The sequence below is a fragment of the Sciurus vulgaris genome (genome assembly GCF_902686455.1).
Source record: "Sciurus vulgaris genome assembly, chromosome: 16".
In the NCBI taxonomy this organism is placed as follows: Eukaryota; Metazoa; Chordata; class Mammalia; order Rodentia; family Sciuridae; genus Sciurus; species Sciurus vulgaris.
In genome coordinates this window covers 764,085-898,911 of record NC_136477.1, presented here as the reverse complement: position 1 = coordinate 898,911, position 134,827 = coordinate 764,085, and the positions used below count along the sequence as shown (strand labels likewise).

Below are 134,827 nucleotides of genomic sequence, written 5' to 3'. Positions count from 1 at the left end.
TCTCAGGTCTTGGTTTAGAAGAAAAGTTCAATGGCAAGAGACCCCTGGTGGGAGATGTCAGACGTGGTCTGGAAACAGGCCCAGGTTTCTCCCGAGCACACCGTCACAACCAAACGCAAGCACGCTGGTTTCCTACCGTGATACAGGAGGATCCTTGGCGGCTCCTCGTCTTCCTCCTCTGCATCCAGGACGGGACTGACAGGATCACACCCCGTGGACTCCTCAGCAGACGCAGGCTCTGTCAGGGAGGGAAGCAGACCGCCACTGACCACGAGCTGCCAGCACAACTGCTCTCCAGCAGGGACCAGCACGGGAGGCACCACACCAGAGGGCCCCCGACCCAAGGGCTGGGGTGGGAGCCAGGGCGCACCTCACCCCGTCACACACAGCCCAAATTCATTTTAAAGAAAATCAAACACAAGGAGAGAGGAGAGATGCCTTTCCAGCGCAGAGAAGCGCCCCAGCGGCAGCTCAAGTCGCAGGGCGCTTCTGTCCTGGTGCAGTTGTCCCTCGTCAGCCTGGAAACTGACTTGGGACAAGGCAGGGTGCAGGCACAGGCCGGCTCCTGCGGCCTTCATAGGGCAGGAGGTGGGCTGTAAGAATCAAGACCCAGAGTCGTGCGGCAACCGCAGCGAGCTCGCTCTGACACCAGATGGTAGGCTTTCAAAAGCAAGTGGGGCACTGCATGCTGGACGGGGCTCTCAGCGCAGGCCTGAACCACAACAAGCTGTCTACATAGACTCCCCAGACAGGAGGCCTCTGTCCAGCTGAGGAGTCCTGTCTCACCTAGGGAAAGGCGACTGCTTCTGTGAGGTTAAGGATAAAGAGGTGCCGGGAGGGCTGGGGAGATAGCTCAGTTGGTACAGTGCTTGCCTTGTGAGCACAAGGCCCTGGGTTCAATCCCCAGCACTGCAAAAAAAAAAAGAGGTGCCGGGAGCCGAGGTCACTACCCTCCCCACCCATGAGCCTGCGCTGCGGAAGAGCCACTCCGCCACACTCCACCAGGGCCGCGGGCCCCACTGGCTCCCGTCCTCAACAAAAGACACCAGATCTGGGAGAATCCGAAATAGTTATAACTCAGTGGGAAGACAAACACAAAGGAACAAGAAACTCCTCTCTGACTCTATCTTGGTCCCAGTCTCAGCAAGACCTGGTTAGAAATGCCGAGTGCCCGCCAGCAGCTGCAGCCTGGCAGACCCCGAGCAGGGTCTCAGGCACCAGCAGCAGGTTACCTTGCTCTGGCTGGCCACCGCCAGCCTGCAGACCAGGGCGTCTCGCTTCCTCTGCAGGACTGCTGGAGAGAGGCAGCACTGCCCCTGAGGCCACCGGCTCCAGCTGTGCCATCTGCAGCCTCTGGCCTCCATCAAGGCACAGCCTCTTCACCAGGCGTCCCCCAGCCCCATCCTGGGCTGGGGGCACTGTGAGGCTGCCTGATGGCAAGCCTGGGTCATGTCCTTCAGCCCTGGCACATGGATCGTCCTCCCTGGCTCGGGAAGGTGAGGATAGGGCCATCCAGCGGCCAGGCTTTCCCTGGATTTCCTCTTCCAGCCCTGCCCCTGCAAGGGCAGGCACCCGCTGGCACCAGCTGGACTTCGAGGCTGAATTCCTTCTCCTCTTACTTGCACGAGTTCGGCTGCTTCGGTGGTTCCTTGACCCACTACCATCCTGACAACCACCTCTGGTCGGAGTGACTGACTGGGCTCCTGGGTTTTCTCTTTTCCTGAGCTCCTTGTTGTGGTCCACTTTGCATGTGGGGCCCTCTTCACCAGCGGACAAACCTGACCAGCCGTGCTGTGCATGTCCCCACCTCCTCTCAGGTTCAGGCTGGGCCAACTTCTCTTCCCAGAGGGAAGGTGGAGAGAGAGAATCAGGGAGCACGGAGGCCGCACCCGTGGGCAGCTGCTCTCTCTCAGACGGAGCAGTTCCATCTCTCCTGGAAGGGCCTTCTTGATGGATGCTGTCTCTCGCATTCAGAACATCCAGAGCCACCCGCAGAGACCGGCGGTAGGTCAGCTCCTCCAGGGGTGCAGCGGGAACCTCGTCCTGTGAGGCTGCAGGGGTGGGAGAGTGCCCATCATGCTTGGCCCGGCGGCCGCCACGGCTACACTCCAGAGCTGCCGGGCTCCAGCACTCGTACTGAGTGAGGCAAGAGCAGGCCTATCGCTCTTCACCTGTCTGCTTGAAAAGGGGACAAAGGTATGACAGCTACTCATTCAGGGCTGCAATCTCGAAAAAAAGAAAGAAAGGAAGGAAGAAAAAGAGAGAAAAAAAGAAAGAAAAGAAAGGTCCACTGACCTCAACCTGATTGGCTACAAAGAAATTCTTCCAAGTTACAAAACAATACTGTGAGCAAAATGTATTCAAATGTTTTGCAAATCCTCTCAGCCTTACAATTTCAAATTCAATCAGGGTCAATAAAAACCAATGCCAACTAAATAAAGAACTCTGCTGGCAGCTTATTCTTGGTTGGGGGCGAGGGGGCGGTAAGGAAAGCCATTTGAAAGACTCATTGTGGGCTGGTGAATTTTCCTCACTTCTCTGCAAGGACATTTCAAAGCCAGGAAAGCTCATCGAGGGTCCTCAGTCTCCAGCCCATCCTCCCGCCACAAGGGTTTTATTTATTCATCCCGACATACAGACAGCGCTACTTATTTGAACAAGATGAGGATGCAATATCGCAGCTCAGCAGGCACAACACCTCAATCAAAACTGTAGTTTGCCCCTGTTTAATATTAAAGACACCCAATAACCTGCCCCACAACACAGCCTGAACCAGCCACCGAGATGCCACCAGAGGACACGGTCAGCACCCCGAGACAGGCAGGGATGAACTCTGCTCGAGCAACAGCAGCTCTCCACAAGACTGGGAGACCAGGCCTCATTTCACAAACACCACAGGAAGGATTCTGGTCGACCTTTTGACAAGATAATCCTTTGCCACTGGATTAAATGCACTTTCAGGGAGAAAAACAATTTTATGTTTGGGTTTGTGGACCTGTGTGTGGCTCAGTGAGCACAGGGGCTGGGGCTCACGAGCTGTATGCCCCGCAGGTCCCAGTGCCTGCTGTCTTTCTCAACTACAAAACAAAAAGGGCTGGTGCTGAGGGTGCAGAGGCAGAGTGCCCAGTCCACTCCCACCCTGGCCTGCCCCGCCACTCCTGCGGAGGTTCTGTAGACAAGGGCCAGGCCCTGCTTTCTCCCCTGGACTCCACTCTGGAATTCTAAGTACAAATGACTGCTTTTAAAGACCCAGGCTGAAACCAGACCAGGTGGCAACTGAGTCACCTCCCAGTCATGGGATGGGCAAAGAAAAGACCCTCCCCCCAAGGGGAGCAAGCCCGTTGTCCTTGAGCTGAAGGGAGAGGGCCTTGAGTTGGGTGGTGTTGACAGGACTCCAGACTAGGGTGAGGCTCAGAAGTGGAGCGCTCACCTGGCAGTGTGAGGTCCTGGCTTCCCTCCCGGCACTGCAGCTTGCTTCTGAAGACTTCACTCACAAGGAAGAACAGAACTCGTCTTGGAGTCAAATACTGGAAAGGCTTAAGGCCCACGTCCCCGCAGGAGAACAGGGCCCTGGGTGAGCGTTCAGCCAGTGCTCTCTGCATCCTCCAAAGGCCCTCGCCACCCAGCCTGACCGTCCCGATGTGCTCTTACCTAAGAAAGAGGCGATGTTCTCAATCTGAGACTTCTTCAGGGCTTCGACTTCTGTGCTCTTCACCTGAATTCTGCAGAGACAGAAGTGACGGCTACACGCTACCAGCCAAGGCCACAAAGACATTTTCAAACATGCTTCTCTTCAGATGACAAAAGAATTAAATTCATTTTCCTCCTCAACCTTCCACTTACACCAGAAGTCACAGCCAACTAGGAATTTCTCTGCCTGAGGTTAGAGGAAGCGAGGACCCTAGTGTATGGGGTTTTTTTCTTTTTCTTTCTTTTTTTTTTTTTTTTTTAAGGTCTTTTAAGATAGAAAGGTTGGCTAGAGTTAAGAGTAAAAATGAATTCAAATTGTGACTTTTATGAGGCAAACCCTACTTTCAACTGCACAAACAACTCCTTTGTTAGGTTTTCAGAGTAGGCGATGTCCCTGACAGCTGTTTACAGCCCAGCAGGCGTCTGAGTTTAAAAGGATGCGCTTTCCTTCTAAGTCAGGGTATTCAATTACTGCCCAGCCGCAGGGAGAGGCTGGGGGCCAGGCAGGCTCAGGAGGCAGCTCTAAAGAGGGAGAGGGCAGGGAGGCCTCCCCAGAGAGGAGAGAAGCGACTCTTGGGACTCTAGCCATAGCCCCTGCAGGCAGCCCGCACTACCCACCTGATAGGTCAAGAGCAGAACAACCAACATGCTGCTCCACAGCCATTAATTTGCTTTTTCAATGAAGAAAAATAAGTTTCTTATTGGTCTGACGGGTTCAAAAATGAGAGCTTTCAAAATTCTCAAGTCTGCAACAAAGGTTTCTGCAACAAGACACACCGATCTCTGGGAAGGAAATACCCTAGTGTGGATCCCAAGGAGAGCTGACCCTGTGTACAGCTTACACTCTCAAGTTTTGTGCCACCTCTCTGCAGATGGCATACCCTATCTCAATCAGATCTTAAGCTTCCAAAACAGCGTACAAGAAAACCAGTTGTCCTTCAAGGTTATTAGGAACACTCCTTTGCAAGGTTAATATGACTGAAGGAAGAGTTCACGAGCTCTCAAGAGTGGACCTCACCTTGGGGTGGGGAGCAGAGGATCAGAAAGCCCACACAGAAACAAGTAGATTTAAAATATACAATACTTAACTTTTCCTCTAGAGAGAGTATTTGAACATCTAGAAAGAATTCCTTTTTTCCCGTATTTTTGGTTGAAGTGTTGGTTCTGGCCAGAACCTATGTTTGAAAAACATAATGATAATCCTTGTTATTAAGACAAAATGAGACATGGAGGGCACAGGGGCTACAGAGGGACCCAGTGTCTCCCAAGTATGCAACCACAGGGTTTCACACGTCCATTCAACTTCCTCTAATTCAGTCGGGGAGTCCAGTGCTTCCCAGCCCCAAGACCCAGGCTCCCACCCATAGCACCGCAGCTATGGTGGGAAGACATTCCCACACACCACCCTGCTTTACCACACAGGGATCCTGCCAGGAATTCCCCGAGTCAGAGCCCTATATACATTTTTAAAGCTGTTTTTTTCTTTCTTTCTTTCTTTTCTTTTTTTGGTGGAAAAAAAAAAAAAAAAAGACACTTCTGGAAGTAGAACCTCGTGAGCATTAGACCAAAACCCCATTAAGTGGAGAATGAGGATCTATGCCAACAGACCCGGACGCCAACTGTTCAGGTCCAATTATTTCACCACAGCACTTCTAGGCACTGGTGCCTGATGAAGATTTTACTTGTCACCCAAAAGTCAGTTCCAATTCCTGCAATTATAGAGTAATCGCTGTCACCTTTGCAGGCCACAGTCGCCTTTCCCATCTGCAGAGGACATACTTGGCATCCGTCATGACTTAGGCTCATGTGGTGAGTGGTGACGATTTGGCACAAAGTGCTTCACGGTCTGATGCCCACGTGCCCTGCAACAGAATTTGCACGGTGGTTTATAAAGGTGTTTGCTGACAATTTTCCTGCAGACACAACCCTCAAGGGCACAGCTGATCATCAGCTAGACAGTTCAGCTCCCTAACCTGCACCCACTGAACGCTGACAAACAACTGGCTTCCCTTACCAGGCAGGTGCCTGCATTTTTTTCATAAATAAAATACAGCAGATTTCTTCCCAGAGGTTCTTCCTAGATCACCTTTAAAAGATTCCTGAATAAATCATCTCCACATTGAAGGCCAGTCTCTGACCTCCACGTAAGAGATGGTTTAAGCAATCAAAGCTTATGGCCCTGCCTAGCTTGGGGAGCTAACAGGTGACCACAGCACACAACCCAGAGAGAATGACTGTTCTTTCAGCTGCCATGTCCCCAAAAGGACAGGGACAGCTGCAGACCAATCCCTCCACCCATGGAGGCGATGCCTTGGCTGTTGACAAGAAATGGAAAGGTTTGGGGGCAGGGGCTATTTCACAGCAGTAGGAGGGGGTTCTGGCAGAAAAGGTGGTCAGTCAGTAGGGGAGGGGGTCCAAGCAGGAGTGGGGTTCACAGCAGAGCAGAGGTTTAGACAGGAGGGTTTCAGGAAGCAGAGAAGGGGGTTCATATCAGCAAAGAAAGGAGAGTACACAGCAGAGAAGAGGTTTCATGGCAGAGGGGAGATTCAGGAAGCAACAGGAGAAGGGGCTCAGGTAGGTTGGGTGGGGAGTTCAGGCAAAAGAGATGAGGGATCGGCTGCACGCACTGGCATCCAGGCAGCAGGGATGGGGGCGTTCAGGCTGAGGTGGGGGCGTAGGCAGCAGTGACGGTTCAGGAAGGAAAGACGAGGGCTGGGGCACAGGCTGGGACGCAGGCAGCAGAGAAGGTGGTACGGGCAGGAGAGACCAAGGTTCAGGGAAAGGTGAGGGTGCAGGCAGCAGAGGTTCAGCGAGGAGATGAAGGGGGCTGGGGCACGGGGTGGAGGTGCAGGCAGCAGAGACGGGGTACGGGCGGTAAGGACGCGGTCCAGGCACAGGTGTGGATCTCCGGCCGCCAGCAGCGGGCGCACGCCGGGGACGAGCCTCCGGGCCCTGCCACCCCTCCCCAGGCCCGCCCAGGCCTCGTCGCCTCAGCCCCGCCCGGCCGACCGGACAGGCGCAGCGGGCCGCGCTCACCGGGCGCCTCGGCCTGCCCAGCGCAGCGCCCGAGCCCAGGCGAGGAGGCCGCGGCGGCCCCAACGGCGGAAGGCCCGCCCGCCAACCGCCGCTGCCCGCGCCCCCGCGCTCACCGCCTCCGCTGCCGCGCCGCTCCCCGCGGGCCGGGGGCGGAGCCTGCCTCGCGGCGGAGCCAAGCTCCGCCCCAGGCCCACCGCTGTCCAATGGGACGCGGACGCGGACGCCCCGCCCCGGCCCCGCCCGCAGACGTCCGCGGCTCGGCGCTGGCCACGCCCCCGTTGCACCGTCCGGCACTCCAGCCGCCGCGCATGCGCAGATCGCGCTCGGGCGCCCCACAGGTCGCTTCGCTGGACGCCCGCCTTCCCGCGCTGCTCGCCTTTGTGTTTGGACAGGCGTGGTCGCCGACCCCCGGACCCTGTGGGATGATGGACGCGTCACCGCCGCGCTCGCAACGAGCCCGAGAGAACCTTCCAGAACCTCCCAGAACCTTCTAGTTCGGGGTGCCGCCCAGTCGTACGTGCCCACCCCAAAGCCAGCCCTCCCGCGTGTGCCCACTACGGGCCCGCTTGCCTGCAGTGCAGGGAGGCCGACTGACGTCCGCTCCTGGTGACAGCCATGCTGGCCACGCGGAGAGTCCTACAGGCCCAGGCGCTCTCTGGGCCTCTGCCCTGGTAACCAGGGGCCGGCACTGTCCTGGGGAGCCCTGGCCAGGGGGCCCGCTCGGCTTTTGCTCTCCCAGTGGCCGGTGCTCCAGGTGAGCCAGGCTGGCAGGTCGTGCCGAGGTCACCAAGGTCTAAGGAGAGATGAGGCATGGGGAGGTCAGGGTGTTCCTCCAGGTCCCGAGCCTCCCATCCGGGCAGTGCTGACTCGGCTGGGTAAACGTTCCTTGGGGCCCAAGCGCAGCTCAGCCACAGCCCGTGGGTGCTGGTGAGAGTAGTAAGCATCACCCCATCCTTGGCACACACTTGGTGGTTGGAACTAGTTCACCGAAGCTTCTTCCTGGACAGGCCCCTGGTACTGCTTGGGTTTGGGTCTGCTTGGGTTCCAAGTGACACCAAGCAGCCACCCTCCCTCCTGTTTCTGAGTTTGACGTCCAATCTGTAATTGGACGTCTGTAAGGCTCAGGTGGAGATGCGCAGGCTGTAAAAGCTGGTGACCTAGCTCTGTGTTAGCAAGGTCACGGGACAGCCAGGTTCCCCACGCGGTCCCCTCACAGCCTAATTAGGGCCTTGGATGGATCAGAGCAGGGTTTGAGTCTCAGCTCAGAAGCGATTTTGATGTTCCATCTCAATCGCTTTTTAAAATACACTTTCACTTCTGGCTCAGGCTGCTCACCGGGCGTGAGTGTGCACGTGGGTTTTAATCTTTGACTTAGTTCACGGTTCAGTACCACACTTAACACATCTTTCACCCTCATCAGATTAACAAAGAGGAGAGGAATCACCGTCCCTCCTGCAGGGTGTGGCACAGGTGGACAGGCTTGGCAGTGCGGGCAGCGGGAGGTGGGAGCCCTGGGACCTGCAGTCACCACTCCGGAGACTCCCTAGGCACACAGGCAGATGCACCCGGAGGTGCTCCTTCAGGGACGATTCCTGCAGCGTTGCTTGTGTCCTGGAATCAGAGTCTGAATGTCCAACAACAGCAGCTTGGCTCTCCGAGTGCACAGTGGAGATCATCTCAGGACATCTAAAGCAACAAGAGCAACTGTCTTGGCCATTCCCAGGGAAGGGGAGAGTTTTAATTAAGGCCGTGGCTGACTGGCAGGCAGGATGGAGCCCATGAAAGCGTATTCTCCGCGGTGCTGCCAGTCACTTGTGCTGCATTAGAATAAGACCCTTCAGTGTAGCCGCAAGTCTTTATAAACAGCATTTGATAATACTTCATGATGGGCTGGGCATACAGTGGTTAGGAAAACAGCACTTGGGGAGCTCACAATCTACTGGAGAAGACATCTCATACAATAGTGACATTTAAGCGCTTTATGCTGGCTCGATATGAGTACTAACTTATTTAATGCAATGTTAAACCCTGAAATGTTAGCATTATAACATTATAATATATATACATATATATATATAATGGGATATAATTATCCCATTGTTTGGACTTCCCAGCCTCCAGAACTGTGAGAAAAATTTTTTTTTCTGTAAATTACCCAGTCTTAGGTGTTTTGTTATAGCAACACAAGCAGATTCAGACAGTATCCTTCCCAGTCCTAGCGTGTTGGTTGCTTTTCATTGCTGAGTAGCGTCCCATGGTTTGAGTACAACCAGAAAACTTTCCTATCTTACGGCCCCTGACCTTAATTGCCTCTGCAGAGGCCTTTTTGCCATGTAATGGGATCTGTGCAGTGTGCAGAGATTGAGGTCATCTGCCCTCTGCATTGGGTTTAGGGAAAGCTGGACCTGTCCCTTCTGCCCCACATAAGTGGGACCAAACATCCACACAGCTGCACTTGGCTAGAGGCAGGTTGAGAAGGTTGTCTTTATCCTCAGGGCCATGTGCCCACATTTAAATAGGGTTCTCTTTCCCCTGAGAAGGGGAGGAGGAGCATCCGAGGACAGTAGCAGCTGCTGTCACAGCCAGACTGTCTGCACCTTGCCCTGTGAGTGTGATGCATCCTGGGCCCCCGGGGTCTCAGCGGGTGAAGACCCTGCCCCTTGGGCTTCTTGCCCAAGTCTCTTGTTTACCCATCAGTTGAAGATGACAGCCCTAGGCATCAAGCTGTGACAGTCCCTGAATCCACCCCCAGTAACCACTCTTGGTGTCGGAGTACGGGCAGGCCTGCCACCCATGGCCCGCGGTGGACAGAGGCCCTTTCACCAGGGCCCTGCATGCAGGCCTAAGTGAACAGAGGAGTCAAATAGGCCACTGGGTCATGGATGCCTCCCTGTCTGGTGGCCCAGAGGATCCTGCCAGGTCAGAGCAGGGCTGCAGTTCCTTGGTGCCATCACCCAGGCCTGTGAAATGGGAAGTCTGGTGCCGTGACACCAGGAGGCACACACAACCCCAGGAGGAAGGCTGCCGTTCCTAAGTCACTCTGCTGAGACCATGCTACCAGCAAGCCAGCCCCGGGGGCTGCTCTCCCTCCCTGCCTCTCCTGTCTGCCTTCTCAGTGCCTTTGGAGGGTGTGGCAGGCAGAATCATAGAGTCCACAGCGGCCCACAGCCTTGTGTCCTCCCCTGCCCTGGAGTGTGGGTAACCCTGTGAATATCACTCCCCTGGTTGCAAAGGGACTTTCCAGATGTGATTATGGTCCCTTCCCAGTTGACCTTTAGTTAGGGAGACCACCCTGGGTGAACCTGACCTAATCAGATGGGCCCTGCTGAGAGGGGCTTCTGTCCTCCTTTCTCATTCTCTCTCTAGGCCACCTCACCTTCTGGTGGCCCAGCGCAAGTCACAACTTGGGAGCCCTTCCCTGAGAGTGCAGCACTGCATGCTGTGGTCTCCCTCTGAACTCATATGGCTCACACCTATGGATGGTGGCCCTCAGGCCATTCCCAGCACATGGGGGCAGTCCCTGTCCTTCTACACCCAGGTATGGCGGGGCACTTGCTTTGGTCAGTGAGGTGAGAGTAAAGCTCCATGGCCACCATTCGGCTTCCCTTTCTTGGCCTTTCTGCGTGGGAACTGGCTCTGCTCCTGCAGGTGGCCACCCCATTACCTGGGTCCCAGAGCCAGGAAGTGACCACTTGCTCCCATCAGCTGTGGTGGGCAGAAGTCTTTCCTGGGCTTCTGTGACAAGGGACCATAACCTGGGGGCTTGAAGCACACACTGTCCTACAGCTTTGGAGGCCTGAAGCCTGAAACTGAGGTGCCAGGAGGACTGCTTCCTTCTGGAGGCCTTTTAGAAGGACATAGTGCCTCTCAGGCCACCTCCTCTTCACTGTCTGCAAAGATCCTGTTGCCAAATAAGGTGGCCTTCTGAGGGGCTAAGTGACATGATGGGGGCCCGAATTGTCGTCACTGCGGCCCCCCTGAGCCGCACCACGAAGCAGCCTCCCCAGGCCTCCAGCGGAGGGACCACTGTGCCATTCTGCTGTGGAGGACAGGCAGACTGACCACCAGCTGGTGTCAGAACCTGCTTTAGAGATGCAACTGGGCTTGTTTAGGAAGGCGCCGTAACTAGTTCTGGGGTGCTGAGGGGTGGTGAAGGGCCCCCAGAACCTGAGATGGAAAGGGCCTGCAGAGAGAGCACCCTCCTCTGCCCAGGGAGGAGCTGCAGCCTGGCCAGAGCCAGCGAGCGCTGAGAGGCAGGGACCTGAGGAGCTGGAGACCAAGGGGCCGTGGGGACAGGCAGAGAGCAGGGCAGCCCTGCCACCTCTGCATCACATCTGTGGGCCTCCGGGCAGTGCCATGGGGGCAGGAAGGCCTCTGAGCTGGACCCCTCAGCTGAAGGAGGAGGGCCAGAGGCAGGCAGGGGCTTGCCAACACCAAAGCCCCGCAGCCAGAGCCTACGACGCCTGGCAGGCCCTGGCCTGCGCCTGGGGGCACACAGCACTTGCCTGTCCCCTAAGAGAAGGACGCTGCTATGACCATGGGAAGCCCCAAGAATCAGTGAGAGGCTCCAGAAGCACAAGCCAGCAGTCTAAGGGACAAAATCCGACAGAACTAAGGTCTGTAGAGTAACGTGGCCGCGCTGTGCTACGCCAGCAGAATGTGGGCCTGGGGAAGGACCAGTCTGTTTCCCTGACCTTCCTTGGCCTGATTGATGGCCTTGAGCCTGCATTGCTGCTGCAGAGACTGAGGCAGGAAGATCACAATTCAAAGCCAGACTCAGCAACTTGGTGAGACCCTGTCTCAAAATAAAATAAAAGGCTGTGGCTGTGGCTCAGCGGTGAGCACCCCTGGGTTCAGGCACCAAGACAAAGAAATGAAGACACTTAAAACCAGTGGGCTTTTTGTAGTTTAAACATTTTCAACTAATTGTGTTAAAGGCATAACAAATGTTAGGAAGGTTTATGCTAAAAAAATGTGGGGGCAGATGTGGCTCAGTGGTGAGCCCTTGCCTGGCATGTGTGAAGCCCTGGGCACCATCCTCAGCATCACAAAAAAACAAACAAAAGGTATGTGTCCATCTGAAACTACAGAAAAATATCTAAAAAGTAATTAAAGAACTGTAGCGAGGCCCACAGTGCACCTCTGCCCACTCCGCAGTCCCCTCCCAAGGGTTGGCTGCCTCTCCTTTCAGTCACCGCCCACAGCTTGGTGGACACGTGATTCCTGCACCATACAGCTCACCCGCTTAAAGCCTGCGGTTGACTGGAAGGCAGCGTATCCACAGAGTTGTTCGGCTCTCACTGCATTTAACTCTAGAACGTTCTCGTTACCCCACAGAGAAATCCTGTACCATTAAGGCAACACACCCCAGCCCTGCGCGCACGGGCCCACGTTCCATCTCTGGACCCTGTTGTCCTGGACCCTCCTGTCACTGGGTCACACGCTGTGGCCTATGTGTTTGGCTGTCACCGACTATGAGGTCCTCAGGTCCATCCACACTACAGCTGTGCCACCTCGCTCCTGCTGGTGGCTGAGGGACACCCTCCATCCACATTTTAATCCCCTGGAACTAGAGATTAAAATTTTTTATATGGGGAAAAAAAAAAGATTTTGCAGATGGGATTAAGTTAAGGATCCTGAGATGGGGGATTGTCTGCGTGGGCCCTCAATGTCATCGCAGGGTCCTCATAAGAGGGAGACAGGAGATTTGGCTCACAGAAGAGCAGAAGGTGATAAGAAGACAGTCACAAAGGGCGACGGGACACCGGGCGTCCCGGAGGCTGGGAGGAAGAAGACCCTCTCTGGTGCCTCCAAAGGGACCATGGCCCTGCACACGCCTGGGCCTCAGACTTCAGAGCTCCAGAACTGCACAAGAATGAATTTCTGTTGCTTTCGCCACCTAGTCTGTGGCACTTGGTTGCAGCCACCATTATGGGCTGAATCAGGGTCCCCCCAAGCTCCCATATGGAGTCCCAGCCCTAGTCCCTGAGCGTGTGGCTGTGCTTGGAGACAGAGGCAATTCAGGCACAGTGAGGTAGTGGGTGGCTCCTATCTCAAGGACGGGGTCCTTGTAAGGAGGAGTGGTCAGGACACAGACACACAGAGGGACAGCCACTTAAGACCCAGGGAGAAGACATGCTCTGCAGGCCAGGGAGAGGCCTCGGAGGAGCCATCCTGGATTCCCTGGCCTCAGGTTCCGCCCGGGGCTCAGGGCAGTGAACCTCTGTGGTGTGGGCCACTCCTTCCCACCGCCATGGCCAGCAGCCCTGCTCCCCAGCTGGTGGGGCCTCACTGAAAGCCTTGCTTTGTCCTTGCAGGTGCCCGCAGGCCCCCTTTCAAGGTCATTTCTGCCCCTGTGAGGGGAGGACAAGAACAGCAGAGACATGCCTGTCACGTGGCCCTGAAGCCTCCACCTTGCATCAGAGCCACCAGGGGTGGAAGGGAAGGAGCGGGCTTGTCCCCAAGCAGCCACAGCAGCCGAGGGGAGGAGACCCTGCAGCAGAGACACAGGGCGAGCCTGGAGTGAGGGGTCTTGTGCCCTGTGGGGTCCCGGGGGCTGCACACCCCAGGGCATCCCAGAAGGGAGTGAGCGCGATGAAAATGACAAACGCACATTTACCTTGGTTGGCACGTCTGTTTACAGGGTCCCGTGTGCAGGACGCGCCTGTCCTAGTTGTGCCGTGGATGTGAATGTACTCAACATTTTAAAGTGCTTACAAGTGGTGAAAGATGCTAAAATTTACATTATATTTTACCACAATTTTAGAAAATGTGTACCATTAAATAAAAACTCATAGCGAGCCGCGGTGATACAGGCAGCCCGTGGTCCCAGCCTCTCGGAGACTGAGGCAGGAGTCCAAGACCAACCTGACCAACAGCAAGATCCCACGTCAAAAGGGAACACAGAAACAATGCTGTGTCCAGACCAGTCCGCACTGACCCTGCAGATGTGGGGCCAGTGACCAGGGAATTTGGGAAATGTGAAAGGCGGGGGACAGATTCTGCCACACCTAGAAAAGCCCAGGGAGGTCACGCCAGATCCCCAATACCTGTGGTCTACAGCCATTAAAAAATAATTACCCAGGTACGGGGGACCAGGGGCGCCTGGATGGCAAAGCGCCGGCCTAGCCTTGGCCAGGCCCTGGGTTCCATCCCCAGCATGGCAAAAATAAACAAATGACCGTAATTATCCATGTGGATGACGGAATAAGAAGACAAACACCCCAGCTTTCTAATGATCCCCATTGTGTGCATTTCTGATCCACGTTTATTAAATACAGAAAATACTGAGCAGTTTTGCTAAGAACACAGTTCAAAAACACATCGCCACAAGCCAGGAATTGTCCACACTGTTTCCTCACCGCCAAGCTCACTGCGAGGATCAGAGGGGACAGAGAGTTTGGGACGAGACGCTGGCTCAGAAAGTGACCCGGCTGGCATGTCCCCCTTTGAGCACCGCAGCGACTCTGAGATTCCCCGGCATCCCCTCACCCCTGGGGAGCCCGTCCCTGTCCCCAGGCCCCTCAGCAGCAAAGGGAAGCCGCAGTCTCTCCGCAACAGAGTCAAGGATTAGGCCCCGTTGAGTTTCCAGCCTGTTTGCCTTTGATTTTTTTAAAAAAGCCTTTCATTTTAACTATTAGGCATTTCAGGGCAGGCTTCTCAGTGCATCTGCATTTCAAAAAAGCTCTGCTGCCTGGATTTGTTTTCTTTCTTTTTCTTTTCTTTTCTTTTTTTTTTTTTTTTTCCTGCTTCCTTGTTCTTCCCCAGACGTCCCTAATCTACAACTGTCTCTGTTTGTTTTCTTCAAGGTCCTCTCTCATTGTTTCAGAAATAACTTTTTTATTCATCTGAAATTCCCTGGCAGAAGCAACTACCCACTCTTGCATCTTCCCCAACAGGCCCAAGTGATCACTGCAGAACCCCAAGTTCTCAGGGTCACCCTAAGCCCCACTCCAGTTCCATCACAAGACACTCTGAGTGCAAATCGGACTTTGCCTCCGTGTGTGCTGAGAGGAACAGGCCTCCAGCGTGCCCCGCGGGCTCTGCAACCTTCTTATTTTGGAGCGTTAGTCACAGCCCAATGGAGAGGAAGAGACTGTGATTCCCGCCTGCTCTTTATCTCCCACCCACACGGCCTCCCCAGCAGCTCCAGGCCCCGCTGACCTCAGGCCTCCTTGTGCGGGTCTGACGGGCCATGCACACCCGCCACCGGTGCCCTATGCTCTGCCCGCCTGTGCCTCCTGGCCTCAAGCCCCAGCGACCACAGACCCTTCCTGGACCACAGACCCTTCCTGGATCCTAGGATGCCCAGGTGCTGGTGGGCCATCCAGCGCGCAGGCTCTGCAGACTGGGGTCTTCCGGGGTGTGCACACCTCTGTTCCACCAAGTCTTTCCTTTTGGCCTGATAGTGCATTTCATTTTAGTGCTGAATAATATTATACCGTCTGGATAAAAGACTGTAAAAGTGTGGTCACGTACACGTCGCAGATGTCCCCTTTGCCGTCTTCCACACACAGGTGAGTGGAACGGGCCTTACACCTTGCGCACCTCTCACCTTCCGTCTCAGCCTCCAGGGCTCCTCTGCACCCACCTCTGGGGGCGGTTTCAAACCTGGGTCTCGCGGGTCCTAGGACTCGGCTCTGCGGTGCCCGTCCTGGCCTCTGGGCGGAGTGGTCAGCCCGGCGCGGATCCGCTGAGGCATGAGGCCACCGGGAGGGCGCGGGGATGCCGGCCCCGGACTGCGGGGTCTGGCTTCCCACCGCTTCCCAGCGAGTCGGCTGCACTGTCCTGCTGGGGCCACGGACACGACCTACGGAGGCGCCTTCTCTTGCCATCCAGAGTTTCCTGCCGTGAACGTGGAGCTGGTGGAGAGAAAGCTGCTCCAAGTGCCAGCGCGGTGGACGCAGGCCAGAGGAGCGGGCTGGCCTCCCGCGGCGGCGCTTCCCGGCAGCGGGGCTGCGGGCTCCAGCCGCCTGGTCTCTTCCTCCGCGGTGCGAACCTGCCTCCGGTCACACCGCACATCAGAACGGCGGGCCGGGACGCGGGCAGTAACACCGGCCCGGGGTCTTCGGGCGCACTCGCGTCGCCTCCCAGACGCGCCAACGCGGCGCGGCGGGCTCCCCTCCCTCCCTCCTCTGCCCGCCGTAGCCCGGCCTCTTCGATCCCAGGGCCACCCCGGCAGCGGGCTGAACCTGGGGGCCGCGTGCTCTCCTGGACGGAGAGCTGTGTGCACGGGCTCTTCGTGTCACACTCCTCGTTTGTGTGTTGTTTTGGTGCTGGGGTGGAACCCAGGGTCCTGCATGCTGCCCCCCAGCCTGGTTAATTCTGGTAACCAGTGACTCTGCAGATCGCTCTGTGACTGTCAGGACCTGCTCTCGCATCTGCATCCGGTCCATCTGTCCCCAGGTACTCTGTCTAGCACTGTCACTTCAGCATCTCCTCTGGTCCCTGCCTGTCGTGGACACTGTTGCTCCAGTGTCTGCTCGAGCTCCCAGGTGCTCTGGGCCACCCAGCTGCTCTCTGCCTTGTCTCTCCGCTGGCCCGTTGCTCCAGTATCCAGGTCCTCTAGAACACCAGAGGAGCGCAGTGCAACTGGCACCTCCCTGGACTGTTCTTCACACCTTTCTGTGATTCTATAATTATTTCGAAATAAAAAAGTTTAAAAATACATTCAAGAATGAGAGCGAGGGCATCCTGGAGATGAGCCAGGGACATAGTGTGGACAGAGCAGACACACCCCGTGGCCACGCATTCACACAGAGGCCTTCAGGCCTCGTGATGCGCTGGCTGCTGTGGGAGCAGCTGGCCTTCCCATCAGCAAGCTGGCCTCCCCTGACCGTCCACGGCAGGCTTGGCCACACCCAGGGTCCTCCCCGCTCTGCACATCTACCTCCTTTAGAGACTCAGATAGAAAGCTGTAGGGTCCCTGGTGGGAGTGTTGGACCCATGGGTGCAACACATGTTGTTCCCAACTTACGTGGGGACCAGTCTTACAAAGGGGACCGCGGACACATCTAAACCTGTCTCCCCTGGGGAGATGCCCACCGCCCTTAGTTAGGCCCGAGTCACCTGTGAAGAGCAAGGACAACCTAGGGTCCTGGAATCAACAGGAAAAATGCCATTGTTCTGAAGACAGATGACCACATCCACAGGACTCCAGGCAGGAGGGTGGCGACCCTGTGTCCTGGGGCTGACACCAAGAGCATCTGTGAGCTGCGGCTGCTGAGGTCCCCACACTGGGTGTGGGGTCTGGGGTGTTGCTGAATGCAGACGAAGTGTCCTTGCTCCCCAAAGGAGCTGCCCGGCCAGCGAGGACACTACTGTTTAAAATCCAGAGGACGCATCCGCATGCTGCTGCCCCAGGCCATGTCAGGTATGAAAGGCTGCGGTCCTCAGCCCCCTGCAGACCAGAATCCTTCCCTCCTAAAAACAGTGCCGGGCTCTGGGTCAGGTTGGCTTGATAAGAGGAAGACTTCAGGGCTGGGATGTAGCTCAGTCGGTAGAGTGCTTGCCACAAAACACAAGGCCACAAGGTGCTGGGTTCAGTGCCCACCGCAAAAAAGAAGAAGAAGGAGGAGGAGGAGGAGGAGGAGGAGGAGGAGGAGGAGGAGGAGGAGGAGGAGGAGGAGGAGGAGGAGGAGGAGGAAGAAGAAGAAGAAGAAGAACTTTCAACCACCACTGCCTAGTGTGAAACCACCTGGAGCAAGGGTCCCACCCCACTGCAAGACACACCCCAATGACCTTGACAGGTCACAGATGGGCAGGGGGAATGTGTGCAGGTGGAGGCGAGGTTGGGAGATGCTTCTGCAGGCCCAGGGCACCAAGGTTGCCAGCCTCCACAGACACTGGGAGGGCCTGGACAGACTCCACTGTGGTCTCCAAAGCCAGCCCTGCCCATACCTGGACCCTGGTCTCCTCCTCCAGACCCAAGTGCCCATGCAGCCAGTCTGTGGGACTTTACTGCGACAGCCCCAGGACACTGAGGTGGGGCAGGACAGTGCGGTCCTGGCTCAGAGCACCTCGGAGTGGACTCAGGAGCAGACGAGATGCCTCAGAGCAGCCCCTGCCGTGGTCACCCCAGGTCAGCAGCCTGAGTTTCCTGTCGGAGCGCCTTATTGACTAGGAGTGGCTTGGCGAGTTTGACTCATTTTATCACACAGCACTTCAAACCCATTCCTAACCTGTTTCTCCTAGTGCTGCACCAGAGCAGGCTTACCACCCGTGCCACGGCGGGCATCCCAGGGGAGTGCAGCAGGCCTCTCGGATGTCCTCTGGACCTGCCTGGTTCTGCTGCTCCGAAGGCGTGGGGCTCAGCGCAGGTTACGAGTCCTGGTTGTGGGTTCCCACCTTGTGGTTTCCGCCCTGGTTTGTGGGTCTCTGCCCGTCTGGTGCTCTAGGGGTGCCTGACAAGCTGGGAACCGCTGTGGTGTGCTCATCTATCTCTGTCGAAGTTGGGATTCCAAAGCCCCTTACAGTGCCCCCAACACAGGAGGGGCTCCCCCTCAGCACTGGGCTTCGGGCTCAGTGGTCCTCCGTGGCCTCCTGGGTGTTCAGGGTGCTGTGCAGTGCCCCTGCCTCTGCCCACTCCAGCCAGGAGCGTCCCAGTGTGACACTACACATGTCCCCTCTCCAGAGATGGCCCCAGAGTCCCCTGCCCTGCAGAATCAGCCAGGTGAGAACCAGCTGAGAGAAGGCCTTGAAACCTCAGCTGCGCGACCGTGCTGCTGCCTTTCCATTTACCAACATTTGGGGACGTACACGCAGAGCATGCCCGGCATGGCTGAGGCCTCACCTGCAAAAGACAAAGCACACGCAGGATCGTTAAAACAGGCCTCAGGCAGGACGCGGTGAGGCGGGCTGGTCATCCCAGTAACTTGGGAGGTTGAGGCAGGAGAGTCACAAGTTCAAATCCAGCCTGGGTAACTCAGTGAAACCCTGTCTCAAAATGAAAAAGAGCTGGGGTGCAGCCCGGTGGTGCAGGACCCTGGGCTCAGCGTCCAGCACCACCAAAGCCTGGGGTCTTAGAGGGAGGGCCCCGCAAGGCAGGGCGCGTCTGGAAGCGCTGCCCTCACCTGAAAACCCAGGGTCTGGGCCACGTGCACACACCCGGGGCCGGTGTAGCTGCCACAGCGCCTGGGGGCTCCTGCCTCCCCACACCCCAGCCACGGGCCTCTCGCCTGGGACTCCTCGGCCCCCCACACCCGCCTCCTGTCCGCTGGCTCCTCCCTGGCCTGCAGGCTGCCACACAGTCTTTCACGGCAGGATTCCAGGCTGCTCTTGGGAGGGCTATCCTTTCCTCCTGGTGTCCCCACCCTATTTCTGTGCAGATCGATAATGACCAAGGTGCTCATCCAGCCCCAGTGGCCACCCCGAGAGCCCTGCAGTCCCAGGGCCACCTCCTCCTGTGGTGCTCAGCCTCTCTGCAGGGTCTCCCTGGTTCTCTTTGCTCAAATGGAAACAGCTTCTACATAAACAGGTTTCTAGAGCAGGTGGTTGTGTGGACTGGAGCCCAGGAGTGGCTTCCCATGTCCATCCACTCTATGGTCCTGTCCATCAGCACCAACACGAAACAGAACCTCCTCTCTGAGGGGCCCCAGGCCCCGTGCAGGCTGGTGGTGTCTCTGAAGGAAGGTGAAGAATCGATATTCGCTTCCTGCCCAAAGCCAGTGTCTACCAGACCCTTCCGGCCACATGGCTTATAAAAACCTGTTTATATGGTTTGTCCTGGGCCACCTGTTTTCTGTCCCCTCCCCGCAAGGAGATGGGTATTACGAAAGAGAAAGAAAGAGCTCGCGTTCCCCATCACACTTAGGAGGCATGTACGTTTAGGACGATCCCCAGAGATGACCCTGTTCCCATCCCAGGACCTGTGGACATGTTACCTGCTGTGGCAGAAAAGACCCTGCTGGCGGGGTCAGTGAAGGGCCCTGAGCTGGGGTCACCCTGGCCATGGGGACCCAGCGTCACCACAGGGTCCTCACGAGGAGGCAGGAGGGCCACAGTCAGAAGCTGGTAGACGCTGAGCTGCTGGCTGTGGAGCTGGAGGGGCCGTGGATTCTCCTTGACCTTGATGCACCTGGACTTTAGGATTTATGGCCTCCAGAACTAAATAACAGAAATGATAAATCTGTGTTATTCAAGTCACAGAGTTTATGGTCTTTTTTTTTTTTTACTGCAGCTTCAGATAACAGCACGGCAGCTTGGCTGGGGACCGCAGTGAGAAGCAGAGTCAGCTCCCAGCTCGGCTGTCCAGGCCCTACGCTCCTGGCTCCTGGAGGGGCTGCCCAGGCTGCCCAGCAGCACAGGCCGGCGGAGCAGCTGCTCAGCAGTCTCCCTGGCTCCTGAGGCCTTGTACAGTTAGTGAGGCGGCTGGTCTAGGGTACTGACCCGGCCCTTGGCCTGCAGGTGTCCCTGGAAGCCGGCCCACTCCCCAGACCTTGAGGGGGCACCCCAGCATCTCTGAGGGAGGAAAGCAGGCAGGGTCCTGGACGGGGCATCTGCCGCCCTTGCCCAGGGGGCTTGTGACTGGTCAGAGACCTGAGAGCCGGGATGCTCTGCAGAGGCCAGGAGGAGGCCCTAACCAGCATGTGGGAAGCGACTGCTGATCGGGATTCTGTGGTGGCCGCCACCACAGCTGAACTGGACGGCCTGGAAAGTGGTTAAAGTGGCACATTTTGTTTTATACAATTTCACCACAACTTTAAAAAATAGAAATATGCTCTATGTCTCCAAGTTCTTCCTGGGATTGGAGTATGAGTGACCCAGCCCTCAGCAGACCGAGGCGGGGGAGTGCCCCGGGCTCAGGCCCAGTACCTCTGCTTTGTGCAAGGAATAATTGTCATGTTGAGACGCCATGTGGCTCCTCAACGCAGCAGGAAGAGAAAGCGCTGTACCTCTGTCCCTGGGCGCTCCTCCCCGCCCCACCGCGGCAGAGCACGAGGAGGGTCTTCTCTCACCTTCTCTCTCGTCCACAGCCCAAGGGTGTGGTGACCAGCATCGCACAATATCCTGATTGGTCCTGGGGCAGGTGAAGGACTTTAGGGGAAGCAGAGGATCCTGGGTAAGCGTGGGCTCTGGTCATCAATGACTTTGTGTCTGTGGGGGTCAGGGGAGTGACCAGGGCACAGGCATGTCACCAGGCTTGCACAGGGGGCAGCAAGCACTCGGACCATGGCGGTAGCGCTTCTGTGAACCTGAAACTCTTTTAACAGTCATTTAACAACAGAAAGAGGAAGGGGGCTGGGCACCGTGGCCACGCCAGCCACTTGGGAGGCCGCGGCAGGAGGATCCCAAGATCAAAGCCACCTCAGCAACTTAGCGAGACCCCATCTCTAAATAAAAATAAAAATGTCTGGGGACCTGGCTTTGTGGTCACGTGCCCCTGGGTTCCATCGCTGACATCCAAAATAAAGGGGGAAGAGTCTCCAGAGAAAGGCACGGTGTCCCTTGGGCTGCAGAGTTGCCAGTCTGCCAGCCCAGAGAGGTGGCCTTGGAGGCACTTCCCCCTCCGGAAGCCCGGAAAGCGAGGCCTCTCAAAGCCCGGCTCGGGGCTTCCCTTCCCGGTGGGCCCGAGTCAAGACCCTCTGTAACCATGGCAACAGTATTGCACCCCAGCCCGCAGCAGCCCCATGTGTCTGTCCCCCAGGCTGACCCCACATCTATTTTGAAACTATTTACATTTTCACCTCCAAGCAAATGATGGGTTTTGCTCAGCATTTGTTTTGGGAAGCAGGTTTCTCCGGTGCTATTTGAGAACCTGCAGAGCTCCTGGTGGGGGGAGCCCCATTCTCCCCCCTGGGCTGTGAAGAAGCATTGCCAATGGCACACTCTATGAACCCTGAGACCGACAATCTGCAGCTCCTTGGGGGCCCTGACGCCGGGGCAGTCCTCTTCCCAGCCCCTTCCGGTCAGTGCACACAGGACATTCCCAGAGGCCCAGGATGGTGCTGCAGACGGGTGTGGCCCCACTCACTCACCCAGGGCGACTTGCCAGGACAAACCCCAACCCCAATGCAAACAGAGAGGCCTACACCACAGGAGTGGGGCCGCCATTGTGCGCTGTCAGCGTGTGTCCGCGTGAGCCTGCTTCCCCTGAGAAAGCACTCCACAGTCACATGCTGCGGGCCCGAGAGCTGAGCTTTCAACCCACCGCAGATGGAAAACCTGTGGGGAAAAGAACAGAAAAGGAATGGCCTGCACCGAGTAGGCACCTCTGACTCCCCGCGGCCCCAGACACTGAGCCTAACAACTGCTCAGGGGCTTGCACCTCAGGCCAGGGCGTGCAAGCCGTCCAGGGCGACTTGAGCACAGAGGCCGTGCTGGGCTCGCAGCAGACCCTGTGCCTGTGGCGCAAGGGCTCACGCACTCACGGGCTCTGGGTCCAGGTTCCGGGGCCAGCCCGAGGGCGCAGAGGGACTGCCCTCTTCACAGTCCGTATTACAGTGCTCCACCCACGGAGACACCCACAGCCCATGCACAGGGGCAAAAGGGGCGCAAAGAACATTCTGGAGTGAGTGGCAAGGGCTGCGTGGATCCATGAATACCCTGGAAGCCCCTGAATTGAAGGCTTCGAGGGTGAGATGTATGTTACCTAGACTACGAGTCGAACAGCCACTTAAGAAAGGAGAGGACCTGCCTGAAGTTCAGAGTCAACGGGGCGGCTGTGATCTGTGTGGCCAAGTCTGGCCCAGATGCTGACATCAGTCACCAGACGTCTTCTGCAAAGGGACAGAGGAGCCATATTGCAGCCACCCCAGATGAGCACATGGGCATGGCTCCAGTACCTTACCATCTGCCTCAAGGACACTGGAGCGAGACTTCATGTCATGTCACAGAATGGCCTCCTTCCTCTCCCCTCCCCCTCTCCCTCCTCCCCTCCTCTCCCTCCTCCCCTCCTCTCCCTCCTTCCCCCTCCTCTCCCTCCTTCCCCCTCCTCCTCCTCTCCCTCCTCCTCTCCTCTCCCTCCTCCTCCTCTCCCTCCTCCTCTCCTCTCCCTCCTCCTCCTCTCCCTCCTCCTCCTCTCCCTCCTCCTCTCCTCTCCCTCCTCCTCTCCTCTCCCTCCTCCTCCTTCCCCCTCCTCTCCCTCCTTCCCCCTCCTCCTCCTCTCCCTCCTCCTCTTCTCTCCCTCCTCCCCTCCTCTCCCTCTTCCTCCCCTCCTCCTCCTCTCCCTCCTCCTCTCCTCTCCCTCCTCTTCCTCTCCCTCCTCCTCTCCTCTCCCTCCTCCTCCTTCCCCCTCCTCTCCCTCCTTCCCCCTCCTCCTCCCCTCCTCCTCCTCCCCTCCTCCTCCTCCTCTTCTTCCCACCTTGGCACAGGTTAGTGCTCCACCACCATGCTCCACCACCATGCTCCACCCCCAGGCCCTATTGTTCTTTTTCACAATTCCTTCCCCAATCACGTAAATGTAGACGTCATTCTTCACTCAAGGGCTGCACAAGAGCAGGCAGAGGGCCTCTGGCCCAGGCTGAGGAGCGCTGTCTGGGGCTGCAGACCGCGGACAGGAAACAGCGCCTTGCTCCGCAGCCTGAGGCTCCGGGTCATGTCCAGCCACAAAGCAAGTCAGTCTCCCTACCCGCAGTTCTGCCATGTCCAGATTCCTCCTGTGAGGAAACTGAGGCTGGGGGTGAGCGGGGCTGCCTAGGCCCAGTGTCCTGGTTCCGGGGTGTGCGGTCGGCTCTGGACTGCCCCCCACTATGGCGGAGTAGAGATCAGGTGCTGGGAGGAGAGGCTGCACCTGAGCCCTGGCAGGGCTGAGGTGTGGACGGGGCAGCGGAGACCACCCACCCCGCCTGGCAGGGGCCAGAGGGGCTCTGCAGGGAGAGGAGGCTGGGGCGTCTGGACAGGAGAGCTGCAGCAGGGGGGGACAGGTGGGACAGACATGGGGACAACTTTAGGCCAACGCAGCAGAGCTCCCGCCAGGGCCCCAAATCACCAGCGAAACTGGAGGGAGCAGGGAGACCACAGGGCAGCTCCTCAGGAGGTGGACCAGGAGGCCTGTCATCCCAGTCCTCGGGCTGAGGCTGGAGGGCCGCAAGTCCCAGGCCAGCGGGGCAGCCTGGGACTCAAAATAAATAAGGGCTGTGTTCGTCCCTGGTACTGGGGGAGAAGAAGAGGGTGACACAAAGTCACCCATGACCAGCCGATTCCAGGAATCAGGAGCCTTCCTCTGCGAGAACGTCCACAGTAGCCAAGCGGGCAGGCCCACAGCCCAGCACCTCCTCCCGGCTGCCCTCGGCCACAGCGTGTGACCCAGGGACAAGCAGGTCCAGGACAGGAGTCCAGAGGGGGACCTGGGGGGGACAGGTGTGCTGGACCTGAATGAGGGCAGCTGCAGGTCTCAACGTCTGGAGAGCCACGGGATTGCTCACTTCAAAGTGGCGAGCTCATGAGCGTGACCGTCACCTCAGTCCGAGAACCTGGGAGTCACTCTGGAGGAGGCCTGGAAGGAGGAGCTGGGAGCCCACCAGGACAGGGGCCTTGGGGAGGGCAGAGGGCCAGGGCCACCGCCACCTTCCCCAGGCCCTGCTGTCTCCACAAGACTGCCAGGTCATGGGGCAGCCTGGGGCCTTAGGAACAGGCGAGGGCCGTGCGCCCACCCAGAGTCCACGGCGGCAGAGGGGCCCATAGGACCACTGCAGTGTGAGTGCCACCTGCCCCTGTCCTGCCTGCCACCCCCAAGCCGGGCATCGACCCTGTTGGCAGCCTGGCTCAGGCATCAAGCACCCCACCAGCACCCAGCTGGATGGAATGGCCGATCACCAGAGGAAGGAAAGCTGCCTCAGCCTCTGGGGGTGGCGCAGGGCAACTGGGTACCTAATGCACACCTTGGACCCTCAGATGCATCAGGGCAACTAGCAGATCAGCTAGGAGCCATTGGGGGGTACCGGGCATGCCTGGTGCCTCCGTGGCCCCTCGCCACCACCACAGTGTGGCCTGACTGCTTCCGCGGTGGGAGAGGAAGCCGACTCCAGACTCGGGCTCCATTCGCTGGCCTCGGCTCCTGTCACCACGGCAGGTGTTTAGCAGGGAAGCAAAGCCGACACCGGTGGAGTGGCCAGCGGTCACCTGGGGAGGAGACACTCCTGGACCCCACAGTACAGGGCACTGGCGCCCTGCCGCGGGCCCACCGGGGAAGGCCCAGGAACCCTGACAGCATCCTCACAAGAGTCTGCTGCCCAAGCTCTGGATCTCTGCCCAGTGGAGGCCGGACACAGCCTTTCCACACTCACCCGCCCACGCCCAGGTCACGCTGTGCTGTGGGTTCAGACAGAGCCCACGGCTGCCGGACAGCAACTGACGTGTTCAGGACACCCAGGACGATTCTGGTGGCAGGTCTGCCCGAAGCTGGGGCTGTTGGCATGCAGCGCCGCTGGGCACTGGAGACACCCATGCTCCATTTATCTGGGGGAAATGCATGCCGGTCACAGTGTAGGACACTGCCAGCCTGGACCCGTCTCCTGGGCAGGAGAGGGGTCTAGTACCACGTCCTGTGGTGGGAGCCCGCAGGGGACACAGGACCAGGCACCGGCCCTCCTGCCCAGGGTCCTCAGCGTCTGGATGTGTGTGAGTCTGATGTCACCGCCCTCAGCCACAAGCTGTCACCGGGCCTTGTTGAGAGGGTGGAAGGAAAGCGTCCCCTGCTGTCTCCCACAAAGGCAGGCTGCCCACGAAAGCCCCGCCCCGCCTGCACAGCTGCCCGGCTGCGATGGCAGAGGCAGGAACGGTAGAAAACGCGGGTCGACAGGCGCATTGTGCGCCTAGCGCCTTGCGCGGGAAGGGCCCCACGGTCTGCAGCCGTGTCATCTGATTTGGGAGATGCGCCTCCTGGATGGCCCTGGGGCCCATTGTGAGTTCTTCCCCCCCCCTGCCCTGCAGCCTCCCCTGCCCTGCAGCCTCCCCAGCCCCGCCCTGGACCCCAGGGGCCAGCTCACCCCACCGGTCCCAGGCACTGAGCACATCGGCATCAGCCTGTGGCTGGGAGGAGCTCAGAGCTGGGGCCTGAAGCCACCCGAGTGCGGAGGGTCGTTGCCCGCTTGGGGCTGCCCTGGCTCCCCACCTCAGCCCCCTGCATGCCCCAGACCCTCCTCCCTCAGTCCCTGGGGCAGAAGCTGCTGGATATTTAATGGAGGTTTCCAGGAGCTGCCAAAGGCACTCCTTGACACCTGCTTGACACCAAAGTACTAAGCAGCATAACCGCATCCCCTGCCCGAAGGTGGGTACCTGGGCAGTTGTGGGCAGGCAGCTTGAATCTGTGCTGCCCGTGCCCCTTCCACCCCCAGGGCCTCTGCGCCTCTCAAAGGCCCCAGATGAAAAATAAAACAGACAATAGCCCAGGCAGCAGGTGGCAGAAGAAGGAGGAGGAATCTCAAAAGATACCTAGGACGAAGCCAAAGCCACCAAACACGTCACCTTCACAGCACTGTGGACTGCAGGAGCCAGCCACTGCCAAGTGCAGTGCGCCTGGGGTATCCTGGGTGCAGCCAGCCATGTGTGTGCAGACCAGGCCAGCAGGATGTGCTCCAGGGCAGCCCACCAGAGGGTCCCTAAGGGCCAGAGAGGGGTGACAGCCAAGTGTCCCCGGACCCTCCCCCTGTGTCACCACAGGGGAAGCAGTGCAGCTACACAGTGTCTGTCCCAGAGCAAGCGGGAGTCACAGGGGAACCGGGGCAGATATTTGGGGTAGGGCCCTGTGCGGGGAGCGGGCTGGCCAAGCCAGGGAGCTGGGCCCTGTGTGGGGTGCCCTCTGGGCTGAGTCTCTTGGTTGGAGACAGCCCACCGTGTTGCCCAGTCTGGCACTGACTCCTGAGCTTAGCCTCCTGCCTCAGCCTCCTGCCACTGAGACCACAGGCTGTGTCTGCCCAGAGGACCACAGAGGTGTGACCCCTACCAGGCCAGGAGGCATCTGGCAGCCAGGTCCGTACAGGGAGACACCCCCTGCCCCAGCCAGCTCTGACCCCAGTGGGCTCCACCTTCCAGGACCCATCTCTGAGAAGCAAGGACATCGGCCAGGCCCCAGCCTGGGGTCTCTAGGGAAGCTCAGATGCCAGCCACCAGTTACTGCAGGGCACCAGACACAGTCCTCACCTCAAGACATGAAGCCACGTGTTTCAAACAGAAGAAAGCACTTTTTATCCCCAGTAACAAAGGTTTTCTTAAATCGAGAAATAAAAATAAAAAATTTTTGATATAAAAATATGTTGTCATAGAAAAAATTTCTTAAGAAAATGCAGAAACAAGGGGCCAGAAGTGAAACTCAGTGGCAGGGCTTGGCCTCAGCACGCACGAGGCCCGGGATTCAAACCCAGCACCAAAAACTAACACGAGACACATAACAGCCCGAATGTGCGCAGTGCAAGGCCTGGATTGGATGCCCGGTGCTGCAAAAAAATAAATAAATTTGAAAATTTAAAACAATTTGACAAATGATCAAAGGAGGAAGTAAAAAACCCCGGAGTCCTCACGCTCCACATTAGCATCCAGGAACTCGCTCGCCCGGAAGCGCCACAGGGCCGCATGCTCTGCGAGCCGGTTCAATTCCAAACACTCTGGTCATGGGAGGATCCGCGGGACTTGCAGATGCCAGACGGACCTGAGCTTCCCGGGCTCCCTCAGCTGGGCACAGGCTCAGATCCCAGCTCTGGACACAGCATAGGCCTCTGCAGAGCATGCAGGTCACCTCAGGACCCAGCCACCCCACGGCTGCACCCAGCACCACCAGCGGGGCCTGGGACCCGTCGCCTGACAGCAGTGCGTGTGAGGGGTCCCGCAGATGCCAGTGGGCACCTGCCGCCCGATCTCCGCAGGTCGCCCTTGGCTCCTGGCAGGTCTGTCCCGCGGGTGCCCGAGGCCACAGCTGACTCCTTCTCGAAGCAGAGGTCCCTGTTGGCTTAGCCATTGGAAGAATGAGGGACACTCCGGTAGTGTCCAGAGCGGCGTGCCTGCCACGGTCATGCCCTGGACGCATGCATGTCCACTTCTCAAGGAGAGAGGCAGTGTCTGGGCCAAGGTCTGGGTGGGTGGAGGCTGTGTGGCCAGCCGTTTCCCTTGCCTGGTCTTCGACGTGTCCTGTCAGCAGGAATGGACCTGTTGGGGCTGCTGGATCCCCACAGCAGGGCGGGTCTCTTTTCCGGTTCTGGACGGAGGCCTGGCTGTGACCCTATGGGAGGAGGAGCGGCCAGGCAGGACACACACACCTCCAGCCACCAGGCCTCCAAAGGGCCTGAGAGAGGCCTGGGCAAGACACGAAGCTGGATGGAAGGTCCATACAGGCAGCGGGTTCAAGCGTCCCTCAGGGTGGGTGAGGCCTGGGGTGGAACTGCCTGGCATGCAGGAGGCCCTGCGCTCCAGTCCAGCACTGCAGAAGCAAGCAGAGTCTCTCAGAAACAAGGAGGGAGGAGAGGGGCCGGGCGGGGAGCATGGAGCTCCCTTGGGGCCCTGAACCCCGCCGGGACTCCGGGAGGTTGCCTGTCCTCACAGGTGAGGGAACTTTTGAGGATATCAGTCGTGCATCCAAGTGCCACGCGCCTTCCACCCGGGCAAGCTCCAGGGGCCCTGTCTGGGCCGTTCCTGGTGCCTGGCTCTCAGAGTGAAAGGCCTTCCCAGCTGGCGCGTTGCATGCCTGGGTCTCAGGAGGACCTCTGGGGCCCAGGAGTTCGAGACCAGCCTGGGCAGCCGAGCAAAACTCTGTCTCAGAAAAGAAAGAAAGAAGGAGGGAAAGAAAAACATTTCCTGAAATGAAAGATCCTAAAAACAGCTCAGGCACAGTGGTACATGCCTGCAATACCAGTGGCTTGGAAGGCTGAGGCAGGAGGCTCGTGAATCCAAAAGCAGCCTCTGCAACTTAGTGAGGCCCTAAGCAACTCTGTGAGGCTCTGTCTCTAAATTAAAAAAAAAAAAGTTGAAATTTCTTCTGAGGATTTTATGATTCTGTTAACACCCCAAGAATATGTTTAATGAATTCTTCACTTTGGAAGTATTCTAAATTCACAGTGAGGTTGTAGAGACAGCAGAGATTTCCCAACACGCAGCTCCCTGACTGCTGGCTGCTGGCACTTCCACAGCGAGGCCTGCAGGACTCAGCTGAGGAAAGTCATCGGCCCATGTGGCCCGAGGCACGGTCCCCAGGCCCTGGTGTTCAGAGCGCCCGTTGGGCAGAACCCCCCACTACTCTGACACCCTGGTTCTCTTCGTGGAAGCGTGGGTTTCTCACCTGGGTTGAGAGGCCCGTGCCTGATTCTGAGCGTGAGCACAGTCCTGCCTGGGCGCAGGCCGCTGCAGCTGTGACCCTCAGACAAGGTCGCGCCTCAGCGGGTGCCCGGGTGCCCGTCCGAAGCCGAAGCCAGGCGGCCCCTCCTGTCCAGAGGGAAGCCGGGTCACAGGCACGCCGCAGGAAAGACCTGCGCAGACCCCGAGGCTGCAGTGAGGGGCCCCAAGCCCCCCGACGGGAGCCCAGGGCTGGGCGAGCCTCGGAGGAGCGCAGCCCTGCCCACACGGGCCTCCCATGCCCAGCTGAAGACCTGACTCCTAGAGGAGACTGGCCAGCTCTGGAGATGCCCATGGTTCTGCTTCACCTGCCAAAGCCCCAAGCCACAGGCTCCTGCCACCCTGGGCAGGGACCCAGACACACGGGGCCACAACACCAGCCAGGGCCCCGACCCCAGGGAGCCCCCGTCCACCAAAGGGCAGGTGTGATCGGGAGGCCTGAACGCCTGTCCAGCACAGGTCTTCATGGACACTTGCCTTTCTACATCCACCTGGAGCGTCACAGCCACCAGCAGGGGTGAGATGACAGGTGCAGTGTGGACGGACCTGAGGACCTCGAGCTCAGCGAGAGCCAGACGCAGCGTGTGACCAGTGACGGGAAGCGGACTCGTGGGTGCGGTGCTGGTGAAGGACCGCGTGAAGGTGGACGTGCACAACACTGAGTGCCACCGCGTGGACACTGCAAAAGGAGCTTTAGGTCCGGCGGGTTCACTCCAGCCCACAGCTGCCCTCCTCGAGTCCTTACGCTGCCCAGAAGGTGACAGCTGGCCAGGCCCCACAGGCTAGTAGGTGGAGAGGCCAGGACAGCAAAAGCCTCAGGTGCCCACACCACAGCAAGCCCAGGTCCAGCCTCAGCCGGCCATGAGTCCTGATGTCCTGTGAGATGAGCAGCCACTAGGGACCCAGGGTCCCAGTCCCTTCCCACCAGTCTGGGGGTCTTCTCCATCAGGACCTCTAGCCTCCAGCCTCCAAATCTGTGCTCCTGTCTTGTCTGGACCCTCAGGGAAAGGCTGGAGAAGGCGAGTCCCTGGGCCGGGCTTGTGCCCACGGTGGTGGGCTCAGCCCCTTCCCGCGCCCTCCCTGCTTCCCCTGGTGGCTCCACGCCAGCCTGGGGGTCCCACCTGTGGGGTGGGTGGCGCTCCACTTCACAGCCAAGCACACCAAGGCTCCCGGTGGGCTGTCCCTGGGCTCCATGTTCCCTTCCAGAGCCCCCAAGGCAACCCAGGGGCCACGTCCCCGCCTCACTCTGCCAGAGTCCTGGTCCCTGGCCCCCCAGCCCACAGCCTGACCCCTCCTGGGGCACCTTCCAGAGGGCGACTGACCGTTCTATGCCTCCATCTCTAAGCTGGCCGTTGCCTTGGCAACAGTCTGCGACTGACCTTTGTGTAGAAAGAAGGGTGACCTTCCAAAGCAGTGCCACTCTGCCTCCCACCCCGCACAAGGACTCCGGGGCCTCTCCCTGGGCCAGCAGAGCCGGGGTCTCAGTCCTGGAGACTCCGGGGAGAGGACTTTGCACACGCACCTCCAGAGCCCGGGCTTAGGTGTGAGCAGGCCCCTGGATTCCCAGGACCCAGCCTCAGCTCCTCCGCCGGTCAAGACCCCCAGCAAGGCCCAGAGGGCACCAAGAGGGTGGACGGGTTGGGTGGGAAGGGGCTCCCACCCTCAGGCAGGGCCAGCGCGAACTGCCTTTCTGGAGCTGGCCACTGTGGCTGGGTGTCCTGGAGGCCCCAGGTCGCCCCAGGGTCAGGGTCCCATGAGGGCCCGATGTGGGACGAGGGCTGGCCCAGCGAGCCGCGCCCTCACCCAGGGCCCTGGACGTCCACACGCAGGAACCGGCTTGGCACACCCACCTCTGGTCCTCAGCGGCAGAGGGAAAGGACAGGAGGGGAAGGACAATTCCCACCGGGCGCTGACCCCGTGACCCTGATCCCAGCAGCTTGGAGGCTGAGGCAGGAGGATCACCAGGTTGGGCCAGCCTCAGCAACTCATAAGAAAGGGCTGGATGTGGCTCGGTGCTTAGGCCTCTGGGTTCCATCCCCAGCACCAAAAAATCAAAGTTAAAAAACCAAAAAAACAGGAAGAAGAGAATTTTCTCCACACTTCGACAGGACCGCTGGGCTGAGCACCAGCCCCTCCAGGACCCTCCCCACCTGAGTCCCCAGGGGACCCGTGGCACGGGGGCTGTTGTCCTGTTCCAAACCCCTGTGGCCACTGAGAGCCCTGGAGGTGAGCGAGGAGCTCTCTGTGGGGCCCTGGCCTCGTGTGGCCTCCACCCTGGTGCCCGGCTGGGCCTGCCCCAGGCCTTTGTTCCCAGCTTTCCGTTCCTTCTGCTCGGACCTTCCTCACCTCAGGAAGGGCGGCTCCCTCTCTCCCTCTGGTGCCTCTCCAAGGACTCCTCCAAGCAGCCCTCGGCCATGCCCTTGGCACCTTCTGAGGGAAAGGAACAGGCTCTCCGCGTCCCAGCACCCAGAGTCCGTAGCTGGCAGTCAGCAAGTGCCGCGTGCAGTGCAGTGGCGCTGCCCAAGGGCCCACCTGTGTGAGCGCCTCCGAACCCGCTTTCCCCTGCAGGGATTCCGGGCCAGGCCGCAGTCCGGGTCCTGGGGTCAGGATCAGGACCATCCTTCCCGTGGTGGCAGGTCATTCCCGGCAGAGGAGGCTGCAAGAGGGCCTCAGATACCAGGGTCACCACTGCCCTCAGCTCCCCCATCCCGCAGGGCTGAAGGGGGCCACAGGGTAGGTCTGGAGCTCTGCACGCAGCGCCAGCCTCTCTCTGCACCTGACCCCCAACTCCAACAGTGCAGAGGTGACGCCCCGTCTGCAGGAGCAGCCCCAGGGGCCACAGGGGCTAGTCCTTTATGGCAGCACAGCTCTGAGCCCAGGCGACTCCCTGGGCAGTGGTGGAGGCCAGGCCCCAGGTGGCAGGCCAGCTTAGACACGAGGGTCCACACCTCCAATGCCCAGCACCCCTGTTGCCAGGGAACCTGCTCTCTTGGCCTCCGGGGATCATGACTGCATGCAAGGGTCGAATGACCAGACAAGGACAAACTGGAGGTGTTCGGAGCAGCCTGTCCCCACACTGCAGGAAGACAGGACAGCCTTTCCCTCCAGGGGGCAAGTGCAGGGACAGGGCCTGGTCCATCTGTCTGGAGAGTCCTCAGCCAGAGCAGGAGCGAGGTGACCACTGCAGTGTGGGTGGACCTGAGGTCCTGGTGCTCAGTGAGAGCCAGACACTCAGGGCACAGGTGGGACCAGTGACAGGGGGTCCAGGACAGCAGAGTCCAGAGACGGACGTGGACCCGCAGGAGCAGGGCAGGAGGGACAGGGGCTGCTCGTGGGGACGGGCCTCCTTGTGAGGTAATGGATGTTCTGGACCTGGGTTGCCGGACGCAGGATTCTGAGAATGTACTAACAAATGACTGGACTGCACGGTAAGTGACCGTCTCGACGGAGCCATTTTAAGTGGTGCGTCTCTCCTGCCTCAGGTCACTCTTCCCCATGACTCCGGCAGGTCGGGGGCCTTGCTGAGGGGTGCATTTCCGACTCCAGGGCGTGGAAGTTGGGGACAGGCCTTGGACAGTGCTCCCTGCTCTGGGTGGCTGATGGTCTCCAACTTGTAGGCCTAACATGAAACATCTCCAAACCAGCCAGGGGTGGTGGCTACACCTGTCATCCCAGCCACTCGGGAGGCTGAGAAAGGAGGCTGGCGAGGTCCAGGCCAGCCTGGGCAACTTGGCGAGACCCTCTCTCATAATGAAAGACAAAGGGCTGGGGGTTTGGCTCAGTGGTGGGGCCCTGGCTTCCATCCCCAGGACAGCGACAAAACCCCAAACTGCGGACTCGCTGCTGAGGTCAGGAGCTGCTTGCTCTGCCCGTGGCGGGCGCCGGGGGCGGGGACTCCTGCCTCGGCCAGCGGGCTGCACGCACACAGGTCCGCACAGCCTGGCGTCCCGTCCGGGGACTTCCCCCTCCTCTTCCCCTGAGTGAGAGCCCGTCATGGTGGAGGCATCCTGACACCGCGGATTTCACGGCGCTTTCATCCCGGCTGGCCGGCGGCGGGGGCCCGCCGGCTCACAAAGGGCGTCTAAGCCCTCCGCGTCTGTGCGCTCGGCGTGGGAGTCTCCCTGCTCTCCTATTAACTTCAAGAGTCTCAATCCTATTAGGGTGGGGGGCGGAGAAACAGCCGAATGGAAGCGCAGGCCTTTATTCCCCAGCAGCCGGGCAGGGGCCCTGGGGACCCGCGCCGGGGGCGATGCTCCTGCAGGCCTCAGTGGGGCTCTGCTGATGGCCCTCCGCCTCAACAGAGCCTGGCAACCGCCGCTGGCCGCTGAGCCCCCGAGGCCCTTCCCCGCCAGGCCAGCGCCCGCATCCTGCGGCATCGCTTCAGAGTGCTGACAGCCAGACCACTGGGGCCCTGGACAGCAGGGATGTGCCCTCTCAGCCTGGAGTGTGGAGTGGCCTGAGAACCATGGACGGCCCTGGGAGCACCAGGCAGGACAGGGTCCCAGTCTCATCTTCAGTTTTGAAATTGTCCCTGGATGCTGGGCACAGCTACTTGGGAGGCCGAGGCAGGAGGACTGCCAGTCCAAGACCAGCCTGGGCACCTAGCAAGACCCTGTCTCAAAATGAGCATCAACAGGGCTGGGGAGTAGCTCAGGGTAGAGCTCCCCAGGTTCGATCCCCAGCACCAAAAAATCTTAAAAAGGAGGAAGAAAATGGGCCCCAGTGCAGCAGGAAGGAAGTGGCATGGGGCAGGGAGGTGGCACCAGGAGTGGCTGTCCAGGGGAGGACACAGGACGGCAGGGCAAGTGGTGTCTGTGCTCATGGGGATGCTGGGGAGGAACCACCTCTGTGGGTGAGGCTCCCTGCCGGGCGCTGCCAGCTCAGAGCTGCAGGCTCTGCAAGAGGGAAGCCTTAAATGCAGGGGCTGGCGTAGGAAGGTTTGTCCATGAGCCCATCAGAACCAGTCCAGAGAAGAGGACCAGACAAAGCAGTGGGCACACACACTGCAGTGTCCTCGGCCAGAGCAGCAGCTCAGTGACACCGCTGCAGCGTACACGGACCCAAGGCCTCGTGCTCAGCAAGACCCAGACGCACAGGCGCAGTGTGTGACCCAGGACAGCAGAGTCCAGAGACAGACAGGCCAGGGGCTGGGGAGGGACAGGCTGCTCGTGGGACGAGGCTCCCCTGGGGTGACAGCGTGTTCTGGAAGTCGGAGGCAGTAAGGCTGGCACGACTCTGAACACGCCGCTCCTCAGGTGGGCCTCTGAACGGCACTGCCTCTCAGTGAGAAGGCCAAGTGACGCCAGCAGGGGGACTGAGCGCCCACCCCGCTGCACCACCCGCCTGTCTGTGCCCTGGGGCCATCCACACGCTTCTCACGTGACATCTGACGATTGTAACGGAGCCCTTGAGCTGAGGAGGAGGGTGGGAGTGACCGCCTGGGGAGAGCTGGGCCTGGCCACAGGGGGGCAGCAGTCGCTGCTCACAGGCGCCTCCTGCAGGAGAGGTGGCCGCCTGCACGAGGGCCCCATGCCTCTGTCCCTGTCTCTCCCTCCTTGTTCTCTGGCGAGGGAGGGAAGGTTCTGTCCCCAGGGTTGCCCGCCCGGGGGCACCCTGACACCAGCAGCCGTGGGTGGGACCAGGCACAGGGCTGAGGCCCTCACAGATCTCGGGAGGACACGACCAGGTCCGGGAGAACGGTCGCTGTGCAGCAGGACAAAAAACAGAGCTCAGATGTCCAGATACACGAGGGGCCCACGCACGCAGAGCCCTGGAAGGGTCACTTCCTGTGGGCATGGACCTGACGTGCCCTGGAAGGACCTTCCGTTGGCCTCGGTCTCCGTGGCTGGGGACAGGCCTGCCGGGTCACTCGGGGTTGCTGAGACGGGCATGCAGGCCACGTGTTCCTGAATGAATGGATGAATGGACGAACCAGCAAGTGCCCCTACTTCTGGCCACAGTGGTCCATACCTCTAGTCCCAGCGGCTTGGGGACAGGAGGATCACAGATTTGAGGCCAGCCTCAGCAACTTAGCGAGGCTGTACGCGACTTACTGAGACCCTGTCTCTAAATAAAACTCAGAAGGTCTGGGTGTGGCCCAGCGAGGCTCCCTGGGTTCAGTCAGCCTAGAAGAACGTCTGGGATGACCGCCGGCTCCCGCCGCCCGGCCCTACCCGCCCCACCCACAGGCCCGCCAGTGAGACGCGTGGGACCCGCCTGCCTGGGGACCCTGACCTCCTACCCAGCCTCAGCAGACCTCTCGCCCACCCCGGGGTGCCCAGCCTCAGTTTCCCCAGCCGCCTCTTTGCCTGGCTGCTCTGGAGTTGGTGATGCTGAGCTGGACTCCGGGCCAGGGCTCAGGAGTCCAGGTGGGGGCGTCCTGAGTCTCCCCTTGCAGGCTGCAGCCTGTGGTCGGAGCCCAGCCGCCGCAGGGCCCATGCTACAGCCCACTGGCCTCCACAGCTGCAGGGCACCCGCCCACACCGCGTCTCCGCGGCCTCCTCACTCCACCTAGTGGTCGCCCAAGCCCCAGCCGCAGGGCCAAGGGCGCCCGGCCAGCGAGGGCAGGGGGCTTCATCCAGCCCAAGCCTCCTGGTCTGAGGCAACAGTCTGCAGGCCTCTATCAGGAGTCCGGGATACCGAGGCGCGAAGCGTCAGGCACGTGGCCAAGGTCACGGGCAAAGGCGGGAAAGTTCCTGCCGACCTCCAGGTGCCCTTCCTCCTCACCCCGAAACAAAGAGAAGGGACAAGCAGGCTGGCCCTGTCCTGCTTGGGGTTCTGGCGCAGGCCTGCTCTGGGACAGAGCCCACCAGTGCCTCCGCCAGCCCCTTGACCTTGGCAGTGACCTCCCTCTGCGGCCTGCGTCCTCACGTGGAAAGTGGGTTCAGTGAGTGGGTGGGGCTGTGGAGCCCGCAGGCCTGTGGCGCAGCAAGCACAGCAGATGTGGGCTTTGACTTCGGCGGGTACCAGGGACAGGCGAGCACTTCCCCACTGGGCCGCACCCCAGCCCTTTCTGCCTTTTATGGTGAGACAGGGTCTCCCTAAATTGCCCCGCTGGACTGGAACTTGCCATCCTCCTGCCTCAGCCTCCTGAGTTGCTGGTCTGACAGGTGTGGACTCTGCACCCATTTTGTTGATTAACATAGAGAAATGTCACCAAGTCTCCTCCAGCCCCCCTCTGACCCCACCTTGCGTAACCTGTTCCTGCCGCACAGACTGCTCTTGTTCCCCTGCCCCTGCCACAGGGCCCCTGCATGCGCTGCTGGCCCTGCTGGGAATGCCCTTCTCTCCCCACAACGCCGCTGACCTCCAACCCTCGCGTGTCGGCCTTAATTCCCACCCTGTCCCTGGTGTTCAGCGCAGGACCAGGCACACAGTGGCCCGACTGGAGATGAAGAAGCTGGCTCCAGACTGCTCTGCGCGCTGGTCCACTCCATGGCCGGGAAACCAGGCCCAGGAAAGAGCGGGAGTAGCAGAGCTTCCCATCCCTGGACAAGCATCCTGGGGACCCGCACAGACTCAGGAAGCCATGGACACCCTCCCCAAACCCAGCCCCCTAGGAGGTCCAGGCTGCAGAGGCAGAGACCAGGCCAAATTGAAATTGATCGTGGGGAACAGCTCGGCAGGGTGGAACAGACACGGGGCCGCCGGGGAGTGCAGGGGCACCGAAGCATGCGAACACCTCCCGCACAGAGGGGAATCTCAATCTGCGGCCAAAGTGTCTGGTGGGGGCTCCAAGGACCCAGGAGGCCAGGGAGGACGCAGCCGCCCACCAGTGGTCCCTCCACTGGCCCCTTCCTGCCTGAGTCACCGGCCATGTGCCTGTGGCAGCCTGGACATTCCTGTTGTCCTTCACACCAGCAGGCCCTGCCGGGAGGACGGAGACCAGCCTGACTTCTGCAGGTTGTGATGCAGAAAGAGGCAGGCGCTGGCCAGCCTGCAGGTGGGCGGCCCACTGGACCCCGAGATGCGGGCTCCCAGGGCTCTGCCTCCCAGGGGTGGGGACCAGGCACGTGGCCAGGGGCAGCTGTGTTCCCCTGAAGGCCCTGCGACCCTGACCTGGAAGCCCCCCTCAGTGCCTGGGGCGGGGGTCATGCCCCGCTCGTCTTTGGGGCCTCTCTCTGGTGAGAGCCTCGACCTGAGATGAGGGGCCGAGGTCAGGGGTCAATAGCATTAGCCTCGGCTGCGTTCAGGCTGAGAGCGGATCGGTTCTCCCTGCCACCTCGGATTTCCGGGACAAAGGCTCAGTGGAGGAACCGGGCAGAGGGCTGGGCCAAGCGTCCCGGGAAGGTGGAGATGCGGGGGCCGGTTCTGCCCCGAGGCTGCCGTGCCCACCTGCACATCCTGGGGAGAGGGACGCAGCGGCCCACCAGGCTGCAGACCCCCGAGGCCCCGGGCGGCAGGAAGCCGCTCCGCTCTGGCTGGGGCGTCCCATCAGCCCGGCCCCGAGAGACAGGCTCAGGCACAGGAGGTGCTGGCCGTGACAGAGGCGGGCGGGGGCCGGGTGGACAAAGGCGGGCAGGCCGGCCTGCGGGGGCGCGTTCCGCTCCTCCGCCTCGGTTCCACTTGAGTCCACCCTGGACAGGCCGGAATAATCCCTCCCGCGGCCACTGCTGGGCCGTGACGACTTGAAGGGCCCGTGGGCCTGACTGGCAGCTGGGCGGGGGCAGGGCACACACAGCCCCCACACCCTCGCCTCCTGCCGGCCGGTCCAGGGGACAGCACCCTGCTCTCCCTGCCAAAGGAGACTGAGCAGGAGAGGCACGCCATGCTCCAGGCCCCGACGGCCCTCCAGGCTCCACTCCGGGGTGCGTGCCGGGACCTGCCCAGGCCCACCTGCCCAGGCCCACCTGCCCAGGCCCTCTGGTGCATAACCTCTTCCTTGGAGGAACTTGGGAGCCTGGGCCGCAGCATGGGACCTTCGCCTTCCTTCCCGCCTGCAGCACCCAGGTGGCAGGTGCAACAGGTGGCTGACCAGGGCCAGGCCAGGGATCCAGGAAGGCCCCACCAGATGCTGCCCGAGGCCTTTGGGATAGACTGTTGGCTGCAGCCCCGTGAGCTGCCCACCACTCCAGCAGCCCCGAGCTGCCCAGCTGTGGGCTGAAGAGGGGTGTCACCTCCCTCCCCACACATCTGAGCACCTGGAGGACTTTAACAGGTGGGCATGGGTGGGGGCCGCTGGGGAAAGGCCCGCGTGGGACCATGAGCAGGCCCTGCAGCTGGGCTGGTGGAGCCTGGGAGGGAGGGGCCCCTCCGGGAGGCCTTTGGGGTCAGGGGAGGACGCCAGGGCCACTGAGGACTGAACCCCGCACCACTTCCTGGCACCCTCAGAAGGAAGGCCGAGACCCCTCTGGGCCCCACCACTGCTCCCGCCCGCTGCCTCTGCCCACTGCCCACTGCTGGTCGTGTCCTCACGGCCCTGGCATCTGCCCTCGGGGTTTCCCACCAGACCCCTGGGCTGCCCTCCACTCTGCAGCCTCAGCATCTGGTCTGGCAAAGAGTGGGGCGCAGAGGAGGTCGGGCCCAGGAAAGGGCAGAAGGTGTCACCGGGCTGCGGGGAGGAAGCGGGTGGTCTGGCCTGAGACCGGAGCCCAGGTCGCCTGGCCGGGGCCTGGCTTGGTCGGGGCCTTCTTGGGCAGGGACCCCTGCCCCTGATCCCGAATCTCAGCTGCACCAGGCCGCGGTGTGGGAAGTCCACCTTGGTCACGGCTGAACTGCGAGGCAGTGGCCCTGCATCCTGGCTCGCAGTGCTGCTGGCCTTTCTGGGCCTCAGTCTCCCCAGCTATGAAATGGGTACTGAACTTTCACAGAAAGCCTCTCTGGCCTGGGCCCTGGGGGCCGCCCCCAGCCCCCCAGGGGCCCTGCTCTGCTAATCCCCGGCCTGCGCCTCGGTTTCCCCTCCGGCAGCCTAATCCCTGGATTGTTGGAGGCCGGTTTTACATACATTTGCAGGCTTTTCATGGGAGATTTAGGGCCGCGCGGCCCTCACTGGTGATTAGCTGCTCCGTAATTGAAAAAGCCCCTTCCACCCCCTCTGGCTGGAGGAGGGGGCCGAGGACCCTGCGGCTGTAGGGCCCCATTGGGGCCTCCATGGGCTCCAGTGGGGTCTCCCTGGCTCTGTGGCCTTGGATGGGCAGCACCTCACCAGGGTGCCAAGCCCAGCCGTGAGGGGCGGGCCGGGACTCAAGCCCACCATGCTGCAGGGGAGGCGGCCGTGACCTGCTTCTTCAGGAGGTTCGGTCCTGGACCCCAAGTCTCCTTCCCTCGCCCCCAGCGCCCTCCCTGACCTGCAGGCAGAGGGGGTGCAGGCTGGTCTGAGGTGTGGGGTGGGGAGGGCCGGGGCTGCCAGCAGGGCCAGCGTCTCTGTCCCTCCCGCCCCTGAGCACTTGCTGCTGGGTCCCCAGCTGTGCGACTTAATTCTGCCTGTCTCCGGGATGTGGGCCGGGTTTATTTATCTGGTGTATATATGTATTTTAATTTAAAGATCTGCCAGGCAGCGCAGCAGACTCCTGTGGCGTCCCCACCGCCTCCCTCTGGCTCCCTCCTCTGAGACAGGCCCTCCAGCCCCCGCCCCAGCCTCCCCTGAGGAGGGAAGGAGGAGGCAGCACCAGGCGCCCCTGGGCAGCAAGAGCTCTGCCTTCACTCGGCACACTCACTCAGTCACTCAACAAACCTTCCTGGAGGCTGGGACCATGGCTGCCTGGGGAAGCTGCCAGGTCTCTGATCTTGTGGGAATGGCCATCTGGCCATCAAGGACGCCCAGGCTCAGACAGAGCCCCACATCCTGTGTCTATTTCCCAGAAAAACAGCAGGGACCCGTCCCTCCCTGGGACGCAGGCTCATCTGGGCGCCCTGGGCCAGGGGCCCCGATGGCTGTCTGGAGGCCAGGCTGCCCCTTCACACTCACCACACCTGGACCGGGCCCTCCCGTCCTTTGGTCTGGGCTTCTCCACCTGTCAAATGGGTCACATGGGTAAACTGAGGCCCAAAGAGCAAACTCCCCTCCTCCCTCTGGGGTCCTCCTGGGGAAGAGGCTGAGCTGGACTGAGACTGGCCCACCAAGACTGGAGGGTGGGACACCAGCCTGACGGCCCCGAGACCAGGGCACCTCCCGCGTCCCGGCTTCTCTCCTGGGGGTGCGGGGGACAGAGCCCCAGGAGCAGGGCTCAGCCTGGGCCAGGAAGAGGAAGGGTGGCTGAGGGGGGCCACGCGGCCTGCAGAGGGCCGGGCAGGGGTGTCCTGGGGGCGCAGGCAGGAACCTCCCCAGGGCGGGTGGGGGTTCCCGCGGGCTCCCACCTGCTCCAGAGGCTCGAGGCTTCTCCGGAGGGCGAGGGTCACCCCGCCTCCGGCCTCCACCCCACCACACCCCAAGTCCTGGAGTGTGAGCTCTCAACACTCCAAGCAGCAGGCCGGCGGCAGCCTGGGCTGACTGGGCAGCCGGCTCCACCTCCCGGGGGCCCTCCTGGGCCCCCTGCCTGCGGCACCCTGCTTCAGGCTTGGGCGATGCACCTGAGGCCTGCCCCCGTCCCCCACTCTTCAAACAGACCGGCCCGGCGGAGGCATGGCGAAGATGACCCCAGAGGCCCCCCAGCCTCCACGCCTCCCTCTGCCCTCCTGACCCAGCAAGGGGCTTCCGCGGCTGCCGGAGAGCTCCTCTGCCCAGGAGCCGGGCAGTGTGCACCCCAGGGCCCAGCAGCCCATGGTGGGGGCGGGACGGGCGGGCCTCTGCAGGGAAAAGAGTTGGGACAGGAGGCTGCCGGCGGTGGCCTGGAGGGTCACCTGCACACGTCCTGGACGCGGCATGTCCTTCACTCACCCCAGAACCAGGGCCCAGCCTCATCCCGACTACCTCTTTGCCCAGCTCAGATCCAACTCCTGACTTAGGTTTGCCTAGTGACCTGTGGGGCCTGGGAGGGGTCTATTTCCCTGTCTGCAGGGCTGAATGGGACCCCCACTCAGGGCCCCTCCCTCCTGGACACATTGTGCACTAGGGCCGACTGACGGCTCCTGGGCCTCTCAGCCTGCATTTCTGGATCCACGGGGCTGGGCAGTCCTTGGAGGCCAGGACAGGCCCCTCCTCTTCTCTGTCCACAGCATGGAGCAGGCTGGTCTAGTGTGAGGGAACTGTGTGGGGTTTGCGCCACTGCCCAGGCACAGGGAGAGGCCCAGAGCCCCCTGGACACCCCCGGGGAAGCCCCGGCTCCAGGGGACTGAGGATAAGGGCCTCCTGTGCTCCCGCCCCTCCTTCCTGGGCCCTGCTGCCACCACCTCCTTTCCAGCTCCTGTGCCATTTGGATGATCTGAGGCTCCTAGGCTGTGTCCATCAGAGGCTGCCTGGCTACCTGCAGCCCGAACTCAGTCCCCAGCACCACGGCCTTGTCCCATGGCTTATGAGTCCCCCCTTATGGGGCCGGAGACCACTGGGGCAGGCCCATGGTCCTTGTGGTGATGCCCCGATGGAGGGAAGACCCAGTGCTATCTGCACACAATAGGTGCTCATTAAATGCTTGGTGGGGGCACTGATCTTGATGTGGAAGATGCAATTTGCACTTGCATTTTCTTTTCTGTGCACGTAGCTTCTGCACACACAGATATGCACATCCAGTCAGTGAGCATCTGTTGAGCACCTACTGTGTGCCAGCATGCTCTGGGGGCTGGAGACCAGTGATCCAGACAGACCTAATCTGGGCCCTGGAGGAACAGGCGGTCTAGCGTGGAAGAAGACAAGAAATGAAACAGAAGAGGAAAACAGTAAGGCATGCCTGAGGTGATAAATAAATGCAGGAGGAAAGAAAACTGGAGGTGCAGGGGGTGTGGCTTCACATGGGGGATCAGGGGAGGACCGGGCAGAGGAGGGCCTGAGGAAGACCCTGGTGAGCCAGGGGTCTGGGGACAAAGGAGCTGCAGAGGCCGGGCCTGTGGCGCTGACGGCAGGAGGCCTCCCCCAGCCTCCGGGCCAGAGGGTCGGCGGGGGCTTCTCCTCCAATGCCGGCCTCCTTGGGAGGGAGGGCCGGGCGGCCCTGGGGAGCAGAGAGGCCCTGGGGCTCCCCTGCCACGGCCCGTGGTGGGCACCCAGGCGGCAGTAACGGCCGCAGGAGAGAAATTGCTTCCCTCTGGAGCCTCCGCACAGGACCAGCATGCGGATGGCCGCCCGGGGCCAGGCTGGGCGGGGCTGGCCGCTCCAGCCCAGGGGGACATGGCGCCGCAGCCCCGGTCACACACTGTGGTCACCAGGACAGTGGCAGCGGCAGGCGAGGGGACGGGGGACCTCCCCAAGAGACCCAAGCCCAACACGCAGGAGTCTGGCCACACCCGGGGGCGCGCGGGGCGGGTGCAGCCAGTGTCCAGGGCCTGAGAGACGCCCTGCTGTGGGCAGCACCCAGGCCCAGGTGGACGGAGGGTGGCACTGGCCTCGGGCACCCTCCCGGTGAGGGAGAGCAGTGCTGTCTGGGGCTCGTGGAACCCGGCTCTGCGGCTGGACCGACCCACTCGGCGTCACCACCGGTGACATCTTGCTTAGTGACGTGAAGACAGTCACGTTCTCATTAATGGTTTAGAGGCGGACACAGCCCAGGTTCACGGGTGGACGGACAGGGGCACGAGCTGTGGTCTACCCCCTGAGCATCCTCGACCGGGGCAGGAGCAAGGTAACCACTGCAGTGTGGACGGACCTGAGGACCTGGTGCTCAGTGACAGCAGATGCCCAGGCCAGTGGTGACCAGTGACAGGCATGTCCAGGACAGGAGTCCAGAGATGGAGGTGGAGCTGTGGGTGCAGGGCTGGGGGGACGGGCTGCTCGTGGGGACGGCCTCCTTCCGGGGTGAGGGAATGTTCTGGAATTAGAGAACTGGAGGCCAAGTCTGGCTGTGCTGGAACCCAGGAAATCGCCGCACAGGGACGGACGGGCGGGCCGTGACTATCAGCAAATCTGCTGTTGGTGACGTGCAGCTGCCGTGACCCTGCATCGCCCTGTGTGAGGCTGGGCGTCCCGGCTGGGTGTCTGGCTCCTCTGAGCCTGGGGTCCTCCTCTGTGGGCTGGGGGTCCCTGGGCCTCCACCGGGCCTCCGTGTGGGTGGTGTCTGTGCTCCCGGTGAGGCTGGGCAGGGCAGTGCACACAGGGCCCTTTGTGCCGAGCTTGGCCTCATTAGGAGGCAGGCCCTGTCGCGACCCAGCGCCGCTGAATTAATGGGCAGAGTGTTCCCTCAGCTCATTGTGCCGAAGAAGCTGTCCTCCCGGCGGGTGGGACGCAGGCCCCTCGGCCGGGTCACCTGCCGGCCGGAGCCGCTGCGCCTCCATTCCCAGTCTGGGGCTTGCCTTCGGCAAGGTGAGAAGGGGGTTTGAGACTGCAGACGCCCAGCCGGCCTGGGCTGGCAGGGAGACCGAGTCACAACCTGAAGGCCAGCCTCGGAGGTGCTGCAGAGTCCCAACAGATTCTGAGACCGGTCTAGCGCCAGGGAATGCCCGGGCTTCCGGCACGCACAGACCCCTGCCGCATGGAGCCGGCCAGGCGCGAGTCCTCTGTCCACCCAGCTGCCCCAGAGGGCAGGTGGTGGTTCCCATTTCCCAGAGAGGAAGCTGAGGTCCAAAGGCGCCTCTGAAGGCCATGGCTCCCCACAAAAATGCTCACTCCCAGGGCGGCCCCCACAGCCACGGGAGCCCCGGCCTCCAGTGACGGCCAGTTCCCTTGGGGCCCCGTGGGCCCCGATGTCAGGATGCCCCCCCCTCCGTCTCCCTGGCAACTTCAGACCCCCCCCCCCAGCCCCCAGTGCAACGCACTCCGCAGGGTCCACAGCCCCAGACACGCCTCGAGGGTTTATGCATTTTATTATAAAAAAATACAGAATCCAAAGTCAGTGTTGGGGGAGGGGCGCCCAGCGCCAGCTCCAGGGCTGGCAGCACCCGCGCCCCTGCCCCAGGGCCACCGAGCCGGCCTCCGGCAGCCGCACACAATATATATTTATATATAATATATATAAAACACAGTCAGGAAAGGCGGGTAGAAATACGAAATCCATACAAACGCCTCGTTTCTTCATTGAATTGTCTTTGGGGAGGGGCTGCCGTTTTTGGTAGTGGTCCCCCTCTGTTCCGTCCATTTTTTCCCTTAGAAACATTATTAAGTCGAAGAGTTGGGGTGGGGGGTTCCACAGACAAAATGAGCTTATTGCCAAGTGTTGCTTCTATTCTAAAAAGTCCCCCCACCCCCCCACCAAAATAAAAGACCCCAACAAAGGGCTGAAAAAAAAAGGGTTTTCGGTCCACCCTCCAGAATACATTAAAAATAAATCACAGTATACACTTGCTGGCTCTATTTACAGAAGTACAGCACGCTCTCAGCCTTGAAGAGGGTCCCGCCAGGTGGAGCAGGCCTGGTGGGGTCCTCCTGTGGCAGGTTGTGACCCTGGAGTGGGCCGGGGCTCCACGGACTGGCCACCAGGAGCGGGGGGCTGAGCCCCTGGGCCATGGTGGGGGTTTGCACCACGCACCCCTTCCGGCTCAGACTCACTGGTCCAGGGAACGGGGCGCCGTGGGGGCAGCTCTGCCAGGACCCAGCAAATGGGGTGCAGAGTGGAGGGGTGACCAGACCTGGTGCCCTGGGTTCTCCCCAGGGTCAGGGACCCGCCCGTAGGTTCCGCGTTCCTCCCCGGGTGGCTGGCGGGAGCAGCCATAATTAATTAGAAACTCCAGTCCTTCTGACTCAACCAGGAAACACGCTGAAACAGAAAGTGGCCCAAGGGGCCCGGGAGCCCGGGCACCCTGCAGAGATGGCTCAGTCGGGGGCTGTGCCCGCGCCCGGTCCCCTGTGGGCATCGGGGACCCTGGCCAGCCCCTCCTGCAGGCAGCACCACGGAGGGAGAAGCAGCGTCTCTATTTGGTCTCGAGCGGCCGCGGCCGGGCGGGAGGGCCGAGGTCAGGCAGTCCAGGTGGGCCGTCCAAGGAGGGCTGGCGTCCTTCAGGCCAGGACTAGGAGCCCAGGAGGGTCCAGAGCAGAGGGACGGTGCTCAGGAAGAGGCGGCAGCGGGCCAGGCCGCTGCAGGAGCTGTTACTGGTGAAGATGGGCTCGGGCGCCTCGTACAGGGTCTCGTCTGGGGACACAGGAGACAGCACCATCAGGGGGGCCTGGCCATGGACTGCGACCTTCTCCCTCCAAGGTCTGAAATGTTTGCAGATGGGGAAACTGAGGCGTGGGGCAGGACCTGCCTGCCACATTTGAGGCCACAGGACTCCCAGGGCTGTGTTGTGCCCACCCCCACCCGAGCTCTTTGGTCCTGTGGGTTGAGGACACAGGGTGGAGGGAACCTGGGTCCTGCCCGGCCCCCTAAGCACTTACTAGTGGGCCGCACATAAACCTTCAGTCGCAGACAGGGCCGGTCCACAGCATTAGGAGGTGTGGCAGCTGGAAGAGAAGAGACAGGCTTGCAGGGCAGCGGGCTCTAGATTCCTGAGACCTCCTGGGGCTGTGTCGCCCCTGACCCCAGGTCGGGGAGTCATTCACAAAACTCCTAGTGGTACATCAAAACCCCAGGCACAATGCCCATTTCCCAGCAGTCCTGCAGACCTTTGGGAGCTGCTGGCTCTGCCCTGATCCCAGAGGCTGAGGCCGTCTGTGTCCTGGTTCCCTGGGCCTCATCCCCGACCAGCACAGGGTGAAGTTCAAAAATGATGGACACTAATACTCTCGCTTTCAGTCAGTCAGCAAAAAAACCGGTATAGCCAAATACTCGAGCAGGCTCCCCCCGCTGTTCCCTGGGTGCTGTGGTCAAGTCCCCTGTGGGGGCTGCTGCCAGCACACAGCAGGTATGCTGGGAGCTGCTCTTCTCTGTTTCTACTTTTCTTTTTTGTGGGGCTGGGGACAGAACAGGGATCATGCTCATGCTAAGCAGGCACCGCCAGCACAGCCTGGGGGCCACTCTTTGCATTTGAGATGAAGGCCAGTGACCCCTGGGGACGGACCAGGGCACAGAGAGGCAGAAGCCCCCGCAGGGCTGCCTCTTCCTTGGCCTCAGGGTCTGTGCTGCTCAGCCAGGAGTCACAGGGGCGAAGAGGAGGCTGGCCCCCAGGGGAGTGGCCAGTGTGGGTCCCCTGGACTCCGCTGTGCCCCTCAGCCTGGTCAGCACCTCTGCCAGACCCCAGAAGCTCCTCCCTCTGGAGAGGAAGATAAAAGACACGTGAAAATAGTAACATTCGTCACCGAGATAGGGTGAATAATTGCAATAATTATCTTTATGAAACTCCCGTCTCGGAAAGAAAAATGTGATTTTTCTTATATTACGGGACTTAATTTAAACACCTCTGCTCCCTCCCCACCTGCTTCTTTCCAGAATTAAAAGGCAGAGGATCCAAGTAGAGCAGAGAAGGGGAAAGGGCCTTGTGATGTCTGGCTGGACACAGCGATGGCCGGGGCAGGCGCCCGTCCTCCCACAGGGTGCCCACCACCCTGAGCGGCTGAGTGGATCCCAGGCTGAGGACGGCCCCTGAGGACGGCCCCTGGGGACGGGCCGGCCGCGGGAGGCCAGCCCGGCTCCTTCGGCCTCCCCGCTGGCTGTCCGCCCCGCCCCCGGCCTCCCCTGCCGGCCTCCCGGCCTCCCCGCGGCCTCCCCCGCCGGCCACTCACAGATGTAGTAGTACTCCTGCCCCGGCCGGAACTCGAAGCCCAGCGAGAAGGGCGTGAAGAGCTGGAACTTCTCCGAGAACCGGAGCGGCCCCCCGGGCGCGGCCGGCCGGTTGCACTCCCAGCGCTTGAAGCCGCGCTGGCGGTGGTCGCAGGAGGCGTGGCCCTCGCCGTTCACCATGTACAGCACGTAGTGCTCCATGCGCTCGGCCGGCGGCAGCGGGGCGCCGTAGTGCGGGCAGTAGATGTCCAGGTAGTCGTTGATGCTCACCTCCACCGTGTAGCCGCCGCCGCCGCCCGCCTGGAACCTGCGCGGCCAGCGAGCAGGTGGCACGGCCAGGCCAGGGCCGCTGCAGCCAGCGCCCACCTCCCCGCCTGGCTCGCCCCTGCTGCCGGCCGGCCGCGCCTTCCTCGGCGGAGGCGGGGCTCGTGCTGGGGAAGGCCAGGGCACCCGGCTGGCCACAGGGGCCCTCGGGAGGGAACGTCGGGTCCTGCTGCCCGGGTCGCCTCCAGGTGAGCAGACCGGGGCGCCTGGACTCTCCCTCTCCCGCAACAGGCTCCTCCAGGTGCCCCTGCCTACTCTCTGCACCCCTCACTTCCACCTGCCAAGGAGGGTGGCTGGGATGGGACAGGGGTGCACACTCCAGCCTCAGTTTCCCTGCAGGGGTGAGGCTGGAGTACAGAGACCCACCCCTCTCTTGGCCCCCAGGGTCAGCAGTGCCCTGGACAGCCCAGCCCCACCTGTCCACCCGCAGCAGTGCCCCTTCTTCCAGGGAGCACACTGGCCCAGCTGTTCCTGGAGGATGGAGGTCACGGAGGAGGCTGGGAGAGCGCTGCCACCAGCGCCTGGGCTACGCAGCGAGGCTCAGATCTCCTGGAGGGCTCCCCTGGGCCCCAGGAGGGACTCGTTAACACATAAGAGCTGCTGGCTGCGGCCTGGGGAGGGCTGCACAGCCCGGGACACCGAGGCCCAGCCGGCCGAGCGGGAGGCGGCAATGCGCTCCCAGCCCCACCACCGCTGGGCCACCCCACAAGGAGCCCGCACAGACCCCGTGCCGGGCGCAGTAGCTGGCATGGAGGCTCCTGGGGACTGCAGACTCAGCCACACTGGCCCCCCTGCCGCCCTGGACACAGCGCTGGTGCCGGTCAGGCTTAGGGTCGGGGCCTGGAGGGGAACCAGGAGGGCAGGAGCTTCCTCACCGGGTCCCATGGCGCAGCTGGAGAGTCTCAGGCAGGGAGGCAGAGGGCCTGGTCCCTGCGGCCCCTCCTCACACTGCTGAATTCGCCCAGGGGCAGCTCACCAGGCCCACCGTCCCCCACCGTCCCCTCCGTGAGCCAGCCAAGGCCAGGGTGCAGAACAGGTCCCCGGATGGGGTAGGCTGGGCCTCGGGAGCAGGGTGAGGGTCCGGCCCCCTGGGTCCCGAGGTTCAGTTTCTGAGAGGCTGGGTCTCCTCTCTGCAGTGGGAGGCCCAGTGGCTCCTGCACAGCCTCGGCCCCGCGGGCTTAGGGGTCTCCTCCACCACCTGCTCTAGTCCTGCGGACACAGGCGAAGCCACGGGATCGTGGCTCCAGGCTTCTTAGGTCCATCTGCTCCTTCCTGGCCCCAGCGAGAGCCCTACTGTTCACCAGCCAATGGCACCAGCGACCCAGTGCCCACCCTCCCCGGCAGGCACGAGGCCCCACAAGGGCACGGAGGTGGAGGTGCTGGACGCATTCCCCACCCCCTGGCCCTCAGTCTTCCCCCCTGCCTGTCCCATCCTGCGACCATCCACAGCTGGAAGGAGTCTGGCTTCTGGCAAGACCCTTCTGGGTGGGATCTGGAAGGTGAGCGGGAGGCCCACTCCAGGTCATGTCCCCCAGGTCGGTGTCCGACGCAGCCCTGACCTGGCTTTGTTTGCCTAAGGGGACATCTCGGCAGACCCAGATGGCCCTGCTGTCCTGGAGGTTGGGTGCTGGGGCCTCTTGGGGCCACGGCGGGGGCCTATAAGGCTCCTGGCTGCCGAGTCCACTGACGGTCAGTGCACTGCCTGCTGACCCAGAGCCGTTCATTTCTCCTCCACACTCAGAACCCAACCCACACCCCTTGTGTGCCTGTCTGCCTCTCTGCCACCCCTCCGGCCACGGGTCAAAATAGGGACAGCCCTGCTGTGTCGGCACTCCCGGATCCAAGCTGGCACGGAGCCAGGGTGGCACCAGCGTGAGGAGGGGCCCTGCCCCCAAATCCCACTGTGAGAGCGAGACAGCCTCCTCTCACATGCCTCCCCTGGCCCACAGCCCCTCCTGCTGCTGCCCACCTCCAGGTGCCCACCAGGGCTCCCTGGCCACCCCCGCGCTGCCCGCGCCTCCCAGCAACCACCTGGCCTGCAGCTAGTTAACTCCAATTGGAACTGTGGTGTCACTAGGTGCTCACAGAGAGCCACTAATGAGGAGCTCGCCCCAACGGGTGGGGGTGTGCCAGGCTGCATGCCAGCCTGGACACTGAGGCACGGGTGAGGTCAGCAGTTGGACCCTGGGGGTGGGCCCCTTCCCACTTGGTACCAGGTGGGTCTTGGGCTCTGCCTCTCCAGCTCTCAGTGGCCATCACCATCTTTCTGCTGGGTCCAGGCACACTGCGGGTGCCCAGATGGCCCAGTGAGCTGGCAGACAGGGCTCTGAAGCCCAGCGTGGGGCCATGCCCACCCCAGGGCCACAGGAAAGGAAGGTAAGGCTAGATGGGGCACAGGCATGGTCCAGAGAGGGTGGCTGTCCTCGGCCCCCTCCCTGTGCCCTCCTCAGCTAGACCAGACGAAGAGGCAGCCCTGGTGGTCTGGTCCTGCATGGACGAGTTGGCCTCCCTTAGGACTGCTTTGTCTGTGCAGTGGGGCACCAGGGGCCAGGAGGGCAGCCTAGGCGTGTGCAGAGCTACAGTGGGGTGAGGCTAGCCATGCCTGGGTCCCTGGGGGGAGACCTGCCCCTGGCATGGGGTCCTGCACCCTCGTCCAGATTGGGCGAAGAAGCCACCGGTCCCATACAAATGCCACCTCCCAGGTCCCTTGGAGGCACCTGCTGTCCAGGAGCAGCATCCACCTCCACCCATGACCCTAAGAGACCCGTGAGAGGCCCCTGCCAACCCTCAAGGGGACAGCCACTGGGCATAGGAGGTAGGAGGCAGATGGTGCCCCTGCCTGGCCCCCAGCGCCAGTGACGAGGTGCCACTGTGTCAGCAACTGGCCCAGAGGCTGAGGAGCCCTGGACAGGGGTTTCCTCATCATTGAGGGGCCAGGGCTGTGGGTGGCAGGGCCTGAGGGCAGATGCCACGACACTGATGGAGGCAAGGCCAGGCAGGGGAGGGGTAGACCCAGGACAGGGCAGCAAGACCCTGCCCGTAGCAGGGACACTGCTTTGGGGTTGCTCTTGCTGTGGACAGGGGCCAGCTGCAGGCTCAGGCATGGTGCACGCCAGAAGCCTGGCTCTGGACTGTGGGCATGGCCTCAGTTTCCCTCTTTGCAGGGGCCCCTGAGCCTCGGCTCATGCCCAGGCCAGGCTGCGGGCCTGTGCCACCCACTTCCTGAGAGGAGGGACGGGGTCCGAGCCTTGAGTCCACACGCCAGCACCACGGCCTCGAAGTCCCCTCCCCGGCCCCAGGTGCCCCCGGCCCATCGACTGGCTGCCCAGGCCTCCCCAGGCTGGTGGAAGAGCCTTTGCAAACAGAACAAAACCCATAGGCAGCCAGCAAGGCACGGCCCCCTTCAAAGCCAGAGGCACAGTGGAGACACCGGTCACCTCCACCACTGGGAAAGGCTGTCCCTAGGGGGTCAGGCCCTGGCCCACACTGCTATTCTGCCACCTGGGTGTCCAGGAGGGAAGCTCCTTGCTGCCCACACTACAAGGGCACAGTTACATATACTGGGGCAGGTGCCCACTGGAGGGCCCTGCTCCCGAATTGGTACCTCCTGTCCACACAAGATGCATAAAATAGCCTCATCAGAAGGTGGGGGTTTGAGTGGACAGTGGGGGTCCTGTGTGATGCCTGCTCTGGGCTCCAGTGGCCCTTTTCCCATCCCCAGGGGAACAGAAGCAAGTGGCAAGGTCATCGCTGTGGACCATTCTGGGCTGGCCGTCCACACTGGAAGCCCTGGGCAGCCGGAGCTGTCCCCCAGGAGTGCTCTGCGGCCACAGGCGTGCTCCACACATACGTCCGGGCAGCCCGCAGCAGGCCTTCTGTGCAAGCACACACTCGGTGCACAATCATGCAGGCATGTGTGCAAACACACCGGAGCCGGGTGGCCTGTGCGTGGAGACTCCCGCAGCGCTCTGCCACATGGACATGAGTGTGCCCACTCTGACACACACTGCCTGGGGCCCCAGGACACTTGTGCACCGTGGACAGGCACACGGCCACAGCAGCGCTGAACAAGCACAGCCACCAGCGTGCACAAGTGCCGTGGCCAGGGCAGGGGGCCGCCAGTCCAAGGAAGCCAGGGACCCCTGCCCAGTTCAGCCCAACTGGAAATGCCCAGCGGCCGGCTCAAGGGGGCCCAGTCCAGGTGGGGACCGGCACAGTGGGGATGCAGGCCATCATGGCCCTACCCTGCGGCAGCTGAGTAGCAAGGCGTGGGGCTCCCTCCATGACCTCCACGCTGTGTGTGCACAGAATGGACGCTTCACAGCAGGACGTGACTTGGGGACACAGATGCGGGGGTGGCCAGTGGATGGCCCAGACCTGTGGGTCCCCCTTTCCATCCCCCAGTGGCCACATGCTGTCTGTCCCCCGTGGAACGTGCGGCCTCCCCTCTGCTGCCCTGCTCATCATGCCTTTTGTGTGCCCCTCTGGCTTGGGGACGGGCATCTCCCACACAGTCTCCGGCCAGTGTCACCCATCTCTGCTCAGACACCACCCTGGTCCCTCCCACCGGGCTCTGCTGGTCTCCCCAGGCTGACATGCCCATCCCTGGGTCCCTGGGCTGCCGAGGCCAAGGCCACCTTTCGTGGTGAGCCTGCTAGCCCCTCACTCACAAGCAGGCTCTCTGCAGTCACCCCTGGACACCCAGTGTCGACGACAAAGCCCCAATCTAGACAAATCCGGGCTTCTTGGGCGAGGTGGCCATGCAGTTCCCGGGCCCCACAGCATGGTGCTGGGCAAGGTCAGCAGCAACCTGAATGCCACGGCAGGAAGAGGAGCCGAGGACACCCCATGCTCCAGAGCTCTGTTCTGACTGCCAGGCTGTCCCCCTGGGGTTGTCGGGTCACACAGCAACAGGAGGTGGCCAACAGGCCGGCCCCAGGCACTGTGGCAGGCACCAAGGTGCCACCTCTGTCCCCTGGCCAGTGGTCCAGCCCACAGCCCTTGGCCCTGCAGCAGGTGGGGACAGTGGGGCAGCCCTGACACCCTTCCTTCCCATTCCGGTTCCTCCAGTGTTCGCCAGAACAAAGGACAGGCCGTGCCGGGACGGAGATTCCGGAGCTGAAACCAAAAACTTGGGCCGGGAAGCCCGGCTCTCGGGCTCCCGTGCGGCCAGCGACAGGGAAGAGCCTTAATCAAACCCACGTGTGGCGCAGCGAGGACAAGCTCTGGGGCCCCGTCCCTGCCCTGGAGCCCGGGGCCCGACCCCACGGCCCTGCAGGGGCTGGGTAGGTCCGAGCATGTTGCCGGCCCCAGGGCAGGACGCGGGCTGCCCTCTTCCCAGAGCCTGCCTCGAGAAGGCTCTGTATGCAACTTTCCACCCCAGGTTTGGGACAACAGGACACAGCCCCTCAGGAGGGCAGCCTGGCTGCACGGGAAGCAGCCGGAACATGGAGAGAAGGTGGCCGGAGGCAGAGGGGCGCGGAGCAGGGAAGCCCCCCACGTGCAGCCCGGCCAGCCTTGAGCCGCCCGAGATGCTGAGGCTGACTACCAGGCCTGGGAGCCCTGAAGCCCTGGCCCCGCAGACCCCAGTTCCTTCTGGCCACGGAGACCAGCCGCCCAGGGGTTCTGTGGATGTCCAGGACCAGTTTGGTGGCCAGGAAACTTTTCTCGCTCGGACTAACAAGGGCTGCTGTCATTCTCCAAATGGTGCTCATAGCTCAGCACGGACTGGGGACCTGGGACTGAGCAGCGGCGGATGGGCTCCTCCTCTGGGTGTGGCAGGCTGGGCACCCAGCAGCCCCTCCAGCCCCAGCTCAGGTCCCCTCATCTTGACCTTGAGCCAGCCCCTCTGCACCTCAGTTTCCCCTCAGTGTCAAGAGGATGAAGGACATTACCCCAGTGCACCTCCCAGACTGAGCCCTAGCCCCTCTGGTCCTTCAGTCTCCCTGTCCCCACAAACCCAGGACTAGGTCCCCCGGTGGAGTGAACATGAGGTAGGCAGGGACATTCCAACTTCCCCAAGTTCATCTGGGCACCTCCCACAGGACAGACCCCACACCCCTCACCCTATGGCCACAGTCTCCAGCCTCCTGGGACAGCTGGGTGCCAAGGTCCCAAGGGAACCCCACCAACTCCTCAGATCTCGGGGGACCCCCAGAGAAGCAAGTGGATTAGGGGGTCCCACAAGCCTGGGGAGCGAACTCGAGGGCTGCCCGGCTCCAGAGAGTGCCAGAGGGGCTCCCCAAACTCTGGAAGACGTGGGCGCTCTACAAAACGCGAGTCTGTCCGGGAGCAGGGAGCCCTGGGGGGGCTGCGCCAGGCGCGCGAGTCTCCCGAACTCCGGGGGCCGGCACTCCCCGGGGCCCCTGCGCGCCCACCCAGCGACAGCGCGGGGCGCGGGGCTGTGGCCTCGGGGAGGCCGGCCAGCCGGCCGGCTTTGGGGCCGGGGTCCCGGCGCGGCGCTCACCTCGGGTTGCTACGGTTCCAGTACACGGCGTAGCGGTCCGCGTTGGCGCGGGCGTCCTCAGCGCGCGCGTAGGGCGGAGGCGGCGGCAGCGGCAGCAGCAGCAGCAGCAGCGGCAGCAGCGGGCGCTGCGCGGGCGCCATGGCCCCGGTCCGGCCGCCGCGCTCTCCGGCCGCCGCCTGCCCGCGTCTCCGCCTCCTCCGCCGCTGCCGAGCGGGCGGAGCGCGCGGCGCGCTTGGAGATCCCGCTGCCCCGCCTCCGCGCGCGCGACCTCGGCCGCCGAGAAGCCAGGCGGCGGCGGGGCGCGGCGCCGGGCGGCCCCGGGCACGGACCCGGCCGCGCGCAGACTCGCGGCCCGTCGGGGAGGGGCCGACTCCGGCCTTTGTCCCGCCCGAGCGCGGGCCGGGCCGCGGGCGCCCCCTCCCGCCACGCCGGGCTGCGCGGGGCTGGGCGGGGGACCCCAGCCCCCGCCGCGCCTCGCCCCAGCCAGACCGCGAGTCGGCCCGCGTCGTTCTGCTGGGTCCCCAGGGTCCCGCTGCAGCCGCCCCAACTCTGCGGAGGTTGTCCGGGGCCACCGTTGCCGACCGCGGGGACGGGGACACGGGGCTCCGGCCCCTCCAGTATTGCAGCAGGCTCTCTGCAGAGCCCCACCCTGTGCCAAGAAGAGGTGCCAGGCGCGCCCTTACCACGGGTTCAAACACCAACTGGTCACAAAAGTCCTGAATCTGACCCGGCCAACTCTGAGCACTTTGGAGTCCAGCGGACTGAGGTCCGCAGCGTCCTCTGCTCACATCCGCTCTCTGAACCTGGAGCCCATTCCCCCTCTAGAGTGTACAGCAATGCCCACTAGAGCCCTAAGAATGCTTGGACTCCTCAGGATCCAGGCCAACAGCACGTAAGTCCACACAGGGCACACACTGGTGAGCAGGAGGGGAAAGGTGGTCCTGGTGGAGGGCACAGCTTGGGCAAGAGCCCCCGTGTCCAGCTCTCCTGTTCAGGGAGCTCAGAGGGGCCACTCCCTTTCCTGGAGAAACTGGAGGCCTGTCATCTACTTCTCTCATTCCTGCCACAGGCTTTTTGGCCAGACTCTGTACTTGTGGAAGGTACCCTGTCCCCAGGTGCAGCTGGAAAGGGCCAGTGGTGTCCAGCAGGTTCTACCTCTCCAGGTTTGCTTCACTGGTCGAGTGCAAGGCTGGGGAGCTCCAGTCTGGGAGCCAAGAGCATTTGGACTCCAGAAGATCCCTGTGTGAGGAACTATCCAAACTCCTCACAGGAGAGCCAGAGAGCAGAGACCTGACCTGCACGCCAGCAGGGCCGGGATGGCAGAGGGACAGGCGACCACAGCCTCTGGTGTGTGCAGGGTTTGTCATGTGGCCCCAGAGCTCCCTCCTTGCCCGCTTCCTGCAGGCCACACTGCCCGCCCTCTGCCTGAGCGGCCTTCCCTTGACTGCCTGTCCAAGGCTGCTTTCCCTCCTGGGAGCTGTCCTGTCCCACCTACCAGGACAAGGCTCTCTGTCCTCTGGGGAGCTCAGCCAGCCAGTTCCTGGTGTTCTGGGCTTGAGTTCTTGTCCCCTGACTCAACCACAGATGTTCCATTTGAAGGCCCTCGGCTGGCCCAGGAGGAAGACAGGGACCTGCCCCAGGTGGTAGCCGAGGCAGGCCGGGGTCACCTGGAAGGGCCTTCAGTGATAGCCTGGGGTTATAACCTCACTGACACCCAGGAAGGTATCCTGGGGGCTTGGCATGGTCTGGTTCGCTGGGGACCAGAGGAGTGACCTCTCCCAGAGAGTGTGTCTTGAGTGGAGGTGTGTGCATGGACCACATACAGGACAGAGGGCCCAGGGGCATTCTGCTGGCAAAGGTGGGCATTCCGGAAGCCCCTCTGCCAGGACAGGAGCCCCTCCTGCTAGGGGGTGGTGGACAGGCAGAGTCTGGCCTCTCAGACTCAGCAGGCTTCTACCTGCATGAGGACAGCCACAAGGGCACAGAGGAGAGGACCCCTGGGCAAAGGCCCGGGTCGGCTCATTTGCATGCAGGGGCCACCAAGGCGAGAGCTGCCGCCACGAGCGGATTTGAGCAGAAGCTCGCTCTTCTCTGTTCTTGTCTCTCTCAAGGTCAGAGCCCAAGCAGGGAGAGGAACAAAGGCAGCTCGTCCCCCATTCAACCTCCCAGTGCCCGCCAGGCACTCTTGAGGACTGGCCAGGAGGGGCGGGAGGTCTCCAGGTCTGCCCCACAGGCTGTTCCAGGGGGGCACCAGGGGAGCTCCAAAGCCTTCTTCCCTCCTGGGGCAGGGGCTGCCCCAGCCTGGAGAAATCAGCCAGCCAGTGGTCAGCCAGATTAAGGGGCGATGCTGGACTTAGGTTCCCCTGGAGTCAAGGGTCAGCGGTCAGACTCACTTTGCAGACAAGGGTCAGTGTCAGGGGTTATCCAGGGTCAGCTGCCAGCCACCCGCCCAGACCCAGGACAGGGACTCTGATGGGGACCCACACCCATCCACCTGGGTCTTAACTTTGGGCCCAGATGTCTGCTGGACAAGTTCTTCCCACCCAGGCCCAGTGTGGGGCCCTGGCTCACCCATCAGCCCGCAGAGCCAGGCTGTGGGGCTTGGGATCCCTGTGTAGCAGCCCTCAGCCTTCAAAGACCACAAGCCCTGGAGGAGCAGACTAAAAATATGCCGGGAGAAACCGCTCATCACAGAATAAATTCGACCAAATCCACTGTCAGCTCCAGCTCGGGCAGTTTCAGAAGCCCCAGCTCTGCCACTCAGGACTAGGAGGTCCAGCAGGGGCACCTGTGGCAGGGACACTCTTGTGGACAGTCTGCACCCAGTCCAGCTGCACCCACTGTGGACCAAGGAACCTAGGTGTGCCCCTTCCCCCTGCCGATTAAAATTTCCGTTATGTCCAGGCAGGCCCTGAGCCTCAGCACAGATCCTAAGGTTCCTGCAATCCCCACCCTATCCCTGGTATTCCCACCTACCTTCCCTCCCTCCTCCTCCTGCCCCCAGCAGCTCTGGGGCCTGGACACAGATCCACTTTCCCACGACAACACCCACCATCCAGCAGGACCACGGTGTCCAGAACTTCCTGGGGGTCATGCAGGAGGATGCAGCTACACATGTGGCTTTTGTGTGACCACAGCAGTGCTTTCAGAAGGGTGGCTATGGGGGGGACCTCAGGGCTCAGCATCCGGTGACTTTGTGAAGGCGCGGGTCCCATCCCTTCGTGGCAGCCTGTCTCTTGCCTACCGCGTCTGAGCATTCGTGCGCACAAGGTGCGGCAGTGCTGGGAGCCCTTCCTTGCTGGCACATGCGCTGCCGGCCGAGGGACCCAGGCCCTTCCGTCTGGCACTGCAGGCCCCTCTCCTGGCTTTTAGCCGCGGATGACTCCCAGCTAATAGTGCATTAACCTTGGCGGGGGCTGCCAATTACTCCACACTAATGCTGGGGGTGGAGGCTGACGGGCTGACAGGCACAGGGACGAGGCAGGCGGTGCTCACCCTCCACCCGGCAGGGGAGGCGGCAGGCGGGGGTGGGGGTGTGTTCCCAGCTCCGGATGGCAGAGCTGGGTCTCTCCTGACCTCATTAGAGTAATTAATGTGCCTTTTGAAGCTGGAGAAATGCTCAGCGCTCTGGGAGAGGGGTGCAGATCACAGGGTGGGGGGCCAGGACAGACTCACGCCTGTCAAAAACACGTCCCATGGGGTCTTACACAGAGAGACGAGTCGATCACAGTGAAGGAACAGTTGTGGAGACAAGGGCACAGGGCTGAGCCAGACCCATGGAGACGTGAAGCAGCAGCCAGGGCCTGCCCAGGACTCCCGACCGTGTCAGGTCCTCCCTGGTGCTCTGGCCTCCCCCACCTTCCCTGGAGCCCACTCGTTGGAAGAACAGGTTGGGGATGCAGTCAGGGAGGGCTTTCTGGGGGTAGTGGCTGAAGCTGGGCAGGGAGGGATCAGGCAGGCAAGCAGGGTCAGCACAGGGAAGAAGGTGGGAAGGACAGGGGATGCTTCTCTGTGTCCTAGTAGTGGACTGAGGAGGGGGCTCAGGAACAAGTGGGAGAAACGGCTCCATAGGACTTACTTCCTGGTGTAAAAGTCCTGCCCCTGGGAAGCCAGGGGGTAGCTGATTAGCACAAGGCTGCCACCTGGTGGCAATTCCTCGTCACATGTGGAAGGGACTTTAGCCAGCTGATGAGGAGGGGCCTCAGGCGGCTGGGCCACCACACTAAGCCAGGACTCCTCTGGAACTGCCCCAAGGAGTTGGCGGGCTGAGATGCAAGGCTCCTGACCCAGGTTAAAGGCAGCACTGCTGAGGGGATCCTGGAGCAGAGACCCCCCCACCTTTTGCCGGAGGCACCTGGGTACCAAAGCCTGGAGTCAAGGCAGGGTGGACGCCAGACACACAGCCAATGCCTCGTTTATTGTCCCCAGCCCAGCAGAAAGGTGCTGAGACTGCCCCTCAGTCCATCTGCCCACCAGGCCTCAGTGCAGGGCTGCCACATCTCCATGCAGGAAGGAGTGGCACAAGTCAAGCTGGGGGACTTCAAGAGTCCCAGGTGGTTGTTGGGTCCCTGGGTTTCAACATACTTCCCTTCGCCAGGCTAGGGCAGCATCTGGGGAGGGGAGGCCCAGTCTTCCAGGCTGGGGATGGAGGAGGCTTTGGACAGGCTGCACAGGCTCCCACCAGAGTGCTGGGAAGCGCCAAAGCCTGAGGACAGCTGGCCCGTCTCTCCACCTTCCCCCGTGGCCCATCAGAACGCCTGCCTCCTTCGGCATCTGGAAAGAGGATGAAAGCCAGGTGAGGAGCGCTGTGCTCACCAGGGGCACCCTCCCCAAGGGCCCCCTTGTGAGAGGGGACTCCTCCAGGAGAGGGAGGTGGAGGAGACCGCAGAGGGGCGGCCGAGCTGAAGCCTGCTTCCTCCGAGGTGTCTAGAAGCAGAACCATGCTCCACGGCTGCTGTCCACTGGTCTCCTAATCTCCATGCCTGTCCCATCCCAGCAGGAGGGGTCCCCACAGCAGCCAGGTCAGTGCACACGTCGCGTGCCCCTGCTCAGAACCTGCTGAAGCTCCCACCCTCACCTCAGGCCGGCAGTACTCCCTCCTGACTCTAGGCTCTTGCCCCCTGTTCCCGCCGCCCGGATCGGTCTTCCAGGACTGGTCCTGTTACGTGCTGCCCTGGAGCCTGCCGCAGCCCTCCCTCTTCCACACCCTTGGATCCTCCACCTGGAATGCTGACGAGTTATTAGGGTAGGACCACGAGCAAGTGTGGCAGTCGTCCCCTGACCCCTGCCCCACTTTCTTTCTTTGCCGTGCAGGAAATGGAGCCTGGGCCTGGTGCATGCCCCCACCCAGGCACATGCCCAGTCCTCTTTCCCATCTTAAAGAAACAGGAAACGGCTAAGCATCAAGGTCAAGTGACTACACCAATGGCCCACAGGCTTGCTGCACACCCTAGTCTTGTTCTTCCCCGAGTCTCCAGCTCAGCCTGGCCCTGACTGAGGTCCCTGGAAGCAAGGGGGGCTTCCCTACCATCTCAGGTTCCTTGTCTCAAAGACCGTCTCCTCATCGCCACTGTCCAGTGAGCCCACCTCGGTGGGGTCCTCGGTGTTGGCCAGGAGCCCATACCTTCTCCGTTGTGGTTTCTTCAACCTGCACATAGTCCAGACACACTCAGAGACTGTCTCTGATACCCTGTCCTCTCCCTTCGTCCAGCCCAGGGCCCTCAGCTGTTGTGCCCATTCCTACCCCAGAGCCCTGCTGCACCCCCCATCATGGCTGTTTCCTTCCCGTTCTAAAAGCCATAAGGATTACTAATTGCTTTTGTGGAGCTGGACCTGGTGGCACAAGCCTGTCATCCCAATGAAGGCAGGAGGATTCCAAGTTCCAGTCCTGCCTGGGCAACTCAGACACTGTCTCAAAATTTAAATAAGGGTTGGCGTGCAGCTCTACTGTAAAGCACCCCTGGGTTCCATTCTCCCTATGGGGAAAATAAGAACTGTCACCGCAGTAACAGCAAGTAGACACATTCCTTGGCCTCCCCTGTGCCTAGACCTCAAAAGGAAAATGCTGTTCTGGTTACCAGAGCGAGCAGAGTTTGCCGGTGCCCTGAATGGAGGACTGCCTCAGGCCCAAGGCCCCGCCTGCCAGTGGCCATGCCAGGGGAATGGAGAGACAGGTATAATGCACGGGCATCCAAGATAGGATCGGGAAGCGAAGGCTCTCCACCAAGAACTACAAGACTGTGCTTGGATGACAACCAGAAGCAGCATCGCCACTGATGTGACAAGGGCCCTTCCAGACATCAATTCTGGACTGACCAAAGGAGATTAGGGGTCTAGAGGTGGCCTGGGCCATACACAAGAGAAACGAGGGCCACAGGGGAAAGAGCAGGCGCACCTCACCTCTCCGGAGGAAAGCAATCAGGAGGACCCGGAATGAAGAGGTGGGCTACACCGGGGTGAGGAGTTCAAGAGGACTCTAAGGGCCACGGAGGGCTTAACTAGGCTCCGACCAACAACACAGTCACAGGCCGGTTGCAGCAGGCGCACGAGGCAGCAGGAGCCTGGGGGCCTAGAGAGTCTCAGCGCGGTGCCAAGAGCAAGAGAGTAAAACCGGGCGGGACGCTCAGAGCCATGAACAGTGCGAGAACAGATAAGCCACCTCTCGGTGTCCACCAGGGCAGGAGGAACCCTGCAGGCCTCAATTACGCCATATGCCCCCCTTACTACACTGCGCATCCGAAAGCAACCAAAACCGGAGTCCAACTGTGGGCGAGCCACGTGGCAGCTCGGCCCCGCCCCCACACGTGGCATATGCCAATTGGCATTGGCAGGGAGGGCAGCAGCAACAGCTTCCGCCTGACGAACCTGAATGCCCGGATGAGGAAGTAGAGCGCCGCCAAGCCACAGAAGCCCGTGAGCACGTAGAAGGAGCGCAGCAGCGGCGAGCCCTGCGCGCTTGGAGGCCACGCATGCGTGCTGTTGTGCGGCGCGCTCGTCTGGCTCCCATTCGTCGTGGCGGGCTGCGGCGAGGCCGCGGCCTGTGACCGCGCGCTCTCCTCGGCCCAGCAAAGCAGCGCTGGCAGCAGCAGCAGCAGCGGCGGCGGCACGCACGGCCCCATGGCCCGGCGGAAGCGGTGGTGGTGCCCCGCCCCTGCTAAAGGCTGCCACTCAGGCGCACGGGGCGGTGTCGGCCTATAGCCGGCGGGGGGCGGGTCGCGCGACCGGAAGTGGCCTTTGGGCCGCCCGTGTTACCCACAGTGCCCCGCGCCCACGCCCCCCAGCCGCCCCGCCCGCCGGTGCGCACGCGGGCCCCCTACCTCCCCCGTGCCGCACCCCGAAGCAGACACAGCTTTCTGGGTGACACACGCCCTTTATTCAGACCCGTGCCCAGCTCTTGGTCCTGCACTGACTGCGGCCCGCGGCGAAGCTCTGACCCGCAGGGCCCGCGGGAAGCCCCCGGTCGGCTCCGGGGAACTTACGGCGACGAGCAGGGAGGCGGGCAGCTGGCCTCACTGTCCTTCACGCGTGGCCCTCCTGGCGGCGACCCGAGGTCATCGCTGCTGCGTCCTCGCGGGCCGCCTTCACCCTGCCAAAGCAAAGGAGCGTTAGGGCCGCGTCCTGGGGAGGGCTGCTGCCCCTCCCGGCCGCCCCTGCAACCTCCACCGGGCCGGCCCGCGCCTGTCCAGGCAGGGCCGCAGCCAGCTGCCCGCGCGGGCCCGGCTGCTCCGAGTCCGGTGCGGCCCGGAGCCCGCAAGGCTGGCCGCTGAGGAGCAAAAATCCGAAAGGCCCGGGGCGCGCCGTGGTCTCCAGTCCTGCCTAGGGTCGCACCTAGAGCGCGGCCTGCCGCACACGGCTCAGGCCCACGGCCAGGCCCGACTTCGGTCCCAGCTCGACTTAAAACAAAACGGAAAACCAAAAAGCAGCCACAGGGCCACTGCCCAGGCGCACGGCCACGTCCGAGCGCGCTCAGGGAGGCGACGCGAGCGAGCGAGCGACGGCGTTACCTCCGTCCCAGGCGGGCTCCCGAGGGCGCTAGCCAAGGGGGCCCGAGGTCTCGGGGCTCTGTTGGGCGCAGCGCGTCTGTCCTCCGAGGGCCGCAGCTCCACAGGCTAGCAGAGGACGCTCCGGACTCGAGGCGCGCAGCGGCGCTGGCTAACCAGCCCGCTCTGGCGTCACCCGGGCCCTGCTGGCCCTCTGCCCTGCTGCTGGGCCAGGCCGGCCGGCCGGCCTCGCGTGCCCAGCGCTGGCTGCCCCTGCCGAGGGCCCGCCGCGAGTCCTCCGGCTGCGGTCGCCAGAGCCTCGGGGCCGCCCTGCCGCCTGCGCCCCTCCCGTCACCCACCTGGCTCTCCTAAGGGAGGCGGCACCGGCTGTCCACAGGCCCGGCCCGAGTCACTTTCCCTGCCTCGCTCCTCTAGCTCTCTTCGGGCCTCCGCTAGGGCCGCAGACCCAGGGCCTGCAGCTGCCCGGCGCGCGCCCAGGCCTGCCCGCCAGGGCGCAGCACAGCGTGTGGTGTGCAATGAAAGGGAGATGGCCAGAGCAAGGTTCGTTTCACACGGTCTTTTAATCGGCTTCGTGAAGCCAGAGAAAACTGCGTACAAGAGTTCCTTAGCCACTGCGGTACAACATCACGGAGGACGCACGTCTTCAGTAAAAAAGGGCAAGGCAGACCACGTCGTCACGCACCTCTGCGGGGACGTCTGCGCGCTGCTGCGGGCGGCGCCCGGCACGGTGGGCCTGCGGGCGGCTGGGGCAGCTGCGCAGCCCGCGGCGTCCTACCAGCTACACTCAAACGTCACACAGTTGGAAAAGCCACAGCTGGCTCAGCTTCCGACAGAGAGCGGATTCAGAGTCCATGTGATCAGAGAAGTGATGGGGCACCCCACTTTGCTGGGTGACCCCCACTAAAAAGAAACAAAAAAAGCAACACAACCAAAAAAACCAAAAAAAATCCAGAACCAGAAAAATCCAGTAACCAACAACCCACACGACAGGGCCGGGTGCGGCTCAGCGGTAGAGCGCTCGCCTTGCATGCATGAGGCCCTGGGCTCCAACCCCAGCACTGCAAAAACAAAAACCACACAACCCCGGCAAGTTCTTCAAAAACCCGTGGCTCACGGTAAAAAATAAAATCTGAAGTGCTTTTCAAAACGTTTTTAGAACCTTTAAAAACGGACAGCGCTTCCTTAAAAAGGTACGTCTAGTCATGAGGCCATCTTGGGGTCAGAAGCAGTCAGGCTGGGTTGACAAGATCAGAACTGAAATGACTACAAAGTGGGCATACAAGGAGGTGTGTTCACTACACATTAACGGTTCAGCGAAGCTCCCAAAATCTTTAAATACACAGCCATTGGAAGGACGATCTTGAGCAGGAAGGATTTTTACTCGTTGTGTGTAGCTGAGGACAAGAAGCAGGCACAGTGTAAAGGCGCTGAAGCACGCAGCAAGATGCATCCACTCCCGTCCAGACCGGAGGGCACAGCCGGCCTCGGGAGCAACCACCCCCCAGCGCTGAGGGAGGGAGGGAGGCCGCAGCGGCACATGCACCTAGGCTGGACGGCGCGGCTCCCGCGCACTCCCTGTCCTCGGTCACTGACTTGGTTTTTGTGCTCTATAGTAGGAATGGCTGAAAGGACAGATCTCTTCCTTACAGGCAAGCAGAGTGACAAGGCCTGAGCATGGAGCCCCGGATGGAGGGCGCCAGGGTTCGCTGAGCTCCCACCACAGTCACCGAGTGTGGCGCCCTTGGAGCTAGACTTACCGTAACTGTCATAGCTGTCTCTGTAGGACCCGCCCGAGCTCCGGTCACCGTAGCCACCACCCTGACTCCGACTGTGGGAAAGACATACGTGGGTGCTGAAGGACACCTGCCCACTTAGGTTCAAGCCTACACCAGCTGGAGCTCCAGATTCCAGACCAGCTGCCCGCAACGGGAGAAGCGGGGCAAACCTGGTTAATGTAAAGGGCCCCCCGGGGCCGAGGCCAGTGCTCGCCTTGCTCTGGGTTCCATCACGAGCACCAAAAAAGTGAAGGAACAAAAAACTCCCACCAGCCATACACTCTGGGCCCTTCCGCTCCCACGACAAAATCGGAACACCCCGTCCGCTCCGCTCCTGTCACCTCCTCACCCCTCCTGTCTACCTGCCTGTCGGCCTGCACCATGCCAGCTGGAGGGCCCCCTCCCCAGGACCAGCCCTGGACAGCAGCACTCCACAGCCTCCCGTAAGCCCTGCCTGGCTCTGCACCCTCTCACCTGCTGTAGTAGTCTCTGGAGCCTCCATAGCCCCCACTCCGGGACTCAAACCTGCCACCCCCATAGCCTCGGTCCCCGCCCCCTGTAAAAGACAGAATCAAGAAGAGGGTTAAGAGTCAGTTCACACCCGCAACAACTCCACTGTGCCCCCAAGCACTCAAGACACTCACCTCTGGAGAACCCGCGGCCCCGGCTCCGGCCTCCACGAAAGAAGCCCCGGCCTCCAGTAGAGCCACCTCGGTACCCTCGGGATCGGTTGTCAGATGACTTGCCAGCCTGGTCAACTCGGATCTGTCGCCCATCCACAGACTGGAGAGCAGAGGTCAGCACATGTCAACCACCGTGCCTGTGTGTCCTTAGGAAGTAGAAGTCACGCTCAGCATCCACAGACCCTTGGCAACCCAGAGAAGCCAACCCTCACCTTCCCATTCATGGCCATCATGGCGTCCTTGGCATCATCGATGTTCTCAAACGTGACAAAACCAAAGCCTCGTGATCGCTGGGTCTCCCTGTCTTTCACCACCACCACTGGGTAGGAGAGAGAGAACCGGTCAGAACGCAGCCACCCCACAGGCAGGAAGGAGGCAGACCGGCCCACGCCGCGCCATCCGGGCCCAGGCTCACCTTCGGAGATCTGCCCGTACTTCGAGAAGACCTGCTCCAGGGACTGCTCGTTGGTGTCAAAGCTGAGCCCTCCCACGAACAGTTTGCCTTCGTCGGATGCCATGGCGGCCTGCGGCAGACACCACTGCGAGCTTTAAGGAGCTTCCTCTCACCACTGCCCTTCCTTCCTTACAACTGGCATGCGCTCCTCGGGCCTCTCCGGAAAACCATTCCTCTGCTCTCCTGATCTCAAACCCGCGCGGGCTTCTTCGTACAAAAGAGCTCTCGGTGTCCGCGCGCGTCCAGCTCCACCCAGCCAGACTGGAGGCTCCACGAGGGCGGGCCGCTCGGGTCTCCCCGCCCCGGCGCGGCCCTCCCACCGCGCGGGCAGGACTGCGCGGTCTCGCCCGCGCAGCGCGGGGCGGGGACGGGCTCCTACGCTCACCACTTTCTGTCTACGACTGAGGGGCTGGGCGGGAAGGTGCTTTCGACCACTGTAAGAGGCGCCCCGCGCTGGGGCGGAGTCTCGGCTGTGACGAGCGGGCCGGGAGGGAGGCGGCCACTGGAGGGGGCGGGGCACGTCGACTTGGACAAAGCATTTATTGGCTGGGGACGACCACTGCCCAACGGGCCGGAAACGAGGAGCGGGGCACACTTGGAGGCCGCGCACCGGGGCTGTCGCCTCACGTACACACTGAGCCCGCCGTGCCAGGCCTTGCGAGGGCGTCCTTTCCAATGTGCCACCACAATGGGGAGAGGGAAACTGAGGCTCGGGAAGCCGGAGCGACGGGGCGCGCGCCGCCCCGCCCCACCGCCCAGGACGGGCCTCCACGCGCCCCGTGGCCCCGCCCCCACTCAGGCCCGGCGCATGCGCCGCGCGCACGCCCTGCGCCACTCCATCCGGGCACTCGGCGCTCCCGCCATTTCGCTGGCGCAGCCTTGAGCTCGCGGCCGCCATTTTGAGCAGGGCCCGCAATGCCGGCGGCCGGGAACTCGGGGGAAACTCCCTCAGGCCAACGCTGGACCCGGTCTCCCGCTGCCCCTTGCCGCCGGCGGGACGAACTCCACCCCGGGCCCGCCCCGGCACCGCCCCCTCCCAGGGGCGTGCCGCCGCGGCCCCGCTTCGCCTGGGCGTCGCAGGCCGCCCACCGCCCGGGCCCCTCGGAGTCGGTGCCGCCAGGGCCCTCACCGCTGAGCCGGGCAGGTCCCTGACGCGAGCGGGAAGACGGCACACCACACCGACCCGAGCCTCCTAACGCGCGAGTGAGGGGGGGTCGCCCCGTGCCTGGCCTCATATATGCTGCCGCCGGGCCCCGCCCCCCTCAACCCGCCCCTTGCGCCGTGTCAGCCAATCCGAGGCTTCCGACACTGCGGCTGCGCCACATATTCATGAGCTGAGGGCGGGGCATGCATCGGCCCCGCCCCCTCCTGATCGCTGCCATTGGGAGTCCCGATTGGCCGTAATGTTCCCAGTCCGCAGTCCCCCGCCCTTGGGCGCGGGGGCGTGGTCGGGGTAGTGGGGCAGGACTGACCCACTTCGGTGTGCCGGAACCCGGGCCTGTGGCGAGGAACAAAAGACCTCCAGCCGCTGCCTGCAGGGGTCTCCCGCTTCATGGCACCCTCCCCCTCGTATCGCTCCAAACCCAACCTATTGACCTCATCCAGATGTCCATAACTGTCCGAGCCCTGGCCTTCAAATACCCGACTTCCTCTTACTCCTGGCATCAATCCTGATATGCTTGCCAATATCGCTGATATTCTCTGACTCCCAGAACCCCCACGCTCCTGAATGCACCGCTTCATGCTTTCAAACGCAACGCCCGCCCAAACCCCAACACCAACAGCCGCATTTGCGAACCCCCAAATTCCCCACAATCCCAGTTTTCCCACCATCCAACACTTTGGGACACCCCAGTTCAGTTGGCCCACAAACCCCTACCACATCCCCCAACCCCTGGCATGTGCGTCACCTGCACACCCCCATCCCAACACCCACCTGACCCGTCATTTGTCCATTCCACCTCTACCTGACAGGTCGACACCCACAGGCAAGTGGCTCCACCATGCAGTCCCCAGTGTACACAACGTCCAGTTCTGCCCTTGGCCTCCCTGCTGCCAGCATGCACCCCAGCCCTAGCCATCTTGTGGGTCTCTACACCCACAACCCACTGACCACCCGCCCCAAAGTCAGGGTCCTCTCTGCTCTGTCACCCATGTCTTGTCCTTTAGATGGCATCTCCTTTTAACCTGGTTCTTGGGTGTCCCAAGAGCACCTCTATGATTAGAAAACCGAGTTTGCAAAGGCCCTTACCTCTAAGGCTGCTTCCGGGGCCGGGTGGGGAGGTGGGGTCTCTTATGGCCCGCTTAGCTCATGCTACCTCCAGCCCCCCTGGTCGAAGAGGCTTGTAAACCCTTCCCTGTGTGCCCAGGCCCTTAGACCCACACTACAGCTCCTCCCCCAGAAAGTCTTGGAGAGTAGTCTCTCTGCAGACAAGAGAAACTGAGGAAGAGGCCCGGTTTTCCTGAGAAGTCCCAGCCCCACTCCAGGCCTCAGACCCTTTCACCCTCAAGCAGGTCGAGATGACCCAGCTGCCTCCAGTGACAAGGCCACCGCGACCCTCAGCGGGCTCAAGGACCCCTTCCCCAGGCGGCGGCTGCATGACTCACGGCGCCGGCTCTGCCCCCCTCTCCCGTCAGCAGCAGCCCGCTGCTGCGTCAGCCACTCACGCAGGGCGGTTATTATAAGGAGCAGAGAGACATCAGCACTGTGCTCTCCTGGCGGTGCAAAGGGGGTCCACCCACGCCCCCTGGAGCCTCGATCGCCGCCACGCCCAGCCCCGGAGCCATTCAGGCCCGCCCTTTCTGATCTGAATCCCAGGCCCGGGAATTCTTGTCCCAGAGATTCCCAGGGATAGGAGGTGTCGCCGTAGTCACAGTTCCGGGATCGTTCTGGCCCCCCACATTGCCTCTAGTTCTGAGTCCCTGCTTCCTCCTGCTTTTGTGAGGAGCCTTGTGGTCATTCACTCATTCTGCCAGCACCCAGTTACCAAGTTTACTAGGAGCAGTTCCTGGGTGCCAGTGCCCGCGAGTACCCACAGCGATCCGGGGTCCTCAGTAAGGCGTGGACGCGAAACCGCGGATTGCTGTCCACTGCGCATCTGCCCCTCCACTGTGTGCTTGAGGCTCAGGTGTTACCTGCCTCTGCACCTGTGTCTCTGTGCTGACCTGCGCCTGCGTGTACGTGCGTCTCAGCGTGTCACCCTGACTCACTAACCTCATGCGGGGCGTACACGGGATGAGGACCCCTTCTCACTCCGAAGGCCGCCCCTGCATAAGGAACTGGAAGCCGGGCGCGCTGCCCGGCGCCGACACACGGGGGCGCCCCAGCCTTGCTCTCGTCCTGGTCGAAGCCCTCTGCGTCCAGCCCCCGGGTCCCGCCCCTCGGGGCATTCGCCAGCTGCGTGGCCTCGCGCGGGGTGTCGGGTCCTTCTGCTGCTTCCATCGCTCCCGGTCAGGGTGGCCAACCCACAGGGCGAGTGCCTCCCTGGCGTGGGGACCTCAGAGCCCCGCTACCTGCCCCAGCTCGTCCCACGACTTTGCCGGGCTGAAGTGGGGTTGCTGTTCCTGGCCAGGCGTTTGGGATTAGCCCCAGCCCATCGAGGATGAGGACTCGACCCAGAGTCTGTCCATCTCTGCGCCCGCCGTCGGCTCTTTCACAGACCTGCCCCTCCCCAACCAGCGGTCTCCGAGGGGGCGCCGGTCGGGGGATCCCGGGGCGGTTCGCCCCCTCCACCCCAGGGCTGGCAGCCCCGCCCTCCCTCATCCAGGCGTCACTCTATAGGTGGGGGCAGGGCCGCTTCCCTCCGGTGCCGCCCATTCCGCCCTCCCCGCGGGGTCGGGCCCGCCGGACGCTGGGTCCTTTCCCGACTCCAGCTAATGACCGGGCGGGAGGCGGTAATGAGCGTCTCGACCAAGGACGGGAGTGGCCGGGGATGAAAGGCTTGTAGTGGTGGGGGAGGGTTACCCCAGGGCCGCGTAATTACCGCCCCCTCCGGCACTGGAGGGGGCCGGGATGGTACACCTGGCGGCTGCCAGGCGGGGGCGCAAAAGGGGGGCCGTCCTGGCACACTCGTCACCCAGCTGGCCCCAATCCTCCGGGCCAGAGCCAGGGCGGGGGATGCGCAGACTGCGTGCTTGTTGCCAGGTGTGGCGCACATGTGTGCTTGTGGGCCTGGGACTCGTGGGCACAGAGATGGAGAAACAAGGATTACTAGGGACCCAGGTTCGTGTGGATCAGAAAGTGGGGCTGGGTTCAGGTGAACAGAGGCGTGGAGGTGTGCAGGGAGTGTGGCAGCCCAGCATTGCCAGGACAGGATCACGTTTGCTAGGCAGGCAAGCCTGTGTTCCACAATACACAGGAAGGGGTGCTGAGGCCAAAAAATGTATACACAATCCGGATGTGCATGTGGGAGCAGCCCAGGACACAAATGGGTATGCGTGACAAGGGTGGGCCGGGACCCACAGAGCATATGTACCCATGCCTAGTGCTGTGACTCATGTCCCTGGGTGGGCACTTAAGCTATGTGTCAGCAGCAGTAGGGGCAGCTTCAGAAGCCCAAAGTTCAGAGCAGAGAGGGTTAAATTTTCCCCTCCCCCAGGACCTACCTGTACAGAGGGGGTTCTCTTCCCCAGGAGGTCCCCAGTGCCTGAGGTTCAGAGGTCTGCAACACAGGAAGGCCAGAGGGGGTAGCACCTTGTTCCTAGGAAGGGGTCTGCATCCAGGGTGGGGTGGCAGGGCCCAGGCTGGGGCTGGGCTCAAGCTCCCTGTGACTCACCCCCTCCCCACAGGCCTGAGTCAGAGCCCAGGAATGTGCAGGCTGCTCGGTCACATCTGCTCCTGGTCAGGCCAGGCCAGAGAAGGCCATCCCAGCAGCACAAAGGCTGGGCCCCAGCGCACATATCCTGTGACACACCACACACACGTATACTCACTGGGCACGAAGTCACACAGCCCCATGCACTTGGCACCCAGCAGTTCCCTCCTGGAGCTGCTATCTGCATACACATGTGACAGGCTGCACGTGAGATCCAGAGGACACATGGTAATGGTGGTCAGGACAGAAGGCCCCGTGCCTGCTTTCCAGGTCACACCTGCTTGATCTTTCTGTATCCACTACACTTGCAGAGGCCAAGAAAGGGACCCTTGCCACTGAGGGACAGACAGGTAGAAAGGGCATAGGTTGAGAACTCTGGGCAGGGTGGGCAGTATACTGTATGTGTGGGCATGCCACATGAGATGTCTGGGAAATGCCAAAGTCCCTGCAACAGCCAAGAAAACCCTGAAGCTGGCCTAGGTGCCTCACCCTGGGGAACTGGGGGCATGCACAGTTTCTAAAACTGGGTAAAGGGATGGGTGCTGATTGCCCACCTCCATGGACTCAGATGTTGCTTAGCAACAACCCCCATCCTGTAAAAAAGCCAGAGGATCAGGACCCCTCCACAGCTACTCACTATACCCCAGGGTCCCCTACCCACGTCTGTGGCCCTACCCGCAGGGCATCATCTGCACACAGACTGCCTGTAAACCCAAAGGACACACAGCAGCCTCTGCCTGGGGCTGGGGATTTCTCTCACGCAACAGTGGAGGAGGACAAGTGGAGATTCAGTTCTGTCCCCCACACCCTCAACCTGGGGCAGCTGAAGGGACTCACAGGCCGACCAAGCAGAAGAGCCACCCCTACACTCGGCAGTCCAAAGACACACAGCATTTGCCCACCCCAGTGAGCGCGGAGGGCCCCAGACAAGCAGATGCCTCAGGTGCTCAGGGAACATGTCCACGCACCCACAGATCAGCGGACACACACAACCAAAGGCCAGCTGTGTGGGCAGGTGGCACCCAGGCCCCTCTCAGGGCCTGTGGGCCACTCCATCTGAGAAATGGACATCAGGTAGCAAGGCCTCTGGGAACAGGGAGCTTAGGAAGCACCAGTCTTCTGTTGTTCTCTCCCTTCTGCATGTGGCTTCACAGAGCACTGTCCCTGAGTCAACCCCTGTATTTCCAACAGTGACCAAAAGGCTGCTGGCTGAAGTCAGTCAGGGGACAGCTATGAACCCTCACCCAGACCAGGGGACTGCAGTGGCCACAAGAGGGGTGGGCACCGATGGAGGGCCTAGGGCCTGCAGCTGGAGGCTAGTGGCCAGACGTCGTTGGCCTTCCGCTCCACTGTGTTCACAGGAGGCTGCTGCCTGTACTTGGGTTTTAAGGGAGGTCTTGGTCCCGGGAAGAGTGGGGGTACCTTCGTTTTGAAGGTCACAAAGCTGATTGAAGGATCGTGGAGGAACCAGGGTGGGCCTGGGCAGGTTTTATGGGTGTGTGTGGGTGTTGGTTACTTGGAAGTCTAACAAACAGGTGGCACTCAATAAACACCCTTATAGAGTGTGGAGGGATGGGCTGTGCACACCGGTCGGTGTGTCTAGTGGAGGGGCTGATGTGGGGCTGTTTGGGGGGGTTTGCTTATTGTCCCCCAGGGCTGACTGTGGGCAGCGTCCCAAGTCCTGGGTGGGGGACGGTGCTTCGCGGTTGCAGCCAGCTGTCTCCTGCTGCCTGCGGGGTGGCCGCCTCCCTGCTGGGGCCCCGCCTACATTCCAGAGGGGTCGGGGTGCCCTCCGGCCCACCCACTGCAGACCTCTAACCCCAGCCGGAGCCCACTCCTCCGCCCCGCACCGCGCCCGCACCGCGGCAGCAGCTGGCTCCAGGGAGGGCGCGGGCGGGGCAGGAGGCTGGAATGCGCGCCGGGCGCGGGAGGGGGCCCGGAGGGGGCGGAAGCCGGGGCGGGGCCGGGGCGGCCGGGGCGGGACGAAAATAGAGGGGGATGGAGACTGGGACAGAAATAGAGGCCGAGACCCAGGAAGACGAAAAGAAAGCGAAACGGGGGAGTGCGACGGAGCAGGAGGGAACCAGACACGCGAGGCGGGGAAGAGGCGACGCCAGGGAAACAGAGGCAGGTGGCAGCGGGTGGAGGCCGCCCGGCTGCCGGCCCTCCGCCTGCGCTGGGCTGCTCACCTGCTCCCAGTGACACCGGAGAGGGCCAGTTCTCTGCCCTCCCAAGGCTGGGCAGCCGCGGGTGGGGCCCCAACGCCCTCGGCCGCGGGAGGTGGCGCCCCGACTTCAGCGTGGGAACTCCCATTCCCAAGGCTCTGCAAAGGAGGGCGGTTCGCGCCAGGCCCTGTGGAGGCGGTGTCGCCAGCACCCTGAGTCCTGTCTCCAAGGTTTCTGCTTCTTGCCACCCGCCCCGAGCCACCTCCTGACCAACCGTGGTCTTCGCCATCCCCAAATCTTGGAGCCAGCTCCAAATGCCCGTTCGACCACCCCCACGGTACTCAGGCCTCTGCCAGAAAGCCCTGACCCCCAGTGACCTCATACCCCACAGCTGCCTTCTCACTGGCAGAGCGCTGCCCACCTCTGAGGTCACCCCCTTAGCTGAGGCAGCCGGCCCCTCCTGTTTTGGCGGCCACAACGTCCCACCGGCCTCCTAGTCTCCCTCTTTACTCCTCCTCCCCGGCTAGTTCCCGAGGCCAGCCTGAGGCCAAAGCTTTTGGTTAACGTCCTTCCCACTTGCCAAATACCCACCCCGGTTCACTCTGACCGCAGCCTTTGTGAGTGGACGCCTGGTCAAAGCCAAAACTGAACCCAAGGCAGGGGGCAGCTGGCCCGGAATTTCCGTCCCCTGGGTGCCCAATCCTCCCGAGCAATTCCCAGCCTCTCAGCCACGGACTCAAACACAACGCAAGCAAACTTTTCCCTCCCCAAGGCCTACGGCTCCCAGCAGCCTTTGTCAGCCGCTGCCCTGCGAACCGGAACTCAAGCCACGCTGACGTTCCACCTTTCCTGCCTCCACCTCTTGCAGGAAGATGCTACCAGGGTTCCCGCCTATCCCTTACTCTGGCCAAGCGTCTGTCCAGCCACCTCCTGGATGTCCTGGCCTGTTCCGGTCTTCTCGGGTCACAGACCTGGGGATACCCCTTCGGGTCCTTGCCAGCTGGACCTTTTCCTCCCACTTTTGCTTTTTCTTCACCAACGTGACTTCCCGAAATGCTCCTTCTTTCACGTTTCCAGGCCTTTGCACACACAATGCTCTCTACCCGGGGTACACCTTCCCTCTCCCTACCAACTCCTACTCCTTCGGCAAAGCCTCAACCCCAAGGTCCCTTCCTCCAGGTGGTCTCCACTCCCTGAGCTCCGACTCTTCCCCCAGCCTGGGAGTTACAAGAGGACTGGTCGAAGGGGTCGGAACTGGAGAACACGATGAAGTAGAAAATGCCTGAGCACGAAAAGAAGAGTGCACGTGAGCGTGCCCGTGCGGGAGGTCCACGTGCGGCGCCCTCAGGTACGCCCCCTCTTCCGTCCAGGCCCCACCGCAGCCGTCAGGCCTAGGCTGCATCTCCCGCCCCCAAGCTTGCGGGCACGCAGGAAGAAAGGAGGGGCGGCTGAGCCTCCTCGTTCGCGCTTGCGCATTCCTTCCAACCGGGCTGAAGTCCCGCCTCCAGGTGGCCACCTACGCTACTATTGGCCCCTGAAAATAAGCGAGCGGCGCCTCCACCAATGAGACTTTCCCGAGGGTGGGCGGGGCCTGGGCCTCCCAACGCGCAGACGGGGGCGGGCGCGCCCTCCCCGCAGTGACGTAAGGCTCCTTTCGCGGTACGTTGCCCTGGAAACCGCGTTTCCATCTCTGCGGGTTTCCGGGGGCCGCCCCCTCCCATTCAGTTTTTTCCTCAATGGGGGAGAAAAGGGTGCAGGACCAACTCCGCCCCATGATCCCGGCGGCCCCTGAGTGTTTTGTGCCTCAGTTTACCTCTCCGTTCCTCCAGCTCACACGTGGCTCACCCGGGCCGAGCATCTCCCTGGGCAGGTGTGTGTAGGCGCTGAGGTCGTTCTGGGTGCACAGAGGGCTCGGGGGTGGGGGTGGGGGCTGGGTTTTTTTTTCTCTAGGACCCTTGGGCCGGACTTGAACTCTCCCACGCCTTCCAGCAGGTTATTCCTCAGGCTCTCAGACCTGAGCCTCCACCCCGAAGGCAGGCCCTGTCGCTCACTACCCAAGGCATGGCCTTGACCCCCCGGGGCCCCCAGGCTGGGGGAGTCAGCATGCTGCGGGGCAGTTCCTGGACTGTAGACCTGTCCCTGCCTTGCAAGGTACAGACAGCTCCTGTGACTCAACAGGCCCTCCATGGCATCCTCCTTCCTCATTCTCCCAGTCTGGGGCGGCAGGTGATGGCCGGGCTGACGCGCCTGACCTGACCCGTGGGGCGGGGGTGCTCTTCCTCCGGCACCTCCACCCTGTGGCCTCCGACTTGGGCGTGGGGGTAAGAGGGCATTTCACCACGACCTTGAAGCCTGGAGGGATGGGCTGACAAGGCATCTGCCTTCCTGCTGTGGGAGTGATGATTTGGGGACTGGGTGGTGGGAGAGCAGAAGGCCCAGGAAGGTGTCTTGGAGCGGGGCTGGGGAGGGCAGAGGCTGGGGCCAAGGGGAACTGGAGGAGGGTAGGGATTACAGTTCAACAAGCTCCCCTCACCCTCCTGGCCAAGTGTTGCTTCTTGGACCTGTTTTCTCTATAAAGTGGGAGTATGATCACTTCTGATTTATAGTTTGCCATGTTTATTAAATGAGGAAATACATGTGAGAGGAGATTAAGTGTGGGATGATTGATCCCTGTGCCCAGCCCCCAAAGGTTTAAAGATGGAACCCCAGAGGACCACGGCTGGGCCACTGGGGAGCCAAGACCGGCTGAGGAACAGACGAAAGGTCAAGGAGGGGTGGGAGGTGTACTCCGGGCAGTTCCTAATAGGGCTGTTGGGGCTAGGGCCTGAAGGTCTGACCCGTGGCCATCAGGCTGGAATGCAGTACTAGGGTGTGGCCACAGTGGGCCATGAAGTCACTCAGGGCTAGGTGGGCCTGGAGACCTGGCCTGCTGCAACCTGGCTGATTACCCAGGTGAGGATGGGGGCGTGAGAAATGGGCCCCCGGGGAATGTGGGCCCACACTGGTGTTTGTTCCTGGGCTGTGTGATGATCACCTTAGAGTGAGTGGTGAGACTCCAGGAAGAACAGGGAGTTTCTTGCAGGGCAGGAGCCACCTCCCACTCTCGTGTTCAGGGTCAAGATACTGACTCCTAAGTCGAGGTCCCACAGCCCATTTTAGAGCCAGGATCTGAGAGCCGGGGCCCTGCCTTGGGTAGGCAGCAAGTGGGCAGGTCCATGCCCACACGGAGGGACTTCAGGCCCTGGGTACCAGGAAGTGGCCTGCTGCTCCCTCTGCTGCCCCAGTGGCTTCCTGCCCACCCGAGCTGGGGAGGTGTGGGAACCAGGAAGCATGCCAGGCCCCCATGTCTCCACCTCCCTGGCAGCCCCAGCAGGCGGAGGCAGACTTGTTTCCGTTTCTGTTTATTACTTGAAGTCCTGGTGCATGTAGGTCTGTCTTTCTGACTTGTTCCATACAGGAGACTCCCGCGGGCTGGCATCCCCCACAGCCCCATCTGCAGGGCGGGTAATGCTCTCTTGGGGGCCCTGGGAGGGCACAGGGCTGTGGGCCTCCTCCCTCAGACCCGCGGAGGCACAGACATTATTTAAAAATTGTTAAAAAAACAAAACAGAACACACATTTAAATAGGTATCCAAGACAGTTCTTCAAAAAAACAAATGTACCCCTCCCTTCTCCTCTTTTTTTCTTTTTTCTTTTTTTGGAAAAAAACAAAAATAAAAACAAACCAAATCCTTGACCTCTACCCTCTGGGACCCCTCCCTACCCACCCCCCACACAAAAAAAATTTACAGCTACAGTTAACACGTGATGTTCACATCTGAAACCATTAACTTTGAACACGGGAAGGGGCAAGGACCTGGGATCTCACCTACAAGGACCAAGGGGGGACAGGCGGGCCAGGACGAGACCCACCGGTGGGCAGCAGGGCCCAAACACCGGCAAGCATTAAAAAATAAAAAGTGGAGGAAACAAAAACAAATCCACCCCGTTGAAAGGGCCCCAGTAAGGGGCTCTCCCTCTGTCCCTAGGGCCAAAGACCCTCAGGGCATGGGCGCCGAGTGGGGAGAGTCCAAAGTAGGCCAGCAGCGGACCCCCCAGGGGGTTAATGCTACACTCGCCCTGTCAGGGCATTCACAGCTCAGCACCCCCTCCCCATGCTGGGGCAGGGGAGGCCCCCGCAGTCCACAGTCCCACATCCCTCAGGTTGGGCTGGAAGGAAGGAGTGGGGGTGCCCCCCACCCACCACAATCTCTCCCAGTTCTTCAAGAGTCCCAACCACTATTGGCTCAGTCAGAAAATTAATAGTCTATAAATAGTCCCCAAGCTCAGGCGGGAGGTCAGGGAAATAGGGGTGGGGGCAGAGCAGCAGAGCTGTGGCCAGTGACTGGAGAGGGCCGGTGGCAGGTGCTTCCCTGTCTCCTTTCCAGCCAGGAAAGGGTCCCAAGGCCCCTGCTAAACCCAAAGCAGCCCCTGGCCAGACCCATGCTGAATCAGCTTCACACGGAAAAAGACCAAGGGGAAAAGGGCAGAGGTGGAAGAGCACAGTCCCCTGTGGCTCCACTCCCGGGGACACTGGGTCCCGTCTGTCTGGGTCCGGCTGGCCCAGAGTAGAGGCCGAGGTCTGCGGTGGAGGTGGATGGACTCTCCTCTCCACAGCCCCCGCCCTCATCTGTAAAGTGCATAATGAGGCGTCTACTTTGTTTGACTTAAACCTGAATAGGGTGGGGGGAGTTGGGGGTGGGAGGGAGGAAGGCAGAGCGGAAGGGGTGGGGGCGGCTTCCTGTCTCCCGCTCAGCCATCTGGAAAGGCCGCTACAGATTTGGAGCTGGGGAAGGTGGGAGGGGAGGACCCGCAGAGAGGCTGGGAGGGGAAGGAGGAAGAGGTGGGCTCAGAGGAGAGGGGAGGTGCGATCAGAGTGAGGCTGTGAAAAAGGAGGCTGGCGGTGGGCTGGAGGTGGCTCTGGCCTCCGGCGCTGCGCGGTAGGCCCTGGGTGTCCTAGGCCACCACGAACTCCGACTGGATGTCGGGGTTGACCTCCGGCTTCCACACCGAGTCCTCAAAGTCGAGGCCCAGGCCCGCGGCCTCCCCAGGGCTGCCGCCTCCCGCGCTGCTGCTGCTGTCACTGCGGCCGGCCTTGCGGGTTGGTGGCCAGTGGTAGGGGCCGCGGGCATCCCGGCGGGCCTTTCTGCGCAGTCGCTTCTGCTGCAGCAAGAGCTGCAGCCGCTCCACCTTGCAGCGCGTGGCTCTGTTCTCTGTCTGCCGGAGGCGGTCCCCTGCAGAGGGTCAGGGGCCTGCAGTTAGGGCCAGCCCCTCTCAGCCCCTGCGACCTGGGGGCTGGGGCCAGGTGGGGAGGGCTCGTGGGCCTCGGCTCTGGCAGAGCACTGCACTGTGGCAACGATCGCCAAAAGGACAAACTAGACTAGGAATCCTCCTGGCTGCATCTGGAGCCCGGCAAGACGGGGGCCCGCGCTTGCTTTTCCACGTGTATCCCCAGGACTGTGGAGACTGCCAGGATGCCAGAACGCCTGATGGGCAGAGCAGTGGCCACAGTTCAAGGGACGCTGAGTGGGGGTGAATCCCTTGCTGGGGAATGGGCGGCTGGGGCCTCCTTGCTCTCCGGAGCCCTCACAGGCTGGGGCCTTTGGCCCTGCCTCGCCCGCCAGAACTGACTGACTCATTCACGCAGGCGCCCGAGCGCCATCTGGACAGGGTGGCTGGGGCGCGGGGAGGAAGCAGGGCTGGGAGCCCCTCGGGAGTACACAGGACACTTTGTGCCCCAACACACACATGCCTCCTTCTCTCCTGGCTGGGGTGGAACTGGTGGGGGACAGCAGCTGCTGGCCCTTGGACCCCCCGGGCAGGTCAGCTGCTCCCCTGTGCCCACCAGCACACAGAGGGGCCTTGAGAACCCCCACTCACCAGGGGGCTTGCACATGCGGATTTGGCTCTGGCCCTGTAGCAGGGAGGCCGGAGGCACTGCCGCCAGCTTCTCGCAGGAGGTAGTTTTGGGGGCGAGGTCGGGGGCTGGCGAGGCAGGCGAGCACTGGGCGTGGCAGCGGAGCTGGGTCAGCGAGGGGGGCATGCCCTGGTAGTGCCGCGTGGCGCTCAGAAGGTCGTTGAGGATCTGCAGGATGGTGCCGATGTCCCGCCTCGGCCGCCCGCTGCTATCCTGGCAGTTGGGGTGCAGTGTGCCTACAGAGGAAAGTGGCTTTGAGCTGGCAGCATGCCCACGGGCACCTGTGTGCAGGCACAAGGCAGCACGTGGCGTCAGGGGCACACGGACCCACACACGTGTGCCTGGAGGTTCCTGGGGAGGGGGTGAGGTGAGCGCCAGCCTTGTCCGTGTGACCTCCCTGATAGATGCATGACTGCACATGCATTTGGGGACCGGGGGCCACCTGTGAAGTGACACCTACCAGAGAAGGTCCCTGAGAAGACCCCTGGGGCGTGGTTCACGAAGCTCTCGATGACGGCGCCGGGTTTACGGGAGCGGGGGGTAGGGCTGCCCCCAGGGGTGGACGCGGTGCTGGCCCCAGGACTGACGCTGCTGCTGGCAGGAGGGGAGCAATCCATCTGCTGGTGGGAGGAAACACACAGGCAGGGGGCCCAGGTCAGGTGCCAGGGCTGACCCACAGGATGCCTCTGGGGGCAGAGCCCTGCCCTCTCCAAGTCCATCCCTTCAGGTTCCAAAGACGGCCCCTCCCCATTCTCACCTCAGGGCAGGTGGAGGCTGCGTGGGATCGGAAGGAGCCAGCTGTGACAGGTGAAGGGGATGCAGGAGGGCTGGTGGGCACTGGGGGGACACGGGTAGCACTGGACACTGGCCGGCAGGAAGAGGACACTGGGGTGGTGATGCTGGGGTCTCCTCGGGCAGCGGCAGCGGCGGCCAGCACGTGCCGATGTTGCAGTGGGGCGTGCTGGGCAGCTAACTGCAGCTGGACAAACATCATGTGGTCCCCGACTCGAAGAGCCAGGGTCAGCGGGGAGCGGCCAGATAGGAAGTCACTGACCTGCAGAGAGAAGGACCCTTCAGCTGTGGGGCCCTGTCTGTGGCGCCCCCAGCCCAGCCCAGCCCAGCCCCCCGCATCATGTGACCTGGGGCCTCTCGCCGCCCCTCTCTGGGCTCTGGGGTCCCTGTCGGTGCCACGGACGCTTAAATAAAATGAATCTGTATTTCCGGAAGCCGCCTCCGCCAGCCCGGCCTGGCCCAGGCGCCGCTGAGGGCTGTGGGGGACAGAGGCGGGTCAGACGGGGCACCTGGCCCTCCCTGACCAACTTGGTTCTTTCAAGGGGAAACTGAGGCCAGAGGGGGTGGGGCCCAACTGGCGGTCAATGACCTCAAACAGCCCTCACCTCATCTCCTTCCCCATCCCTCTGGATCCCCAAACCCTTTCTGCCTACAAATGTGGGAGGGGGCGGGTCTCAGGGCCCCTCCTAGCTAAGTTGCCCGGCCACGAGTGGGCGGAATTCCTGGACAAATTCCTCCTCCTGACCTTTGCTTTCTCAAGATAAATATTTATCTGTCCTGGGCGGGGTGGAGGCCAAGGGGCCCACAATGCTGCTGGGGAAGGGGGCCTAACCAGGTCCCATGTCCCCAGGGTCCTCAACACACCCCGGTGACCAGGAATCCTCAGATCTGCCCCTCTGTGGTGGGTGGATTCATGAGTCTATCTAACCCCATCCACAACAAACCCCCTTCTGGGGCCTGGCCAGTGCCTTGCTCTCCCCAGGGACAGGGATAGGGGGCGGAGGTTTCTGAGAAGTGACACAGGCTGGATGACTCAGAGCCGACCGCCTCTCAGAACTCCCTCCCTGCTCTCCTGGCAGTGGCTGGCGTAACCTCCCTGCCTGGGGCTGAGGAGGGGGAGAGGCGGCGGGAGGGCACTGCCCCACCCTGAGCCCGTCTGCAAGCATGCTCTGCTTCAGACCCCTGGACCTGCAGTGGCTCCCCAGAGCAGCTGGAGTCCCCCAGCTCTGCCCGCCCAGCAACTTCCTCCCTGGGGAGGGCGAATGGGCGGGCATGACTTGGTGCCAGGCAGGGAAGCAGCCCTGGGGAGCCCAGTCACTCGCCCAGTGCCCCCCCATCTCCCTCCTGACGCAGGCGCCCCAGGGAGGATGTGAACCAAACATGCCCAACCAGCCACAGCCCCCATCAGGCAGCAGGGAGCAGTCCACACTTGCCCAGGGAAATCACCTGCAGCCCCCACCCCTGCCCCAGGGCCCTGGGACCCCTGGCTCTCCCCTTATCCCACAGCCACCCTGCTGATGGCAGACCACCCAGCAGCTCCCAGCCCCTCAGCCCCCTCCTCCTCCTCACTGCTCGAAGGGCAGGATGCTACATGTCAGGAAGGGGGCGAAGGACTTGGGCCAGCAAGGAGAAAGACCAAAGCCGCCGAGCAGGTTTCCTGCAGCCAGACGGGGAGGCCCAGGAGCCTGCCCACCCCCTCGCTGGGGCGGGCAGTAGCCTGCTCCCCCACCCTGGCAGCTTGCTGAGGCCTGTGTCACCCTCCTGGGAGGTGGCCAGGGCCCTTGTCTGGGGAGGGCCCAACCTCGGCCAAGAAAATGAGAATAGGAGGAGGGGGAATGGCCTCGGTAAGACCGGGAGCCAGGCTCAGGCCAGCCCAGCCCAGCCCACCTCCTGGCTGCTACTAAATGTTTCCCAACATCCTGTCAAGGCCTCCCTGGCCATGGGCTGCCGCCCCGGCCCCCCTCCTGGGGCAGAGAACAAAGGCCAGAGAGAGGAAGGGGGTGCTGTGGTGACTCCCCCCTTGTAATCGGGTCAGGAAAGCGGAAGGAGTGTCACCCAGGCTGGCCAGCACCCCACACCCCAGCAAAAATGTTAAAAAAGAAACTGGTCAGTCTCTTTGAGGAAGTCTGAGTAGATTGGGGACTGGGTCTCTGGAGGAGGAGGGACCTGATGTTGGGCTGGGAGGCAGGCCGAGTGAGCTCTGAGCTCTGAGCCAAGGTCACCCCACAGGAAGGCAGGCCCGGGGAAAACTCAGCCCCTTCCCCCTCATGGCAGCCACCGTGGGAGAGAACCCTCAAGGTCAGGTGGCGAGTGGTGGGGGAGGAAGAGGAAGCAGGGTGACCAGGCCAAGCTGGCAGCAAGGCGGGGCCGGCGTCCCTCCCCGCCCCCACAGGCCTCTGGGGAGCACAAACAACCCAGGCTCTCTGGGATGGCCTGGAGGCTACCACCCCAGCTGCCCAGCCTGCAGGTTAGGAAGGGGCTGGCGCAGGTCTTACCTGGGTCTCCGTGAGGCTCTCTAGGGCTTGCATGACAGACTGCTCCGGCCTTGAGGCCTGGGACTACAAAGAGAGGAAGGAGGACCCCACCTGAGTGTGGGCTTGGCACCATGGGGTTGAGCAGGGGCGGGGAGGGCCCTGCTGGCTGGGTGGACTGCCCTACAGGAAAGGGGGTCACACACTGCTCACAGGCGGTGATGGGGACCGTGCTCCCGGTGTGTGGGGGCAGGGGCTGCAGTCTATGTGGGGCCTCCAGGAGACACCGCCCGCAGCCATTTACCATGAGGCCCGCTTCCACGGTGGGCACCAAAGTCAGCTTGCTGCCATCCCCCACGCCAAACTCCTGCAGCTTCCCCGAACTGAGCCGGCTGCGGGAGGAAGGAAGACGGTGAGACGGCAGAGACAACACAGGGACACGGAAGCAGGGCCGCGGGGGAGGGCTGTGAGTGCTGTGGGAGGGGGGAGGGGGGAGAGTAGACAGACAGGAGTCCTTCCTGCCTCCACCCGTTCCCAGTTCCCAGATCCCAGCCGGCGTAAGTGTAGGGAGGCTCCTTGGCCCTGGGAGCTCCATTCTTGGAGGTTCAGATCTCCCACGAACCCCATCTTCTGACTAGGGCACCCCTTTTGCAGTTCAACAAGGCACTTTGACATCAACTGGGCACCTGTACGCTCTTTGCCACACTCCCCCGCATCCCCAGGGCAGCCCCTGCCTAAGATTCACTAACTCTTGCCCAGGCCCCTCTTTATGGGCGCCTAGGGTCTTCAGCTTTGGGTGAGGCCTTTGGGGGCTGCTTGGGGCCGGCCTCCCCCTCCTTCCCCTCCCTGGCGCAGGCCGCCGCTGCTCAGACAAAGGAGACCCTCCTCCTCCTGCCCCTCCCCCACTGGGGCCCCTCCGCTGGGGATGGACATTGCGTGTCCCCGGAGGCCCGCGGTGGGGGAGAGGACTGCCGGGCCTGGAGACGATTTAAATACCAGGGGGGAGGGGGAGGCTATAGGGAGTGCTCAGAGTCGAGAACAAAGCGGGGCAGAAAGACACTAGGTGGGGGAGACAACCAGACGCAGAAGGGGCAGCTGAGCAGATGCGGAAGCTGGCGAGGACTCGGGCAAAACAGGGGGCGGCTGTGGCCCTCGCTCCTGTAGCTCAGACCTCTGTGTTGCCCAGGACGCCTGCTTCCACCGAGGAGAGCCACGGAAACCCGTCTGGGTGTCCCCATCACCGCCTTTGTGCGGCGACCCCAGGCGGGGGAGGGGGCTGAGGCAGGCAAGGCCGAGCAGAGGGCGCCCGAGAGCGCGCGGCGCGCCCCCGCCCCCCCCCCCCCAGTCTGGCCGCCCCCTGCTTCCTCGCGGCGCGCTCTTTGTTCCCGCCCGGGGACCGGGACCCAAGGGGGAGGCCCGGCGCCGGGGGCGCACGGGCGGGGGCGGCGCGCGGTACCTACGTGTCTTTGTGGAGCAGCGCCAGGCGCTCCTTGGGCACTTTGAGGCGCTGGGACAGCCGCTTGCGCAGCCCTTCCACTGTCTCGTCCGGCGGTACCGATAGGTCGTAACGGGTCCCGGTCGTGCTGTGGATGGCCAGGCTCATGGGCGCCGCCTCGGCCGCAGGGCCCAGCTCGCAGGCGCCGCCGGGGGCACCGCGCCGGCAGCTCCGGGCGCCGCCGGGCTGCGGCTCCATCCCCGGCGCGCGCTGGGGGGCTGGGGTCCGCGGGGCGCCGCCAATCCTCGCCGCGTCCACCGGGCCGGGGCGGGAACTCCCCGGATCCGCGGTCCTTTCTCCCGACGCTTGGGGAGGGCGGGCGGGGGTGGGGGGGCAGCACGCGTGACCCTGGAGAAGATCCCAGTGGTGGAAGACGGATCAGCAATAAAGAATCCGAGAGGCGTTCCGGGGCCGGTCGCGTCGGCTCCTTGGGGCGCGCTCCGGGTTGCGGTCTGCGATAGAGGTTTCTTCAAGAGTGACCAGGGAAGGGGAGCGGCCCGGATGCGGCTCGGCGCGGGGAGGGTCCTGGAGGAGGGGGCGCCTTGGTCGGGTGCGCTCTGTGCCTGTACAGCTCGGGTCGCGCTACCTCGAGCGTCCCCTCCCTTAGCAACAGCCGCCGCAGCCGCGGCTCGCAGGATCTGGGGGTGAAAGTAACAAGAAAAAAAAGTTATAATGTATCAACGTTTCAAGGGGCGGGGCAGCCGCCCCCTCCCATTCACTACTTACTCCGCCGGCCCCATGTCGACCAATCGGCACGCACCGAACGCCCAGTTCGCCGCGCGCCCTGGCCAATGGGAGCGACCGCGGCGCTGCCCCACGTGGCAGCACGGCCCGCCCCTCGCCCGGCCCCCGCTGCCGGGGCAACCAATGGGACCGCGGCGGGGGTGGGGCTGGCACCGCTCCGGGTCCGCCCCCGCGCCCCCCGCCCGCGCCCGCAGCCATTCATAAGGCCCGGAGTCCGCAACAAAGGGCGGGCGGGCCGGAGGGGCGCGGGCTCAGCCCAGGTTCAGGCTTCCTCCCCCACTGGTCCCCGCGGGAGCCGCCTGGGCGTGGGGAGGGGGCGCGAGCCATTGTTCCCGGCGCCGGGAGGGGCAGGAAATCGTGGGGCCTCCCCACCGCGTCTGTCCGGGAAGCAGCCGCCAGCGGAAGCGGGAGCGTGAACCCCGCGCCTCGTGGCAGGGTTCCCAGGTCCCGCGGCCCGCCGGGACCCGCCAGTCCCCGGTCCTGCCCACTCCTGGGTGGGTGTGGAGACCTGGGCGGGACGCGTGACCTAGGGCAAGGTCTGGCACCTCGGTGACGTGGCCGCGATCTGAAGCACCCCTCTCGAAGCGGTACTACCTCGCGTCCTAGCGACCCCTCCCCCCCGATTCCCCGTTCCCGCGGCCCGGGCCCTTCTCCCGAGACGCGCCCTCCCGAGCCGTGACGTGACGCGGCGTCCCGGGCTGCGCCCGACCGTAGTGCTGAATGCTGCGGTGAGTCAGCAGCTCCAGAGCGCCCTCTGCCGGCCCTCCCGGGAGCGCTGCACCGACTCCCGAGGGAGGGGGCGCTACGGGGCCCTGGCAGGGTAATGGACACCGGGACTGCGAGTCTGCGGGTGACCCCGCTCAGGGACCTAAGACATTACGTGCGGAGAATAGGACCGCACGGTGTGGGAAACAGCCGGGAGCGGCAACTAGTTCAAGGTCACCTGGGGGAAAGGGGAGTGCCCCGGGGGGCGGGGCGGGGGCTGTGGTCCAGCTGGGGCGGTGCCGATTGCTTGGAGCCCCTCCCACTCCACGGCCCGGTGGGCTTCCCAGGCCGAAGGCATCTCAAGCTCTATCGGCACCAAGAACAAAGAAAAGTAGGGGCACCCAGGTAGTCTAGAGTAGATACCCCTCCCCGGACAGCGAGGTTCCGCCCCCCCACTCACCGGGCGTGGCCTGTCCTGTGTCCTAGAGTTCTGAGTGAACCCACGCGTGAGGCCTTGTGCGCGGTGCCCAGGCCAGTCTGGGGCCGAGCGGGCGGCCCCCGAGCCTTTATCCGCACCGCCTTCCCTCGGGGTGGAGTTTGGGCGGGCAGGGGGCGGGGGGGGGCCCGGGCAGGCGGTGACGCAGCTGGCCCCCGCCCCTGCCGGCTGACCGAGGAGTCCTGGCGCAGTCGTACCGGGCCACTGGCCTCCATTCGTCTTTCCGTAAATGGGGGCGTCTCCTCGAATGCCACTGAGCAGGGGGGCGGCGTTGCCGTGAACTCTGCACACCGGAGACGGGCTTTTGGGGCAAATGGGCGGGGTCCCTACCCCACCCCCTTTCCGAAGGCTCGGGCCGGGTGCTTCCGCCTGGGGGCGCCCGCGTTGGGGGGATCGGTAAGGGGTGCCTGAGTCAGAGGCCACAATCCAGGAAAACTGGCCGGAGTCACCTCCAGGCAGTGGTGTGCCCCGGCCAGCTGCCTAGCAGCCTGGTCTCCAGCATCTCTCGACGGTGACCTCAGAAGGCATTTCTGGAGCGATTACCCAGAGCGAGGCCCATCTTAGGCCCATGTCGGTTACCCCTGGCCATGTTATGTGACCTCAGTAAGGAACTGACCTTTTTCAGCCTCTTTCTCCAGAATGGCCAGGCAGTGAGATGAGAGTCCGGAAGCTAACTATGGGCCCTGGAGGTGTAGGGAGCAGATATTGCCATTGTCCCACGAATGCATGCACACATGCTGGCCCTAGCCTTTGTGGTGGGCATGCACCCACTTAATGAATAAGGAAACTGGCCACCCAGGGGAACACATGGGAGTGCTGCATGTCTGCAGATTCTCCAGGGTGCCCTGGCCTGGTGGCTTTGGGGAAGTGATCCTGGTCGTGGATAGGGCCCTCCGCTTGCTCCACTGTGCCCTTGCAAGGAAGAGACAGCCCAGGATTCACTGCATCACCTCTGTCCACTTATCTGGCTTGTCCACCTGCAACCCTCCCCTCCCAGAGCTGTTCCTTTCCGGGTTCCCCTCCATTTCCCACCCATCTCTCCTTTGGCCTCAGGACCCCCACCTTCAACCGGGCACACCCAGACACTCAGCCCTACAGGGTCAGGGCTGGGCTAGAGAGGCAAAGCTGGGAGGACCTTTGGAAGGAAGTCCTGGGCTGATGTTCAAGAGATGAACAGGAGTTTGTCACATCAGACAGAGATGCCCCAGGAAGTGGGAACAGCTTGGTCACTGAGGCTTTTGCATGCCCAGGGAATGGGCTCAATGGGAGGTGGGAGGCAAGGCTGGGTTGGGAGCCGGCCCCAGGACCTTCTGGTGGCAGAGGGAGTGGGGACTGTGCAATCAGGGCCCACTGTGTTGGTGTAGCTCTGGCCCCATTAGCCCCCCACCTTATTCCCACTCTCCCCCCATGGATGGGCAGCCCTGGCCAGGGACTGCTAATGGCGGTAGGCAGAGTTCTGCTTGCCTGGTGGAGGCACTGCCATCTGAATGCTGTAGGACCTTAGGCCAGTAGGGAATGGAACAGGACATGGGGGCAGGGGGAGTGGCAGGGGCTTACCCTGGAAAAAGGAAAGGTCCCTCGGGAACAAGATACTTTGTGCTGTCCCCAATTTTATAAAGGCACAGGTGTCCTACTTCCTGATTTTTCTTCCCAGGCGGTGCCCCTGTGCCCAAGTGACTTTTCCCAGGAAGCCCAGAAGCACTGAGTGGACACTTTGTGGGTAGGGCACAGACACATTTTCTGCCCTGTCCCCACTAGGCCAGGCCCTACCCTTGTGAAAGGGTCTTCACCTCTACATTCTGACCCTACCCTGCTTGTCCCAAGGCCTGCCTCTAAGGTGTATGCCTACATCACGTGGGGACAAAGGTTCCACTAGTGAGGGGTAATCAGTCCAGATCAATGATAGTCTTTCCTGCTAAGCCCCTACTGGGCCCCAGCTGTCTGGTGCTATTTGTAGCACACTGGTAGCCCATTAGGACCTGAGCAGGAAATGGCTGGGGTCGGGGCAGGGGAGGCACACATATGACCCCATGGCCAGCACAGACTTCCCCTTTGGTCAGGGTTCCTGAAGTAGCAGTGGCTGGCTGCTTGCCCAGGAAGAGCAAGATGCAGATGAAGGCCAGGACAGCCCACTGACTCTCACACGATCTGCCAAAAGATCACCCGCAGGGACGGCAGCATGCTAGGAGGCCCAACCCCTATCAAGTTCAGACGTGAGGTGCAGTCACTCACACAAGGCTGCGACCCACAGCGAGCTATCTGTGTACTGACGGGCCAGGGTGACCTCCCACAAGCTGGGCGTGCCCAGGGTGGGGCCCACCTCTTCCCAGGGCCTTGCAGCAGGAAGGGCTTGGGGGTCACTGACGATCGTAGCACTGGGCCTGAATACCAAGAACTGGCAGAGGCACGGAGACCCTGTCCAGTGGCTCCAGCCTGACTGCAAGAGCTCCTTCCCTCCCTGTGCACCATCCCTACTTGTGGTGGGCAACCTCTGCCCATTCCCACACTCTTGGGGTGAAGGTTAACACCTTGCCCACCCCCATCCAGCCAGGCAGGCTGTGCCCTTGTTGAGTTGCCCAACACCCAATGTTCTCAAGTCTCCTTAGATTCAGAGATGCATTTCACAGCGCCACAAACAACAATGAGGGTGAAGTGAGGAGGGTCCTGACCCACAGCCCCAAGCAGAGGAACAGAACCAGTGCACACAGTCAGGCTTCCTGGCCTTTAATGTGGGCAGGGGCTGGAGACAATGTTCTGCAGAGGTGGCTGGGGAGTATCAAGGTCTCAGGCTCCCAGGGGCAGGGGTGGTGGGTAGGTGACCCATCAGGATGGGGGACCGTGGCAAGAAGAACCCTACAGGGTTACAGACCCCACATCAGGCCTGCCAGAGCTGCTGAGGGCTGCATAGCCCTAGTACACGTGTAAACTGAGGGCCAGACCTGAGAGCCTGAGCAGAGTAAGTGAGCTCACAGCACCCCCTGGTGGCCTCAGCGAGTTCCCCAGCAGAGGTGAATGACCCGACCTCAATCTCCCTGCACTGAAGGGCATGCACCACCTACTCCAGGGCCTTCAACAGGGCCTCATTGGCCTCGATGCGGATCTGGATCTCTGCCCGAGCGGCCTCGTCTGCTGCCCCTGACAGCTCCGACTGGGCCTTCTCCAGGTTGGCCCTGGCGGCCTGCAGGACATGGGTAGGGGATGACAGATGAGCCAGGACACCAGTCCAGCACCTGCCCTTCCACTGAGCTCCCTCCCCAGCAGCCAAGGAACCCTTGGACAGCTCCCACCTTCCCCCTCATACTCACTCCCAGGTCCAGCATGTCCAGTGTCACAGCTTCTTCAGCCAGTAACTGCACTGAGGAGTCAGCATTAACTGTGATGGAACCGCTGCTCACTGGAGGGTGGGTGAGGGGTGGGAGGGAAGGCCTGAGTCCACCATGTCCAGACACACACCCAAGTCTCATCCCGAGCGTGCCAACAGCTGCTAGCCCAGATGGTCCCGTGGGACTAGTCCCAGAGCCCAGCACACCAGGTGGCTGAAGAGGAAGAACTACCCCAAGGAGGCGGGAGACAGACCCAAGGACACCCTTGACACCACAGAGACACCAGAGAATTCTGCAGGTAAACTGAGACCCTCCCTTGAGTCCACCAGCCCACTGGCTGAGCATGGGTCAGGGGATCACATCAAGTGTTGCTTCTGGCTTCAAATCCCAGTTCTCATGGAGAAAACTGGTACTGGGGAAAGGCTTTCTCAGACTCAACTCCTTCCTACGCAAATACTTTTTTCCTCCCCTAAGGTGACCACCCCTCCCAACACAGTTGTCCTCTTCCAGCATCTGTTCACACACCTCCACCCCCACCCACCCAGAGGAACAGGACTAGTTCAGAGTTGAGTCTGCTTCCTGCTGCATCGTGGAGAATCACAACAGTGCCCACCCCCATGACACACAAACCCACAAAACTTTGCTTTTCTTAGTCTCAGCTAAGACAGACGCAACCCAATGGAGACCTGAAGCCTCTACCCAGTGCCCCCAGAGACTAACCAAAGTATTTAGTGGTGCTGCCATCTTCTGCATGGACCACAACCAGCCCTGGCCGTAGGACCTGCAGAGTGGGCACATGGGCTGCCAGTATACCAAAAGCTCCAGTCAGTGTGGGCACATCCACCTGCCGGACATTGGCACCATTGAAGAACACCTGGAGAGGACAACACGGGCAAGCATGTGGCAGTTGATTATCCCCAGGAGTCACCAGATACCTGGCCTTTACTGCTGTGAAATGCATCCTAGAAAGACTGGGCCCTGAAGAGGTCACAGAGACTGCCCCTGCCACCCGTGGTCTTGGAGCACCTTGCTCATCTGCAAGTAGGGCTGTCTGCGACTGGGAAGCACCCGGGTCCTTCCCCAGGGAGAAGCCAGGACACAAGCTGCAGCAGGAGGGGGCCCCCAGAAGGGTTTCCAGGGGAGGGCTGGACACAAGGAGTAACTCTTAGACTCTTAGAACTAACCCTTCTAACTCAGTTTCGGGAGAAGGCCTGGGAGCTGGGGTTGAGGGGAGCCAAGGTGCAGGGGGAGGTCCAGCGACCTGCCCAATGAGAGGAGCATTAACCCCAGAAGGGGGTCGGGGCTCAGATTCAGAACCACAGCGAGAGCGCCAAGAGTGAAGCCACCCTGCCGGCTCCGAGGGTGGGGAGGGCTCGGCCTCGGGACGCCACGGCCAGGGGACCTAAGTCCGGGTCCAGGGAAAAGGTCGGCCACCGGTTGGAGGCCTGGAGGTGAGGAACTGGTCATGGACATGGACCGGAGGGGAGGGGAGAGGGCGGGGAGGGCTGTAGAGAGAGGAAAGGAAGGAAGCTGGGGCGCCCGAGGAGCAGGACAGGAGTGCGACCCCGCGAGCGAGGGCACCCTCGGTCTCCCGGCCGCTCAGGAGTTGGGTAGGCACGCGGCCCGGGAAGGCGGTCGGAGCCCTGGGGCTGGGAGCGCAGGTGCCGGGTCCAACGGTGAGGGCGCGGGATCCGGACCTGCGTCGGGGAGGCGAAGGTGAAGGACATCTGGCCGGGGCCGGCGGCGGGGGCCGGGGCGGCGGCAGCCTCAGCGTAGGCGCGCGCCTGGCGCACGAGGCGGCCCAGGCCCGCGCGGCGGAGCAGAGTGGCGGAAAGCATGGCGGCGGCGGCGGACAGCGGACTTGGGCGGCGGCGGCGGCCTGGAGGGCGAGAGGACGACACGCAGCGGTTTCTGGGAGCAGCAGTTCCGACGAATGCGCACGCGCACACTACGACTCCCAGCGGCCTGCGCTCCACGACGCTGATGGGACGTCACCGCCCGGACGCGATGCATGCTGGGGGCTGTGGTTTCCTTGCAGCGAGAGGCAACGGGTGCGATGAAACTGTTCTCACTGCGCGGAGGAAGGGACAGTTCAGCACCAAGATTGCTGAGAGGACGCTCGCTGCAGAGACGTCTGGGAAACAAGAGTCGCGCTCTGCGGTGGGGAAGGGGGCGTTCAACAGGCACTGACGTCATAAGTAGGCAAATGTGTCTGTCAGGCGATGGCAAGAGCTGAAACAAACACGTACTGCATATGTATAACCACAATGCACTAAAAATATATCCATATTGCAAGCCGAGTAAGAGACTGGGCAGTCGCGAAGCCCCCATCTGTGCAAGGAGTACAGGTCCCAGGGAACGGCAGCCCAGCAGGGTCGCGGCGGCGGCGGCTGCGGCCGGGCGCAGGGACGTCCACAGAGGGCGCCCTGCGACCAGCGATATGCTAGCCTCTCTCGCCCGGCCCCCGCCCCCGCCCCCGCCCCCGCGTGCCGCTGACGCAAGAGCGCGTGCGCCGGTAGCTCGGTGCCCCGCTGACGTCAGCCGTGTGCCGCGCAGCCTCGCTTGGGGCCATGACGTCACCGCCCCGCCCCCGCACTCACGCAGGTCTTCGGCCCCCACCCGCTGGAGCTCCCAGAAAACGCGAGTTCCGGGCTATAGCCTGGTGGGACTCACGCTCAGGAGGGTGGTGTCTAAGGGGCGAAGGGCTGAACCTCAGGGGCATAGGAAGCAGGGGAGGGTCCTGGTCACGCCTGGACTGGGATCTGGGACTGGTGGCCTAGCCACGCTACAGTGAGACCCTGCAACTAACACCTTCAGTGGCTCCCCGCACCCTAGAACCTACGCCCTCGCTCATGCCAGGGTCAAGCCCTGGGGTGACCTGCGGCCCTGGACTTAATCTGCCCAGCTGGACACGTCGAAAACCCTAGGCCAGCACCGTGAGGGACACTAGAGGCATCAATCCACATGACCCAGACAATCTGACCCTGGGAGGAGGGTGCAGCATGAAGCTTTAAACTGTCTTCCCTAAGTGCACTTCTTAAGTATCCTGGACCTGGGTTTTCATAAGCTACTAGCTACTTCATAAAACAGGGAGATTTAATGGGCTCCTTAAACCTGACAGGATGACTACCTGTCTCCAGTCGGCATTCATGGTGGTCTACGGGTGAAGGTGGCACCATTATCGGGACCCAAACCTGGGATGAATTGGGAATTCCACCCTGTCTTGTCCTGCCCACCCAGTTGACCACCATCCCTGACCCGCATTGCCCAAGCCTCCTCTTTGTCTCACCACAGATGCCCGAAGATTCTGTTTGAAAATTTGAACCTGACCATGTCCTTCCCCTGCCGGGACCCACACCGTGGTCTCCTTGCTCCATCTTCTGCAAACATACTTCACCTGTTTGCAAGCCTTTGCCCATGGGGTCTTGGCAATTTTTCACTTGGCTGCAACTCAACAAGAGCATGCCCATTACCCCTTGTGTACCTGCCCTGTGCTGAGCCTGGGACACAGCCAGAAAGTTGTTCTGTCCCTGGAGCTCCTAGGGTCAGGTGGGAGACAATGCACAAGAGCAAATAGGGTACTTGACTACTAGATGGAGCAAGGGGTCCGGAGTGTGTGTGGCAGCTGTTATCAACAGAAGTAGCCAAGGGCTGTGTCCTGAAACTGACATTTGGAAAAACTGAAGGGGGAGTGGGGGGGCGGGCAGGGCAGAGTGTGAATCTTTCAAGAAGTCATCCATGTGGGGCGCTTGCTTGCAAGTGCTGAAGCTCTGAAGTTGAACAGGGCCTGCCACATTTCAGTATAAGCTTTCTTTGGATGAGAGATGTAAAGGTGTGGAGGGCAGGCTTGGGTGGACTGGGATGAAATTCCACCTGACCAGGCAGGCTGGTAGCAGGTTTGGTGGACTGAACAACTAAAGAGATCAGGCACGTATGTCTGAAAGGAAGAATGGAGGGGGAGGGGCAGCTTTGAAGTTTGGCTGTTGGGGCTTCCAGGTTGTCTCCCCGTTGGTAGAGCATGCAATTAACATGGTAGAGGCCTTGGTTTTGATCCCCAGCCCAAAAGAAAAAAGTGGGTTTTCTGCTGGTGTGCAGAAAAAGGAGCAGGCCTTGGTACAGTTTGGGGAACTCAGTTCAACTGTGAGCAACTATGGCACGCTCTTGACAGTGCCCACAGGGAGCCTGCACAGGGGAAACTGGTGAGAGAAGCATACCTAGATTCCCTGGCTAGTACTGGGGGACCTGTGTGCCTTCCATATTCCCAAGGGAGGAGCAAGATGGTCTGTTCGTGCACCGCAGGACTCCCTGGCCACCGCCTTGGGCTATCCTGGGTTAGACTAGGAGGAGTCGTGTGCACGGGGCGGGGTTTGGGGGGGGTGATGTGCACCTCAAGTCCTCTGGCTTTGCGCCTTGGGACCTGGGCTTTGGGGAGTTGTGCACCCCAGGCCTCCGTGCTGGCGCTGTGTCCCTGGACACCCCAGGACCCAAGGTAGGTGAGTAGTACAGCGGGGCTGGGAGTCGGCCTCTGCGGGAAGAGGCGGCTGCACTGGGGGTTGGGGGTTGGGGGCTGGGGACGAGAGCGCAGGCTCCGCCCCCCGCCCCCGCCGGAAGGGAAAGGGAGGCGGTGGCCGGCGCGGAGCGAGCCAGACGCCGCGGCCAGAGCGGCGGGGGCGGTCGGTTGGGGACACGGCTGCACCGGGCGTACCGAGTGGGCCGGAGCGGGAGCGCCGCCAACGCGATCACGTGCACGGCCCCTCCTCTTGCGCCGGCCTCCCCCGCGCGCCGCGCTCTCCATTCATAAATTCTCCGCCTGTTCCGCGGCCACCAGGTGCAGGAGCCAGCCGGGAGCGCCGCTCAGCCGCCGCCCGCCCGCCGCCCGCAGCCCATGGGCCGCACGCCCCGGCGCTGAGGTAGGCGCGCCGGGCCGGGGCGGGCAGGGGCGGGCGGGTCGCGCGCGCGGCCGGGGATGGCGACCGGCATCGGGGCGCGCCCGGGGCTCCAGACCACCCGCCTTTCCCGCATGATTGCGCCTGACGGGTGGGAGGGCGCGGATTTGCGGGTTGGGCCTGGAGGCGGCCAGCGCCGCTCCGCACCCCACCCCGTCGTCTGGCGACCCGGAGAGGGACCCCGCCCACGCCGTTTCCCTGGCTCAGTTTCCCCGGGTGAGGTGGGGTGACGGCGATGGTACCTTGGCCTCCTGGCTTAGCCTGGAGTCAGTTTCTCTGCCATCTAACCCCGGCGGGCTCGGGGTCGCCGGTCACCGCCCGTGGGGACCTCTGCCCAGAGCTCTCATGCCCCCAGCCCATCTCCTGCTCTCGGCCTGCAGCCATCTTCCGTGTCTCCGCCCGTCACCATCCCTTCCCTCTGCCCCATCTTCTCCAGCCTGAACTCATTTCCCGACCTACATATGCGCCCCCTCCCCCCAATAGGCGATCCCCATTCTAGCCTACGACGGGGGTGGGCACTGAGGACCCTGGCCTAACCCGGCACCTTGCTTTCTCTGCGGTCCCGGGGTGTCAGAGCCCGAAAGTGGCTAGCGACACCCGGAGCCTGCGCGCTCTTCTTTGGGAAAGGGGTTCGCGCGTGCTGTGTGGAGTCGGGAACGAGCCTGGTCCCTGAGCTTCCAGGGTCCTTCCAGCCCCGGGCAGGGTCAGGTGCAATTTCCAGGCAGCCCCTTCCCAAGTGCTGAGCATCCGAAGCCTCAGTTTCCCCCAAGCTCGCGCAGTCACGGCGGCCGGCCCACTGGGCTGGCATCTGCAAGGGCTGGCTGGTGGCGCAGCCATCTTGCCGCCGCGACTGGGGCGCCCCTGCAGGCGGCCTCCTCCCCCGTGCCCCCTCCCCGCCCTCTCTCTGCCTGGCAACCCGCCCCCCCCCCAGCTCGGCCTGCGCGCGGTCGCCATGGGAACGAGATTCTCAGGGCAGGAGCAGATGCGCCTCCTTTGTCCTCTCCATTCCCACCAGCGTGGGCAGTGGGGACCTTTACCTCTGGATTCGTGACTTGGGGTCATGGGCGCAGCCATCCCGTGCCCCCAGAGGGCCGCTTCACGTTTTCTGTCCCATCTGCACCCGCCCAGGCTGGAGCAGTGCCGGGGGTCTCTCCTGTGTGTGTGCTCCATGGCCTCACCTTCTCCACATCTTGAGGGGCGCTTTTCCTTTCCTGGCAGGGCGCAGGCCTGGCCTGCCCTGCCTTGGAGGGAGGACATTCCCTGGGGAGGCTGTTGTGATACACGCATGCACTCCCACCTCCCAAGAGGCAAAGATGACCAAATGGAGGTTCCTAGAGATGTTCCCCACTGGGCCCACCCAGCACTGGTCAGAGCAGGTCGTGGCTGCTGCAGGGCTCTGCTGCCTGCCTGTGAGTCACTGGCCTGTGTGGGCTTCGGCTCCTGGGAGGGAAAAGGGGGCCTATTTCCAGCAGCTCTGGTGGGAAGTGGCCATGGGGCTGGAGCTGAGCAGGCCCTGTCCCCCTGCCCCCAGCCTTCACAATGCAGCCTACGGCCACCATGGCCACAGCCGCGGCCACCACTGCCACGGCTGCTCTGACGACATCGTGGGACAATACCACCACTCATCCCACGGTGGGTGACCTGGGGGTGTGGGGTGGACGGGATGTCAGCCCAGTGGTGGGACCCTGACGCTCACCTCTACACACCAGCAGGCTACGCCAGACCCCATACTGGACAACTACGTACTGCTGGTAGTGGTCATGTCGCTGTTTGTCGGGGGCACACTGGTGGTCTTGTCCGGTGTCCTGCTCTTGTGCAAGCGCTGCTGGGAAGTCCACCAACGCTTCAACAGGTACGCTGGGAGCCGGCTTACGTGTGGCAGTGAGGCCGACAAGCGTGGGGCCTGGGGTGGGCAGTCCTCCACTCCACGTCCCCGCCCTCCTTCCCCAGGGCCATGGAGGAAGCAGAAAAGACCACCACCACCTACCTGGACAATAGCACCCACCCTGCCCAAGGTGAGGGGCCCGCCCACCCCACCCCTCCCCTCCTCTCCCTCCACCCCACCACCTCAATCCATTTGTCTGTCTGCCCACCCACCTGCCTGCCCGCCCCTCAGCCACTGCCTGCCCCCTCGGGCCGCCTGACCGTCTGTGTCTGTCTGTCTCCCCCACCAGACTGGGCGCAGCTCGATTCCGACTCATCTCTGTTTCCTTAACGCCCAGGCGTAGGTGCGCACACGCGTGCTGAGCGAGTGAGTGTGTGAGCGGATGAGCGAGTGCCCGCCCGGCCCGCCTCCCCGGCCCACCCTGTCCTTCGGTCACTCCACCCTGCGCCCCTTCCTGTCCCACCCTGCCTGGAGGCCCACCCAGGATGAAGCCTGGCCCACCCGGGGCCCACCCTCTTTGGCTCTCCTCGCAGACCCTGACTTCAGGGGGGAGGACCCCGAGGGCCAGGATGTGGAGACGGAGCGCTTCCTGTCCACCAGCTGCACAGGCCGCAGGGTCTCCTTCAACGAGGCTGCCCTTTTTGAACAGAGCCGGAAGGCACAGGATAAGGGCCGCAGGTGAGGGCCTGGCACGGGGCTGCAGTCCAGGGAGGGCCTTCGAGTCCGGCGGCGGAGCTGAGGGCAAGGGCCTCCTGCCTGTGGGGCCAGCAGCATGCAGCATGGGGCCTGGTGGGTGCTCCTCGCAGGTACACCCTGACGGAGGGGGACTTCCATCACCTCAAGAATGCCCGGCTCACCCATCTGCACCTGCCACCCCTCAAGATCGTCACCATACATGAGTGTGACTCTGGCGAGGCCAGCGTGGCTACTACCCCCCACCCAGCCACCACTCCTAAGGACAGCCTGGCCATATTCCAGGTGAGGGAGGGGTGGCAGCCAGCCCCAGTGCTCAGTGGGGGTCGGGGCGGCTGCTCTGGGGCCTCCCAGTCCCTGCTCTAAGGATGGGCAAAGGGCCTGGCTGCCACGGGGCTCCCGGTCAGCCCTGAGGTTGGTGAGAGGCCTACTGGGGTGGCTGGCGACCGTGAGGCTGAGTCTCAGGCCCTGTGCTCGCCACCTGTGCTCTTTGACCTGTCACTGCTTCCTCCCCACCTGGCTCTGTCCCACAGCCCCCGGGGAAGGCCCTCACTGGCCGCTCTGTGGGCCCCAGCTCCGCCCTGCCAGGTGACCCCTACAACTCGGCCGCGGGCGCTGCCGACTTTGCGGAGATCAGCCCCTCAGCATCCAGCGACTCAGGGGAAGGCGCCTCGGTAGGGGCTCTCCTGTGTTTTCCCAGAGTGCCCAGAGAACGGGGCTCCTGCCCTTCCCCATTGTCCCTTGGACAGACCAGCCTGTGGCCTTCCACCTGCCATGGCCTTCCTTGCCTTGAATGGTTCTCACACCCAGGAGGAATGCCCAGGTGTTGGGAGAGGGTGTGGCCAACCACCCCAACCTGGGAAGAGGGCTCCTAGACAGGCACCCTCAGAAATCCCTGTGTATGAGGTCTTTACCTGGGCAGGGGCAGAGCTGGCCTGAGGGAGGCAGGGTCTGAGGGAGGAGGCCGCAGGCCACAGCCCACCGAGGGCCCTGTCCTACAGCTCCAGGCAGGTTCCACCTCTCCACCTGGTGGGTCTGGGGTGTTGGGACACTCTGCATTTGGCAGGGGCTAAAATGTGGGACCAAGAGGCGGGAACTGTCCCTGAGAGCTATCCCTTTTCCCTCCTAGCTGGACATGGGTCTTCGGAGTGCCAAGGCTGGCGGGCCTGGGCTCGGGCCCGGGCCCGGGCCCGGGCCCGGGCCCGCAGCAGAGCCTGGGGAGGCAGGTGCAGGCTCTGGGGCAGGTGCCATGCTGCAGTTCTTCACCCGCCTGCGCCGCCATGCCAGTCTGGATGGAGCTAGCCCCTACTTCAAGGTCAAGAAATGGAAGCTGGAGGCCAGCCAGCGAGCATCCAGTCTGGACACAAGAGGTAAGCCTCGGTTCCTGGTGGGCATCAAGGCCCAGGAGCTATGGCATTGGTGGGCAGGCGTGGCACAGAAGGCTCTGCACCAAGGAGGGCCGTACCGCCTGGCTGAGCCCTCAGCATTGTGGGCCAGGGCCTCGCCCCTGTCCAGGTGGTCACTCACAAAGCTCATCCTCCCCTGATACTCCACCATCTGCTCTTGGTGTACGTCCTCCCCATCCCTGTGCACGAGCACAGCTGGGCTGAGCTGGTCCCTGTACCACCGCAGCTCCATGCCCTCAGCTCTGATGTTGGGGGCCAGTATACACAGCAGTTCTGCATCAGGCTACCTTGCCTGTTCTTGCAGCTGGCCAGGAGGTCCTAAGGCTTAGCTTGCTGTAGAGGGGCTTTCGCAGTCCCAGTGTGTTCCCTGCACCCCAGCTAGCTGCCCTCCGGGGACACAGTCCACCTAGCACTGAAGTTCCAGGCTGGAAGTTCTAGGGTAGACCTCTGCCCAGCATCCCTCCTTGCACGCCCCAGCTCTCACACGGAGGAACTGCTGTGCTTTTGGAGGGGTCTTCTCCAGGGACTCCTCCCTCAGCAGAGTCCTTTCCCTTGGAGGGACCCTGACTCCTGTGGTAGGGAGCAAGGTGACTGGACTAGGTCAGGATCAGCCAGTGTTTTCTGTGAGGTCCTGGGCGGCAGTCTTTGTGTTTCATGGCCAGCTAGTCTTGTCACAATTACTTAGCTGCTACTGTAGCTAGGAAGCAGCCACAGAGGACGTGTACTGAAGGAGGGTGCCGGTAAAACTTCACGTATACAGACAAGTGGAGGGTTGATTAGGCTTGTGGGCAGCACCCGAGATACAGGTGGTGTACAGGGCTGTGGGGGAAGAGGTGCTCTAATTGTTTTTTAACCATCCCTGCCCAGGAGGCCTCAGTGGGGGACGGCAGCTCAGAGGGTTCAGACCAGTCAGGCCTGGGTGCCTGCTGCCCTTTCAGGATGAGGTGTCAGGAGCCCTGGTCCCAAGAGGCTGCCTGTAGCAAGAACAGGAAGGCGTGGCTGGGTGACAGTGTGGAGACCTGGCTGGGCAAGTCCGTTCACCGGACCCACCAGGCAGCTTCTGGCCAGGCATCGGGAAGGCGAAGGCCCTCGGGCTCCCTGTTTCCGCTGAGAACACATTTTGAGATGGATCTGGGGTGTTGCAAAGGCAGCCAGGACTGTTTGCTGGGTGGCTGCCCTCTCCTCCTCATCCCACGCTGAGCCCGGCCTGGGTGAGGGTGGAGCAGTCCCCTGGAACTCCCCAGGCCAGGGTGCAGCCTCTGCCCTGGCCTCCCACCAGCCTGTCCCTGACTCCCCCACCTTCCACTGCTGCACTTTGAGCTGGGCTGTGCCTGCCACTGGGTGTCCTTGCACCTAGCCACACCCATCTGGCCAGGCTGCTCTGGGGGAACTACTTCTACTTGAGACCTTTACATCCTGCCTGCTTTTTGGTCTTGATCTTCCTCACCTCTGCCTCAGTTTCCTCACCTGTACTTCAGCGGGCACATATCCTGGGACCCACTGCCCTCACCCTGAAGCCTGGAAGCTGCCAGCTGGGGTCTGATATGGGCATGGGGGACACAGGCACAAACGGGCTGATCATCCCTTCCCTGCATAGGTTCCCCCAAGCGGCACCACTTCCAGCGGCAGCGAGCAGCCAGCGAGAGCATGGAGCAGGAAGGCGACACCCCCCATTCAGACTTCATCCAGTACATTGCCCGCGCTGGCGACGCCGTGGCCTTCCCACCCCCCTGCCCCTTTCTGGCCAGCCCCACCAGCCCGCCCCCCGCTCTCGGCAGGTATTTTTCAATAGGTAGAGGTGCTAGGGGTGGACCTGTGGGCCCCTGCCCTACTCCATCCCCCTAGGTGGCTCAGGGAGCTCCCTCCTGGCCCTGTGGACTCCCACTCGCAGCTCCCTGGCAGCCTTGCAGGGGCTTCTTCTCCAGCGAGGATCGGAGGAGGAGGGAAGTAGGGAAAGACTGGGTAAGGGCAGGCGGGTGGGCATGGCCCTGGATGATGGCCCCAGGGTCCCCAAGATGGGACACCTGCCCAAGCAGGGCTACCATGGGCTTCTGTCCACCCTGGTGCTGCCATTTCCCAGTGGGATCGTAGGCCCAAAGGGCTTTTTGGTCCTGGGCCCTCTCCCACCTGCCCAGGCTCCCGAGCGACCCACAGTCCTTTTTCAGAAACCATTTCAACCTCTTTCTCCAGCAACTTCCCCCACCCCCAACCCCAAGGCAACTGTCCTGAAGCCCATGCCCAAAGCAGGAGGATGTGGGAATGGGACCCTGGAAGTGCAGTCTTCCAAGCTTGAGTCACTCCTGTGCAAGCAGGTGTCCCTTACCTCTTGTGCATCACCCTTCTGATCCTATATGATGGGTGAGTGAGGTGACCCACTAAGGAATAGAGATCAGGCTGGACTCCTTGTGGTCTGGTTCATCTCCTGTGGCCCCCACTTCCACCAAGAGGCTAGGAAGAGGGATCCAGGAGGAATGTAACTCTTGCGGTGGCCTGACTGCAGCCTCAGGAGTTGCCGGGGGTATACACTGGCTCCTGGGTTGGCAAGCAGCCCAGTCCCCAGGGTACCTCTGTGCCCACCCTCCCTGACTCAGACGCGGGTGGCCGGCAGGGAGGGGTACAGCTGGTGGGCTCTGACGGCTGCGGCTTGACTTGCAGGCTAGAGGCAGCCCAGGCGGTGGGAGGAGCGAGCCCCGAATCGCCCCCAGAGCACGACGCTGGTGCGGGACTGCAGCAGCAGCATCAGCTGCAGCAGCAACAGCAGCAGCTGGAGCCAGACCCCGAGCAGACCCAGGCCAGCTACCGCGACCTGTGGAGCCTGCGCGCCTCCCTGGAGCTACACGCGGCCGCTGCGTCAGACCACAGCAGCAGCGGCAACGATCGCGATTCGGTGCGCAGCGGCGACAGCTCGGGGTCCGGCGGCGCGCCCCCGGCCTTCCCACCTCCCTCGCCTCCCGCGCCGCGACCCAAAGACGGTGAGGCACGCCGGCTGCTGCAGATGGACAGCGGCTATGCCAGCATCGAGGGCCGCGGCGCGGGTGACGACGCCGCCGAACCGCCCGCCACTCCCGCCCCACCGCGCAGCCCGCGCGCCTGGCCACGCCGTCCGCGGCGCGACTATAGCATCGACGAGAAGACAGACGCGCTCTTCCACGAGTTCCTGCGCCACGACCCGCACTTCGACGACACACCGGCCGCCGCGCGCCACCGCGCACGCGCGCACCCGCACGCACGCAAGCAGTGGCAGCGCGGCCGGCAGCACAGCGACCCTGGCGGCGCACGCGCGGTCCCGGCCCCCAGCGCGCCCCGGCCCGCGCGTGCGCCCTTGCGCCGGGGCGACAGCGTCGACTGCCCGCCCGACGGCCGCGCGCTAGCCAGCGCTGGCGACGACCCGGCCATCCCAGTCATCGAGGAGGAGCCCGGCGGGGGCTGCCCAGGCTCAGGCCTGTGTGTCGAGCCCGCGGGGGCGCTGCTGGACAAGCTGGCGGCCAGCCTCGACGAGAGACTCTTCCCGCCGCGCCTCGCCGAGCCGGTCGCCGCGGCCCCAACGCTGGTCGTCGCCGCGGCCCCTACGTCCCCCGACCATAGTCCAGCCTAAGCCCCGTGCCCCGAGCCCACCTCTCGGCAGCTTTTTCGGCGCCGCGCGGGACCGAGCTCAGGCGCGAAGCCCCAGCGCGGGTTCGGGGGCCCTTCGCTCCCGCGCAGCCCGACGTGTCCCGCCGTCCCGGGCGCGCGCGCGCCGCCCCTCCTGGGCGCTTGGTGGGTCGCGAGGCATCCCGAGGGGCGAGGCTCGCGTGGTGGGAGGAGAGGTTCTCTTCGGCTACCGAGCAACCCCCAGCGACCCTGGGCCCCGAAGGGCGGAGGGTCTGCGGCCTAAGGCAGGTGCGAGAGGGCCGCGAGCTCAGGCTGGGGCCGCTGCAGGCCGGGCGCACGCGCGAGTTGCCGCCCGCCGGAGCCGTTTACCTCACTGCGGCGCGCGCCCTCCCACTGGAGCAATAACCGCCCGCGGCCGCGCCCCGCGCCCCGCCCTCCGCATGTGGCCCGCCGGTGTTGAGACACGAAGGGGACAGCCCAGGCGGCACGGTTTCAAGTTTCCCAAGCTTTATTTATTGCCAAAAGATGGGGCAGCGCGCGGCTGAGTAGCCCCTGCCGCTCCTCCAAGCTCTCCACCCAGTCCGTACCGTCCAGTGATGCGGTTTCCTGTTGTGTTTTTGTTTTCTGGTTGATCATAAATATTTACTGCGTACTCTGACTCGCTCTGGGTTTTCTCTGGGGACCCAAGACCGCAGTGGCCTTAGGGGAGGAAGGTCAAGGCCTGCCACAGTCCCCAGCCACTGAGTCCAGGAGTCGGGACTCCCACTGTCCCAGCAAGAAGCCAGCACCGTCTGTGGGCCTCCATGCCCCCACCTGCCAGCCCCACCTGCCTCCCGACAGCTCCCAAACACCTGCACAGCCATAGCTCAAATCCACCTGTTTTATTTAAAAAAAGAAAAAGGAACCAACCAAACGACAAAAACAAGGCAGCCGGCGGCTCCCTCGGGTGGTTCTGCATGCAAGGCGGTGCCGGAGGCTGGTCTCCAGTCAGCAGGCGCGGGAGGCCCTGACAGGAGCAGTGAGACCTTGGAGACGGCGGAGAGCCAGTAGTCTAAACATAAAGTGCATCTCAGAGGCCAGGCCCCGCCCTCCCGCCCTCTCCCTGGGGAGGCCCACACAGGACGGCAAGTCAAGTGGTGTCCACTGTCCAGCGGTGTGGTGCGCAAGGGGCTGAGGGCAGGGTTGGGCCCAAGTCCCTGCCAACCCCAGTCCTGGCCCTTGTGCTCCTGAAGTCCTGAGCAGTCAGCACAGAGGCATGGTGGCCACCTTCCTGGACAGGCAGTGGACCGAGAGCCGACAGGAAGACTGAGGAGGGCCTGGCCCGTGGCACCTGGCCAAGGCTCCTGGCAACAGGCTGCAGGAGGACAGAGGCAGGTCACTCTGGGCACCTGGACCTCTTTGCTTCCTGAGGGGCAGCCTGCACTAATGGGCCACTGCAAAGATGGGGAACCAGGCCCATCAATAGGGGCTGCCAGGCTCCTGGCCCAGGGAGGTGGCCCTGCAGGTCATTCCCCAGTTAATCGGCAGCAGGCCTGGCATTCCCAGAAACGACTGCTCACCCCACCCCCACCCTGGCTGTGGACCCCTGTGGGGCAGGTACACTGGAGTCCAGCAGCCTCCAGGAAGACTCAGCCCTCAGGAGGCTCAGAGCACAAGCAGCCACACAGCCACCTCAAGAGCCTCTCTGAACACAGGGAGCCACTGGCTCCAGGTGGGCCCCGAATGGGAAGGGGACTTGGCCCCGCACAGGCCACGAGTGGTGTGGCAGGACAGCACCCCTCAGAAAGTGGACTCTACTGCGTCCCTGGCCCTGTGAAGACAAGCAGTGAGCCCTGCCCCACGGCTGCACAGGCTGCACTGGTCAAGGGAGCTGGGGTTCTGCACAACTCAGGGCTGTGAGCTGTGTGGACTGGAAGTCAGGCAGACACTGACCTGCCCTGGTGGAGACTGAACACGTCAGCTCTGGGGCCATGGCCCAGATCCCCCCCTGGGCACTGGAGCTGCACGTCCCTGGCCTGCCCAACAACCACTTCTGGGCCCTGGGGCTTAAGAGCCCAGGACTTCTGGGGACTGCAGTGACAAGCTGAGTGCCGTTAACAGCCCTGGCTGGTGGCCCCCCACCAGCTAGTCGGGTGCGTACCACCTGCAGGCTGGGCCCTCACTGCTGCTTGCAGGCCGACAGCCGGCGGATCTTGCTGCTGGAGCAGGCCTTGCGGGCAGGGTTGGTGGCACTGGTCCGGCACTCCACCTTGGACTTCGAGCTCAGCTGCGCGGACTCTGTGCCATTCATGCACACGGCCTTGGGCAGGCTGTGGCTCTGTCCGTTCTGACTGGCCTCCTCTTCTGGGACCTGTCCTAGGAGGAAGATGGCGAGTGTGGCCTGAGCAAAGGGGCAGCATCATCCAGAGTCCCCAGGCCCAGGCCACCTGCTGCCCACCACCTGGACAGACCACCTTCTGGTAGTTCTGGGGGCCCTCTGTGCAGCCAAGCCAGATACCTCCTACAAGCAGCCTGAGCACAGGACTCCCTCTGCCCACGATGCACTACACCTGCCTGGACCCCCGACAGCACCTGGAGGGTCTTCTCTGAAGGAATCCACTCAATGGAGGGGGAGGGCTGGTGGGGCAGGGCCCTTGCCCATGCTCACCTGCCAGCTCAGGTGTGTGCTGTGGGTGTCTGCCTGCAGGTGGGCCTGGGCTGCCCTCACTCCCTCCAGCCTGTTTTGCAGGGCATGGACACCTGGCATGCTCACCGGAGACACAGGCCCATCGGGAGTGAAGCTCAGCAGACAGATCACCAGTGACCATGCCTGCCCCAGGACCGCTAGCTGCCACTGCCCAGCATCCCGGGGGTCCCATGGGCTGGGATCACTGCCAGCCCTCCCTCTCCAGAGGGCACTGACCACAGTGGTGTGTAGGCAAGAGGAACTGCAGACGACCCAACCATCTCAGTGGGAGCTATTGGGGGGCCACTGTCAACCCAGGACATGGCTATGCCCACCCCTGCACACATGGGGGACGTTGCCCACTGACAGCTCCTGGGCCCAACAAAGTGCTTCTCACGGGGGAGCTTCCAGAACTTCAGGAAGGCACTGTGGACCCACCCCGCGTGCACAAGCCAGCAGTCTTAAAAGGCACCTTGTTCTAGGGTCTGGGCTGTGAGATGGAACGTGCATGGGGGTTAGATACTGATGCCATCCTGTCTGACGGGCCTGAGCACCTAGGCTGAGCTTACCGGGACACCTCCCCTCCAAAACACACACACACACACACACACACACACACACACACACACACACACACACGCACGCACGCACATGCAGGCTCAGAAGCTGCTACCATGCAGCTTTGTCCCTAGCTTGTGGCCTGGGAGCAGCCCGCAGGGTGGGTGACTGGACCTGTTTTGGGTGGGGCAGTCAAGGAGGGTCATGGGGTAGGAAGAGTGACTGGGCTGGTCCAGGAGCAGCTCAGAGAGGGCTGTGGCCAGACCCAGGGTGGCTGTCCTGCTTCCGCAAAGGGTGGTGCCAGGCCAGGGGTAGGGCTCAGCCCACAGGGGCACATCCTGGCCATCCAAGGGACCAGGTACAAGGGCAGGGAGGAGGGTGTCCACTGACCATGTCCTCAGCCCTTTCCCTGCCAGGTCCACCTTCCTTAATGTCAAAGCACTGGGACTGAAGGCCTGAGGGGTCTTCAGGTGGATCTGGGGAACAAGTACAGACCCAGCCAGAGAAGACCCATGATGAGGCCCCTCATTGGGTGCTGGGAACCAGGGGCTGTGCAAACAGGTGGCCTGAGAAGCGGCAGAGGACCCGTGTCCAGCAGAGGCTCTGGGCACCTAGCTGGGACCAGCTTCCTCTCGCTCAGTCCACCAGCCCAACACAAGGCCCCAGTGCTCTGGGAAGCAGGCTGCCAGGTCCCTGTGGGACGTCAGACAACAGACACACACGCACTCCACCAGGGTCTCCTAGGGCACCACAGTGCACACCTCTCCCCCTGGGACAGCCCGGGCCTCAAGGAAGTGAATGGCATCCAGTAGCTGGCAGGAGGCAGCGTGGACCTGAATACCCCAGAGTGAGAGATGCCTCCAGGACACCATCCCCGACTAGGTGCAGGGCTCTTGGCTGCACATGCTCCTTTGTCCTCAGATCTGAGGGTCAGCTGCCTGGAGCCTGGCTACTCCAAGCTGAGCACTGGGACTGGCTTGAGGGGAGGGGCACACCAGGACTCGCCCAGGGCTCCCCCAGGGACCCTCCTCTGGCCAGTGGGCATCCCATGCTCCAGGGCCTGGCTTCGCAGTTCTTGCCCTGGTTTCCGTGCTTGCCTCCGGCCCCTTGTATACCAACTCTTTCTGAAACGGCCTGGAGGCAACAGCCCCATGGGACCTCGGACGAGAGGGCCCAGGCCACAGCAAGCATCCACCTGCAGACACATGGCCGGGCAAAGTTTTATGTCAGGACAAACTCAGGAGGACTAGGGGGATTGGCGAGGGTGGCGGTGTGGAGCAGGCTACACTAAGGCCTCAAGCTCCTCCTCGGGGGCCACCGCAGTGCCAGCCTCCTGGGCCTTCTCTCCATAGGGGTCTGCACCCTGGCTCTTCCGCACGCCTCTCTCCTCGCTAAGCCCTGCCTCAGACGCCTCCTCGTCACCTGGGGAAGAAGGCAACAGGGGGTCAGAGTGCAAATGGCCACAGTGGGCAGGAAGGGAGGCTGCGGTGAGAAGTCCCACCCTCCACCCTGTGCGACTCCCCACTTGCTCCCGCAGGGCTCAGGCCAGAAGGGCTGACAGGAGGCACTGTACTGGCCGGCACCTAAAGCCAGGTGCCCAGGGAGTCCTCCCAGCCAGATCAGTCCCACTGGTGCCCAGCAGCTCCCACTGCTGGTCTGCTTTGTCTTGGCAGCCTGGGATGGAGGTGGCCTGCACCAGGCTGGAGCCTTCAGGGAGGAGGGACCTGCATCAGAATACAGCTGGCCCCACTGCATACAGCAGGTGCCCACTTGAAGGATGTGCAGACCAGATTGGCTCTGTGCACCCACAGCATGGGCCCTGCCAGCTCACCAGGCACTGTAAAGTCCTGGGTGTAGATAATGCCATCCTCGATGTCGAAGAGGTCCTCATCCTCATCTTCATCAGCACGGCCATGCAGGTCCTCCAGATAGGGCACTACGGTCATGCTGCGCCAGCGGTCCTTGGTGTCCGGGCTAGGCGGGATGGGCACCAAGGCCTCTGCCAGTGGGTGCTTTTTCCGGAACCAGCTACAAGAGCCCATCAGGATAGGCTCCTCAGTGACCACTGGCCCCACCACTCACGCAGGATCCAGGGACCCTGTACACAGCTAGGTGGCTGTGGCCACAGAGACCCAGTCATGCTCTTGGCCACTGTGGCCTTCAGCTGCTTCCCCACCCACTGTCTGCTGCCACAGTCTTTGCAGGACCAGGCCACCTGCCAAGATGACCATAACACTGCCCCCTGCAGGGAAGGTGGGCCCATGGCCACCTCCTTGGCCACTGTGCTATGTGCTGGCCTAGAAGCCAAGGCCAGACAGGAGTGGAACAAGGCTCCAAGGTACCATGGCCTGCCCTTTTGACAGTGGCACAGTCCACAGAAACTCGGGCAGTGGTCAGGTGATATCAGGGAGCTGGTCCCAGACATGCCTTAGGTATTTATGCTAAGGCCATGGTCGACAGAGACCCCAAATCCAACTGCTACCACAGCAAACAGCAGGCCGGGGCTGGCAGTGGAGGTCCTGAAACTAACTCACCCAGCCCACACTGCCTGCCCTGCCTAACTGCTCTCCAGCCTCCTCCGCACCCTCCACGCACGAGGGAGAAGGCTGGCTGCTACTGGGGTGACAGGTGGGCTGGGGACCCTTCCCTGGGGAGCAGCCCTTCAGGACTACAGCTCTTGACCCCAAACAGAAGATTCTCCAGATTGGTGTGTCCATTCTCTGGCTAGTAGCCAATGCTCTAGAGGCTGTCAGCAGGGTCAAGAATCTGCACAGCTCCTGCCACTCCCCTGGGGGGATATTCCAGCACAGACCCTGATGTGGCGTCTCAACTCCAAGGCCCTGTCCTCTTGGAACCCAGGGCTCTGGACAGCTGGGTTGTCAGTGCAGGCTGGAGCCTCCAGAGAGGCTTCCGTGGCCACCCTGATGCATCCCAGCCCACACTGCCCACTGTTGCCACATCCTTCTGGGCCTCCCACTGTCCACTGAAGAGAAACTCCACAACAGCTGGCTGCTGGGCAACAGGACCCAGCCAGGCCTACCCAGGCCCCTAGGTATCCATTCCCAAAACTCCCCTGGGGGGATATTCCTTAAACCCTAACCCTGACCTGGCTGCCAATAGCTTCCCAGACCCCAGGCCAAGCTGGCATCAGCTCCTGGATGGCAGACAGCCTCACCCTGAACACAGGCCCAACGGAGGCTGGAGGACTCTGGCAGGAGAGGCAGCGCTGGTCATACCCTCTGACCCACCCGCTGCCCTCTCTTCCCCACTTGGAGACCCTGGGTTGCTGGCCCCAGGCTAACTGCTTCTGCTCTTGGGAGGAACCAGGGGGATGGGGGAGGAAGCGGGAGGCACACCTCATATCCCACAAGGCTCCTGTGTGGATGAGCTTGCATGGGCCAGCAGCGGGTGCTGCCCACACCACCCAAGAGCACTCAGCAGGGTGCACTCATGGCCTGCCCTGCTGTGCCCACCTCAGCATCTTCATTAGACCCTTGTCCCCTCAACCCAAACACCCAGCTGGCTGACCTCCCCACTAACTGGACCCTGTCACCCCAGCAACCCACTTGGAAGAGACTGGGGCAGGAAGGGCAGCGCAGGCTCACCTGTGCTGCCGGATCTGCCTTATGGAGAACCTCTTGGTGGGCTCATACTCCAGCATCCCTGTGGAGACCAGCAGATACCAGATCAGCACACTGAGCAGGCCCTTGCCGGACCCCTGCTACTCACTGCTGCCTGTTCCACCTCAGTTGCCCACCTGACACCCGCCTAGCAGACAACCCCACCCTGCTGTGCAATCCCCAGCACCAGGACCAGCTGGTGTGAACTGAGCCAAAAGCTGAGGCCCTGGTGCCTGACAAGGCCTCCACCGGAGGGGAGGGACTAGCTCAGCACAGATCCTGCTGACCACAGCATCTATACACTGGCCCTGAGTATGGACAGAAATGTCCCCATGCTCTACTGGGCCCTGGCATGTGTTGGGTAGCCAGCACCACCTGCTGCACTGCCTGAGCAACGGCAGGCAGAGGCCCCACAAAACCTGTGGGACACTAACAGTGCCTTCAGGGGTGCTTCACTCTGAAGCAAAGGGCCAAAGCAAAGAGACTGGGGGACCAGCAAGCCAGACCCTGTATGCAGAGGAGGCAGGGCTGGAAGCTGAGAGCCACCCTGTGGCAAGGTCATTTGGAACACTGCTCACAGGAGGCAGAAAGGGTGATGAGATCACAGGCCAACCCAAGACCCATCATCCACTGGCAGCCTCCCCTTGGGTCTGTGCCTCCAGCCCAGTCACCGCCAGGACACCCTCTGGCCAACACAGGCCAAGTGCCCCACGCTGGGCCACAGACAGGGGCAACGCCCACCTTTGAGCAGGTCAGAGAGCGGGGGGCCACAGTCACCCGGGATCGTGTAGTCCCCCTTCCCAATGTTCTCGAACAGCTTGTAGATGTTGTCCCCTTCAAATGGGTACAGGCCCGTTGTGATGTTGTAGCTTTATGTCCAAGGGAAGGAAGAGGTGGTCAGCTGCCGGCTGGCACCCTTAGACCCCCAGTGAGGCTGCCTGTGGGGGCTGCACAGGCTCTGAGACAGGCCCCATCACCACCATTTCATGCTCCTGGAGGCAGGAATTTGCCCCAACCGTGGCCAAATGAGGTAAGAGAGGGGAGCATGCCCTGGGCCACGGGGCCCACGGTCCTGAGGCCACCCTCATGGCAGAAATTCCTTTTGGGCTGAAGCAAACGTTAAGCATTAGCTAAAGGTGAGGGCTGGGCCACTCCGGACATACCAGAGCCCAATGGACTGCACACTGTGAAAAGGGGAACGTGGGACAGGTGACCGGTTACCTCCACCAAACAAAGGCGCACACCTACCCAGGAGCTGTCTGGAGGTGTGAGGGTCTGGACTCACGGCCAAACCCCATGCCCGACAGGGCCCCTCAAAGCTGCAACGCTGCACGTTCAGGGTGGGACCAGAGTCCAGGGCACTTACAGCGTGACCCCAGCAGACCAGATGTCCACCTTGAAGCCAGAGAAGGTGTCCAAGCCATTGGCAATCTCAGGCGGCTGGAATGCTGGGGAGCCCTGGCTTGTCCGGCAGGTGTCATCCGCAGCAAACGGGTGCAGGGCCTGCAGCAGTGCCACCAGGCCCTCAGGGAGCGCCAGGAGGGGCCCACACCCGAGGCTCCCCACGGAAGCAGGCGCCTACCTCGGCCACGCCCAGGTCAGAGATCTTGAGTGTGCCGCTGGTGGTGAGCAGCAGATTGCCGGGTTTGATGTCCTTGTGCACGATGCCCTGGCTGTGCAGGTACTCTAAGCCATCGATGAGCTGGCAAAAGTACCTGCCAGGGAGGCACCTGTCTCAGCCGCCTGGCCTGCTGCGGCACCAGGGCTGCTCAGAACAGGATCTGTGCAGTCTAGGAGTCTTGCAGAGACAGGTCACAGGACAGCTGCTGCTCAGGGTTCAGGCAAACAGACTGGGGAACTGCACGAGGGCCACTGGCTGAGGCTAAGCCCATCGGAGCCCCACAAGGCTGTGCTCGCTCCTGTGGGCCAGGGACCCCAGGCTCACCCCGCTGGCCTTGCTTCTCCCTGGTATCAGAGGCCACCTGGACCCCACAGTCTTGCTCAGACCCTGAGTCTCTTCACCGCCATGGTGCTGCAGTCTCCTGATGGCTGCCACCCAGGAGGGCTGACCAGGCCACAGGCAGCTACAGGTCACTCCTGACAATGAGCAGGTCTCAAAGCCACAGTGCTTCCAAGGAGAGGGGCTGCTGGCCTAGGGGGTGGGGAGCCAAGTCTGACAGGCAGGAGGGCCCCCTGATGGGCAGTTCTGCAGCAGCTAGGCTGTGGACACCACACTCATACCCCCAAACCTGCTTTTGAAAAACCAGAATTTTCACTCCTGTGGTAAACAGGAAACCCAGTGTGAACACGGGCAAATCACCCAGGGCCTCGGCCTGCGCGTGCTGGGACTGCTGGCGAGGCTCTGCTGACAGCTCACTCACCCGTGGGCCTGGCTCACGGGGAATCTCTTCTCAGGCACGCTGTCCAGCATCTCCTGCATGCCACACACGCAGTACTCCATCACCATATACGTGGGACATTAAGGAAACACACTGGTGGGAGCCCCCCACACAGACCAGGCCAGCAACCACGCTCCAACAACTCTGGGCAGTATGCGCTTCCTCCCCAGAGAGACCCAGGCCCAGAGAGAATGAGTCATCGAAGATGAACAACCAGGCTTAGGGCAGGAATACTGGGTCCTGTGGGGACAAGGAGCACAAGTCACCAGAGCCCACAGAAGTCCCCAACCCTCGAGGACCTCAGAAGGGCCACCAGAGGGCAGTGCTGGACTGCAAGAGAACCAGCCCGACCCGCCAGCAGTGTACACCTTGGTGAAAAGAAGCCACCCAAGGAGGCTGTGCGGAAGGAAGACCTGGTGTACCCGCTGCCCCCGGCTCCAGGACTGTGGGACAGCACCAGCCAGAGGGACTGCCAGGGAGAGGGTCTCAGGAAGGAGGACGTGGGACCTAGAGCCTCTCAGGGGTCTGCACACAGGCCACCCAGCAGGACCCCGACGCCAGGAAGGATATATTTTTTGCTTCTCTTCGTTGTAGAGCACATCCACCAGCTGGATGACATTTCTGTGCCGGAGCCGCCTCAGGAGCTGGATCTCCCTGGAGTGACAGGACAGAGGTGACAGCAGGCCTCGGCCTCAGTGACCAGTCTATCAGCACAAGCTCCATGCACGGCACAGCAGCTGACACCAGGCCTGTCATCTCCCCTGCAGACCTGTCAGCTACAGAAGTTAGGTCAGGTCTCGCTAGGCAGTCTCAGGGTCAGGGCCTGAGCTGAAGCACCTTCCACACAGGCACCACATGTCTGCCCCTGAGCAGCCCAGTGGCCAGCAGCACTGAGTGACCTGGGAGGGTCTTGCCACCACCACTATATATGGACAGGTTTGCTAAGGTACCACTGTGGGAGGACTGCCCTCCACTTTGGTGCCAGGACCGAACCCAGGGGCACTTAATCACTGAGCAACATTCCTAGCCTTTTTAATTCTTTGAGACAGGGTCTTGCTAAACTGCTCAGGGCCTCACTAAATTGCTGAGACTGGCCTCGAACTTGTGATCCTCCTGCCTCAGCCTCCTGAGCTACAGGGATTAGAGATGTGCACCACCATGCCCATCTTCAGAAAGACTTTCTTAACTCAAAAATAAGAGTTGTGTTTCATAGAAGTGACCACCTGATGTCGGTGCACCCACACACCTGCTGTGTGCTGGGGGTGGGCCACGTCAGTACTGTGGTCATCCTTTTACTAAAAGCTATGCCTACACAACCCAGGCAAGCCCCAGTTGGCTGGAAGGATGGTAAACCACCACAGCAGGGTCAGTGTCCACCAGGCTGGACAGAGGCTGAGCTTCATTTCTGCAGACCAAGTCTGACCAGCAGGGAAGTCTCATAGCCAGAAGGTCTGACAGTTACCTGTGACCCAGCAACTCTGACCACGCAGGTGTCCAGAGGGACCAAGAATGACCTCTTAGATACCTATGAAGGAACACTCACAGCACACGTAAGCTGGGCAACACAGGCACCCATGGGAGGGTGGAGGGACACGCAGTTGGCGTCCCTTGGCCACGAGCTGGAGTGAGGTGACACAGCTGCAGCCTGGACAGTCCTGAGGACCTTGTGCTCAGTGAGAACCAGACGCACAGGTCACAGTGTGTGTGACTCCAGGACAGGAGAGCCCAGAGACAGGACGTGGACAGATGGGTGCAGAGCTGGGGAGGTACGGGGGGACTGCTCATGGGAATGAGGATGTCCTTTGTTCCAGATAAGTGTTCTCAAACTGGATTGTGGCAATGCTCATAAAACTGAAAGCCACTAAATTGTACACCGTATACGGGTGGGTTATGTAGTATATAAGATTCATCCTGATAAAAGTCTAAAAAAAAAAAAAACCCTGTTTTTTTTTTTTTAGGCTGAGGCAGGAGAATCATAAGTTAGAGGCCAACCCCAGCAACTTAATAAGACCCTGTCTCGGAAGCCCAAGTATGACACATAGAAAAGATGGGGGCATGGGGCTGGGGTTGTGGCTCAGTGGTAGAGCACTTGCCTAACATGTGTGAGGCACTGGGTTCGATTCTCAGCACCACATACAAATAAATAAATGAATAAAGGTTCATCAACAACTAATAAAATATAAAAAAAAAAGAAAAGATAGGGGGACAGGTTGTGGCTCAGTGGTACAGCACTTGCCTGGCATGGGGAGGGCACTGGATTCAATGCTCAGCACCACATGAAAATAAATAAGTAAATACAAGTCCACTGACAACTAAAAAAAATATTTTTAAAAAAAGAAAAAGAGAGGGGTGTCCCCTGAGTTTGCCTGGCTCTGCTCCTTGCAGGGAAGCCTTCTCTGTGCCCCTGCCACAGGCACCCTGCCCCACTCCAGCACATCCGTCCTGCAGCTCTGTGCGGCTCACCCTCTCCCTGCAGTCTGGGAGGTCAGTCTCCTACCAGGACAGGTAGGCAGGGGACTCTGGAGCAGGGCTGGGTGTGAAGAGTGGCAGCCAGTTTGGGAAGGGGATGGGAAGAGGAGGGAGGCAGGCAGGCAGGTGGGGGTGTGGCCACAGCTCCCAAGGTTGCACTTGTGGCTTGCTTAGGGAGGGCAGGGCCCAGGGAGGTTATTTATAGAGCTGGCCTGGACCTGTGTTCTTAAGGCAGGTACTCAGACCTTCGGGGGACACTAGGGACCAGGCTGGACACAGCAAGGGCTGCCCCCGCCTCAAGAGGCCTCTGGTTCAGCCTGTCCATTCTGGGATCCTGACCTCACTTGCCAACTGGGGTCCAAACCCAAGAGTCAGGATGTGCCTCCACCTCAGAGGAGATGCAGCCAGAGGCAGGGTGTGCCTCTTCTGACAGGAACTTTGAGCCACCCCAAGCAGAGGCAGACAGGAGGCACAGAGTCTAGGCCACAGCCTCCAGGCTCAGGGGCTCTTGTGCAGAGCTACCACTCACTCATCTGCAACGTACTGAGGAGACAGAAGCCCAGGGACAGCGAGGGTGACCAGGGCACCCCGTCCCTGCCTCCTGCTCATACCCACCACTGGCCCCGCCTCTTCCTCTCAAGCTCCCACAACCCGAGTGAGGTCTGAAGGACGAGGATCCTCAGGGTCTGGGTGCTCCAGCTTGCCTACCCACTGGCTGCGGTAGGGACTGGCCCACACAACCCCAGGGTACCACAGGTCCTGACTGCAGGAGAGGAGAGAAGCTGAGACAGAGGCCAGTCCTCACACAGCTATGTCTGCACACGGAGGCCGCCTGCCCAGGGCTCTACAGGGCCACCGAGTCATGCGCCAGCCCTTACGTATGATGCAGCAGCCGTGGCAGGGCACCTGCTCACGACAAAGCTTGCTGTGCAAAGGAGCAGGGTCCTCCATGGCACAGGTCACCTCCACCCCTGAACATATGCCACGACCCAGCTCTGAGATCCTTCAGGTGCAGGCCGTGCCCTAGCCAGCGCCTCCAAGGAAGGCGCACAGAGAGCAGCTCCAGATGTGCCTGCTCCTCAGAGACCCAGAGTGTCAGAGGTCACCGAATCCCAGGTCAACACAGGCCCTACGAGAGTCTCTCCAACAGCTCAGGGGCTGCCTAACCACCTGCCAGAGAAGAAAAGTGGTCACCCAAATCCTGCACACCGCCGGTTGAGCATTCTGCCCTATTCTCGTAGAGTGCCAGTATCCACAATCACCTGCCCTGCTGAGGCTCTAGGGTGCTGTCCACATTGAAACCCACACACTGAGCTGGCAGGGAGAGAGGTCAGGCCCAGAAGCCGGAGCCCCCGGTGTACGCTATCTGCCCCATCAGGAGTATATTCTGGCATCTACTGTAAACAGGGAATGGATTTGACACTTTTTTCCAAATAACTGACACAGGGTCCCCTTCGGCACCACAGGTGCTGAGCAGTGACCGTGATCTCCTTCCACTCCATGCCAGGTGCGCCCCAGTCCTGACATCACCTAGTGACTCCTGGGGCAGCACCACAGCAGGTGAGGCCTGGTGCTGTCCTCCCCAGGGTCTTCCTGGCCTGGCATGCAGTGCTGGCCCCCAGACCCAGCCATGGCTCACTCATTCACACGCTCCTCTGGTTCCATGGTCTCTGCCCCATCCAGTGGACACGCCCATCTGAGCAGTAGCTGTTACCCCTCAGCCATAGGGCACCTCGATCTACCCAGTCTCCCCTTTGCACTCCACTCTGCTGTCCCTTGTCTACCTGGACTCCTGCAGTGGCCCTGGCTTCCTGCAGCTGACAGGGACACCCCTGCAGGCAGTGGCTGTACTTCTCCCTCCCAGGGAGGGCCAAGCAGACCCAGGCCTTCCCACCTCCCCCGGGGCCTTAAAGGGCAGTGAGCCACAGCCCTTTCTTAGGGTCTAGAGCAGGGAGTCCATGTCACCTGCCCCAGTCACAAGCCACAGGCATCCCAGAGGCAGTACAGAGCTGCCTCCTCTCAGACCTCTCCAGTACCTGCCATTCACTCCCCAAACCAAGTCTGAGGTCCTAGTGGGCCAACAAGGGGCCGCATCTAATGAGGGCTCAGGTGGGGGAGTGGCATCTCCTGGAGACAACTCCATCCACGTCAAGTGTGAGCTCAGCCACTGAGCCCACTGACCAGCATGACTCTGCCAGACCCAGGCACAGCAGCACTCCAGCAGGCCTGGGGAGTCAGACGACACAGACAATCAGCAGAGACTAGCGGGGTTGGAATAGGCACCCTGCACAAACTGGCTGCAGCTCTCAAGGTCATTACAAATGTGACAAACATCCATCCAGTCCCAAAAGCCCAGGCAGTGCAGGTGTTCCCGCTTGGAAACCACTTCAGACACTGCACCTGGTGTCCTAGAGATGGCCACACTAGAGAGTTCCAGCAGAGCTCACTCCACTTGGCCTCTGGTGGCCTGTGTCCCACAAAGCAGCTTTGACCAGACACCTTGGTCATCAGGGGCTAACAGACCTACAGAGCAGGGTGCGCCTCCTAGACCTCCTCTGGCCACCAAGCTGTGAAACCCAACTACCACATCCTTCCCAGCAGCACAAGGCTGCCAGGAACACTTTAAAAAATCATGACAGTTGCCGGACCTGTGGGTGGCTCAGTGGAGAGCACTTACCTAGCATGTTCAAAGCCCTGGGTCCAATCCCAGCACTGAAAAAAAAAAACATTTTTTTTTAAACCATAAAAACGTGGCAATTGGCTGGGCACACACCTGTCATTCCAGCGACTCCGGAGGCTAAGGCAGGAGGATCACAAGTTCAAGGGCATCCTCAACAACTTACTGAGACCTTGTCTCAAATAAAAAATAAAAAGGGCTGGGGATGTGGTTCAGTGGTAAAGCCCCTTTGGGTTCAATCCTCAGTACCAAAAAAGGAAAAAAAAAAAAAAAAAAAAAAAAAAACCCGCAATCATTTCACAGCAGGAAGGCAGCAGACTGGCTCTGTGACCTATTCCAGTCCTGAAGTTAGAAGGCAGCAGACTTTCGACTACTGGGATAGATCTTAAGACTCATGCAGGGGGGCTGGGGAGATAGCTCAGTGGGTAGAGTGCTTGCCTTGTAAGCACAAGGCCCTGGGTTGGATCCCCAGCACGCAAAAAAAAAAAAAAAAAAAAAAAAAAAAAAAAAATCATGCAGCTGAGGATGTCAAAGCAGGGAGGGGCCAGGAACCCTGATGCTGTTCTGATTTCCTGCAGCCCTCCATTGACATCCTACTGAGAAGAGCTGCTGTTGACTGACCACACATTTGTCTTCCTACAGCAACTTCGAGTAAATCAATTTCAAAAATGGACTAGAAAAACAAAAAAACTCAACTGAGAAAAAGTGGCACAGAGAACTTTCCCAAAGAGTCAGTTTTGTGTGCTTGCTTGTGCAGTTCTGGGGTGGAGCGCCGGGAAAGTACACCGCAAGCCCTTTGGGTTTTGAAACAAGATCTCCACTAAGTTTCCCCGATGGGCTTTGAACTTATCATCCTCCTGAATTACTGGGATGACAGGTGTACATCAGCTCACCCGGCTTAAGATAGTTTTGAATTAAGAAATTACTTGGTAGAGCCAAGCACGGTGGTAATCCCAGTGGCTCAGGAGGCTGAGGCAGGAGGATCAAAAGTTCAAAGCCAGCCTCAGAGGGTGGCTTGCCTAGCATGCACAAGACCCTGGGTTCAATCCCAGCACCCTAAAAAAAAAAAAAAAAAAAACCTAGCCTCAGCAATAGTGAGGCACTAAGCAACTCGGTGAGACCCTGTCTCTACAAAATAGGGTCGGGAATGTGGCTCAGAGATCGAGTGCCCCTGGGTTCAATCCCCGGTATCTCGAAAACAATTACAATAAGAAATTACTCAATAGAAAAACTCCTAAAAAGCATGGGTTATATTTGCCTTGAGAAAATTACAAGGAAAATAAATTGTACAATTATCAGTAAGGACCAATAGGACTGAACTCAGCCGGGTGTGGTGGCCACACCTGCCATCCCAGCAACCTCAGAGGTGGAGGCAGGAGGTTCACAAGTTCAAGGTTGGCTGAGGCAACTTATTGAGATCCTGTCTCAAAACTAAATAAAAAGGACTAGAGGTGCAGCTCAGTGAGGCATCCCTGGGTTCAATCCCTAGTAACACAAAAATATAAACACCCTTCCTATAGGTCTAGTGTACACAGGTAGAGACATACACAAACAAGGTCCCACATTCTGTGAGCAGATCATCACTGTGAGCAGAACAGTCATTTGTTTAATTAAGTGGGACCAAAACATACTGTGTCCATATATAAACCACATTATTTATACCAAGAAAAAAATAGAGGGGCTGGGTTGTGGCTCAGTGGTGAGCACTTGCCTGGAGTGTGTGAGGCACTGGGTTCGATCCTCAGCACAGCACATACATAAATAAAATAAAGGTCCAACATATATATCTATATATTTTAAAAAAGAAAAAATAAATATACCATTCCAACTCCAAAAGAAGTGAGAAGACACGTGCAAAACTGACCACAGGGCAACTACATGGGAGGCAGGCAGCCAGCTCAGGACCATCCTAACTGCAGAGCAGAAGCTCAGCAGCAGGAGGAGTCCACATCTGCAGCCATCTCTGGCAGGGCCATGGGCTGTGCCTCATCTGCTGTCCTCCACGCTGACAGGGAGGCAGGAAGTGCTCCTGAGCAGGAAGCGGCACCTTCTGCCCACCATCAGGGACACACCCAGTTCAGCCTGCCCATGTTGCCCAAACAAAGTGGACGGTCCAGTTGACCTGCAGACTGACCAGAAAAGGAAGTAGGAAGGAGGGTCAAACAGCCATCCCAAATGACAGAGGAACCGGGACTCTGCCTCCAGAGTTGGTCTGGAAACAAGACACAGAGGGAGGAAACTGGGTCAGGCCCATGGCCACACCCAGCTTGCAAGCAAGGGAGGACACCCTCACCTCAGGCCCAGAAGCAAGAGGAGTCTCCCACGGGTACAACAGGGGTGGTTGTGAAGCTGAGGACACTGAGCAAAACCCTTACAGTCTTCAGCTGAGTCGAAGCTGATGCTTCAAAAGAAAGACATACCTCTGAGGGGTGCAGCTCAGCATGCTTGAGGCCCTGGGCTCACCCCAGTACCAACAAACAAATCAATAAATAAAGACTCTCAAGGTATTTGAGGGAGCCACAAGAGGAAGCTGACTAAGAGTACAATTCCATATCAACACCCAGACACACGTTCACAACAGACAATTCACAATTACCAAAGGGCAGAGAAGTCAGGGTGTCCATCAAGGGATGAATGGACACAACTTGGTCCACACACACCTGGAGTGTCCTTGGCCAGGGTGGGAGCAAGGTGACAGCTGCAGCACGGACAGACCTGAGATCCTCATGCTCAGTGAGAACCAGACACAGAAGGACACACTGTATATGAACAGTGGCAGCTGATGTTCAGGGTGGGAGAGCCCAGAGATGGATGTGGGACCGCGGGTGCTGGGAAGTGGCGCTGGTGGGGACGGGGTTTTTGGTGCAGGGGACTGAATCCAGAGGCATTCTACCACTGAGTCACATCCCCAGTCCTTTTTATTACTGATTTTAAGACAGGATCTCACTAAGTTGCCCACCCAGGCTGGTCTTGAACTTGTGATCCTCCTGCCTCAGACTACCCATGCTGGCAAGGGGACAGGGCTCTTTTTGAGGGGTGGAGGTAATGGACTGTTCTGGTGCTAGGCAGTGGTGGTGGCTGTGCTACTCCATTTGTGTACTAAGTGCCACTGAGCCGGGTACAGGGGCCTTGCCTGGCATCCCAGAGACTCGGGAAACTGAGTCTAGCCTGAGCAACTTAGCAAGACCCTATCTCAAAATTGAAAAATAAAAAGGGCTGGGGGTGGGGCTGGGGTTGTGGCTCAGTGGTAGACTGCTCCCCCAGCATGTGTGAGGCACTGGGTTTGATCCTCAGCATTGCATAAAAATAAATAAATAAAAGATATTGTGTCCCACAATTGAAAAAAAAATTTTTAAAAAGGGCTGTGGGGGTCTGGGGATATAGTTCAGCTGGTAGAGTGCTTGCCTTGCAAGCACAAGGCCCTGGGTTCATCCACTAGCACCACACACACACAAAAAAAGGAAAAAGGCTGTAGGTGTAGCTCAGTGGTAGAGCATGCCTGGATTCGGTATCCACAACTGCAAAAAATAAATAAATAAAGGCAAACTTTTTAATATGTGAATTATATCAAAGAGGCTGGGATTGTAGTTCAGTGCTAGAGTGCTTGCCTAGCCTGCATGAGGCAGTGGGATTGTTCCTTAGCACCACATAAAAATAATAAATAAAACAAAAGTACAAAAAAAGAAGTTGTTGGGGCTGGGACTCAATGACAGAGCGCTTGCCTGGCACATGTGAGGCACTGGGTTCAATCCTCAACACCACATAAAAATGAGCAAATAAAATAAAGGTATTATGTCCATCTACAATTAAAAAAAAATTTTTTTTAAGTTGTTTAGGGAACTGGGGATATAGCTCAGCTGGTAGAGTGCTTACCTCACAAGCACAAGGCGCTGGGTTCAATCTCCAGCACCGCAAAAATAAATAAATAAATAAATTAATTAATTAAAAGTTGTTTAAAAAATGAAAGTCCAATTCAAGGGATATGGAGGATTTGGGATTCTCAGTAGTTGAAGTTGGGATTCCTAGACATAGCCCTCCAGGCTGCAGGGCAAGGACTCAGCATTCCATACCTGCCACAGCCTGGAAAGGTGCCAAAAGTCCCCCTGCACATCCAGCATGGCTGAAAGCACAGCACAGACCCTCAATGAGCCATTTCCTCCCCTGGCAGTAAAGACCAGCCCAGCCCCATGCTCCCACCTCACTTCAGAGGCACCCTTGGTAGGGAGGGGGTCAAACAGGAGCCCATGGGGGCACACGCCTCTGATGCCAGCTGACCTGGGCCTTGCACTGGAACTCTTCCCAGTACAGGGCACAGGGACGGCGTCAGCAGATCCAGAGCCTCATGAAGACCCCTCCAGATGTTCTGGTCGCAGTGGGACTGAAAGCCCATGAAGCCCAAGGCTCCGATTCCCACCTTGCTCAGATCCTCGCTGTTTACCCTCTAGACCAAGTATCTGCCAGCCAACCCCAAGGCAGTGCCCTGCCGGTGAAGGTCAGGCACGCAAATCCCGCCACATGCATTTCCAGTTGTCCCTTGGGAGACGCCAGGTTCCAGTAGTGGCAACAGGTGCTATGGGGTAAGGCATCCCTGCCAATCACTCACAGAAAGTTCTGGGGACAACATGAACAACAGAGCATAGTGCCACATGTCTCCCCACACCCCTGCCCAGCCCAACCTGTGTCCCACAGAAACAGGACTCCACGCTAGCAGATTCTCCCTCACCCAGAGAGGTGGTCAGAGCGACACTGCAGTATGACCAACCACACTGGCCAGGCTGGGGGACACATGCTCCCTCTCGCTCAGAGTCTCACCCCTGGTGGTAAGGCCTGCAGACCTCTTGCCTGCAGTAGGGTGTAACTGGTGGAACCCAGCCTGGGCTACCCGACCTCACTGGAATACCAGGAGCAAAGACCAGAAGGAGCTGGCGCCACACAGACAACCAAGACCTGCAGACAAAGGGGTCTTGTTCAGCTGGAGGCAGGAGTCTGCCTCTGCACCACAGCTGTGGGCATTACTTTTACATGTCTACACACAGTGAAGGGGAGTCAGGCGCAGTGTAGTTCCAGCTACTTGGGAGGCTGAGTGGGGAGAGACCACTTGAGCCTGGGCCTTTGGGGTCAGCATGGGCAAAAAGCAAGAACCAGTCTCAAAAAAATAAATAAATGTTTGAGGAAAACATACAAAATTACCCTCTATGTCACAGGTTCACCCATAAGTGAAGTGTTGTGGGGCCATGGCCTCCCTTGTCCCTGGCTGCAATGGTGGGGTTCAGAAGCTATTGCCTCCCACAAAACTGGAGGTCTTTATTACCAGTCAGTAAAGACAGTGCATTTTGTGTACAAAAGGAGGAATTACCTTGGTCTTTGCCTGCACAGAGCCCCTTGCCCCTAGAGAGAGGACTGCATGGGCTCTGCCTCAGACACCATGCCCAGCGGCTGTGTATCCCACCTGTGGGAGTCCACCCACTCTGACAACAAGTACTGACAATAAGTATTTAATGCAAAGGATTAAAATGATCCTCAGGAGGATTTTACCTTTCATCAAAGCTTGCTGTGGCTAGAGATATGATTTGGAGAGAGCTTGCCTAGCATGCACAGCACCCTGCCTCTATCCCCAGTATCCAAGAAAAGAAAAAAAGGTAGAAATATGCTGGTATAGGTTAGAAGAGTCAGCAAAGAGGCTCGAGGAACACAGTAAGGTGCCACAGTTTTCAGTGATCTTTTAAAACTTTCTGATGCTTTCTGGGACTTTGGTATATTGGAATAAGAACACAGTAGTTCTCACAGTGAGAGTGGACTAAGCACAGGTCCCACGACAGCCTTCCTGAAAAGGGAAGGAAGGGTACCCAGCCAGTTCCATCCGTCTGCACGCCCACCACCTGGCAGAGATCCACAACATCGTACTCTAAGAAAAAGCTTTCAATGTGAACTGGGGACAGGACTTCCAGGCATGTCTGTGAGGTTCTGAACACTTCATCACCAGAGAGACAATCTGAGTGGAGTTTATTGAGCTTCCTGCAGACAAAGGGGCCTTTTTCCCTGCAGCCAGCTGGCAGGGTGGCAGGCTGGAGCACAGCACTGGCTTCCAGAGGACAGCCCTTCTCTCCAGAGCTCTGCATGCAGCAGGCCCTACTTGGTGGCCCACTGCACTGATGGGGCTGCAGTCAGGAACCACAGCAGTTTCTGCCCCAGTCACAAATCCAGCCCCTGAAGCCAGAAGTCCAGGGCCAGTGAGAGGCCAGGTGCGGGGGGTAGGGGGTGACAGGACAGACAGGGCCTTCACTGCATTCCAACGCCCCCCCCCCCCCCACTCCAGGATGCCTCTACATCCAGGCTGATAGTGAGCCCATCGCCAGGCTGGGGTCTACAGCTGTGAGACTAGCTGGGTCAGGGGCCATGTGCAGGGGACCTCAGTGAAGAATCCAGCCCAGGTTCCGAACACTCTGCCTCCCTGGCCTCAGTTCCCTTTCCTGTTCTTCCCACAGCCACCTCCACCGCCATCCTCAGGCTCTTCCCTGTGGCTCTGGCTGCTCACACATGCTCTCTGGACCTCCACTGGCCAGTCAAGAAACTAGGAACTCAGACGAGTATGGTCCAGGTCTTCTCCCCATGCCCACAGTCTGCAATGACATGCCCTCTAACTGACCTTGCCTGTGACTGCTCAAAACTCAAACTGCACACCTGGACACATCAACCCTTGGTCTGTTGCAGGTCAGGCCTCCTGATCCTTGTCCACCCAACACATTCCTTCCAACACTGAAGGCTTGGGCCATAGGACCCACTGAACACTACTGCCACCAATCTTGCATGTACCTGAAGACCCCAGGAATGTACAGATGGTTTCTTCCTGGGCACCACAAACACATGGCCACCAGGATTTAGGAGCCAGAAGGGCTCTGCCTGAGTAGTCAGGGTAGGCTGGGCACATCTAGCTAGATGAAATTTTGAGAGTCCCTTGTCTCCCACTGGCAACCAACTCCTGAGTATGGTGGCTCTGGAGAGGTGGAAACGGCACAGCAGGAAGGTACACATGTGGTGTGCTCTGAGGTGCCACTGCATTCCCCACACGGGAAGCTTGACACCAACTCCTTCCCTTTGGACCAGAGAGCAGCATAATTCCCAGTAAGGGGAGGGGGCCTGGACCTGGGACCCTGCAGGTAACAGGTATCAGGCCCTAAGATGAGTGTTTTCAGGCAGCTTCATGGAGTTCCAAGGTACAGAGGCCCCAGTCCTAAGTGCCACACACCCCAGACACAGGTGAAGTCAGCACATATGGCCCAGAGATGGCAGACCGACAGACCATAGGCCAACTCCACATTCATGTGCTTCTGGTTTAATGGAACACTGGAGGCATTTAAGCTTGGATCTCTCCTGGGAGAAGGGCATCCCTGGTCCCTGGAAAAGGCACCTGGTGTGTCCCTCCTGGTCCCTCATGCACTCTTCACCCCAGAGACACCAGGGTCCCACAGGACCAGCCCCCACCTTGCAGATGAGTGACCTAACCCAACCCCAAGACATCTGCTGCCACCTCTTGGTGTCCACATGCTGAGCACCGAGACTTCAAAAAAGCCTCATGGAAATGGCCCACCTTTCCAGTGGGTCGCACGTGAGACCTTCAGCCTGACAGGGCTGCTAAAGTGAGTGCAATTCCAGTTGGGACCCCCATGACATAATGGGTGAAGACATGATAAACCCATCCCCAGTAGGGAGCAGTCCTCCCCCAGGACTGCTGCCCAAGGTCACCATCCACCATGCAGGGTGTCCCCGCCAGCTCTGCAGCCCAGCCCAACAGATAAGGCCCCTTCTTAGAAACGGGGCTGGAGGGGGGAGTTCTGAAGTTAACAGGATAGAGAGGAAGGGCAGTGTGTCAGGCAGAGATAAGGAGGCAACCCCCAGCTAGGGAAACCAGTGGCCGCCCAGGGAGGAGCTTCTCCACACAGTCCCTGGCTGGGAGGCCTGGGGCAGCTGGGTGCCTGGTGAAATGTTTAAAAAGTAAGACAGAAAGCCCACCGCTGTTCAGGGAAGGCCTTCAGAGCCCAGAGTGCTTCCAGTCACACATCCTGGGCAAGCAACAAGGGTTGTTTCCCTCACAATGACCGATAAGCTGGTGCAAACAATTATTTTTGGCAACCACAGGGTTCCCCTCCGACAGGATAAACAAATCACATTTAGCCTGGCCCTGGTGACGGCCACACACTGCGCAGAAAACCTGCTGGCGCCAGCACACAAACTCGCTGGGTCCAAATAAACACACGCTGGTTCCACGGGGTGCCCATGTTCTCTGGACTGCTGAAGGGCCATGGGAAAGGGGGACAGCGAGAGGGGCGGCGCAAGCTGACTACCAGGGCGTGTTAGCAGCCATCCTAGAGGGCCCAGGGACACATGCCTGTCTCAAGCACCACCCTGACTTAAGGAAAGTCCTCCCGCAGGCTGCCAGCCACACTGTCCTAGGCAGAGAGAATATGATGCTGGCCTGTTAGCCGCGCGGGTCTTTAAGAGAAAAGCAGGGCGGAGAGAAGGAAGGAACAGGAGGAGGGAGAGAGGAAGTGGGGAGGGAGGGAAGGAAGGAACGAGGCAGGAGCGCGGAGGCAGGATCCCGACCGCACTTACTTCTTCACGTTGGCCTCCCCGTTGGGGATCCGCCGCAACTTCTTCTTCTTGAGGATCTTGACGGCCCTCCGGCACAGGGTCTCCGAGTCCAGCACCTCCTTCACCTTGCCGTAGGAGCCCTCCCCCAGCAGGTCCCCCATCAGGTACTTGCCGATGAGCTTGGCCCGCTTGCGGCGGGGCTGGTAGATGACCTCAGTGGAGTCGATGCGGTGGATGAAGGTGTCCATGCCCACGGACATCAGCTCGCCCTCCGTGAACATGCCCAGCTGCTGCGGGTCCGCCACGTCCATCCTGGACCCTGCGCCGGGGAGCCCTGGTCCCCCTTGTCCCCTCTGTGGGCGGCTCTTCTCCGGCCCCCACGTCCCTCCTCCAAACGTTCAACAAGAAAAAAGGAAAAGGCAGCGAAGCCCCCCACCCCCCACCCCACCACAATCCACCGGAGCTCTTCTGGCGCCGGGGCGGCTGTCCACCGGTCGGTCCGCGCTGCGCCCGCGGGCCCGAGGGCGGGCGGCGGGGCGAGGCGGCGGTCCGCGGGCCCTGGCGAGGCGGGCCGGTGCGGGGCGCTAGGTCATCGTCCAGGCGCTCCGGCCCGCGGTCAGGCGCCCAGGCGGCCGCTCCGGGGCCCGTCCGCGCCGTCCATGCCCGGCCCGCGCGGACGTCCTCGCGGCGCCCTCCCTCCGACGGCGGCGCGGTGGCGCTCCCCGCCGCGCGCGCTGGGCGTCCGGCCCGCGGGCTCCGGGCGGCCGGGGCGGCGCAGGCCGCAGGCTCCGGGCCGGGGGCTTCCCAAGGCTGACAAGGCCCGGGCGGCGCGTCCCCCTCGCCGCGGCCGCCGCGCGAGAGCAGGAGGCGGGGCGGCGAGGGGGGCCCAACCCATGCAAGGCCGCCCGCGGGGCCGCCGGCGCCGCCCTCCCGGCCCGCGCCTCACTCGCGGGCGCCCCGGGCCGCCTCCCCCTTCCGCGCCCGACACGCCGCCGCCATCTTGTTTACCGCCCTGCGCCGCGCCGCCGTCGCACGCCCCGCCGCGAGACACGCCCCCTCGCGGCACGGACGTGCACGCCCGTTGGCAGCCGCGTTCGGCCCCGCCCCCTAGGCCAGCCCCCTGCACCGTGGCTGGTTGGGCTGTTTGGATCCGGGCGGGCGCCGAAGCAGGGATTGGTCGGCGCTCGGCTCCGCCCAAGGGCGGAGACGACTCGCTCATTGGCCTGTGGGGGCGCCCGTCATGCGAAAGGGGGGCCGGGAAGTGGGTATGGGGAGGGCGAGACCGTATCTGTGACCTCCGAGGGGTTTGGGCCTGGGGTTGAAGGTTTCGGGCGCCAGCGGTGTTTGCTGAACCGTCGCGGGTCGTGGCGGAGACCGCGGCGCTGGGGTCCAGGGTGGGGGCGGGGAAGCCTGCCAGGGCTCGTCCCCCGAGTTCCCCTTTGACAAGGGGTCAAAGGTCAAAAAGTAGCCCAAAGCATCCAAGTCGGGGCACCGGCGGTGCGTCCAGAAGAGAGGTCGCCCCCAGCTGGGAATCCGCTTGGGGTCCTGAGGGGGTCTTTTGTATTTAGGGTTTCGTTTTTAGTGCTGGATACGGAGCCCAGTTTTGAGCACCCGCTCTGCCACTGAGCTACATCCCCAACCTTTGTCTATGGCGCAAATATTTAATACTGGTTTTGTTTTACTTTTCCTTCTTCGTGGTGCTGGGGTGGAACGCCTGGCCTTGCACGTGCTTGACAAGCGCTGTACCACATGCTCCATCCCCAGCCCGGATACGTCTACCGGGTCTGGCCCCTTTTCCCACATGTGGAGCCTCATGATCCTCGCGTCCTGGCCTTCCTGACGGTGTGTTGTCTTCTCCGCACTGAATCAGAAGCTGTCTGTGGACAAGCCCAGTGGCACGCGCCTGTTATCCCAGCAACTTCGGAGGCTGAGGCAGGAGGGCGGCAAGTTGGAAGCCATCCTGGGCAACTGAGCAAGACCCTGTCTCAAAATAAAATGATCTGGTGTGTAGCTCAGCGGTAAGGCACCCCTGGGTTCAATCGCCAGTACCCCCAAAAAGTAATTAACAGGAGGAGGAGCCGGAGAAGCATGCCCACTCTGGACGCAGGAAAGCACTGATGGGTTTCAGGTCTTGGTGGGGGTTGTGTGTGGATCAGGGCTTGGACCGACCTAGGAGAGGCTGGCTAGCCGGGGAGCATGGGCTTGAGGGGAGTGGAACTTAGCCTGGACTCGCTCATTACAGCGTGGGAGGCTTGGCTCCAGCGAGGCAGCCTCGAGGTGGTGGATCCTTAGAGGTGGGTTGTGGCAGCAAGTCCTTATGTCCGTGGGGGTGCTGCCCATGGTGGGCGGGGCTAAGGTGGTTCTTCTGGACCCCACTTAGTTTTCATGAGGCCTGGTGGTTAGAAAAGAGCAATACCAGCCTGGGCAGTTAGCAAGATCCTGTCTCAAAATAAATGAAGTGGGCTGGAGTGTAACAGTGGTGGAGGCCCGAGGTTCCCTCCCACAAAGAAAAAAAACAAGCCCAGTCCCTCCTCCCACTCAGGCTTCCCTGTCTCCATTCACATGCACTCCTACCCTGAGGTGACCTGGGTCCTTGCCACATCCCACAAGATGCTGTTCGGACTTGCAGCCTCCAAAACTGTGAGAGTAACAGGCTGTATAAGTCACCTCACCTCAGTTGTTTCATGATAGTAGCAGAAAATGGGTGACAGAGATGACTTGCCAGGGCCATGAGGAAGCCATAGAAAGGGCTGGATCTGTTGGTAAGTTCTGTGGGTTATCTTTTCTTCCAGTTAGATTTATGTATCTGTTTATGTTTGACTTACTGGAATGGAACTCAGGGCCTCCTGCCTGCTGGGCAAGCCCTCCACCACTGAGTCACACCTCCATCCTTTTTATTTTGAGATAGGGTCTCATCAAGTTGCTGAGGCTGGCCTTGAACTTGCCATCCTCCTGTCTCAGTCTCTCACATTGCTGGGATTACAGGTGTTCACCATGATGCCTAGCTAAGTGGATTAAGATTTTTTTTTTTATCCATTTGTTTGGTGTTTTAGTATTGGGAATTGAACCCAGGGGTGCTCTACCACTGAACTGCACCCCTGTCCCTTTTTATTTTGTGACAGGGTCTCACTAAGTTGTCCAGGCTGCCCTGGAACTTGCCATCCTCCTGCCTCAGCCTCCTAAGTGGCTGGGTGACAGGCATGGCTCTGCAGAGGTCATCTCCCTCTCTCATAAAGTCACATGACAGTGTTGGGTCCACCTGGATAATTCAAAATAAACCCGGTCCCCCAACACCCTAACTCAACCTCACCTCGTGTGTAAAGACCTTTTTCCCCAAATAAAGTCAGGGCACATGTTTCAGGAATTAGGACGTGGGCGTGTCTCTCTCTGGGAGGGGCTGCCTTCCAGCCCAGTTCCGCTGTGTATTGGTGCTACATTCCTTCCATCTCACAGGGGAGAAAACCCAGGGTTCCGAGAGGGAAACTCACTTTCCTAAGATCACACAGCCAGGGACTGGAAGAGCCAGAATTCAAACTAAAACAACCTGTCTCCCATGTTCCCACAAACACACAATTTTTTTTTTTTACATGATTAGGATTAGTTTCCTGGCATGTTCTACAACTTCCTTCCATGTGTGTTCCTCCAAATTTTTTCGAATTTTTAATTTTACTTATTTATTTTTGGTACTGGGGATTAAACCCAGGGGAATTTTAACCACTGAGCCACATCCCCAGCAACCCCCTTTTTATTTTATGTATTTATTTATTTATTTTTTAAACAGGTGCTCACTAAGGTGCTGAGACTGGCTTTGAATTTGCAATCCTCCCACCTCAGCCTCCCAAGTTGCTGGGATTAGAGGTTTACATGCAACTGGCTAAATCTCTCTCTCTCTCTCTTTTTTAATATGGTGTCATGTTACCTTGCCTGGGCTGGTCTTGAACACCTGGGTTCAAATGATCCTCCTGCCTCAGCCTCTGGAGTAACTCAGGAGACAGGCACTCACCCCAGCACCCGCACCCCCTCATCCAAATCTTCCCATTTAGTCCCCAACATATGTTGGCTGGTTAAACTAACACATATTAAATGAACAGAGGAGACTTTTTATAATTCGGAGCTGAGCCCATGGGGTTTGGACCCAAGGTCGGTGAGATCCTTAAAACCATTTGCAAAATCAAGAGTAACAGTGCACATCTTGCTGAGAAGGGTCCACCAGGCTTTGGGGTTGTCAAAGGGCCCTTGGTGCAGTGCTGGGTGGGGGCACCCATCCACCCAGCTACACAGCAGAGAATGATCATGTGTGTGCGCGCACACGCTGGGGATTGACACCAGGGTTTCAATCACGCTATGCCTGCAGTCTACCACTGAGCTGCACCATAGCCTCCTCCCAAATTCTTTGGAGAAAAATAATCATAAGCCAGGCATGGTGGCACATGCCTCTGATCTCAGCTCAGCAACTTAGGCCCTGAGCAACTCAGTGAGACCCTGTATCTGAATAAAACATAAAAAAGAGCTGGGGGCTGGGGATGTTGCTCAGTGGTTAAGCACCCTGGGTTCAATCCTTGGTACCAAAAAAAAAAAAAAAAGAATTACTATAAAATACTCTACATAAAATGCAGCATTTCAGCCGAAATGGACAGCTGCCATTAAAACCAAACACAGGCTGGAGCAGTGAACGCGGACAACTGGGAGCGCCGTAAAGGAGGCCACTTGGCACAGCGCTGGGACTCGGAGCAACCACTGGGGCTCCGGTGGCTGCCCAGGGGAGGTGTGGATTCAGAACACCGGGGCCTGCCCTGAGGAGGAGGAGGAGGAACGTGGCCACTTGGATTTGGAGTGACTGCACCAGAGCTACAGGCGGTTGCCAGAGGAGAAGCTGTGCGGCGAGCTGTTTGGACTCTAAGCGACCGCTTCTGAACGCCGGGGCCTGCCCTGAGGACGAGGAGGAGGAAGAGGAGCGCGGCCGCTTGGATTCAGGGTGACTACACCAGAGCTACAGGCGGTTGCCAGAGAAGGGGCTGCGTGGCGAGCTGTTTGAACTCAGACCACTTCTGAACCCCGGGGCCTGCCCGGAGGAGTAGGAGGAGGAGGAGGAGCGCGGCGGGTCGTGTGGACTCGCAGTGACTGCATTAGCGCTCCAGGCGGCTGCTCAGAGGAGAAGGCGAGTGGTGAGTTGTTTGGTCTTAAAGTGACAGCTCCTGAACACAGGGGGTCTGCCTGGAGGAGAAGCGCGGTGGGTCGCTTGGTTTTGAGTGGCCGCACCAGAGCTCCGGGCGGTTGCCCAGAGGACCCGTGCAGCGGGTCACGTGGATTCAGAGCCACTCAGAGCGACCACTCCTGAACACTCGGGGGGTTATCTGGAGAAGGAGGAGGAAAGGGGAGGGTCACTTCTACTCGGAGTGATTGATTGCTCAGGGCTACGGGTGGTTGGTGGGAGGTGGAGGCACGCAGTGAGTTTCTTGGACTCCTAGTGACCGCGCCGGAATACTGGGCGACTGTCTGGAGGAAGAGCCCTGTGGCGGGTCTCTGGGACTCAGAGCGATTGTTCGGGGCCCCAGGTGGCTGCTCAGAGGAGGGGCCGCATAGCCAGGCGATTAGGTGCAGAGCAGGGTCCCAGGATCTAGGAGGCTTCTGGGTGGAAGAGCCGCACAGAGACAGGCTTAGGGCGGAGCGAAGGTTCCAGGACTGCGGGCAGATTCTCTGAGGAGGGGCAGCCTAAGGAGATTCATCTGCAAAGGGTGAGGCTCCCAGGCCCAGGAGGTTGGGCTGGGCCCCTGGGAACTTTGCAGAGGAAGGCAGCCCAGCCCAGGCGGTAGCTGTAAATTGAGGGGAACCTCTAGGAGGGAACTGACCAGCGAGACCTCCCCACTGGGTGAGTCTTCCCTGCCTGGTGAGGTTTCCCCACAAGGACGGTAAAACCAGAGACACAGGCACAAACAGGCCTTGCCTCAGCCCGCAGCCTAGGTCCCCTTTGGATGACCATTGGTCAACAAGTGGAGGCACCTCTGCCCACTAGCAGGGATTATACCCCACCTGAAAGCCACCACCCCTAGAGAGGCAGCTTCCTTGTGGAGCTCCGCATTATCAACTTCCTCCAAGACTTCAGCCTACTGACGGCTAAGGGGGGATATATATAGAAATCTTCAGGGACATTGTAAGTCAATAGAGGAAATCTGCAATATCTCAGCGGTCCACTGATACCTGAACAATATGAGAAAACAAGGAAAGAAAATGCTGCAAACAAATCTAGATGTTACATCAATAAAACCCAATGACAGCATGGCAGAAGAAATGACAGAAAAGGAGTTCAGAATGTACATAATTAAAATGATCAGAGAAGCAAACGATGAGATGAAAGAGCAAATGCAAGCATTGAATGATCGCACCAATCGACAGTTAAAAGAGCAAATACAGGAAGCAAAAGATCATTTCAATAGAGAGTTAGAGATATTGAAAAAAAAACCAAACAGAAATCCTTGACATGAAGGAAACAATAAACCAAATTAAGAACTCCATAGAAAGCATATCCAATAGGCTAGAACACCTGGAAGACAGAACCTCAGACATTGAAGACAAAATATTTAACCTTGAAAACAAAGTTGAACAAACAGAGAAGATGGTAAGAAATCATGAACAGAATCTACAAGAACTATGGGATATCATGAAAAGGCCAAATTTAAGAATTATTGGGATTGAGGAAGGCTTAGAGAAACAAGCCAAAGGAATGAACAATTTATTCAATGAAATAATATCAGAAAATTTCCCAAATCTGAAGAATGAAATGGAAAATCAAGTTCAAGAGGCTTACAGGACTCCAAATACACAAAATTACAACAGACCCACACCAAGGCACATTATAATGAAAATACCTAACATACAAAATAAAGACAGAATTTTAAAGGCTGTGAGAGAAAAGAACCAAATTACATTCAGGGGGAAACCAATACGGATATCAGCAGATTTTTCAATCCAGACCCTAAAAGCTAGAAGGGCCTGGAACAACATTTTTCAAGCCCTGAAAGAAAATGGATGCCAACCAAGAATCTTATACCCAGCAAAACTTACCTTCAAATTTGATGACGAAATAAAATCCTTCCATGATAAACAAAAGCTAAAAGAATTTACAAAAAGAAAGCCAGCATTACAGAACATTCTCAGCAAAATATTCCATGAGGAAGAGATGGAAAACAAAGAAGCAAATCAGCAAAGGGAGGAATTATCCTGAAGGAATTGTCAAATAAAGGAGGAAACAAGTTGTGTCAAACAAACAAATAAACAAAATTTAAAAAATGAACCAAATGACCGGGAAACCAAATCATTTCTCTATAATAACCCTGAATGTTAATGGCCTGAATTCATCAATCAAAAGACATAGACTAGCAGACTGGATTAAAAAGAAAGATCCAGCAATATGTTGCCTGCAAGAGACTCACCTCATAGAAAAAGATACCCATAGACTAAAGGTGAAAGGATGGGGAAAAACATACCATGCACATGGACTCAGCAAAAAAGCTGGAGTATCCATCCTCATTTCCGATAGTGTGGACTTCAAGCCAAAGTTAGTCAGAAGGGATAAAGAAGGTCATTTCATACTGCTTAAGGGAAGCATAAATCAGCAAGATATAACAATCATAAACATCTATGTCCCAAACAGTGGCTCATCCATGTATGTCAAACAAATCCTTCTCAATTTCAGAAACCAAATAGACCATAACACAATAATACTAGGTGATTTTAACACGCCGCTCTCACCACTGGACAGATCTTCCAGACAAAAATTGAACAAAGAAACCATAGATCTCAATAACACAATCAATAATTTAGACTTAACGGACATTTATAGAATATACCATCCAACCAAGAGCGAATACACTTTCTTCTCAGCAGCACATGGATCCTTCTCTAAAATAGACCATATATTATGCCACAAAGCTAATGTTAGCAAATACAAGAAGATAGAGGCACTACCATGTATTCTATCAGATCATAATGGATTGAAGTTAGAAATAAATGAAAGAGTAAAACACAGAAACTATTCCAACATCTGGAGATTAAACAATATGCTATTATATGACGAATGGATAACAGAAGATATTAGGAAGGAAATTAAAAAATTCTTACACGTAAATGAGAACAAAGAAACATCATATCAAAATCTCTGGGACACTATGAAAGCAGTACTTAGAGGGAAATTTATTTCATGGAGCGCATTTAATAAAAGAAGTAAAACTCAACAAATAAACGACCTAACACTACAGCTCAAAGCCCTAGAAAAAGAAGAACAGATCAGCACCAAAAGTAGTAGAAGACAGGAAATAGTTAAACTCAGAGCTGAAATCAACGAAATCGAAACAAAAGAAACAATACAAAAAATTGACAAAATAAATAGCTGGTTCTTCGAAAAAATAAACAAAATTGATAAACCTTTAGCCACACTAACAAAGAGAAGACGAGAGAAAACCCAAATCACTAAAATTCGGAATGAACAAGGAAATATCACAACAGACAGGATTGAAATACAAAACATAATTAGAAGCTATTTTGAAAATCTATACTCCAACAAAATAGAAAATTTCGAAGGCATCAACAGGTTTCTAGAGACATATGAATTGCCTAAACTGAATGAGGAGGACATAAACAATTTAAATAGACCAATTTCAAGTACTGAAATAGAAGAAGTCATCAAAAACCTACCAACAAAGAAAAGTCCAGGACCAGATGGGTTCTCAGCCGAGTTCTACAAAACCTTTAAAGAAGAGCTCATTCCAATACTTCTCAAAGTATTCCATAAAATAGAAGAGGAGGGAACCCTCCCAAACTCATTCTATGAAGCCAATATCACCCTGATACCTAAACCAGACAGAGACTCATCAAGGAAAGAAAATTTCAGACCAATATCCTTAATGAACATTGACGCAAAAATTCTCAACAAAATTTTAGCAAATCGCATACAAAAACATATTAAAAAGATAGTGCACCATGATCAAGTGGGTTTCATCCCAGGGATGCAAGGTTGGTTCAACATCCGGAAATCAATAAACGTAATTCACCATATTAATAGACTTAAAGTCAAGAATCACATGATTATTTCAATAGATGCAGAAAAAGCATTTGATAAAATACAGCACCCCTTCATGCTCAAAACACTCGAAAAAATAGGGATAGTGGGAACATTCCTTAACATTGTAAAGGCCATTTATGCTAAGCCCATGGCTAATATCATTCTAAATGGTGAAAAACTGAAAGCATTCCCCCTAAAAACTGGAACAAGGCAGGGATGCCCTCTTTCACCACTTCTATTCAACATCGTTCTTGAGACTCTGGCCAGAGCAATTAGACAAACCAAAGAAATTAAAGGGATACAAATTGGAAAAGAAGAACTCAAACTATCCCTGTTCGCTGTTGACATGATTATATATTTAGAGGAACCTGGAAATTCCACCAGAAAACTCTTAGAACTCATAAGTGAATTCAGTAAAGTAGCAGGTTACAAGATCAATGCCCATAAATCCAACGCATTTTTATACATAAGTGATTAATCTTCAGAAAGAGAAATTAGGAAAACTACCCCATTCACAATAGCCTCGAAAAAAATAAAATACTTGGGAATCAATCTCACAAAAGAGGTGAAAGACCTCTACAATGAGAACTATACAACACTAAAGAGAGAAATTAAAGAACACCTTAGAAGATGGAAAGATCTTCCATGTTCTTGGATAGGCAGAATTAATATTGTCAAAATGGCCATACTACCTAAAGTGCTATGTAGATTCAATGCAATTCCAATTAAAATCCCAATTATGTACCTTACAGAAATAGAGAAAGCAATTATGAAATTCATCTGGAAGAATAAGAAACCCAGAATAGCTAAAGCAATCCTCAGTAGAAAGAGCGAAGCAGGCGGTATCGCAATACCAGATCTTCAACTCTACTACAAAGCAATAGTAACAAAAACGGCATGGTATTGGTATCAAAATAGAAAGGTAGATCAATGGTACAGAATAGAGGACACGGACACAAACCCAAATAAATACAATTTTCTCATACTAGACAAAGGGGCCAAAAATATACAATGGAGAAAAGATAGCCTCTTCAACAAATGGTGCTGGGAGAATTGGAAATCCATATGCAACAGAATGAAACTAAACCCATATCTCTCACCATGCACGAAACTAAACTCAAAATGGATTAAGGACCTTGGAATCAGACCAGAGACCCTGCAGATTATAGAAGAAAAAGTAGGTCCAGATCTTCAACATGTCGGGCTAGGACCAGACTTCCTTAACAGGACTCCCATAGCACAAGAAATAAAAGCTAGAATCAACCACTGGGATAGATTCAAACTAAAAAGCTTTCTCTCAGCAAAGGAAACTATCAGCAATGCGAAGAAAGAGCCTACAGAATGGGAGAATATCTTTGCCAATCATACTTCAGATAGAGCACTAATCTCCAGAATCTATAAAGAACTCAAAAAAACTCTACTCCAAGAATTCAAATAATCCAGTCGATAAATGGGCTAAGGAAATGAATAGACACTTCACAGAAGAAGATCTACAAGCAATCAACAAACATATGGAAAAATGCTCAACATCTCTAGTAATAAGAGAAATGCAAATCAAAACCACCCTAAGATTCCATCTCACCCCAATTAGAATGGCGATTATCAAGAATACGAGCAACAACAGGTGTTGGCGAGGATGTGGGGAGAAAGGTACACTCATACATTGCTGGTGGAACTGCAAATTAGTGCAGCCACTCTGGAAAGCAGTGTGGAGATTCCTTAGAAAACTTGGAATGGACCCTCCATTTGACCCAGCTATCCCACTCCTTGGCCTATACCCAAAGGACTTAAAATCAGCATACTACAGAGATACAGCCACATCAATGTTCATAGCTGCTCAATTCACAATAGCCAGACTGTGGAACCAACCTAGATGCCCTTCAATTGATGAGTGGATAAAGAAACTGTGGTATATATATACAATGGAATATTACTCAGCCATAAAGAATGATAAAATTATGGCATTTGCAGGCAAATGGATGAAATTGGAGAATATCATGCTAAGTGAGATAAGCCAATCTCAAAAAGCCAAAGGACGAATGATATCGCTAATAAGTGGAGGATGACACATAATGGGGAGGAGGGAAGGGTGAGTGTTAGGGTTAGAGTTAGGGTTAGGGAGGGGGGCAAGTATGGAGGAAGGAAGGACTGTATAGAGGGTAAAGAGGGGTGGGAGGGGTGGGGGGAAGGGAAAAAATAACAGAATGAATCAAACAACATTATGTAAATTTATGATTACACAAATGGTATGCCTTTACGCCATGTACAAACAGAGAAACAACATGTATCCCATTTCTTTACAATAAAAAAATAAATAAAAAAAGCTGTTTAAGATTAAATTAAGTAATGGCTATAAAAATACCATTGTAAGCCAACCCTAAAAAAAAAAAAAAAAAACAAACACAGCAGCTCACGCAACAAGAAATCAACAGCCTGCATTTCCTGTCTGTTATAGAAACTGAATTTCTCATGAAAAAGCTCCCACACTGGGGGACATTCAGGAGAAAACTACATCAGCCCTGGACAGTCTTTCCTGGGAACCAGAAGAGGAAGCCGGACTTCCCAGCCCGTTCCATCTGGTGATTTTCCAGGCTGACCACTGACCTGCACCCACACTTCAGCGCTTGGGGGCTGCATTTGACCAGCCCTCCTCATCATTCCCTCAGCTGCCCCATTGAGATGTGTGCAAGGGTGAACTGCACGCTGGGCTTCAGAGGCTCGGTATGGGGACCTTGGTGTGACAGAGCACTTGCCTGCAGTGCCTGAGGCCCTGGGTTCCAACCCCAGCACCCACCAGCCTGGTTTGTGGGTGGCTGGGACAGGTCACAGGCAGGAGACCCAGGCTACTACCAGGGCCCAGCTGATTCTCCCGGGCACAGGGGATGTAACGGATGGGAGGCCCCCGCTGCAACCTCGGAGACCCAGGCCCGCCACCCATTTCTTCCTGCAGGCCACAACCTTCCGCCCTCTACCGTGGCTGCTGCAGACCCTCTCCCTCTGACCATGCCCCACA

The 134,827-nt window shown here is 60.2% G+C and overlaps 8 protein-coding genes and 1 long non-coding RNA gene across 32 annotated transcripts in view; 2 read left to right on the top strand and 7 right to left on the bottom strand.

The window, feature by feature from the left end:
• PWWP3A (PWWP domain containing 3A, DNA repair factor) overlaps positions 1-6,902 on the bottom strand; it is an 18,034-nt gene extending 11,132 nt beyond the window's left edge. Inside the window, exons 1-6 of one of the 2 annotated variants that reach the window (XM_079114834.1) lie at positions 6,840-6,902; positions 5,427-5,552; positions 4,780-4,865; positions 3,652-3,722; positions 1,233-2,051; positions 137-238 (exon numbers count right to left, since the gene is read on the bottom strand). In XM_079114834.1, coding sequence (XP_078970960.1) covers positions 137-238; positions 1,233-2,051; positions 3,652-3,722; positions 4,780-4,865; positions 5,427-5,483 — 1,135 coding nt within the window. In that variant the 5' untranslated portion in view covers positions 5,484-5,552; positions 6,840-6,902. Of the gene's footprint in view, positions 1-136; positions 239-1,232; positions 2,052-3,651; positions 3,723-4,779; positions 4,866-5,426; positions 5,553-6,726 lie in introns of both variants that reach the window. The other variant, XM_079114833.1, reaches the window with a different exon arrangement.
• Positions 6,903-43,891: 36,989 nt separating this feature from the next.
• Positions 43,892-54,189, bottom strand: EFNA2 (ephrin A2). 2 transcript variants are annotated; one of them, XM_079114882.1, is made up of 4 exons: positions 53,386-53,758; positions 46,598-46,902; positions 45,314-45,379; positions 43,892-45,068 (listed from the first exon to the last, which is right to left on the bottom strand). In XM_079114882.1, the coding sequence occupies exons 1-4, from the start codon at positions 53,523-53,525 to the stop codon at positions 44,947-44,949; spliced, it is 633 nt and encodes a 210-aa protein (XP_078971008.1). In that variant the 5' UTR covers positions 53,526-53,758; the 3' UTR covers positions 43,892-44,946. The 2 variants fall into 2 exon arrangements, with proteins under 2 accessions (XP_078971008.1, XP_078971009.1); XM_079114883.1 differs by having other exon boundaries at positions 44,994-45,136; positions 53,386-54,189.
• A 3,594-nt stretch (positions 54,190-57,783) lies between these two features.
• Positions 57,784-60,974, bottom strand: FAM174C (family with sequence similarity 174 member C; the record flags this gene model as incomplete). Of its 3 annotated transcripts, none has more annotated exons than XM_079114908.1 (3): positions 60,250-60,538; positions 58,913-59,032; positions 57,784-58,158 (listed from the first exon to the last, which is right to left on the bottom strand). In XM_079114908.1, coding segments are annotated over exons 1-3 (375 nt in total). In that variant the 5' UTR covers positions 60,504-60,538. The 3 variants fall into 3 exon arrangements, with proteins under 3 accessions (XP_078971034.1, XP_078971032.1, XP_078971033.1); XM_079114906.1 differs by lacking the exon at positions 57,784-58,158 and adding an exon at positions 60,864-60,974 and having other exon boundaries at positions 58,909-59,032; positions 60,250-60,535; XM_079114907.1 differs by lacking the exon at positions 57,784-58,158 and adding an exon at positions 60,864-60,969 and having other exon boundaries at positions 58,909-59,032.
• On the bottom strand, positions 60,831-72,017 carry CIRBP (cold inducible RNA binding protein). 3 transcript variants are annotated; one of them, XM_079114902.1, is made up of 10 exons: positions 71,868-72,017; positions 71,301-71,463; positions 69,230-69,446; positions 68,903-68,958; positions 64,259-64,367; positions 64,056-64,162; positions 63,805-63,943; positions 63,635-63,716; positions 63,143-63,213; positions 62,484-62,779 (listed from the first exon to the last, which is right to left on the bottom strand). In XM_079114902.1, exons 5-10 carry the CDS (start codon positions 64,359-64,361, stop codon positions 62,763-62,765), a joined length of 519 nt encoding a protein of 172 aa, XP_078971028.1. In that variant the 5' UTR covers positions 64,362-64,367; positions 68,903-68,958; positions 69,230-69,446; positions 71,301-71,463; positions 71,868-72,017; the 3' UTR covers positions 62,484-62,762. The 3 variants fall into 3 exon arrangements, with proteins under 3 accessions (XP_078971029.1, XP_078971028.1, XP_078971027.1); XM_079114903.1 differs by lacking the exons at positions 62,484-62,779; positions 68,903-68,958; positions 69,230-69,446; positions 71,301-71,463; positions 71,868-72,017 and adding exons at positions 60,831-60,970; positions 65,427-65,576; XM_079114901.1 differs by lacking the exons at positions 68,903-68,958; positions 69,230-69,446; positions 71,301-71,463; positions 71,868-72,017 and adding an exon at positions 65,427-65,576.
• LOC306646310 lies at positions 70,357-76,192 on the top strand. Its single transcript, XR_013759847.1, has 2 exons — positions 70,357-71,238; positions 72,493-76,192. It is a non-coding gene; the product is annotated as an uncharacterized lncRNA (long non-coding RNA).
• Positions 74,895-86,119, bottom strand: MIDN (midnolin). Of its 4 annotated transcripts, none has more exons than XM_079114852.1 (9): positions 83,900-86,119; positions 81,956-82,628; positions 80,800-80,887; positions 80,520-80,582; positions 78,372-78,500; positions 77,990-78,286; positions 77,693-77,849; positions 77,196-77,468; positions 74,895-76,549 (listed from the first exon to the last, which is right to left on the bottom strand). In XM_079114852.1, exons 2-9 carry the CDS (start codon positions 82,186-82,188, stop codon positions 76,272-76,274), a joined length of 1,518 nt encoding a protein of 505 aa, XP_078970978.1. In that variant the 5' UTR covers positions 82,189-82,628; positions 83,900-86,119; the 3' UTR covers positions 74,895-76,271. The 4 variants fall into 4 exon arrangements, with proteins under 4 accessions (XP_078970978.1, XP_078970977.1, XP_078970980.1 ...); XM_079114851.1 differs by having other exon boundaries at positions 77,693-77,852; positions 83,900-86,114; XM_079114854.1 differs by lacking the exon at positions 78,372-78,500 and having other exon boundaries at positions 83,900-86,115.
• A 524-nt stretch (positions 86,120-86,643) lies between these two features.
• Positions 86,644-89,185, bottom strand: ATP5F1D (ATP synthase F1 subunit delta). The gene is made up of 4 exons (XM_079114911.1): positions 88,956-89,185; positions 87,979-88,132; positions 87,241-87,329; positions 86,644-87,113 (listed from the first exon to the last, which is right to left on the bottom strand). The coding sequence occupies exons 1-4, from the start codon at positions 89,094-89,096 to the stop codon at positions 86,991-86,993; spliced, it is 507 nt and encodes a 168-aa protein (XP_078971037.1). The 5' UTR covers positions 89,097-89,185; the 3' UTR covers positions 86,644-86,990.
• A 2,458-nt stretch (positions 89,186-91,643) lies between these two features.
• On the top strand, positions 91,644-100,437 carry CBARP (CACN subunit beta associated regulatory protein). Of its 12 annotated transcripts, none has more exons than XM_079114826.1 (10): positions 91,644-92,168; positions 93,736-93,836; positions 93,914-94,056; positions 94,155-94,219; positions 94,623-94,767; positions 94,896-95,067; positions 95,316-95,456; positions 95,912-96,152; positions 97,786-97,966; positions 98,844-100,437. In XM_079114826.1, the coding sequence occupies exons 2-10, from the start codon at positions 93,744-93,746 to the stop codon at positions 99,781-99,783; spliced, it is 2,121 nt and encodes a 706-aa protein (XP_078970952.1). In that variant the 5' UTR covers positions 91,644-92,168; positions 93,736-93,743; the 3' UTR covers positions 99,784-100,437. The 12 variants fall into 12 exon arrangements, with proteins under 12 accessions (XP_078970952.1, XP_078970953.1, XP_078970954.1 ...); XM_079114827.1 differs by having other exon boundaries at positions 91,645-92,168; positions 93,917-94,056; XM_079114824.1 differs by lacking the exon at positions 91,644-92,168 and adding an exon at positions 93,257-93,613 and having other exon boundaries at positions 93,917-94,056.
• Positions 100,438-100,645: 208 nt separating this feature from the next.
• Positions 100,646-123,788, bottom strand: STK11 (serine/threonine kinase 11). 4 transcript variants are annotated; one of them, XM_079114859.1, is made up of 11 exons: positions 122,778-123,788; positions 109,562-109,675; positions 109,004-109,093; positions 108,205-108,337; positions 107,989-108,125; positions 107,364-107,491; positions 106,608-106,665; positions 104,834-105,030; positions 104,365-104,424; positions 101,920-102,134; positions 100,994-101,133 (listed from the first exon to the last, which is right to left on the bottom strand). In XM_079114859.1, the coding sequence occupies exons 1-10, from the start codon at positions 123,065-123,067 to the stop codon at positions 101,938-101,940; spliced, it is 1,404 nt and encodes a 467-aa protein (XP_078970985.1). In that variant the 5' UTR covers positions 123,068-123,788; the 3' UTR covers positions 100,994-101,133; positions 101,920-101,937. The 4 variants fall into 4 exon arrangements, with proteins under 4 accessions (XP_078970982.1, XP_078970983.1, XP_078970985.1 ...); XM_079114856.1 differs by lacking the exons at positions 104,365-104,424; positions 109,562-109,675; positions 122,778-123,788 and having other exon boundaries at positions 100,646-101,133; positions 101,920-102,129; positions 109,004-109,139; XM_079114857.1 differs by lacking the exons at positions 104,365-104,424; positions 109,562-109,675; positions 122,778-123,788 and having other exon boundaries at positions 100,646-101,133; positions 101,923-102,129; positions 109,004-109,139.
• Between the last annotated feature and the right edge of the window lie 11,039 nt (positions 123,789-134,827).

Excerpts from the sequence above, each read along its gene's own strand:
- CIRBP (XM_079114902.1), bottom strand. The coding sequence starts at position 64,361 with ATGGCATCCGACGAAGGCAAACTGTTCGTGGGAGGGCTCAGCTTTGAC. Across the intron at positions 63,944-64,055 it reads TGATGGCCATGAATGGGAAG|TCTGTGGATGGGCGACAGAT; the intron begins GTGAGGGTTGGC and ends TCTGCTCTCCAG. Across the intron at positions 63,717-63,804 it reads GGGCCGCGGGTTCTCCAGAG|GGGGCGGGGACCGAGGCTAT; the intron begins GTGAGTGTCTTG and ends TGTCTTTTACAG.
- MIDN (XM_079114851.1), bottom strand. The coding sequence starts at position 82,188 with ATGGAGCCGCAGCCCGGCGGCGCCCGGAGCTGCCGGCGCGGTGCCCCC. Across the intron at positions 80,583-80,799 it reads CCGTGGAAGCGGGCCTCATG|TCCCAGGCCTCAAGGCCGGA; the intron begins GTAAATGGCTGC and ends CTCTCTTTGTAG. Across the intron at positions 78,501-80,519 it reads AGAGCCTCACGGAGACCCAG|CCCTCAGCGGCGCCTGGGCC; the intron begins GTAAGACCTGCG and ends TGTCCCCCACAG.
- ATP5F1D (XM_079114911.1), bottom strand. The coding sequence starts at position 89,096 with ATGCTTTCCGCCACTCTGCTCCGCCGCGCGGGCCTGGGCCGCCTCGTG. Across the intron at positions 87,330-87,978 it reads CAGCACCACTAAATACTTTG|TGAGCAGCGGTTCCATCACA; the intron begins GTTAGTCTCTGG and ends CCCACCCTCCAG. Across the intron at positions 87,114-87,240 it reads TGGACATGCTGGACCTGGGA|GCCGCCAGGGCCAACCTGGA; the intron begins GTGAGTATGAGG and ends CATGTCCTGCAG.
- CBARP (XM_079114820.1), top strand. The coding sequence starts at position 93,265 with ATGGGCGCAGCCATCCCGTGCCCCCAGAGGGCCGCTTCACGTTTTCTG. Across the intron at positions 93,614-93,735 it reads CAGGGCTCTGCTGCCTGCCT|CCTTCACAATGCAGCCTACG; the intron begins GTGAGTCACTGG and ends CCCTGCCCCCAG. Across the intron at positions 96,153-97,785 it reads ATCCAGTCTGGACACAAGAG|GTTCCCCCAAGCGGCACCAC; the intron begins GTAAGCCTCGGT and ends TTCCCTGCATAG.
- STK11 (XM_079114856.1), bottom strand. The coding sequence starts at position 109,089 with ATGGTGATGGAGTACTGCGTGTGTGGCATGCAGGAGATGCTGGACAGC. Across the intron at positions 108,126-108,204 it reads CTGACCTGGGCGTGGCCGAG|GCCCTGCACCCGTTTGCTGC; the intron begins GTAGGCGCCTGC and ends GCACTGCTGCAG. Across the intron at positions 102,130-104,833 it reads CCAGGACTTTACAGTGCCTG|GTCCCAGAAGAGGAGGCCAG; the intron begins GTGAGCTGGCAG and ends CTCCTAGGACAG.
- EFNA2 (XM_079114882.1), bottom strand. The coding sequence starts at position 53,525 with ATGGCGCCCGCGCAGCGCCCGCTGCTGCCGCTGCTGCTGCTGCTGCTG. Across the intron at positions 46,903-53,385 it reads TGGAACCGTAGCAACCCGAG|GTTCCAGGCGGGCGGCGGCG; the intron begins GTGAGCGCCGCG and ends CTGGCCGCGCAG. Across the intron at positions 45,069-45,313 it reads GGTTTATGTGCGGCCCACTA|ACGAGACCCTGTACGAGGCG; the intron begins GTAAGTGCTTAG and ends CTGTGTCCCCAG.